General features: G+C 38.7%; 5 protein-coding genes across 9 annotated transcripts in view; 1 reads left to right on the top strand and 4 right to left on the bottom strand.

The window, feature by feature from the left end:
- Positions 1–17241: 17241 nt before the first annotated feature.
- LOC117317494 lies at positions 17242–18519 on the bottom strand. Its single transcript, XM_033872305.1, has one exon. The coding sequence runs from the start codon at positions 18517–18519 to the stop codon at positions 17242–17244; it is 1278 nt and encodes a 425-aa protein (XP_033728196.1).
- A 1053-nt stretch (positions 18520–19572) lies between these two features.
- On the bottom strand, positions 19573–48091 carry LOC117318203 (heterogeneous nuclear ribonucleoprotein L-like). Of its 3 annotated transcripts, none has more exons than XM_033873236.1 (19): positions 47967–48091; positions 41056–41165; positions 40606–40654; positions 38522–38560; positions 38070–38143; positions 35885–35960; positions 35326–35411; positions 34713–34809; positions 34362–34428; positions 29959–30051; positions 28722–28799; positions 26289–26452; positions 24998–25201; positions 24674–24795; positions 24325–24455; positions 23819–23892; positions 22869–22926; positions 22357–22452; positions 19573–20819 (listed from the first exon to the last, which is right to left on the bottom strand). In XM_033873236.1, exons 1-19 carry the CDS (start codon positions 48036–48038, stop codon positions 20758–20760), a joined length of 1752 nt encoding a protein of 583 aa, XP_033729127.1. In that variant the 5' UTR covers positions 48039–48091; the 3' UTR covers positions 19573–20757. The 3 variants fall into 3 exon arrangements, with proteins under 3 accessions (XP_033729127.1, XP_033729128.1, XP_033729129.1); XM_033873237.1 differs by having other exon boundaries at positions 28767–28799; XM_033873238.1 differs by lacking the exon at positions 28722–28799.
- Positions 48092–59643: 11552 nt separating this feature from the next.
- Positions 59644–111287, bottom strand: LOC117317668 (probable G-protein coupled receptor 158). Of its 3 annotated transcripts, none has more exons than XR_004530220.1 (11): positions 109683–111287; positions 90865–90973; positions 89007–89345; positions 79470–79538; positions 73359–73468; positions 70620–70858; positions 69677–69815; positions 68128–68233; positions 66647–66826; positions 62701–66079; positions 59644–62595 (listed from the first exon to the last, which is right to left on the bottom strand). XR_004530220.1 is itself a non-coding variant. In XM_033872540.1 (10 exons), the coding sequence occupies exons 1-10, from the start codon at positions 110255–110257 to the stop codon at positions 65750–65752; spliced, it is 2196 nt and encodes a 731-aa protein (XP_033728431.1). In that variant the 5' UTR covers positions 110258–111287; the 3' UTR covers positions 59644–65749. The 3 variants fall into 3 exon arrangements, 1 of the variants encoding a protein (XP_033728431.1); XR_004530221.1 differs by having other exon boundaries at positions 59644–62860; positions 63606–66079; XM_033872540.1 differs by having other exon boundaries at positions 59644–66079.
- LOC117317493 (proline-rich protein 36-like) lies at positions 111261–116702 on the top strand. Its single transcript, XM_033872304.1, has 6 exons — positions 111261–111354; positions 111942–112575; positions 112744–113466; positions 113635–114831; positions 114883–115728; positions 116285–116702. Exons 1-6 carry the CDS (start codon positions 111261–111263, stop codon positions 116700–116702), a joined length of 3912 nt encoding a protein of 1303 aa, XP_033728195.1.
- Positions 116703–130188: 13486 nt separating this feature from the next.
- The window catches only part of LOC117317561 (zinc finger protein 493-like), a 14321-nt gene continuing 330 nt past the window's right edge, over positions 130189–144179 (bottom strand). The window contains exon 2 of the mRNA XM_033872386.1: positions 130189–138777. Within this exon, the coding sequence (XP_033728277.1) occupies positions 135789–138491 (2703 nt within the window). The 5' untranslated portion in view covers positions 138492–138777 and the 3' untranslated portion in view covers positions 130189–135788. The remainder of the gene's footprint in view (positions 138778–144179) is intronic.

Genomic DNA, 144179 nt, shown 5'->3' with positions numbered 1-144179 from the left:
TACCTCATTTTCCATATCGAAAATATCACTTAGAATCTCATCACTATCAGCCTTTGGACTATTTTCCTTAAAACTTGACTGGGTAACAAATACACTGTTGTCACTGTCTGAAGACATGGTGTTGAATGAAATAATATGGTGTAACAGGTAAATAGTTTGCATGAATGGAATTGTTCATTTTAAAAACAGGGATATTAATATCTTACCTGTAGGTGTCCAATAAGTTATATAACAAAAGATTATGTGTGCATGAATGGAACAATCTATTTTAATAACAGGGGTGTTGCGTGTTACCTATAGGTATCCAATATTTTAACAAAAGAATTGCCAAGAGTGCAATATCAACACAAAGACGGCCTATGTTTTAAGTATGTTATAAGCCTCTACAAGTCCAATATGTTAGTAGAAAGAACACATGTCGGCCTAACGGCCTCCAAGTGTTCTTTCTACCAACATATTGAGCTTGTATCGGCTTATATTTACATTTGGTGTGGCAATGCCCTTATATATTACTAGTAAATCCCTACCAAAAGCAGCTTCATCTATGAGAGTATAACTGAAGTTGCCCTGACGGTAGAAAGCGGGAAATTTGAATTTTGGAAGATTTTTTTCATATTTTTTTATTTTTGCGATTCATTAATAGAACGTAAATATAAGCGATAAACTGCCTAGATGCGGCAGACCTACTGGTATAACTGCCACATTTGGAGGTATGGATGATACAAGCTATTGCAATACCCCCGTCAGCATCATGTCAACTGGCTTGTCAAACCTGTAAATAGTTGTCAAAACTATGTTAAGACAGTGTGTTTTTAGAACCTTAATTTGTAGTGCCAATAATATTTAGTACATTGCGCAACCGGAAGGAAGTCATGTACCGCCATAAGATCATCGCAAAACCCAAAATACATTATAGAAGTCATTACGACTTAATTTGTGACTCGGTGCAAGATTCATGAAAATCTATGTCTGAAAGTGTTTAACGCGGATTATGACACTTACTCCCCATAGCTAAACGAGTTTATAATCATTATGTTTATAAAATGACTGGTGTTGAACAGTAATTTGCCAAAAAACGTTTTTATGAAAATTTGAGAAATTTATCGCAAAGTTGACTAGCCGACGAACTTTTGGTCTGAATGGCAACACTCGTGCACTGATAACCTGGTTGTCTGTGTCAAGACACAGCCGGAATATAAGCCTACACGGGTTAGAAACATGCTTTACTATGTCTGCTTAACTTACACGCCTTCAATTCATAGAGCTTTGTTTTTCGGCATAGCAGTATAATATTCTATTGGCCCCGGATATGACGCGACAGGTTGCGTAACTGGTCAAGATGAAGTATGTGATTGGTCAATGTAGCGGTAAATGCAAAATGCAGACATGCAGTTAAAAACGAAACAATGTATTAAGATTGAAAACAAGTTGAATAAGTGGATGTATCTTATCAAATGACACATTGATAAATTGATATTCCTGATTCAAATGCAGTCTCATTATCACCAAAAATGATTCAAACTGATATAATTTTGTTATTCGTGCTGAAACGCATTAGTTCGTTAATTTATTTCACCAGCAGTTTTACATCATAACCACCAGCATTAAAACTATGCCGTTTATCTTTTTTAAAGATATTTCTTGTTTTTCTTTTTTTCTTTTTAAACAGTTACAATAATATCATTGTTTTGGTGTTTATCTATATCGTGCCAGGCTTGTTTTGTAAAAAAAAAAAAAATGAAAAAAACAACATGAAAATGCTTAAATTAGACAGTTTATACGGTTATACAATATAAATAGCCGTTTGCATTGTAAATTTCAACAATACTAATCTAATTAAAATCTAGATGGTCATTCTCCTTATGGGATGTTGTTAGATATGCATGTAACTTAGTGAGAAGGACCATCTACATTTTAATCAGATTGTAACAACACAACACCATTTTAATATTTTACACGAAAGCAAGTCTGGCACGGCGTAAATAAACACTAATACAATGATATTATTGGGAATGTTCCAAAAAACAAATATTAAGATGAGATCTCTGAATTCTTTAGTTTCCGGTTATATACAAATTATAAACTAGGCCATTTTATCTAATTCATTTATTTTCTATTGAAATATCTGTTTCTAACGTTTCTGTAATTATCCTATAGAACACATCAAAACATTTGTGGAGGAGTTCATCATTGATAAAAAACAATACGGTTATTTCTCAAATCCTACTCAGTACAGGTGTACTGAAGCATCTTAATATCATGGTCACGCGACCAGCTGACACTGCAAAATGGATCGTTGGGGGAGTTTCGCGATTTGCAATATATGCCGATAGTAATATTTCTCCTGGCAGTCTCAACACACGTCATATGTCTTCTTTGACGTCAGCATCGTAAATGGCAATTCATCAAATCATCCAGAGGTTTGTTTAACACCAAACCTGTCAGACATTGTATTACACCAAACCTGTCAGACATTGTATTACACCAAACCTGTCAGATATTGTATCACACCAAACCTGTCAGACATTGTATTACATCAAACCTGTCAGACATTGTATTACACCAAACATGTCAGATATTGTATCACACCAAACCTGTCAGACATTGTAATACATTAAACATGGCATACACTGTATCACACCAAACCTGTCAGACATTGTATTACACCAAACATGGCATACATTGTATTTCACCAAACCTGTCAGACATTGTATCACACCAAACCTGTCAGACATTGTATTACACCAAACCTGTCAGACATTGTATTACACCAAACCTGTCAGACATTGTATTACACCAAACCTGCCAGACATTGTATTACACCAAACCTGTCAGATATTGTATTACACCAAATCTGTCAGACATTGTATTACACCAAACCTGTCAGACATTGTATCACATCAAACCTGTCAGACATTGTATTACACCAAACCTGTCAGACATTGTATTACACCAAACCTGTCAGACATGTATTACACCAAACCTGTCAGACATTGTATTACACCAAACCTGTCAGACATTGTATTACACCAAACCTGTCAGACATTGTATTACACCAAACCTGTCAGACATTGTATTACACCAAACCTGTCAGACATTGTATTACACCAAACCTGTCAGACATTGTATTACACCAAACCTGTCAGACATTGTATTACACCAAACCTGTCAGACATTGTATTACACCAAACCTGTCAGACATTGTATTACACCAAACCTGTCAGACATTGTATTACACCAAACCTGTCATACATTGTATAACACCAAACCTGTCAGACATTGTATTACACCAAACCTGTCAGACATTGTATAACACCAAACCTGTCAGACATTGTATTACACCAAACCTGTCAGACATTGTATTACACCAAACCTGTCAGACATTGTATTACACCAAACCTGTCAGACATTGTATTACACCAAACCTGTCAGACATTGTATTACACCAAACCTGTCAGACATTGTATTACACCAAACCTGTCAGACATTGTATTACACCAAACCTGTCAGACATTGTATTACACCAAACCTGTCAGACATTGTATTACACCAAACCTGTCAGACATTGTATTACACCAAACCTGTCAGACATTGTATTACACCAAACCTGTCAGACATTGTATTACACCAAACCTGTCAGACATTGTATTACACCAAACCTGTCAGACATTGTATTACACCAAACCTGTCAGACATTGTATTACACCAAACCTGTCAGACATTGTATTACACCAAACCTGTCAGACATTGTATTACACCAAACCTGTCAGACATTGTATTACACCAAACCTGTCAGACATTGTATTACACCAAACCTGTCAGACATTGTATTACACCAAACCTGTCAGACATTGTATTACACCAAACCTGTCAGACATTGTATTACACCAAACCTGTCAGACATTGTATTACACCAAACCTGTCAGACATTGTATTACACCAAACCTGTCAGACATTGTATTACACCAAACCTGTCAGACATTGTATACACCAAACCTGTCAGACATTGTATACACCAAACCTGTCAGACATTGTATTACACCAAACCTGTCAGACATTGTATTACACCAAACCTGTCAGACATTGTATTACACCAAACCTGTCAGACATTGTATTACACCAAACCTGTCAGACATTGTATTACACCAAACCTGTCAGACATTGTATTACACCAAACCTGTCAGACATTGTATTACACCAAACCTGTCAGACATTGTATTACACCAAACCTGTCAGACATTGTATAACACCAAACCTGTCAGACATTGTATTACACCAAACCTGTCAGACATTGTATAACTCCAAACCTGTCAGACATTGTATTACACCAAACCTGTCAGACATTGTATTACACCAAACCTGTCAGACATTGTATTACACCAAACCTGTCAGACATTGTATTACACCAAACCTGTCAGACATTGTATTACACCAAACCTGTCAGACATGTATTACACCAAACCTGTCAGACATTGTATACACCAAACCTGTCAGACATTGTATTACACCAAACCTGTCAGACATTGTATTACACCAAACCTGTCAGACATTGTATTACACCAAACCTGTCAGACATTGTATTACACCAAACCTGTCAGACATTGTATTACACCAAACCTGTCAGACATTGTATTACACCAAACCTGTCAGACATTGTATTACACCAAACCTGTCAGACATTGTATTACACCAAACCTGTCAGACATTGTATTACACCAAACCTGTCAGACATTGTATTACACCAAACCTGTCAGACATTGTATTACACCAAACCTGTCAGACATTGTATTACACCAAACCTGTCAGACATTGTATTACACCAAACCTGTCAGACATTGTATTACACCAAACCTGTCAGACATTGTATTACACCAAACCTGTCAGACATTGTATTACACCAAACCTGTCAGAAATTGTATTACACCAAACCTGTCAGACATTGTATTACACCAAACCTGTCAGACATTGTATTACACCAAACCTGTCAGACATTGTATTACACCAAACCTGTCAGACATTGTATAACACCAAACCTGTCAGATATTGTATTACACCAAACCTGTCAGACATTGTATAAACCCAAACCTGTCAGACATTGTATTACACCAAACCTGTCAGACATTGTATTACACCAAACCTTTCAGACATTGTATAACACCAAACCTGTCAGACATTGTATTACACCAAACCTGTCAGACATTGTATTACACCAAACCTGTCAGACATTGTATAACTCCAAACCTGTCAGACATTGTATTACACCAAACCTGTCAGACATTGTATAACACCAAACCTGTCAGACATTGTATTACACCAAACCTGTCAGACATTGTATTACACCAAACCTGTCAGACATTGTATTACACCAAACCTGTCAGACATTGTATTACACCAAACCTGTCAGACATTGTATTACACCAAACCTGTCAGACATTGTATTACACCAAACCTGTCAGACATTGTATTACACCAAACCTGTCAGACATTGTATAACACCAAACCTGTCAGACATTGTATTACACCAAACCTGTCAGACATTGTATTACACCAAACCTGTCGGACATTGTATTACACCAAACCTGTCAGTCATTGTATTACACCAAACCTGTCAGACATTGTATTACACCAAACCTGTCAGACATTGTATTACACCAAACCTGTCAGACATTGTATTACACCAAACCTGTCAGACATTGTATTACACCAAACCTGTCAGACATTGTATTACACCAAACCTGTCAGACATTGTATTACACCAAACCTGTCAGACATTGTATTACACCAAACCTGTCAGACATTGTATTACACCAAACCTGTCAGACATTGTATTACACCAAACCTGTCAGACATTGTATTACACCAAACCTGTCAGACATTGTATTACATCAAACCTGTCAGACATTGTATTACACCAAACCTGTCAGACATTGTATTACACCAAACCTGTCAGACATTGTATTACACCAAACCTGTCAGACATGTATAACACCAACCTGTCAGATATTGTATTACACCAAACCTGTCAGACATTGTATTACACCAAATATGGCATACATTGTATTACACCAAACCTGTCAGACATTGTATTACACCAAACCTGTCAGACATTGTATTACACCAAACCTGTCAGACATTGTATTACACCAAACCTGTCAGACATTGTATTACACCAAACCTGTCAGACATTGTATTACACCAAACCTGTCAGACATTGTATTACACCAAACCTGTCAGACATTGTATTACACCAAACCTGTCAGACATTGTATTACACCAAACCTGTCAGATATTGTATTACACCAAACCTGTCAGACATTGTATTACACCAAACCTGTCAGACATTGTATCACACCAAACCTGTCAGACATTGTATTACACCAAACCTGTCAGACATTGTATTACACCAAACCTGTCAGACATGGTATTACACCAAACCTGTCAGACATGGTATAACACCAGACCTGTCAGATATTGTATTACACCAGACCTGTCAGACATTGTATTACACCAAACATGGCATACATTGTATTACACCAAACCTGTCAGATATTGTATTACACCAAACCTGTCAGACAGTGTATTACACCAAACCTGTCAGACATTGTATTACACCAAACCTGTCAGATATTGTATTACACCAAACCTGTCAGACAGTGTATTACACCAAACCTGTTAGACATAGTATTACACCAAACCTGGCATACATTGTATAACACCAAACCTGTCAGACATTGTATTACACCAAACCTGTCAGACATTGTATAACACCAAACCTGTCAGACATTGTATTACACCAAACCTGTCAGACATTGTATTACACCAAACCTGGCATACATTGTATTACATCAAACCTGTCAGACATTGTATTACACCAAACCTGTCAGACATTGTATTACACCAAACCTGTCAGACATTGTATTACACCATTACACCAAACCTGTCAGACATTGTATTACACCAAACCTGTCAGACATTATATTACACCAAACCTGCCAGACATTGTATTACACCAAACCTGTCAGATATTGTATTACACCAAACCTGTCAGATATTGTATTACACCAAACCTGTCAGACATTGTATCACATCAAACCTGTCAGACATTGTATTACACCAAACCTGTCAGACATGGTATTACACCCAAACCTGTCAGGACATGGTATAACACCAGACCTGTCAGATATGGTATTACACCAGACCTGTCAGACATGTATTACACCAAACATGGCATACATTGTATTACACCAAACCTGTCAGATATTGTATTACACCAAACCTGTCAGACAGTGTATTACACCAAACCTGTCAGACATTGTATTACACCAAACCTGTCAGATATTGTATTACACCAAACCTGTCAGACAGTGTATTACACCAAACCTGTCAGACATTGTATTACACCAAACATGGCATACATTGTATTACACCAAACCTGTCAGACATTGTATTACACCAAACCTGTCAGACATTGTATAACACCAAACCTGTCAGACATTGTATTACACCAAACCTGTCAGACATTGTATTACACCAAACATGGCATACATTGTATTACACCAAACCTGTCAGACATTGTATTACACCAAACCTGTCAGACATTGTATTACGCCAAACCTGTCAGACATTGTATAACAAAGATTTCCTGACGGTATTGACCCGTTCTCTACGTTACATTACAGTCCGTTACCGGAAGTAATGCCATAATCGATTCTCCTTACTGATCCGACAGTTTTCTTAACGATTAGATTTTCCTTAATAAAAATGCTTTCACGATAAATCATCAATCTATCACAAACATACAATTTCTGAATACATGTATATAGTCTCGGGACATGGCTCATAGTCTGGGTATGATAGACTTGTCGGATTAATTACAATAAGTGAAATGATGAAAGTATTGATTTCGTTTATTACAGGAAACGTCTGACCAATCAATTAACGACCAGTGGTAATTGATGATGGAATGCATACCTGCATCAGACTACTTTGAACAGTTCGTGTTTCAGGGTGTCAAGGTCATGGATAAGGTCACCATCACTGTCTATATGAAATATATAAATCACATTATTCCCGTGATTTCACTAATCGATACATTGAAATCAATCTTCATATATTGGTCAAATATGAGAACACTTCGAACGAGTTGGCCTCGTGGCTTGTTGCAGGATATTTCAGCGGGAATACTTTACATGAGAAAGGATTCAGACTGATTAAGGTGTATACATCTCACATCGACATACTGAACATCGTTTCCACACGCAGTATGCCAATACACAGGTATACAAAGGTTAGGTTAATATGGTAAGACACCCACTGTGATAGACTCTATTGAGTAGAACGGGGAATTTGATTAAGAACGTTATGGTCCAAGAGAAAAAATACATTCATTAATGTGAAATTAATAGGAAACGGGACTGAAAGACCTCGTAATGTATTGGTTCCTAGGGTAAAATCTTTAAATTGCATTAATCGCCAGAATCCTAGTGAACTTCCCACTGACTGTCCCTGATAACGATGGAAGCTGTCACGTATTAGCTCTTGGGGCTAGGCTTTTCATGCCTTTGTCTAGCGTGACGGACATCATTTCTGCTCGACATTACAGGAATATGGTACAGACAGGTTTTCATTTTAACACCTTGATTATAAATCATTTTCCTGTGGCAGTATGCACGTCCATGTACTGTTTTCACCTGACTTACTGATCTTTTAATGACCATTCCCATCACCGACACCTTGCTTGCTCCTTTGGTCACCCAATGACCCAGTATACAGTTCAGCTTGATAATGGCAAAGAGGTCACCTCTATGGGTCGGTCACAGCTGGATAATAGCAAAGAGGTCACCTCTATGGGTCGGTCACAGCTGGATAATAGCAAAGAGGTCACCTCTATGTGCCATAGTCGGATAATAATATAGAGGTCACTTCCATGGATCACAGCTTGATAATGACCAATTTGTCACCTCTATGGGTAATGGATAATGCAAAGAGGTCACCTCTATGGGTTAATCACAACAGGATAATGGCAAAGAGGTCACCTCTATGTGCCATAGTCGGATAATGATTTAGAGGTCACTTCCATGGGTCACAGATGGAAAATGACCAATTTGTCACCTCTATATCACAGCTGGATAATGCAATGAGGTCAACTCTATCGGTCAAAGCTTTATGAAGAGAGCTCTATATGGTTAAGAAATCCCTCAAAACGCTTTACTATAGAATAATAGAATATTTCACCCCCTTGGGGATGAGACAGGGGAATGTCAACCCGAGGGGAAGATTCTTAAGTTATTAAACACGAGGCTTGCCGAGTTTTTGACGGCTTACAATCTTTTCCCGAGGGTTGAGATTCCCTTGTCTCAATTCCATGGGTGTGAATGATTATTTTTCTCTTACCCTGTTTACCCTCTTATGTATCTAATATTGACGTTACATAAATGCAAGAAAATGTTGACGTGACGTGATTTGTTTGTAGTAGACCTGACGTCATTGTACCGTTGCCGTGACGTCATTATATTGTTGACGTGACGAAATACAATTGTTAAGAACGTGAGAAGAGCACGTGTAGCTTGTCTTTTCCCTAGGGTGTGACAAGAAAATCTCACCCCGGTAAAACTGCGGATATCTCTGTCCAGGGTAAGAGAAAAAAACCGATCTCTGTCCAGTGCTACTAGAACTACTAACCTGAATTCCTGATATTTTCAGACACCTGACCTTGACCTTTGGTTGGGATAACCGTGTCCTTTTTAACACCTTGAAGACTTGAATGAAGGCCAAGAAGACTTTTGTTTTCCCTGCCTAGACGGAACCGTATTTGTATCCCCAGTTTGAGGTACAGTTGATTCCTGTATCGTCACCACCACGTCAATGGCATGCTTATCAGAACGACTCCATGTCGGAGGTTTGCTGTTGACCGGAAGTGAAGACTTCGGCGCCATTTTGTTGTCGTGACATGTACAAGTGACTCCCATGTCTGGCAGTGAACCTACGATGTGATAAATCTGTTAACATTGTCAATATTAGAATATAATAAGATGAATATTGTTATGTTTAAGGAATTTCTGGCGTTAAATGACGAAAATCTTGTAAGTTAAACATCTTTCCTCCCTCAACCTAACAAAATAGACATTCAAGGTTTAACACTCGATCCCCTTCGACGGTGAAATGTTCACATGCAAAGAAAAATATATATACAAATCTACATATCGGTAGTTGTATTTCACTTTAGCATGCTGTTAATTTATATTGGGCAGTAGCAGATATTCATAATACCACGCCAAATGATACATACCCAAGGATTGCTTCCCTAAAACTTTAACATGACAATCTATTTTTTGGAACCACCAACTTAAAAAAAGCTTATAAAATGTACAGAAAATATCTTAGTTTAAAACCTTATTTTGTGTCTCACAAGTTTAAAAACAACACATAGTAAGTGCGAACATGTGTACCCTCGTGACCGTAGGGGCACTAATCATCAAATTACACATGCATAATACATCTGTTATGTTTAAATAGGAGGTTAGTGATACTTCTACTGATGCTAAGTGACAGTTCTACCGGCGGTTAGTGATAGTTATACTGACGGTTAGTGACAATTATACTGACGGTTAGTGATAGTTCTACTGACGGTTAGTGACTGTTCTACCGACGGTTAGTGATAGTTCTACTGACGGTTAGTGACTGTTCTACCGACGGTTAGTGATAGTTCTACTGACGGTTAGTGACTGTTCTACTGACGGTTAGTGACAGTTCTACTGACGGTTAGTGATAGTTATACCGACGATTAGTGATAGTTCTACTGACGGTTAGTGACAGTTCTACCGACGGTTAGTGACAGTTCTACCGACGGTTAGTGACAGTTCTACCGACGGTTAGTGATAGTTATACTGACGGTTAGTGACAATTATACTGACGGTTAGTGACAATTATACTGACGGTTAGTGATAGTTCTACTGACGGTTAGTGACTGTTCTACCGACGGTAAGTGATAGTTCTACTGACGGTTAGTGACTGTTCTACTGACGGTTAGTGACAGTTCTACTGACGGTTAGTGATAGTTATACCGACGATTAGTGATAGTTCTACTGACGGTTAGTGACAGTTCTACCGACGGTTAGTGACAGTTCTACCGACGGTTAGTGACAGTTCTACCGACGGTTAGTGACAGTTCTACCGACGGTTAGAGATAGTTATACTGACGGTTAGTGATGGTTATACCGACGGTTAGTGACAGTTCTACTGACGGTTAGTGACAGTTCTACCGACGGTTAGTGACAGTTCTACCAACGGTTAGTGATAGTTCTACCGACGGTTGAGAAAGTTATACTAACGGTTAGTGATAGTTATACCAAAAGTAAGTGATAGTTATACCAACGGTTAGTGATAGTTATACTGAAGGTTAGTGATAGTTATACTGACAGTTAGTGATAGCTGTACTGACGATCTGTGGTAGTTTTACAGTTAGTGATAGCTATACTGACGATCTGTGGTAGTTTAACAGTTAGTGATAGCTGTACTGACGATCTGTGGTAGTTTAACTAACAGTTAGTGATAGCTGTACTGACGATCTGTGGTAGTTTTACAGTTAGTGATAGCTGTACTGACGATCTGTGGTAGTTTAACTAACAGTTAGTGATAGCTGTACTGACGATCTGTGGTAGTTTAACAGTTAGTGATAGCTGTACTGACGATCTGTGGTAGTTTAACAGTTAGTGATAGCTGTACTGACGATCTGTGGTAGTTTAACTAACAGTTAGTGATAGCTGTACTGACGATCTGTGGTAGTTTAACAGTTAGTGATAGCTGTACTGACGATCTGTGGTTGTTTAACAGTTAGTGATAGCTGTACTGACGATCTGTGGTAGTTTAACTAACAGTTAGTGATAGCTGTACTGACTATCTGTGGTAGTTTAACTAAGAGTTAGTGATAGCTGTACTGACGATCTGTGGTAGTTAAACAGTTAGTGATAGCTGTACTGACGATCTGTGGTAGTTTAACAGTTAGTGATAGCTGTACTGACGATCTGTGGTAGTTTTACAGTTAGTGATAGCTGTACTGACGATCTGTGGTAGCTTAACTAACAGTTAGTGATAGCTGTACTGACGATCTGTGGTAGTTTAACAGTTAGTGATAGCTGTACTGACGATCTGTGGTAGTTTAACTAACAGTTAGTGATAGCTGTACTGACGATCTGTGGTAGTTTAACTAACAGTTATTGATAGCTGTACTGACGATCTGTGGTAGTTTAACTAACAGTTAGTGATAGCTGTACTGACGATCTGTGGTAGTTTAACAGTTAGTGATAGCTGTACTGACGATCTGTGGTAGTTTAACTAACAGTTAGTGATAGCTGTACTGACGATCTGTGGTAGTTTTACAGTTAGTGATAGCTGTACTGACGATCTGTGGTAGTTTTACAGTTAGTGATAGCTGTACTGACGATCTGTGGTAGCTTAACTAACAGTTAGTGATAGCTGTACTGACGATCTGTGGTAGTTTAACAGTTAGTGATAGCTGTACTGACGATCTGTGGTAGTTTAACTAACAGTTAGTGATAGCTGTACTGACGATCTGTAGTAGTTTAACTAACACTTAGTGATAACTCTACTTCCTGCTAGTAATTATCAAACCGACATTATATCACAAAAGACAGTTCCCATTGTTTACCTTGTATACGAGACTTATATGAGACTTACTTCCAATTTCCGGAGCCACTTTCTGTAATAACTGTTTCAGTCCCCGACAAGGAGATTCTGATCCACTGGATGTTGGTCACCGTTATCCATAACCAGGTAATCGCCCTACGTGCACACACATTTAAACATAACAGCGAGTCGCGTGCGCTGATCAATATCCAATCAATCTATACATCGACTCAGCATCAGTACCTAAACGAATTCTAATTTAAGTCGATAAATCATAACTGTCTCAGGGCCTCCAAGAAAAACTGTCTACAATACAGGGTGAATGCACACGCGAGCTGTCCCCCAAGGGGTGTACATACATTGGCAGCAAGTGATGTTGGATAATTAGCGCGCGACAAAATAAGTATATTATTTATATATTTCTGTTCAAATTGATCAATATAGCTATCGCACAGTGACGTACAAGGGCTGGTTCGATGAAGATGCATTTAAATATCATTTCAATTAAATTACGTTACTTCCTTCTGCATAGTGAGAACGCCCTGGGGCTATAAAATCTTACATAGTAGAATTTGTCTCCTCAGCATATATATCCATTGATCATTTGTTTACATTGGCAACGCGTAAAATGCCACATCAAGACGTGTCAACGGATGAGAGGACCACTTGGATGTCACATTGAAGTGTCGTCATACGGAAACATCACAAACGACAGCTTGGCATGTCTTTTGCTATTATATCGCAACAAGAAAATCGTAAGAGCTCCCTGGAGATATCGCCGAAATGAAAAAGCCATACATGTGTCATAAAAGTATAGGTAAAACTGCAAACGGTGCTGAACTGCAAGCACTAATTGCAGCAATGCTTGGTTGCTGTATCAAATTATATATCAGTTTAATTGACTCTAACTCTCGGTAAAGGTTTTATGTACCCACGCCAGATAGTACCCGGTAATAGATAGTGTGGTATATACCCACGCCAGATAGTACCCAGTAATAGATACTGTGGTATATACCCACGACAGATAGTACCCAGTAATGGACAGTGTGGTATATATACCCACGACAGATAGTACCCAGTAATCGACAGTGTGGTATATACCCACGACAGATAGTACCCGGCAATGGAAAGTGTGGTATACACCCACGACAGATAGTACCCGGTAATAGATAGTGTGGTATATACCCACGACAGATCGTACCCAGTAATCGACACTGTGGTATATACCCACAACAGATAGTACCCAGTAATGGACAGTGTGGTATATACCCACAACAGATAGTACCCAGTAATGGACAGTGTGGTATATACCCACGACAGATAGTACCCAGTAATCGACACTGTGGTATTTACCCACAACAGATAGTACCCAGTAATCAGCAGTGTGGTATATACCCACGACAGATAGTACCCAGTAATCGACAGTGTGGTATATACCCACGACAGATAGTACCTAGTAATGGACAGTGTGGTATATACCCACGACAGATAGTACCCAGTAATCGACAGTGTGGTATATACCCACGACAGATAGTACCCAGTAATGGACAGTGTGGTATATACCCACGACAGATAGTACCCAGTAATCGACAGTGTGGTATATACCCACGACAGATAGTACCCGGTAATGGACAGTGTGGTATATACCCACGACAGATAGTACCTAGTAATGGACAGTGTGGTATATACCCACGACAGATAGTACCCAGTAATCGACAGTGTGGTATATACCCACGACAGATAGTACCCAGTAATGGACAGTGTGGTATATACCCACGACAGATAGTACCCAGTAATCGACAGTGTGGTATATACCCACGACAGATAGTACCCGGTAATGGACAGTGTGGTATATACCCACGACAGATAGTACCCAGTAATCGACAGTGTGGTATATACCAACGACAGATAGTACCCAGTAATGGACAGTGTGATATACACCCACGACAGATAGTACCCAGTAATCGGCAGTGTGGTATATACCCACGACAGATAGTACACAGTAATCGACAGTGTGGTATATACCCACAACAGATAGTACCCAGTAATCGGCAGTGTGGTATATACCCACGACAGATAGTACACAGTAATCGACAGTGTGGTATATACCCACAACAGATAGTACCCAGTAATCGACAGTGTGGTATATATACCCACGACAGATAGTACCCAGTAATCGACAGTGTGGTATATACCCACGACAGATAGTACCCAGTAATGGACAGTGTGGTATATACCCACGACAGATAGTACCCAGTAATCGACATTGTGGTATATACCCACGACAGATAGTACCTCGTAATCACCAGTGTGATATATACCCACGACAGATAGTACCTCGTAATCACCAGTGTGATATATACTCACGACAGATAGTACCCAGTAATCGACAGTGTAGTATATACCCACGACAGATAGTACCCAGTAATCGACAGTGTGGTATATACCCACGACAGATATTACCCAGTAATCGACAGTGTGGTATATACCCACGACAGATAGTACCCAGTAATCGACAGTGTGGTATATACCCACAACAGATAGTACCCAGTAATGGACAGTGTGGTATATACATTGTACCCACGACAGATAGTACCCAGTAATCGACAGTGTGGTATATACCCACAACATATAGTACCCAGTAATCGACAGTGTGGTATATACCCACGACAGATAGTACCCAGTAATGGACAGTGTGGTATATACCCACGACAGATAGTACCCAGTAATCAGCAGTGTGGTATATACCCACGACAGATAGTACCCAGTAATGGACAGTGTGGTATATACCCACGACAGATAGTACCCAGTAATAGACAGTGTGGTATATACCCACGACAGATTGTACCCAGTAATGGACAGTGTAGTATATACCCACGCTAGATAGTACCCAGTAATCGACAGTGTGGTATATACCCACGACAGATCGTACCCAGTAATGGGCAGTGTGGTATATACCCACGCCAGATAGTACCCGGTAATAGATACTGTGGTATATACCCACGACAGATAGTACCCAGTAATGGACAGTGTGGTATATACCCACGACAGATAGTACCCGGTAATAGATAGTGTGGTATATACCCACGACAGATAGTACCCAGTAATCGACAGTGTGGTATATACCCAAGACAGATCGTACCCAGTAATCGACAGTGTGGTATATACCCACGACAGATAGTACCCTGTAATCGGCAGTGTGGTATTTACCCCCGACAGATAGTACCCAGTAATCGACAGTGTGGTATATACCCACGACAGATAGTACCCAGTAATCGACAGTGTGGTATATACCCACGACAGATAGTACCCAGTAACTGACAGTGTGGTATATACCCTCGACAGATAGTACCCAGTAATCGACAGTGTGGTATATACCCACGACAGATAGTACCCAGTAATGGACAGTGTGGTATATACCCACGACAGATAGTACCCAGTAATCGACAGTGTGGTATATACCCACGACAGATAGTACCCAGTAATCGACAGTGTGGTATATACCCACGACAGATCGTACCCAGTAATCGACAGTGTGGTATATACCCACAACAGATCGTACCCAGTAATCGACAGTGTGGTATATACCCACGACAGATAGTACCCAGTAATAGATAGTGTGGTATATACCCACGACAGATAGTACACAGTAATCGACATTGTGGTATATACCCACGACAGATAGTACCCAGTAATGGACAGTGTGGTATATACCCACGACAGATATTACCCAGTAATCGACAGTGTGGTATATACCCACGACAGATAGTACCCAGTAATCGACAGTGTGGTATATACCCACGACAGATAATACCCAGTAATCGACAGTTTGGTATATACCCACGACAGATAGTACCCAGTAATCGACAGTGTGGTATATACCCACGACAGATAATACCCAGTAATCGACAGTTTGGTATATACCCACGACAGATAGTACCCAGTAATCGACAGTTTGGTATATACCCACGACAGATAGTACCCAGTAATCGACAGTGTGGTATATAATCAAACAAATGCCTCCAGGGGAACTAGTACAGCCGTAAGTTCAGAAAGATTTGTGTAATATTTGAAGTTATAGAATTGCAGTAAAGTAAACAACTGGTAAATACAATTTAATTTGAGATAGAGGGTTACAAATAGTCACCTATCAGAAATTTTGTTTTCATCTAGGAACGTGTAAAGACTCAAGACCATGTAGACCCAGGACAGAATGGAAACCCAGCTCTAGGTAGAGACCCAAGACCATGTAGAAACCTAGCACTATGTAGAGACCCAGCACCGTGTAGAGACCCAGGACCATGTAGAGACCCAAGACCATATAGAGACCCATCACCATGTCGAGACCTAGGACCAAGTAGAAACCCAGCATCATGTAGACCCAGGACAGTATGGAAACCATGTAGAAACCCAGGACCAAGTAGAGACCCAGGGCCATATAGAAACCCAGCACCATGTAGAGACCCAAGACCATGTAGAAACCTAGCACCATGTAGAGACCCAGGACCATGTAGAAACCCAGCATCATGTAGAGACCCAGCACCATGTAGAGACCCAGGACAGAATGGAAACCTAGGACCATGTAGAGACCTAGCATCATGTAGACCCAGGACAGAATGGAAACCTAGGACCATGTAGAGACCCAGGACCATGTAGAGACCCAGCACCATGTAGAGACCCAGGACCATGTAAAGACCCAGCACCATGTAGAGACCCAGGACCAAGTAGAAACCCAGCACCATGTAGAAACCCAGCATCATGTAGACCCAGGACAGAATGGAAACCCAGCACCATGTAGAGACCCAGCACCATGTAGAAACCCAGCATCATGTAGAGACCCAGCACCATGTAGAGACCCAGGACCATGTAGAGACCCAGCACCATGTAGAAACCCAGGACCATGTAGAGACCCAGGACCATGTAGAGACCCAGGACCATGTAGAGACCCAGGACCATGTAGAGACCTAGGACCATGTAGAGACCCAGGACCATGTAGAGACCTAGGACCAAGTAGAGACCCAGCACCATGTAGAGACCCAGCACCATGTAGATACCCAGCATCATGTAGAGACCCAGCACCATGTAGAAACCCAGGACAGAATGGAAACCTAGGACCATGTAGAGACCCAGGACCATGTAGAGACCCAGGACCATGTAGAGACCCAGGACCATGTAGAGACCCAGCACCATGTAGAGACCCAGCACCATGTAGAGACCCAGGACAGAATGGAAACCTAGGACCATGTAGAGACCCAGGACCATGTAGAGACCCAGGACCATGTAGAGACCCAGGACCATGTAGAGACCCAGCACCATGTAGAAACCCAGCATCATGTAGAGACCCAGCACCATGTAGAGACCCAGGACCATGTAGAGACCCAGGACAGAATGGAAACCTAGGACCATGTAGAAACCCAGCACCATGTAGAGACCCAGCACCATGTAGAGACCCAGCACCATGTAGAGACCCAGGACAGAATGGAAACCCAGGGCCATGTAGAGACCCAATACCATGTAGAGACCCAGCACCATGTAGAAACCCAGCACCATGTAGAGACCCAGCACCATGTAGAGACCCAGCACCATGTAGAGACCCAGCACCATGTAGAGACCCAGGACAGAATGGAAACCTAGGACCATGTAGAAACCCAGCATCATGTAGAAACCCAGCATCATGTAGAGACCTAGGACCATGTAGAGACCCAATACCATGTAGAGACCCAGCACCATGTAGAAACCCAGCACCATGTAGAAACCCAGCACCATGTAGAGACCCAGCACCATGTAGAAACCCAGCACCATGTAGAGACCCAGCACCATGTAGAGACCCAGCACCATGTAGAGACCCAGCACCATGTAGAGACCCAGCACCATGTAGACCCAGGACAGAATGGAAACCTAGGACCATGTAGAGACCTAGGAGAGTATGGAAACCCAGCACCATGTAGAGACCCAGGACCACATGAAAAATTAGGGCCATATGGAATTCCAGAACCAAGTGGAGGCCAGAGATCAAGTGGAAACCAAGCACATGGGAACCTAGAACCATGTAAAAACACAGGACCATGTGGAGATCCAGGACTATGTAGGCACCTACAAGCATGTGGAGATTCAGGACCACATAGAGACCCAGAAATAAGTTTAAACCTAGAATCATGAAGAAACAAGACCATGAAGAGACCCTGGACCAAATGGACACCTAGACTATGTAGAAACTAGGGACCATGTGGAGACCCAAGACTACATGGAGACCTTAGACCATGTTGAAGTCAGGAGGAAGATCCACACAGCTCTTCTTGTGAAGTAGTATTAACAATAAACAAATGGATGACAAATGAGTAATATCTAGAGCACACTATCAGATGTAACTCATAATGAGTTCGAAACGTGTTAAACTTATCTCAACACAAATAGTGGTATCTTCAAATCGAGCACAGCACCGCAAACGTCTGACGGGCGTATAAACAAGTAAGTGGCAGTGCACATCCTTGCTTTCCTATAAATCTGTCTGTGTTTCTCAGGAAAAACGGACTGGTCCGTGCTGTTGTTTGTGTCCTTTGGCAACACACTTATCCTAATTGCTCTGAATGGCATGTGATAGATTTCTTGTATGTTGTTCAGTGAGGTAACCACCAACTACTACGAGGAGACCCTGTCTCAATATGGCCTTGGCTGTTCGTGGGGCGACATTGGTTTATTGGTTTATTTTGTTTAACACCCTTTTAACAGCCAGGGTCATTTAAGGACGTGCTTCGTTTTGGAGGTGGAGGAAAGCCAGAGTACCCGGAGAAAAACCACCGCCTTACGGTCAGTACCAGGCAACTGCCCTACGTGGGTTTTTAACACGCGACTCAGAGGTGGAGGGCTAGTGATAAACCCAGCAAGCAAACAAACAAGGTACAAAGTATACAAAACAACAATTCTTTGATAATTTTTGTATTATTTTTTATTTGTGAATAAAAACTTGTTTGGTTGTCAATGTAATTTCTAAAATCATGATTGGTTTATAAATGAAGTTTATAAAATGTTTGTTGAAGATATTTTCTTGACTGCTTAATGTGAAAGTTATGTGAGGGGAGGATTACACATTTTCAACGGATTTCCAACTTTGTACAAATACATTGGACTTGTGTAAGCTGCTAAAATAGTCATCATTGACGTCGCTGTTCAGCAACAGAAATTTCACACAAAATATGGATCATAACAAGTGAACTTTTCCAAGAAGAATCTACATTTAAACTAATATTTCTAACATCAATGTCAATACTTGTTTTCATCTTTACAAAAAACAACACACTTTACTTTAAAAGGATTTGCAGCGCTCCTAAAACAATGTTTCACAATGTAGTAAGATGGAAAATTACACAACAGAAAACCCTTCAATACACATCACCCGAACTCTGTCAGTGCACAGCTTCTCAATATTGATACAATTTTTCATATTATCCATGCAGGAGACTTGTCACAAAAATATTTTGATTATAGCCATATATACAAGACTCTATAGTCCATATAATGTTTTTGGTGCAAAATTCACTACATCTTCAGTTGATTACACTATAGAATATTATGTATATATTTTCTCTCCAAATCTTACTGCATCTCTGTTGCTTCTAACAAATAATAATACCAAACTTATAACATACTCATGTTTTGATAAAAAAAAAAAAAAAAATCATTTCACATTTAATATTTAAAAAAAGAAGCTTAATAACAACACATTTAAACAAATGTACAAGTTACACACAAATGCTGCATAACATCTACCACTACATTTCATCTCACTGACAGAATTTTATTTAACGGCAGTCCTCTGATCCATGATTATGCACAAATACAATTCAATCTTTGAATCAAGTTTAGTACACACAAATATGAACTGCTTTAGAATTTAAAAACTTCGAAGTTAAGGAAAATATTCTGATCAGGTTTTCCTAAAATACATCTACAACAAATGTTACGGCTGACAACATATTTAACATAGAATGTTCTGACAAATGTTCACTTTGCCATTCACTAGACTTCCCCTCCACTCCTGTATCTGATTCCCAGTGTGTCCATCTGTCAGTGGTGTGGGTCCTGACAAATGCGTGTGGTATCCATTTCGGATAACTATGAGAACTGGATTGGTGTAGCAGAGAAACACAACTTGAAAACATATGGATTCTTGCCAGCTGTAAAAAAAAAAAAAAATAAAAAATTACCAAATTATCTTCTTTTTTTAAAAAAATAAACACACAGTTTGTAAATATAGGATGTTATGTGTTCTAATACTTTGTTACTGGTGAGGTGTGGGTTGTTACTAGTTACTGGTGAGGTGTGGGTTGTTAGTACAGTTACTGGTGAGGTGTGGGTTGTTACTACAGTTACTGGTGAGGTGTGGGTTGTTACTAGTTACTGGTGAGGTGTGGGTTGTTAGTACAGTTACTGGTGAGGTGTGGGTTGTTAGTACAGTTACTGGTGAGGTGTGGGTTGTTACTATAGTTACTGGTGAGGTGTGGGTTGTTACTAGTTACTGGTGAGGTGTGGGTTGTTAGTACAGTTACTGGTGAGGTGTGGGTTGTTACTATAGTTACTGGTGAGGTGTGGGTTGTTACTACAGTTACTGGTGAGGTGTGGGTTGTTACTATAGTTACTGGTGAGGTGTGGGTTGTTACTATAGTTACTGGTGAGGTGTGGGTTGTTACTATAGTTACAGGTGAGGTGTGGGTTGTTACTACAGTTACTGGTGGTGTGGGTTGTTACTACAGTTACTGGTGAGGTGTGGGTTGTTACTATAGTTACTGGTGAGGTGTGGGTTGTTACTATAGTTATTGGTGAGGTGTGGGTTGTTACTACAGTTACTGGTGAGGTGTGGGTTGTTACTACAGTTACTGGTGAGGTGTGGGTCGTTACTAGTTACTGGTGAGGTGTGGGTTGTTACTACAGTTACTGGTGAGTCGTGGGTTGTTACTAGTTACTGGTGAGGTGTGGGTTGTTAGTACAGTTACTGGTGAGGTGTGGGTCGTTACTAGTTACTGGTGAGGTGTGGGTTGTTACTACAGTTACTGGTGAGTCGTGGGTTGTTACTAGTTACTGGTGAGGTGTGGGTCGTTACTAGTTACTGGTGAGGTGTGGGTTGTTACTACAGTTACTGGTGAGGTGTGGGTTGTTACTAGTTACTGGTGGGGTGTGGGTCGTTACTAGTTACTGGTGAGGTGTGGGTTGTTACTACAGTTACTGGTGAGGTGTGGGCTGTTACTACAGTTACTGGTGAGGTGTGGGTTGTTACTATAGTTACTGGTGAGGTGTGGGTTGTTACTACAGTTACTGGTGAGATATTGGTTGTTACTAGTTACTGGTGAGGTGTGGGTTGTTACTAGTTACTGGTGAGGTGTGGGCTGTTACTATAGTTACTGGTGAGATATTGGTTGTTACTATAGTTACTGGTGAGGTGTGGGTTGTTACTATAGTTACTGGTGAGGTGTGGGTTGTTACTATAGTTAATGGTGAGGTGTGGGTTGTTACTACAGTTACTGGTGAGGTGTGGGTTGTTACTACAGTTACTGGTGAGGTGTGGGTTGTTACTATAGTTACTGGTGAGGTGTGGGTTGTTACTATAGTTACTGGTGAGGTGTGGGTTGTTACTATAGTTACTGGTGAGGTGTGGGTTGTTACTATAGTTACTGGTGCGGTGTAGGATGTTACTAGTTACTGATTCAGTATACATACATGGGTTGGGTACACTGGTGTGATTTGTCAGGAGTAGAGCCTCTGTTGCCTCTGCCTTGGTTTCAAACTCCACTAAGCCTGTTGAACTTCTATCCGCTACAAAAAGAAATGTTTTTTTTTATAATGGTGGTTTCATATCAACTACTGTAATAATCTCTATATATCCATTTACACACTGAATATGAATCATAACTAATAAATCTGAATATGAAGGAAAGTGACTCGAGTACAAGCCGTAAATACTGATGAGCAATTACATAACAAAGTAACGGTTATCTTAAATCTTAAAACATTTTAAGAACATATGTACACAAACTCATGCTTTTAATTATAAACAGTTGTTGATTTGAACACAGGTATTTTAAACAACTGGGTTTTGATATCAGTTCAAACCCTTCTTGTTACATACTGAATTGTACAAAATTGTCATCATAACACTTGTAACAATAAAATATGTCTTTGACTTTAACAAGATTGACTAATTGTTTGATGCAGATTCTGTAGGTACTTACACTTTGTAGGGAACTGTTTGATCTTGGGAGGTTTGGGGGCATCGGAATTTTCAAATATCTGTCAGAAATGAAAACAAGCTTTGATACTAAACACTGAAGCTTCATTGGCCTCTAGTTGCTATTTCTAGTCAATACCATTGTTAACTATAAATTTTCCATTCCCTAATGAACTTCCCCCCCAGGGAAATATGTGAATGATATATCTAGGTTTATCAGTACCTCCAATCAATACACGGAACAAATTTACTGTGGTTTACTGCATAGTTACTTAATTTCGTGGGAGTAATATTTCATGTTTGTCCCAGAAAGAATTAGTTCACATGTAAAATTTCAGAACACCTCTGTGTTAACATTCTGCAGATGAACAATTCTATACATCTGTGTGTACATATGATTTAAACTTATATATATTCGCTGGGTATTTATTTTCGAGGTATATTTAATTACAGCGAGTTATAATGAAATCAAATCCTCCCCAAATATTACTGACTTACAAGTTCATAGCATTTTAAAATTTCATCCTTTTCGAATCTAGCTAACATGCAACAGTATCTATTTCAATTCCATTTTTCTCTCTCTTTCCCCGACATAGATCTAGAAGTTTCGGTTTTTGGGGAGTCAAAAACAAACAGTAATAGTAACATTTACCCTGTATCTCCTCAGTAATCAATGAAATACACCCTAAAACTCAGTACACAAGAACTCGTAAGATTATAACCAAAATAGGTCGGAGACATTTACACCATAGCTAGTGAGAACCAGTCAACAATATATTGCATGACTTGGAGATAATTAAAATCAATCAATCTCTCATGTCTGAAACTGGTTCATCTTAAAACTACAGAAAATGTAAACTGGTATCCTATATAATGTTTAAATTTAAGTTTACACATCGAAATACATTTATTGCACGGAGGAACCTGAACCCCACAAAATGATAACAACCTTACCTGTTCAATATCTTCGTTCGTAATGTTTGGAGGTGCGTTGAAGTAATGAAGGATTTTGGAAGCTGTCTGAATACGTGAAGGGGTTAAGGTCGATTGTTCTACATAGCGGCCCTTACACTAAAATAAACTTCAGTATTAAGTATTGCTCTTATTATCAAATCTTCCGATTGTTAAAAAATTGCTGGTATCTCAACATAACACCAAACTACATCATCAGTTGCTCCTCAAAATTTTATATAAATTCATAAAGTTGTGTTGACAGTTTTAATTATTTAACCACTTTTTAAAGCTCTGGTCGAATAATCTATCTATCCACCCCTACAGAAGTAGTGTTACTCCTCCAGAGTTAATTACTGCCATCTATCTATCTACCCCTACAGAAGAAGTGTTACTCCTCCAGGGAGTTAATTACTGTCATCTATCTATCTACCACTACAGAAGTAGTGTTACTCCTCCAGGGAGTTAATTACTGTCATCTATCTATCCACCCCTACAGAAAAGGATATGATTTTTACTGGCGGACTCTGGGTTGGTGAATCTGTTGTTACGGTTGCCCATGTAATCCTTGAAGGAACAAGTTCCATCTACAAGGTCGTGGGGGTTGGGAACATCCTGTAGAAACGCTTGTTTGGATGGTCTGTAAAGGAAAACATGTTTTCTCACTCAATTTTTATTTTTTACTGATATTCAAACACAATTCACAAATATTGAAACTAAATTTACCATACAATGATACATTTCTTTTCATGTTGTTGACTTGCAGTAATTTAAATTTAAACACATACATGACATCTGAAGTGCCATGCACTTCCAAGGTGAGACTTGTGATACATTGAGGCAGTATACAATACGTACCCAAGCTGCATCTTGTTACCAAAGAAGAAAGTGTTGTTGAGATTCTGAAGAGCACGGTCCACAGCCATGCTATCGCCCAGCTGTACCATAGCAGCCCCCTCCTTACTCTTCAAGAACTTGATCTGTAAAAATATAAACAGTTTTCTGTGAGGACCACCAGACGATGTACACTCATCACAACTACACTGTAGCCGTTCTTAATTTATCAAAATATCAGGGCTGACAAATCAGTAACATTTGATGTTGAACACATGATAAACACCTCTATATTGACATACCCGACGAGGTTTGTCGTGCCTAAATGGCAGTCGGAAATAAACCTACCCTGACAACGTTGCCATAGAGACAGAAGAGGTTGAAGAGTTTGTCACAGTTGACCTTCTCCATGTTAAGGCCGTACACCATGAGGACAGCCCCCTGGCTGGCACCACCTTGGCCGGGTCCTCCAGGGTTCATCATGCCTTGGTCCTGGTAGCCTCCCTGACTGTGAGGGGGACCTCGTCCATATCCCCTGGGCTCCTGTGGAGGCTGATGAATCAATAGGATGTCATCACAGGCATGTTTATAAAAGATATATATTTTAAGTTTTGCAAGACTTTCTTAAATAAAAGAATAAGACTAATATTAACCACAGCACTGAAGACAAATTCTTTTGAACAGACCTCTGAGAAGGGGCATAACTCCTGTGGACCTGATCAAATACATAAAATATAACCCAGTGCTCAAATGCCTGAGCTAGGGTTTTGACCATATACCAGGTAGTACATGTATTTTTTTCATCATTTTCTGTTATAAACTTAAGTATAAGCAATGAGGTTGATGACACTTGCTTGACTTAGTTGAGTGTTGTTGTTGGCCAAAGCCATTCTACTTTCATTAAAGCTGATCGTCTCAATAAGTTCATCTCGTTATTTACTAGTTAATTTTCTAATTTCAACGATTATCTGTGAGGTGATAACAAGACATGGCTGTCTTGAAATGGTGTCTTGATATTGACTGCTAAGCCTCACATGCCTCAAAAAATGGGGTGTCTTACAGGTATAATTAAAGACAGGACAGGGTTCATACGGATTTTGTCAAACCAAATTCAAGGCCTTTTCAAGGGTTTTTCAATGTCTTAATTAAATATCCAAGGCCCATTTTACCTGTCATCTAAGTCATCTTGAGAGGGAACAAGAGAACAAAAAGGCAACTTATAATTTTACACTAGATCAAAATACAACTTGACATGGTAATTATTAACGTCTGTAGGGGAGGCGACATGGACAAAGTTGAATCCAAATGATCCGTGACCAGGGTTTCACTTATCCTATAATTAAACCTTAATATTCAAGGCTTTTTCAAGGCTGTAAACCAATTTCCAAGGCTTTTCAAGGCCCAATGTGAAATTCAAAGCTTTTCAAGGCCCAAGGTGAAATTTAAGACTTCCTCAAGGCCCGTGCTAACCCTGCAGGAACCACTACAGAAGTCGACAACCTATCATATTGCTGAACTAACAGCCATACTCTTCTAAAAGGCATGCTGCATAAAAAGAGGTGCTCTGGAAGCGTTTTGTAATAAAAAGTTTGAAGGAATGTTCTTTATTCAAAACTGCATTTTATATGACTCTACTTACCGGTTTGGGTGCAAATCTATCTTGTTGCATCTCATGTCCGTAGTGCTGCCTTGAAGGACCGCCGTGAGCTCCATAACCCCCATATGCATCTCCATGGTCGTACATCCCATACCCACCACTTGATGCCATACCCTGGTGGCTATGGCCGTGACCATGTCCGTGGTCTGGAAACACAACCCAACACATTTAAACATTTCTGAGTTATTGGCAAACAATATGGAGGTGCCTTTCAGGTAACTAACATTGGATTCATGGATTGGACTTGTCTCTTAGTCCTGTACAAAACGTTTGGCAGTTGATGTATGCTATGATATCAGTGTAATATTTAGACCTAATGCATGCTATAGTTGATCCTGGATTAACAAGTATGATCAACACCTATGGTCAATTTATTTCCAAGCCTTTTTTTCCACTGATTGGGGAAGGGGCTTTTTTGCCTCATTATTTGAAGAAAATTGGTGAATGGGAAAGAAACATTCAGGATTAAACTACAAATTTTTGGAATTTAATTAAAATATGAAATAATTTTGAATGGGAAGGGGGCCATTTATTGGGCCCTAAAAGCCCTCAGAAAACCAGACTTCCAATTTGAAATTGAACTGTTTTTCTTTGGAACCTCAACTTCATTTTCTCTTGTTTTACATTTCATAAACACTCATCCTCCTCACTCTCTGCGTCTATGGAATTTGTCTCTGCAAAGTTGAAAGCTAAGTCACTGCCATCTTGTGGGTTAAACCAAGAACTTTTTTCAGATGACGAGATGTATATTAAATGGATTGTTTTTCTGATGTATATTAAATGGATCACAAAGTTACAGTAATGTTAAACTGACTCGCTTTGAGCTTGGTTCAATGGATCACTTCCTTGCAATATGAAATACATCAGCTTAATAGCGATTGGCCGGGTATTTTTTCCTGACACCAAGCAAATACTTATTCCTGTTCTATTTTGTCTTGACATACTCCAGGGGTGCAGAGAGTGAGAGTGGACATAACACAGAGAAATAAATGATGGAAAACACATAAATAACTCTGTTTTGAACACTGTTGTGGGGATTTACCCTCAATAATATACATATATACTGTACAGTTGTTTATATTTACTGGGTGAATATTTCATGGTTTTCAATGTTATTCACTTGTTTGCAGAGATTAATCTTGTTTTGCATCATTGCTTAGTCAAACTTTAACTGCGAACAGGTAAACACGTACACGTTTTAGTTTTTATACGAGATATTATGATTCAGGAAATAAATATCGGCTGAATATTAAATTTTGACCACAAATATAATGATATTAATTCTCCCTCAAATATAACTATACAGTATATATTTGTGTTAGTTAAGTTAGAAATGCTACATTTCCGACAGAGTAATTATGAATCGATTGAACTGTATATACAAGTATATAGGCTATTATATACATTTTTATACAATACTGAAAGCTCCATATTTTACACTATCACTGCCCTTTAATAATTCCATAATTAACGCTATCACCCCCCTCTAAAAGTTTCAGCTTGCCTTTTTTAACTTTTACATCGAGATTAATAATTAATTGCAATCACACTCCACTATGTTTGGCATGTCATTCAGTATTATTATCAATCATTATCAGGAAGCTGATATCATTTTTTCGTCTGTTGGTGTTTGCTTTCTACACTGCAGACAATATTTTATCCATTTCTATCAGAGGCAGTGTTTACACAGTCGGAAATGTTACATCTCTAATAGAAATCAATTTTTTCATACAAATAAATTTCATCAACACTGAGAAAACCCAAACTTATTAAAGAAACTGGGCAGATTTGGCAACCATCCCGATTCAGACGGAATCTGCAGACTTAGTGATGGCTGTGAATCTGGACATTCTAAAGTGACTACCCTGAATCTAGAAATATTTCCCGTAATCTGGACAATTTAGTGACAGCTAAGAATCTGGACAGATTTTGCGATAGCTCTGAATCTGGACGGACAGAATCTGTACAGACTTAGTGATGGCCACGAATCTCAACATTCTAAAGTGACTACCCTGAATCTAGAAAAATTTCCCGGGAATCTGGACAATTTAGTGACAGTCTTGATTCTGGACAGACTTAGTGACAGCCCTGAATCCGAGCAGACATAGTGACAACCCTCGATTATCTGGACAGATTTAAGTAGTGACAACCTTCAATTATCTGGACAGATTTAAGTGACAACCCTCAATTATCTGGACAGACTTAGTGACAACCCTCGATTATCTGGACAGATTAAGTGATAGCCCTGAATCCGAGCAGACATAGGGACAACCCTCAATTATCTGGACAGATTAAGTGATAGCCCTGAATCTTTAATAATTAAAGGATAATAAACACAGGACAAATAACTAGGTGAGTGAGGTATGAACATGAACAAGGTGGAATCAACGTAATGTGGTGGAGACAGATACGGACCACGTCTGTTTTCCTCCTCGTAGGTGTCATTTCCCACATACGTACCATAGCCTCCACTGGGACCCATGCCTTGAGGGTCTGCAGACAAACACAAACACAATGTTATACTCGAGTGGCTACAGTGTGACACATAACTAGCCACTAATTACACTATCTAGTCATGAATAACAATCAAAGCTTTTGTTAGTTGAAGAGATAACAACATCAACCTTGTACGGTCAAAGAAAATGTGATATATACAACATGCAAATGTCTCATAGATGTTGGGACATTATATATAGTTTCATCTTTTATATAAATATTACTAATAAATAAATACATGTATCATCATTCTCTAAGTAAGATAAGTATCTCATGCCCGTTGAAGGCTAGTTCTTATTTATGAGTAATATTGCAACATAATTATGAAAGAAAGATAGGAATGGTATCATAAACATAGTATCATTTACTTTACTTCCTTCACTTTAGGGGAAAACAGGGAACCAAAGAATGGGGAAATCCAAAGATCATGCATTTAAAGATATTTCCATCAATGAAGAACATAATTATATAGTGAAGCATAGAGAAAGACTGATAACAACTTCGCCTTTGTCGGCTCAATCTGTCCTCCTACCCTATTACAGGTAATTTAATTAAGGCTTTTACATAAAAACAAAATATGATCCAACCAAATTTAATCTTTCGAGAAGGATGTCTGATTAAGGGGCAATTAATTTTAACAAAAAAAAAATAAATAAATAAAAAAGAATCAGCAGAGTATTGGGGGATAACGCTTCAACATGACTTGTTCTAGACAAACTGCTTCAGTTGGCATTCAGTAAAGATCTATGAATGGAAACAGTGCTAACACTTTCAATGAAACACAAAGAATTTGCCTTTGTCTTTTTGTCATTCATTTTTTGGCAGCAAAAGCCCACAGAAGACGGTTTAATTTAAAGATTGAAAGCTCACCGAAAATGAAATTTATAAATATTTTACAGCCTTTAATTCAAAAAAATGTACTACAATTGTACTATCATACCTTGAAGAGTAAGGTGTTGCTATATAGATACTATGTTGAAATTGCAAAAGCTGAATCTGTTGACAGGTGTACATGAGGCAAAGACAAAGACAATATTCCCTCCTTGAGCAGAAACTAAGACACCGAAGATGTTAAAACAGAGTGATGATGACTATCCTATTAGCACTGACGTCAGCGTGACAGCATGCAGTATATTTATAATGGGTGGTTAAATACCTGATCCAGCATTGAAAGGGGTGGGACCACTACTGTATCGTGGATTCTGTAGCAGTGGGGCATTTCTCTGTGGGGGCTGGTTCATGTCCTTTCCTGTAACATCAACAATACTTCCACAATTACAAGAAATACTTGACAATCTATATTAAGAATCTTTCCAGAAAATACAAGTCTTCTATACGTCGGCACTATTCAAAGAAAACAAATCTGATTCTTGTACATTCATTTGCTCTTCACGGGAAAATACACATTATTAGTCTTGTACTAAATTGCAGTCATTTCCAAGATTTCTCATGAATGTACGAGATCTACAAATAGTTACCACACACAGAAAGCTGGGTTATATGGACTTTACATGAAGCACCAGGAAACTGAAAAGGCTATGTATGCATTTGATTTACTTACATGTTAAAGATTCTTAAAAATCTTATTAATTTGACAGAACACGATTATCATACTACAGCTGAAATAACCTATGCCAGGAAAACATGTCTTACTGGAAATAGAAGTTGAGACAGTGACATTCAAGGTCATACTGAGTCTCCGAGGCTCATAACACATGTTAAAATCGGTATCTATTTATTGTCAAATAATAACAGATGAAAGAGTTAAATAAATGCATCGCAGTATCTTTAAGAGATTTACTGTGACCTTGGTAATTTAAACCATAAAAAAACAATTTACACATATATTGATAAAGAGCAACATCCATTTAAAGCAGATTTTTACATTCACAATGCACAACAAATGTAAATATCGATGTTTTATTATAAACTATTTTATTATCTAAAACTTTTAGAACATCACCATTACGAAGATTTCCAACTACAAGTGCTTGCTTCCTCAAAACCAGATTTTTGCACATGGCCTCAAGATGGTCATGTTGACGTTTTGAGTAGTTGCGAAGTCACTCATGCATACAAAGTCCATCCAAGTGTGAACCACCAATGCTGCATTCCTCTGGAGGATTCTGTCAAGGGACAACCAATCAAAATACATCACAATTTGAATGGAATTGTATTGTCAAGTCTTTGTGACCTTGTGTCCCTGTGTGTCTGCCAGTGTTGTCCACAGGTTCTGAGAATGATGCCTTGTCTTGTATTTTGCATGTCCGAATATTCTGAGAATGTTGTTTTGGTTTGAAGGATGCGGTTGTTTCGACCTGTATGTACACTACTGTAACAGCTACTACTAGCAGTGTAGTCATTCTCCTTTGTCTGGTCTTGTGATGTTTCGCTGTAGCTGAGAGGACAATGTGCTTGCTGTATACCGCCAATGTTTATTAGGCTAACATGTACAGTTTTATACTCATCAGTGTGATGGAACACATAATTATCATGTTTAATGATATAAGTCACTGTAACTGTTTTTTAATAGTAGTTGTAGAATCTAGTAGTAGATTGCAGGATGGTATAACTACTCCATGCAGTGATAGGAACTGATGTTTTGATATTTTCTGCAGAATTTCACCATGGCCAGTATATATCAGCCTACAAGTGGTGCAGTATTTAAACAGTAAATATATTTCAAATTTTATATTTCAAATTTTGATGATGGTAACATTTAATGAATGAATGTTAATTGTGTGTCCATCATCAGTTTAACTTATATACCATCCTAGCAAGTGTTGTTAGAAATAAAACAGTGGAAATCATCATTTATAACAGTATATTAACTAGACATGAACATTGTTTTATAAACAAAGTAAAGGTAGTATTGACACCATAATGAAATGTATAAAATCAGAGTGATTGGAGTAATGATAGTATTCCAGTGACCTACTCCTGGACAAATATATGTGTACATAACTGCAGGCCATCATAGACTAGACACCAGTCAGTGATGAGAAAAATAGAAACTTTTAAATCTTCACATATCAGAAGTAACTCTGTACAGTATACGACTGTGTTTTTACTGTTCTACCAATTATATGGGTAACAACAAAAGACAGAAATCAGAAGTTATATATATATATATAGTTAAGAATATGTGATGTGCTTTTCGACCATGACATCCAGTAAGATCTCTGTAACCAGTGTTTCCATCAACAGTTCAAAATAGGACTTTTCTTTTTGCAGGATTTGGGAAGGTGTATATGGACCCCATCTCCCATGACAAAATTCTACACAATGTTTAATACTTTTTGCAAATCTAAACTTAAACAAAACAATTTTTACAAATCTGAATATTCTGTCTTCCAAAATCAGTATATAATAATGAAAGGAAGAATTATGATGTGAAATATTCTTTGTCTTGAAAATTCTGTTATATTATATTACTGATTTTTCCAAACTTAAGTTTGTCACAAAATAATTGAAAATAGTCTGTGTAACATAATATATAAGTATGCATGAATATCTAGTGTTGTATCTGATATGGGACCAGCAATCAACTTTTATCAGCCACAATCATTTGTATATAAAAGCTTCATATGGTCATTGTTTAAAAAGACAATGAAAAAACAATTAATGTGTACAATGTGCAGGTTAATAGGAACAAGTTTGCCATAATGACGAGATTTGTTGCAATTCTGATTAAATACTTTCATAAATAAATCCAACATGTTGCTGCAATGGTCAATGATTCATAAAATTCTATTTACAAAAGTGTATAACAGGTGCCGTGTATTGCTACCAATGTACAGGTGTGTTCATTCAACTTTGTAAATAAGAGTTTTACACTTCAATCTGTTACATTTCTGAGACGATGACAATGTTTTCAATACAAAAGTTATATACCTGACAAGTACATCAAGATGAAATCCTGTACAAAATGTTTACTAAAATTGCGAGCAAAGCAGCTTGGCATTGTGTAGTTATTGAATGACCATTGGAAAATCTTGTTTACGTGTATTTTAGGCAATATAACACATAGCCAGGTATACTTGTACATTTTGCAATATAGGAAAATTCAAAGTACATATATGTATAATGCATATATAAATGACTATGTATAGAAATGCACCTGTTGAATGTGGTGAACGACACACAGCATTAATATTGATGATCAATAAATCATACATGTAAAGTGCATGACACCATTCCCAATTAGATACATACATGGAAGATAAATCGAGAATCGTACACAGGTCCGACTGTTATGTACTGTTACCAAGATCTCATGTATTTGTTTGTACTGTCGCTAAGACCAGCCAGCCTAAATGCTGTGTAAACATCACCCGAGGTATCAATGTTTTGCACCGTACAATATTTATGTTTCTGATGTTTCAGGTGCTTGTATGTTTTAAAGATTTTTTTGTTGGAATGATTCTTGTCAATCGAAAAGATTCCTGATTTTGGTGTAATTATGAAAAATATCAGAGAGTGTGATCTAGTTAACAGCATGTAACAAATCCATACTTGTATGTCAGGATAAAATTAAAGTTAAACAAATACATAAAATATTTACTTTTAACACATTTATATATTAGAAACCATTAATAACACTTTTCCATATTACAATTTATCTTATGTGATAAATAATTGCAGCTAGTAAAAATGTTATTTATTATACAAATGCTATAAAATTTGACAAATCACACACAGGGTGTATCTGTACGTACTTTCCATATATACAGTGAAACAAATATCGTAGCTATACCATAAACTGTCCATACATTAGTATTCCTCCAAACAAAACACAAGCTCCATATATACAATACATACATTAAAGTGCTAAAAACCTGAATGATGATTGTCAATGTATTTAACACCTCGGACAATCTTACCAGTTGGACACACAACCTAGGACATACAACTTCAGTACATCAGGACATGATGGCTACGACTCAATAGATATAGTTAGCATAGACACAGGCCTCCATTGTAAAAAGACAGTCAACATGGACAATTTTCATACATCAGATATTCAGATAAAACATAAACATACATTTTTTTCTGTTGAATTCTACAAAAGAAATGATGAAGGCATCTTGTCTTAACACCGAGTTGACTATTGATTTCAAATATATGATTTTTGGCATGCAAATTAAAATGACTTCAGTCGTCGAGTCCGAGTTGTAGGTAAAACTAGAATTTTAATTACAAAACCACACCATATATACACCAATCCCATAACCAAGATACAGGGTGGGGGATGAAAATGGAAACTAAATTAAAGTACTGAAGACGAAGTAAACTTTCTCCCTGTATTTCACAACCAACCTTACACGAACAGGCTCCAACAGCCGACACCAACATGCTGATGACATTTTGATAAATAAACTCAAAAGTTATGCTACATTAAACATCAGAAACAGATATTTCTATACTTCAATGCAAATTTTACCGAACATTCAATTCCATCCCAAGACCAGACAGCCCCTACACGGAAGACTACAGATGCTATGGACAGTTTATAGGATAGCTACGGTAGGATGGGACAGCAAGGTTTATATACTTTACCTAAGGTAGGATTGGTGTAGTCCCAGCTGTACTCGGGATCGTTCCTCACAACATTCAGTTTAGTAGGCTGGAACAAACAAATCCACATTTTATTGGGGACCATTAGTTCATTACTGGAGACAATTTTAATGGAGACAAGCAGTTCAAAATATTTTCAGGAGACACTGAGGTCATTTTTCCGGAGATTCAGTAATTTACATCAGGCTTATTTATTATTTGGTTAAAAATTTAAAAGTAACAGTAGTTAAAATTCAAGAGTTATAAAATACTAAATACAATTTAATAGCCAGTTATAATAATGCGACTCACTTTACCTACAGATGACTGGGTACAAACAGTTTGTACACTTACCTTGGCAAATTCGATCTTGAGAGTACAACAGCCAGAGTAGACATCGGCTCCATTTAACGCTTCCTTCGCCCTCTTAGCACATGGGGTATTTTCAAATGTAAGCTCATTAAGGAATTACTATCAGTGTATAATGAATAATCAACAGCACATTTTACTTTTAGGAGAAGTAAAGAAAGTAAATTTTCAAACTAGTACATTTCTAAAATCATGATCAACAAGGGATCAAGTTTATCATATAACTAATGATCTGGTTTTATAAATACCCTTATAGTAGTACTGATTATGGAAATACAAATTGTAGTAGTACTGACAGAATTATACTCCAGGGATCAAGTTAGGCCTCCTTGACAATGTGCTGAACCAAGAGTCTCAAAATTTTCTGAAGTTTAGCTACATCGGTAGAATTGATACAAATGTGGATAATTAACAAGAAACTTGTCTAACCATAATAAAAGATTTATCAGTAGTGAATTACCAGTAGTGAAATACCAGTAGTGCCACCATTCATCCAATCAACATGGGAAGAAACATTTTAATTTTAGCAAATTGTCGTGTAATAATAATTTTAGCAAATTGTCGTGTAATAATACCCAAGTTATAACGAAAAGGATATTCAACCATAGCCTGTACACCGTGCTTCTTGAAGATGACGATCCTCTGGACTTCTCCGTACGGACTGCAGATGGTGTGCATCACATCCTGTGTAAACAATCTCATGTTAATCTGGGTTCAGAGGACCAAGCATTAGTCATACAACGGTATACTGAGCAATGCCCACCACTCCCCCATCAACAGAAATCTTGCTACCTCTTAACTTTTTTAAAAACGAAGCAGAATAAAATATTGTTTTATGGGGCAGAATTATATTCTTTAACGGTTATTTTTGGCACACAAATAAATTTACTGAAAAAATAAGGGGAATGTGCAAGCTGAATAACAAAGTTTGAACGAAGGGGCAACACTCCTGTAAAAAGGGTTAAATTACAAAATTATAAGTCCATCTTTGATCATCCTTAGCAATGCCCCTTTGGGCCTAACTTAAACATCATAGTACTCTTAGCTAAAAATGTCTACAGACATAAGGTTGGACAGACAAATTGATTCCCGATTAAACTTCCCTTTCCCCTTACGCTGTTGCGGGGACAGTATTACGATAGCCAGACATCACTCACCACTGTGATAGGATACTCTGGCCTCAGGATGGTAAACAGCAGGATGTGATTCCCAATTCTGTTGTCATCTGGCCCGCTGTAAACACAGAAACATTGTTTTAATACAATACACATGTAGATCTAATGTTAAACACAAAACATGGATTCCTAAGTCGTTTGAATGAAGCAAACATGAGATCAGCGTGTTTTAAACAGTAACTTAAGGAAAAGTAAAGCACTCCTGTTAATTTGACAAAATACAATCAGATGTGAAATTATATGCCAAGAATGAACAAATGAATTTGTGTTGGAACCCACTCAACACACTGATAGTTTGAGAGATCCACCACAATCAAACATGATTTGCTGGTATCAACATGAATGAATTTAGGAATACTAATAAGCAATATCAGAAGTTAAATGCAAGTGAACCGCAATTAGGATGTACTGATGGCCAAAGTCAATTGTTTTTCCCCTTTGATACAGGTCAAAGATCAAAATGTAGGTCAGAATGACCTACTTTTTATTCTGACCTACTTTATGGTACATGACACACTGCCTCATTTGGATGAGCACATCAAAGAAATATGAAGTTTCAGTGACAAGTAGTATAGGAGATAGAGCCTGGACAAGATAAAGAATGGAACGAAGGAAAGACAGAAGATGGAAAGCAAAACAAATGGTCATTTTTATGAATGGGGGAGTAACCAGTCACGAGAAGTTCCATGAATGGGAACGTGAACATGGACTGTCCTGTATCATTTATGTTGTTACAATATTCAAGAGACTGTACCCATGCAGTTGTGGATAGATATTATACGCTTTACCTCCCTAGGATATTCAGTGAGAAGGTAAACAAATACTACACAGAGACCATACCACAACAAAATCAAGCCAGCTACTGAACTCCAGGTCAAATATAACTTGTCAGTAACATTTCTAACATAGATCTAGTATAAAATTCATTAATATAGAAACTGAACAAAGCAATGGTTGATTAAGAAAGCTCAAAATCATTTTTTGTTTTGTTTAAGTTATTCTTATCTTTTGTGTTAAGAATCTGGGGTAAATTATATCAATAACTTGTGTGGTTCTTTGTAGACACAGTAATATATAGAAAGCCTCTAACTTACAAGGTTGGTGAAGACAAACGACTAACTCCTTACATTGGAATATCTAAATGGCCTGTTTGTAGTCTAGACAAACCAACTCTTACGATATCAACTATTATAATTTTGTGATACCCTGAATTGCCCGCACCATATTCAATTTAATTTTCTCCTCAAAAGACAATCTACTTCATGCAGGGAGAAGAAACGATAATCTTCTAATAACAGTTTGTCAGGTTTATCACCTCTGTGAACAGCCAGGATCCTTTAGAGACGGATCTCATTGTAGTAGTTGTGGGATACCTCATTTTACAACATATAGCCCAGTTACAAATCATCCAGAGCAATTAGGGTAAAGTGTCTTGTCCAAGGACACAACAAGGTCAGCACTGACCTCCATTCCAGTCTGTGCTCACATGGATGGCTGTGCCCTTGTGTGAGACACTTTACCCTTATTACTATGGATGGTATGCGACTGACCCGCCGAATATTGTTTAGTGATATAGCCACCAGCTACTTTAACAACTGAGACACCGCCTCAAAGTGATCCCCACTTCTTCATGGGGCGATAAACACAACAAATTATAGCTGTCAGAGAACAGACCAAGAAAAATTTCCAGAAGCTAACAAAGGCAATGCGGAGAAGTATTTCAATACCTGCTACCATGAATCATCAAAGCACCTTATACACTCAACTGGTATAGGAAAGTTGTCCATTTATGGACCCTGGCAACAGACAGAATAACGTAGATGGAAAACCAGTAACCAACTAATTCTATGAAGTCTTACCCATTTGTAGTATCATCCCAATCAACTTGTCTGTAGTGGTGAGCAATCATTATGTACCATTTTATTTATATTAAAACTTTGATCAGGCCATACAAATTCTTGTACTTCTTACTAACAATAGGTCAATATCTTATTTCTGAATGTTTAATGGTTCAGCAAAGTTAATAATTTACATTAAATGGTAATTATAATATGCAGATGTTAAAACAGCCGATCGAGTATACATAGTAGCCTTGTTTGGGCAAGACAACAACTGATTGATTAAATAATAATTTTGGGTCTCTATGACGATTTACTAATATACAGACCCTGGTCTTTGGATTCGCTGGCTGGTGGAGAAATTGAACAGGGCCACCTGGGATCTCACATAGATAGCATTGTTCTACAAAAAAAGTTGACATTTTACAATTCTTATCATTTCTGTCTAAACAGGGTTTTCACGACACAAATTTTAGCCCCCAACATTTGGCTGAACTTCTTGGTATGAAAGAATACATATGTCTGATATTAAATATTTTGACCCCCTGAACTTCAGAGATAAGATGACCATAATTAATTGTATTTCAAAATCAACTGAAAACTGTTATACAGCAAATTTATAGAAATCACATATAAACATAGTGGGTGTTACCAAAATCTTTCTCAGCAAAGAAAACAAATTCGATAAATTTTCATACACTTATCAAAAGCTTGGAACGAAGCACATGTATTTATTTCAAATGTTTATGTTGCACTTCCTATACAAATGTTGTATACTTACTGCAGCATAGGTGACACAACTTGTTGCACTCTCAATGTCCTGTAAAAGAGCAGTCATCGAGGTAAGATATTTACAGTTAGGAACATTTATATAGGGGTAAGATATTTACAGTTAGGAACATTTATATAGGGGTAAGATATTTACAGTTAGGAACATTTATATAGGGTAAGATATTTACAGCTAGGAACATTTATATAGGGGTAAGATATTTACAGTTAGGAACATTTATATAGGGGTAAGATATTTACAGCTAGGAACATTTATATAGGGGTAAGATATTAACAAGTAACCTAGGAACATTTATATAGGGGTAAGATATTTACAGCTAGGAACATTTATATAGGGGTAAGATATTTACAGCTAGGAACATTTATATAGGGGTAAGATATTTACAGCTAGGAACATTTATATAGGGGTAAGATATTTACTAGTAACCTAGGAACATTTATATAGGGGTAAGATATTTACTAGTAATCTAGGAACATTTATATAGGGGTAAGATTTTACTAGTAACCTAGGAACATTTATAAAGGATTAAGATATTTATTAGTAACCTAGGAACATTTATATAGAGGTAAAATATTTACTAGTAACCTAGGAACATTTATATAGGGGTAAGATATTTACTAGTAATCTAGGAACATTTATATAGGGTAAGATATTTACTAGTAACCTAGGAACATTTATATAGGGGTAAGATATTTACTAGTAACTTAAGAACATTTATATAGGGTAAGATATTTACAGCTAGGAACATTTATATAGGGGTAAGATATTTACTAGTAACTTAAGAACATTTATATAGGGGTAAGATATTTACTAGTAACCTAGGAACATTTATATAGGGGTAAGATATTTACAGCTAGGAACATTTATATAGGGTTAAGATATTTACTAGTAATCTAGGAACATTTATATAGGGGTAAGATATTTACAGCTAGGAACATTTATATAGGGTTAAGATATTTACTAGTAATCTAGGAACATTTATATAGGGGTAAGATATTTACAGCTAGGAACATTTATATAGGGTTAAGATATTTACTAGTAACCTAGGAACATTTATATAGGGGTAAGATATTTACAGCTAGGAACATTTATATAGGGGTAAGATATTTACTAGTAACCTAGGAACATTTATATAGGGGTAAGATATTAACAAGTAACCTAGGAACACTTATATAGGGGTAAGATATGTACTAGTAACATTTATATAGGGGTAAGATATGTACTAGTAATCTAGGAACATTTATATAGGGGTAAGATATTTACTAGTAACCTAGGAACATTTATATAGGGGTAAGATATTTACAAGTAACCTAGGAACATTTATATAGGGGTAAGATATTTACTAGTAACCTAGGAACATTTATATAGGGGTAAGATATTTATTAGTAACCTAGGAACATTTATATAGGGGCAAGATATTTACTAGTAACCTAGGAAATTTATATAGGGGTAAGATATTTACTAGTAACCTAGGAACATTTATATAGGGGTAAGATATTTACTAGTAGCCTAGGAACATTTATATAGGGGCAAGATATTTACTAGTAACCTAGGAACATTTATATAGGGTAGGATATTTACTAGTAACCTAGGAACATTGATATAGGGGCAAGATATTTATTAGTAACTTAAGAACATTTATATAGGGGCAAGATATTTACTAGTAACTTAAGAACATTTACATAGGGGCAAGATATTTACTAGTAACAAGCAAACATTTCCATGATTATTAATCAACATTAAAAAAAAAATGATGACAAGACAACACCACTGAATCCAGTAAAAATGTAATGTTTGATTGACATCACATGGCCATGTGCCATGTATTATAACTACAGTTATAATGGTATCAGAGATTAATTTGGGTTACAAATTTGAAAATGGATGGGTCATTTTCAAGAAAAAGAACTATATTATGTAATATAATTTATGGGCCATTTATAGAAATTAAAAGGATTTTTCTGAATCATGTGGGTCATTCACGAAAATTGTGGGCCTGTGGGATCATTTCAATTATAAATTATTTGTAACACATACAAGCTGTCACTATATAAAGGTATCAATTTAATACTCACTTCAAACTCTATCAAAGCCTGTCTCTTCTTTGGCATCATGATTACATAGCTGGAAGATATTTTAACAAACATAAATATAAGTGATAACCATATACAAATTTGTAAGTAAAGATACCATGAATACCTGCATTAATTAAGTGAAGGAATAATGACAATATATTCTAATTAATAAAATTACCATCCCATTATAATATAATCTCTCATTTTTTTCTGTTTCAAGGAAAAGTTGAACACTTACTGACACAGCACTTTTACGTATTGGACTTAACTCATTTTCCAGATTATTTAACATCCTTTTAGCTTGCACAAGGAAAGGTGAACTAAAATATGTCTGCTTATAATATAAATCAATCACAAACAAATCTGGTATCTCCAAACATCAAAATGATGATTTACATAGGCATATATAACGTATACGTATATATTAATATATATTTACTAATTTATTACCTGACTGTGCCAAAGTGCTGGACAGCATGGACAAGGTCGGTCTCCACCGTGGCCTCGGACAGGTTCCTCACATGGACCACAGGAGATGGACTGGGTTTGTGGGGGTCTTCCTGTACAAATAGAACAAAGTGGGATGAGTCAAGGGGCGTAAAAAATAAAATTAGTCTACACTTTTTTGCAGCTAATGATCATGGCTTGCTTATGATCGATGTTATGTTCAATTGATTCTTATCATAGAAGTTATCAAAACCCAAAAATTCTTCAGAAAATTTGTTGATCTGTTACAATGAATCTATGAGAAAATGTATGGATTTTTCATTAGTGTTGTACGGTGCCTGTATGATGAAAGACGTTCCTAAGTTACATGTGTTTAGCAGCAAACACAATGTAACTTCATGTTTTAAGTAAAGCCAAGTTATAATTGATGGCTCTCTCCAAATAAGCCAACTAAAATCCTACGTTGTTATGATTTTTTGTTATTATAAGTTACATTGGACAGATTTTCAGGAGCATTATATAAGTTTTCCTTTTTAGACTTGAGACCCTTCGATTTTTAGGGGGAAACTTTACAAATGAATGAAAGCTTTCTTTTTCCTATTGGAAATTGGTAGATCTATTAAAGTTATAATTAATTATACCCATCAGAATGGCATTATAGGCTAATTATAACGGAGCTTGAATTAAAACCATATATGTCACCTATTAAAGTCATATACAGAGCAACCCGCTTATTTGCATAGCCCTTTTTCCATGACAAAATATGCAAATAACCGGAGTATTCGTATAGGCGGAGTTGGGTATATTGGCCCCTCTTATACACTATGTAGATCGTCAGGTAGGTACTCAAAACGGGCGCTATATGATTGTTTACGTTATTTGCATTAAAAACATATTTAAAAAAAACATTATTTAAAATATAAGAGTAAATACGAAATAAATGGGTTGTTATTCTTTGTAAATGTACAAATATTTGCATATACATTTGTACTTCATCGTTTACTACTTGTCACTCCGAGTCTGTGGGTCCGAAATCGGTCATACACGCGTGGGTTGGCACTACGATGTACAATGTGATCGTTTCAATAAACATTCATTATCGTCTTGAGATGTGTTTTGTTCCTGCTATGAGTATATTAGTTGTTTGATCATAGATGATGAACTGCTTAAGCAATAGACTGTCTTAAATGACTGCGAGATGTGCATTGTCGTTTGGGTTTGTTTTGGAAAATGGCGCACACACACAAAGAGTTGTCGTTCCTTACACATATGCCCCCACAATGCAACGCGCCTAGTAAACAATCATGGCGATCGCAACCTGCCTCAGCGAGTGTTCAAGTGCACAGAACACAGGTTTGGATTGATGCTATAATAAATAAACAAATCTCATCAAAAGATGAGACATATCAATATTTATTCAGTAATTCTTCTTCACAATGCTACTGATATGGTCTGGATAATAACTAAATGTCGATATTGATGCATCGAACATAACCTGTTTTGACGAAGTGGGAACCAATGATTAGATAACGTTGTAAATCGTGTCGAATCAATATGTAAGTTAAAAAAACTTTTCATAAAACTTTTATTACGGGAAAATCACAAAAATACCCTAAAATCAATTAATTTTTTTTCGATTTTTTGGAATTTTTATATGCATATAAGCGGGAGTCGGTGTTTTAGTCGATGCAAATACACGGGATTAAAATACAAAGATAAAGAAGAAAAAAATCGGGACCTGAGAATTTTATGCAAATAAGCGGGATATTCAAATAACCGATATGCAAATAAGTGGGCTCCTCTGTATACCCATGGGCCATCAGATAGTAAAAAGGGCATTGACACATGGTTTACATGTATCTGTGTAGCATCTATCCTCAAATAAGCTCCCTTCTCTAGGGTGTAAAATTCCAGTTGCCAGACATCTAACGCAACCAAAATTCGAGTTCGGGCAAGTAATTATAAGATATCACTATCTTTTGATTTTTGATTTCCTGAATTCTTTGTGGTTAGAAATTTACCAGAATGACTAGTGTACTAGTAGTAGTATGTTAATTGTGAACCACTTTTTAAGATTACGTATTTGAAAATCAATGATGCTGCAAAAATGAAAAGGGGCCCATGCATGTTATTTGCACATGTATGTATGTGAGCAAGGGCTTATTTTTTACATAGATAAATAGCTATAATACGGTAACTATTTAATTCCAATATTAACGACAGCAGGTCAACAAGGACTCTAACACAAACATTTTTTTTATGATTCACAGTCTAGGCCCATCAAATGCATCACTGCAGATCAATTGATAAAAATTATCACATTGATGAAATTGCAAATGTTACTCTTCATAAAAATCTTGCATAATTTTTGTAAGTCATGACAAAATGTTGACAATGTGGATATGGCTTTTGATATTGTCGAGAAAAAGAATAGAATATTAATAGAACTATCTGTAGAAAATTACAATTCACATGGGTTAACAGAGTCACGAGAGTCCCATGTAGATTAGAACCCCTTCTTTCCTCCATAGATAGTAAAGGGTATACTTCCCTAAATCTTAGGAACTTTGACCTTATCAGATGTACTCAGCCGGCAATAACAATTGATATATCTCATTGTCATAAGCATGTGAAGTGTGCTATGAGCCATGGACATGCTTGTGTTATTTATTTTTGTTATTTTATTTTTAATAGACTTTTTTCCTCTAAACCATTTTTATTTATTTTTTATTCATATAATTACCTACGTCTATATATATTGTCACTACATTACAATGTATGTGACACACTACTCAGGTTTGGATGTTTTTGGACAATTTACTACCTGGTTTATGACGTGATTTTCTCTAACTGTATTTGTAATAATCATGAATATGTTACGTAATCCTATTATGCAATATATGTGTCACATATAATTTACGCAATATTATTTAATAATGATAAAAACAGTAATAAACCCTAGCTATCACCCAAACTTGATGGTCTTCCTGGTTTCCAATCCGCTAACGACAGTGTGAAGCAGAAAGTTTGCATTAAGAACTTTCTGTCTTGTATCTGCCCGACGCTGTATCACTAATTATATAATAAGGATGGACCCCTTGGAATCCCTTCTTTCCTCCATAGATAGTAAAAAAGGTATTCTCCCATAAATCCTGCTTTGATCCCTTTAAAAAGTTTTAAATCTCATGTTTTTCTCTCTGCATTATATTTAAATGAGGAAGGCAGTAAATATAAGGGAATAATCATCTGCTCAGAAACTGTATTCTGATTTAAAGGCCAAAGTGTATTTGTCACTAATAGATGTTTTACTGGCTTAACTTTTTAACAGTATCTGTGCTATTTGTCCAGAACGCAACATAAAAGTTAAACAGCATTATATCTCTGAACCTAATCTTGATAAGTGACAAAGTAAATTATCTTATTATAATATTTGTCACAGCAGCTGTGGGTTGTGGAACTGTAATTGACCATAAAATCGATGTTAAAGTATATTTATTCCTTAAATGGTTCAATATTACATAATCTGTTCTTCAGTAGACAACATTAAATGGTCTGCCTTGATATTGTCTGAAGCCATCTGTTGCACTGATTAACGCTGATATGGACACACCTTATCGATTCTGTTACACACAGCTGTCCAAGATTATAGACATTCAATACTAGTAGCATGCTCAATGCTTATAAATTAAGCTAAATTCATGGACAAGTGGCCATTCAATTTCTCACATTGTGAAGAGTTATGAACCATTAAATATAAATATATAGTTCAGGAGAGGGGTAAAAATTCTGACAGAAATATTGAAATGTTGGAATAATTGAAACACAGAAATTAACATACATATGAAATGGTACACAGAAATCCAAAAGATGTATATTCAGTTAGTCAATGGTTTTAAACAAAGCTTCATTAATAACCCAGTCTTTCAAATCATTGGTTTTTTTAAAATTTGGCTAAGTTCCAAGCCGAAATTAGCTGTGATGGCTATCTAAGAACATATTTCTCAGTTTATGTGTGCAGTAGGTCACCTCTGCTAATTATTTAAATGGATATATATTTTACTTCAAGAGAACACGTAAGCATAAAACATAATAGATTCAAAACTACAATGTAAATAATTTCTGTCAGATCATGATCAGGGCTTACTATCTTAGAAAAATAAATGTGAATGCATTTTCAAACACATCAATGAAGTACTTTAATTGTGTTAATTAACTGGAGTCAATAATTTCTGTCTTTACCAATTTGTTAAATTTATCCTTATTCGTAATAAATTTGCTTCTTGTAAATGGTCACAAGTCAAGGGTCAAACAGTTTATTGCAATTCAAATGCTTACCGCAGTCAATCTACTGACCCAAATGTAATATCTACTTATATAGTTACCCCATAAAAGCTGTTTCAAGAAGACACTGTCTACTTTTTTAATAGTGTAATATCAATGGTATGTTTTAATATGAAAAACAACAGATATATATTATATATTGGTTACTGTAGGCAACTGTGTTGATCTACTTTGAGCCATTCAAAACCTGACCCATTAATGCATATATGGCAATATTTAGGACCAGTTTGAAGAAATAAATAAAGCAATTCTATTTTAAACATCTGTATTGTTTGACTGTCCAAGGACTAAGAAAAAACATCTTAATTTCATCAGAAAAGTGTAATATCAAAATCAAGACACGTTTTATTCACTGACACCATCATTTAATTGCCTAGACTTACAGCTGAAAGGATACCATTTCCCCTAGTCAGGGTCCTATTTATATTTATTGCATTTTGCCAGTGAAATATAGAAATTTATCAAACTAATAAAACTTATATTTTCACTGCAGTGACTAGTTTTTGACAAAAGACTCGCTTGACATTAGCTATGCACGCACAGATTTAAAGATAACAGCAGAAAACGCTTAAATTGCGTTGATCAGTCCTTTCAAAACACTGTCAAGTTGACGTGGAGTAATGTCACAAACAGATGACGTCATGGATCATGTTACTGATTCCCGTCACTTTTTGGCACTCAATTTTTTTTTTATTATTTTTTTTTTAAGTATATAAAATGCAATAAAAAGAAAATTGAATATTTCCCATAATTTTTACTCGTGCAAATATAGATATTCTGTCATACTTGTGTAATATATGTTATATTAAACAGGGAACCATTCAATATCCTCTATATATTGAGGTATGTCCGGGGATCCATGCCCTAGCTAAAAAAAGGTGTAGACTCATCCGACCAGTGCTCGAACACAAAACATAGTTTTTTGTTGTTTTATTTCCAATACCTATTGAAAAGTTAAAAGTTTAGTTGTGATTATACAGGGCAGACTTACCGTTAGTAATTTCAAGCCTATCACCGTGACTTTTGCACGTTGGTTTATTTTTGGCAGCAGGTCACATGACACCTGTACAATGTCGGGTATTTACGTAAGTACAGACCAGTGCTCGAACACCCCTATAAAACTTCTTTTTTTTTTTTTTGTGGTTAAGTCGGTTATATTGTAATGTACATACATCCTTTCTTAAAAAAATATTGTTCAGATTATCAAACATCCCGTGGGATAAAAATAGATCGGAACACAGCGGAAGCTGACATTTTGGACCAGTGCGCATATCTTCCGATTCAGATCATAGTAGCATTGACGAGTGAAGATGTCCCATACCTATTATATTTTGCTAGAAATGTCAAAACTTATTACTCTTGTCTACATCTGGTACACAGCCATTGGTACTCGTCGACAATCAAGCTAAGGTCAACCTTTGTTTGGACAGGTGACGTAGACAATCGTAGTGGTACCTGCTGTCACACCCAACCCAGAATCTGTCTTCGTCCGTCATTTTGATATTTTTTTCAAAACTGTGTCAGATCTACATTTGAATCATTACTTTTCTTTTGAATTATGTATTTTGCTATAATTCTTTCAAAATACAGATTTTTCCATGAATACTAACCTTTCCGGAAACGATGTTTGTTTGATGATATTTGATTGTACACTATATGATGACCATTGTCGTCTGCTCAAATTTGGATTATCGTCCTTGATAGAGAGCTATCGCTTCCGGAGATAAGAGAGTGCTGTTACACCCCATAATACTCATGTGGAAAGAACGGACGGAAAGTATGATTTAGGAAAGGAGAAGCAAAAATAAACAAAGTGTTCGAGCACTGGTCCCGTTCGAGCACTGGTCAGTATAGTCTAGTATATATTTTCCCAAATTCAAGAAAAACTGTATCTTTCATTGTTTTAAAAGAAAATATTGCGATATTACCCTAATTTAAGCAAGCACAGGGTTTGAGTGTTGTAAGCTTCTGGTATGCCTATAAACTGCACTGATTAAAATGGGATTTACTTGTTTTGTTGTAATTATAGACCGGCAATATGCATGGCAGCCATCTTGAATTATCTTCCTTCTCTTTCTGGCACTTGTGACAACAGATCTGTAGCACGGTGGTGACAATGAAATCGGGAGGACTTTATATATTGTGCCAGCAACATTACAAAGTGTTTCTATTTATAACTGGAATGATTTTAGGTCTAATTTTATTGAAATCGTAGTCTGTATCGTGCATGGTAAACAGCGCGGCTTTGTCACGCGGTCAGCCGGGATTGTTTTTCACGCAGGAACAGGGCGCAACGCCATTGTGACTCAAACAACCAATGTTTACACAGAATAGACATGAGATATGTCTGAAAATAACTCTTAATATATATTCTAAAATGTATTAATTCCGCAAGACATTTATGACATGTAGTGAAATGGAAGAACCTGTTTCAGTGTTTGAATCCAGGCACACGCTGTCGGAGGCCGGTCATGTAAACACAGGTTTTATCAAATAAAAACTATCGACCGGCGTTCCATATGAAATATTAAGTTAAAGCAATACATATGCATTGTAAAAATCGAAATACAAACCCTTTCTCCTCGTCCATCTTCAGTTCTTTGTCGTTTTGAGATGTGCCCGTCGTATCCCGATGCCATGTCCATTTTGTCAGAATGAGGCTCAAGCTTTGAAGTGACGCGGATGACTGCCGCTCTACAGCAAGCCTAGATCTATTATTAGACACCCAGGCTATAACCGCCCAGTACCGTAAATAACCTACAGATTTTTAGGGGGACGCTTTTGTAATCGGAACACCGGGAACAAACTCAATGAAAATGGCTTTTATTCCAGATAAGCAATTGAACTAATTAATAAACTCAACTGACCTATGCCTTTTTTGAAGTTGATAGCATTTAAAATCTCTCCCAAGAGCAGTAACCCAATGCATCACCTCATGAAAATGACCAAGCAACATTCAGTCATTATGATAATGATTTGAAACATAAATACGATGAATGAAAAACCTTCACTTCAAAACCAAACACTGGTTACGATTTTCAATGTTTATACATCAGCAGCAATAATGTAATTAATTATTGAACATTTAAAAAGGGCGTGGTGATAACATTTCTGCCACCGAAAAATATTTCATAAAAACACTTCTTTACGAGTCCCCATTTTGATAAAAACCGTTTCGCGTAATTTTCAAATAGATAATGAGCTACGTTGGTTTATTACCCATACTGAAGTGTTTGTTATTTTCCTTTTACAAATCATTTGAAATAAAAGTAATAAACGCATTTTCTATCAGAAATTATTTCCTTTTGACAACACTTTTTGGTCTTTCTTTCAAACCTTATTATTTACACTATTTGTCTAATGGGATTGTGCAAAGTGTATTATAAGCATTCCTTCAGTAATAGACACAGAGATAGTGTGACACGCGACAAGAGATTTAGGACAACATTGGCATCACACAAATATTAACAGATTGTGTAAATGTTTATAACATAATATAGTAAAAAGTTTATTTAAAAGATAGTTGAACAGGCGCGGATCCAGGAATTTGGAAAGGGGGTCTAGTAATTTAGTGGTAATGCGAGCGCCATAGGCGCGAGACGAATCTTTTTTGGCGGGGTCTGGGGGCCAAAATTTCGGAAAATAAATTGATTATAGCGAATTTTGCAATCTTTCGGGGATAAGATTTTTCGATAAGGAGGGGGGAGGGGGGCTGGGTCCGCTATACCTTATTTATTATTTAACTAAATCTGTCAAGTTAAATGAGATTGTGTAGAATGTTACTATTTTTGAACTAAACTTTCATATGTTTTTTTTTCAACTTAAATTAACTTAACTTAAATTGTAAAAGGAAGGAGTAATGGAAGTACCCTTCCCGCACTGGGGCTCGAACGAGGTACCATTCGCTCTCAAGGCAAACATCCTACCACTATGCTAAATGGAAATTCCTATTAGTCTGAGCTAGTAAGGTGACCTTATACTCTCTACTTTTACACTTTTACACTATCATGTTTGGTTTCATCAGCAAAACCACAGTTCACTATTTCATCATTGGCCATACTAGAATCCTTGGTGGGACACAGAACTGGGAAATGAGATTGCGTTAGGATAGAATTTTTTTTTAGTTATGATAGAGTTACCAGCGCACTACCCTGTGAGGACGGCGGTGTGAGGATTCAAGAGAATGACGGAAGTTGTACGACCTACATAGCTATGAGTAAGATGTGAAGAATACTCTAATTGTAAATACTGTTTGGCCAGCGTAAAAAGGGAGATACTTTTAATTAAACGTGTGAGATATACGACATATTTTTCCTGGTTATGATTCAACCTTTATTGTTGTTGTAGTTGTTTGGTTTCCATCGTATTTTCTCTCCTTCGCTTCTTCGCTCCTTCACGTTCGGAAGTTCAATCATTCAAACATATCATTTTCTAAAAAAAAAAAAAAAAAACAACAACAAAAAACAAAAAAACAAAAAACAACAAAAAAGTAAAATAAAAACAATTATAAATAAACAAAAACAAAATAAAAATAAAATACATGTAAATAGATAAATAAATGAAATGTACAATATGTATCTACATACTCCCTGGAATATGCGACTGATTTGGCGTACTGCTAATTAGAGAATAGCAAGTGAATACATAGTTTAAATCGAACAGTCTCATCAGAATAATATAATTTGTAACTAGTTTCGAAACGATTGTAACCTTTCCTATTACCACCCGGTCAGCAAAATGCCCCAGCGGAAGATTCAAAGTTTCCCTGGAGGGAATTTCAAATCCCCACCGCTAAATCAACCACCAGTTACATTAGAAAAAGCTGAGTCATCGATCGGACAACAAAATCTGACGTACCCAGACATTGCTAAGTGTTATTTCACTGATGATTTCTTAAAAGCCATGTGAATGGAAAATAAAAGGAATGGATAAGGAATTTCAATTTCCCCAAGAAGCAAGTATTAATATTATCAGATACTGGTTATTCTATACCTATGAATTGATTGGTTTAAGAATCCATATAAATACGTTTATTTACCTATAGTGAAAACAAAGTAATGGACTAACTTCAATGTATAATGTTAATCTAAGCTTAGGCCTAAAGCTTGTAACCAAGCTTCTGTTGAAGTGACATTTCTTTAGATGTCTACATATCTACATATATATCTAATTTTAATACCATTTGATGTTTTTATCTCAATGTTTTTGTATAGAATGGCGTTATTTCCAAGCAAAACATAGTTATATGTCTACTTTGATTGCGCACATTTGGTAAATCACGCCCAGATCCCGCGAGTCTACGGTAAATTATTTGTCAAATTGTTTGTACGCGATGAGGCGACATGAGTCTGACTGGACAATAGTTTGACATTATGTTAATATCAATATTTTATATTATAACCTCATAATTTTGAGTACCCCGTACACAGTACATACGAATTTTACTTTTCTATTTTTTTCTTGGTGGGTACTCTGGACTGGCAATGATCCATTTCTACAAAACCGTGGAGCTAGATTTAGATCAAATCGTCACAAAGTTTGGGAACAAGAAAGGCAGAAAACTTGATTTTGTTTACTTCCGAAAGCTTTCACAATTTTTCGATCTGAATTATCTTGGTTCCTGTTTTCTGTTTTCTATGGGTTCATTTTTCACATTGTGGTTAATCTTTGGTCAGTTCAACTTCATTTTCTCTTCAGCGTTTGGCGTTGATAGCACGTGTATCAAGATCGACTGACTGAACATGCGGAAATAGAAATTTCCGTTGAACTTCCGAACGCGAAAGAGCGAAGGAGTGAAGAAGCGAAAATACGATGCATGGCGAAGGAGCGAAATCACGATGGCGAAGGAACGAAGTTCCATAGCTCCTTAACCATCGTATTTTCGCTCCTTCGCTTCTTTGCTCCGTCATCATCGTGCTTTCGCTCATTCGCCATCGTGTTTTCGCTCTTTCGCCATCGTGTTTTCGCTCCTTCGCCATCGTGTTTTCGCTCATTCGCCATCGTGTTTTCGCTCCTTCGCCATCGTGTTTTCGCTCCTTCGCGTTTATGTCGAAGGAGCGATAACGGAACACCATAGCCTTGAAAGCCTATGTTGATGTGTTTTAGTGATAGATAAAACTACAAATTATAGTCAGTATCAAAGTTTTCGTTATTAGATCACAACTCTGTCACAGAACTGATGTCTTAGGATTTTGTAATCTTGTGGGCTGACTTGATCTTTGTAAACATATGTACGTTTTTGAAATGCATCAATAAACTGTGATCACTAACGATAATAAAATTAATCGAGCACGGTGTACACATGTGGTCTTAAAGATGGTATTATCGGCCCCGTCAGTTGTTTTATATTAAGCTTTCGCTGTACTGACCGAGTGAAACCACAGGCGCTTGCATAGAAAATGTGATTTTCATTTTTTTTTATTTGACAGTGGTATGTGTAATCTGTTAAGCTCAACCTTGAGCTTAACAGATTACACATACCACTGTCAAATAAAAAAAAATAAAAAAAAATGAAAATCACATTTTCTATGCAAGCGCCTGTGAATGAAACGAAGGTAAGTAACTCTGTTGAATCAGAATAGCGTGAAGGGGAGGTAACTCATGACACTTAGCCGGAATTATGATCACGCTATCGTTATTTACTCATGTGATATTCGTGATATTCAAGATGGCCGCCATCTCAAAATCGTTTCACTTACTGCTTTTAATGAAATTTCGCATTATATCACATTCAAGATGGCCGCCATGACAGCCATTTTGAACGTCCTTTTATCACTACTTATATAGGGTAGCGCTTCTCTTGAATAGAAATTTGCGAATAGAGAATTTAAACACATTTTCAGTAATACAATACACGATAACCACAAATTCATGAAAAGTTTAAGTTTTTCGTTCAGAATTGCATTTCATGCATATCAGTTTGCTATAGAAGTATAAAATAAATGAATGAATTAATTAATTAACACCAACATATCTACAACGCAAACATTCAGAAGTAAACACAACAGACATATAACAAGAAGCATAATGTACGTCAAACACTCATTATGGCACAAAAAAGACCGAATTATCTGTCTAGCTACAGCAACAACACTTACACAAACACTTGTAAACAGCCGATACGCACCTACTTGTGTATTGTTTGCACTTATGTAAACTCTGCAACCAGCAATATATCATCACGCTCAAATATGTTTCTAATACACCTGATACACCGGGACAATTGCGGAATTTTAATTAGATTTTAAAGTAGGACAACTGGTGCCGGATAGGTCAAAGAATATGTGTCTTCTGTATAGCTACATTTCACGAGAGGTGACTGATTGAGAATGTCCCACTTCCACATGAGTGGGGTGATTTCCTGATGTCTTCCGTACAGGGAACGCTGGAGAACGCAGGGATAAGATATGCTGATCTTACTGGAATCGGGGCTTTCCTTCCGTGGTGTCGTCTTAGAATCCATCGTCTTGTGACCCTGGCTGTTGGTGTCTCACTAGACACCGTCTACATTTGACCCTGACTGTTGGTGTCCCCTTTGACACCCGTCCTCGTATCACCCTGGCTATTAGTGTCCTTTGACACCCGTCTACATATGTCCCTGGCTGTTGGTGTCTCACTAGACACCCGTCTACATATAACCCAAACTGTTGGTGTCTCACTAGACACCCGTCCTCATATGACCCTGACTGTTGGTATCCTCTATACATCCGTCCTCATATGACCCTGATTGTTGGTACCCCCAAGACTCCCGTCCTCATATGACCCTGACTGTTGGTGCCCCCCAAGACTCCAGTCCACATATGACCCTGACTGTTGGTGCCCCCCAAGACTCCCGTCCTCATATGACCGTGACTGTTGGTGCCCCAAGACTCCAGTCCACATATGACCGTGACTGTTGGTGCCCCCAAGACTCCCGTCCTCATATGACCCTGACTGTTGGTGCCCCCAAGACTCCCGTCTACATATGACCCTGACTGTTGGTGCCCCCAAGACTCCAGTCTTCATATGACCCTGACTGTTGGTGCCCCCAAGACTCCCGTCCTCATATGACCCTGACTGTTGGTGCCCCCAAGACTCCCGTCCACATATGACCCTGACTGTTGGTGCCCCCAAGACTCCAGTCCACATATGACCCTGATTGTTGGTGCCCCCAAGGCTCCCGTCCTCATATGACCCTGACTGTTGGTGCCCCCAAGACTCCCGTCCTCATATGACCCTGACTGTTGGTGCCCCCAAGACTCCAGTCCACATATGACCCTGACTGTTGGTGCCCCCCAAGACTCCAGTCCACATATGACCCTGATTGTTGGTGCCCCAAGACTCCCGTCCTCATATGACCCTGACTGTTGGTGCCCCCAAGACTCCAGTCCACATATGACCCTGACTGTTGGTGCCCCCAAGACTCCCGTCCTCATATGACCCTGACTGTTGGTGCCCCCAAGACTCCCGTCCTCATATGACCCTGATTGTTGGTGCCCCCAAGACTCCCGTCCTCATACGACTCTGACTGTTGGTGCCCCCAAGACTCCCGTCCACATATGACCCTGACTGTTGGTGCCCCCAAGACTCCAGTCCACATATGACCCTGACTGTTGGTGCCCCCCAAGACTCCAGTCCACATATGACCTGATTGTTGGTGCCCCCAAGACTCCCGTCCTCATATGACCCTGACTGTTGGTGCCCCCAAGACTCCAGTCCACATATGACCGTGACTGTTGGTGCCCCCAAGACTCCCGTCCTCATATGACCCTGACTGTTGGTGCCCCCAAGACTCCAGTCCACATATGACCGTGACTGTTGGTGCCCCAAGACTCCCGTCCTCATATGACCCTGACTGTTGGTGCCCCCAAGACTCCAGTCCACATATGACCCTGACTGTTGGTGCCCCCAAGACTCCCGTCCTCATATGACCCTGACTGTTGGTGCCCCCAAGACTCCCGTCCTCATATGACCCTGACTGTTGGTGCCTCAAAGACTATCACTGTTGGTGTCCCCTTGCCCTGGCTATTGGCGCCCCCTCCAAGACTCAAGGGGGGGGGGGGGGGGGGGGGGGCATCTTTCCGTAAAGTTGCTAGTTGCTATTATATCATTATGGATCCTTAGGAGTTAAACATTTTTATGCAAATATTGGATAACTACTCTTTCACCGATTTTGTCTATTTTGCAAAAGCCTCTTGTCTTATTTACTTTAGAGTGCTACCTCGTCGACATAAACTAACCAAACGAGACCAGTCCTTGGGTACACGGCCCTATATTGTCAGAGAATAGTAGGACTTATAGCAATAGCAATAGCAGTTAACGGCCTTTTATAAGCGTATATTCGCTTCTTGGCCTCCTGTTTAAGGTCAATGAAATTAATTTCAGCACATGTGCTCCTTGGTATTATCTCATTGTTTTATCATATCTGAACTTTATATTGATAATGTATACACACAATGTACATATAATTGTTACAATGACAAACAAGTCGGATGTATACATGTGCACAATCAGGTTTAGAATTGTCCCTCCTATTGGTGTTTCACTGATCATATTTGCTGGGGAATCATTGGTTGCTTTGTTCAAACACTAGTATGTAAAAAGAACATCCTTGAGTACTAAGTACCTCCTTCAATACGAGGCTCACAACATATCAATCAGCCCTCGTACTTAACAAAAAAGTAATTCGCTCCTTCGCCATCGTGTTTTCGCTCCTTCCCCCTTCGCTTCTTCGCTTCTTCGTTCCTTCGCTCCTTCGCGCTTTCGCGTTTGGAAGTTCAAAGGAAATTTCTGTTTAGTCAATATTAACCACCGTCATAAATGATTCAAGAGATCTTAAAGGTTAAATTGATCCTATTGAATGGATGCACATATGACAAGCTAAGGAAGGAACTCTAGAATTGAATTGAGAGATTTTTGACTATTGTTCTCCGGATGGACATCAGCAACATTTGACAAAGCTATTTCATCCACCCAACATCGTTAAACCGGAAATACACCAGTCTCGTGATGCTGGGATAAAATATCTCCCGCCGTACTGTGATGTACCGTGGTGTGATGTTTTATGTACACATAACTGTACCGTGATGTTTTATGTACACATATCTGTACCATGATGTGATGTTTTATGTACACATATCTGTACCGTGATGTTTTATGTACACATATCTGTACCGTGATGTGATGTTTTATGTACACATATCTGTACCATGATGTGATGTTTTATGTACACATATCTGTACCGTGATGTTTTATGTACACATATCTGTACCGTGATGTTTTATGTACACATATCTGTACTGTGATGTTTTATGTACACATATCTGTACCGTGATGTTTTATGTACACATATCTGTACCGTGATGTGATGTTTTATGTACACATATCTGTACCGTGATGTGATGTTTTATGTACACATATCTGTACCGTGATGTTTTATGTACACATATCTGTACTGTGATGTTTTATGTACATATATCTGTACTGTGATGTTTTATGTACACATATCTGTACCGTGATGTTTTATGTACACATATCTGTACCGTGATGTGATGTTTTATGTACACATATCTGTACTGTGATGTTTTATGTACACATATCTGTACTGTGATGTTTTATGTACACATATCTGTACCGTGATGTTTTATGTACACATATCTGTACCGTGATGTGATGTTTTATGTACACATATCTGTACCGTGATGTTTTATGTACACATATCTGTACCGTGATGTTTTATGTACACATATCTGTACCGTGATGTTTTATGTACACATATCTGTACCGTGATGTTTTATGTACACATATCTGTACCGTGATGTTTTATGTACACATATCTGTACTGTGATGTTTTATGTACACATATCTGTACTGTGATGTTTTATGTACACATATCTGTACTGTGATGTTTTATGTACACACATCTGTACCGTGATGTGATGTTTTATGTACACATATCTGTACCGTGATGTGATGTTTTATGTACACATATCTGTACTGTGATGTTTTATGTACACACATCTGTACCGTGATGTGATGTTTTATGTACACATATCTGTACCGTGATGTTTTATGTACACATATCTGTACCGTGATGTGATGTTTTATGTACACATATCTGTACCGTGATGTGATGTTTTATGTACACATATCTGTACCGTGATGTTTTATGTACACATATCTGTACCGTGATGTGATGTTTTATGTACACATATCTGTACAGTGATGTTTTATGTACACATATCTGTACTGTGATGTGATGTTTTATGTACACATATCTGTACCGTGATGTTTTATGTACACATATCTGTACCGTGATGTTTTATGTACACATATCTGTACCGTGATGTTTTATGTACACATATCTGTACCGTGATGTGATGTTTTATGTACACATATCTGTACCGTGATGTGATGTTTTATGTACACATATCTGTACCATGATGTGATGTTTTATGTGCACATATCTGTACTGTGATGTTTTATGTAAACATAACTGTACTGTGATGTGATGTTTTATGTACACATATCTGTACCGTGATGTGATGTTTTATGTACACATATCTGTACCGTGATGTCATGTTTTATGTACACATATCTGTACCGTGATGTGATGTTTTATGTACACATATCTGTAATGTGATGTTTTATGTACACATATCTGTACCATGATGTTTTATGTACACATATCTGTACCGTGATGTTTTATGTACACATATCTGTACCGTGATGTTTTATGTACACATATCTGTACCGTGATGTTTAATGTACACATATCTGTACCGTGATGTTTTATGTACACATATCTGTACCGTGATGTTTTATGTACACATATCTGTACTGTGATGTTTTATGTACACATATCTGTACTGTGATGTTTTATGTACACATATCTGTACCGTGATGTGATGTTTTATGTACACATATCTGTACTGTGATGTTTTATGTACATATATCTGTACCGTGATGTGATGTTTTATTTACACATATCTGTACCGTGATGTTTTATGTACACATATCTGTACCGTGATGTTTTATGTACACATATCTGTACCGTGATGTTTTATGTACACATATCTGTACCGTGATGTGATGTTTTATGTACACATATCTGTACCATGATGTGATGTTTTATGTACACATATCTGTACTGTGATGTTTTATGTACACATATCTGTACTGTGATGTTTTATGTACAAATATCTGTACCATGATGTGATGTTTTATGTACACATATCTGTACCGTGATGTTTTATGTACACATATCTGTACCGTGATGTTTTATGTACACATATCTGTACTGTGATGTTTTATGTACACATATCTGTACCGTGATGTTTTATGTACACATATCTGTACCGTGATGTTTTATGTACACATATCTGTACCGTGATGTTTTATGTACACATATCTGTACCGTGATGTTTTATGTACACACATCTGTACCGTGATGTGATGTTTTATGTACACATATCTGTACCGTGATGTTTTATGTACACATATCTGTACCATGATGTTTTATGTACACATATCTGTACTGTGATGTTTTATGTACACATATCTGTACCGTGATGTGATGTTTTATGTACACATATCTGTACCGTGATGTTTTATGTACACATATCTGTACCGTGATGTTTTATGTACACATATCTGTACCGTGATGTTTTATGTACACATATCTGTACCGTGATGTTTTATGTACACATATCTGTACCGTGATGTGATGTTTATGTACACATATCTGTACCGTGATGTTTTATGTACACATATCTGTACCGTGATGTGATGTTTTATGTACACATATCTGTACCGTGATGTGATGTTTTATGTACACATATCTGTACCGTGATGTTTTATGTACACATATCTGTACCGTGATGTGATGTTTTATGTACACATATCTGTACCGTGATGTTTTATGTACACATATCTGTACCGTGATGTTTTATGTACACATATCTGTACCGTGATGTTTTATGTACACATATCTGTACCGTGATGTTTTATGTACACATATCTGTACCCTGATGTGATGTTTTATGTACACATATCTGTACCGTGATGTTTTATGTACACATATCTGTACCGTGATGTTTTATGTACACATATCTGTACCGTGATGTTTTATGTACACATATCTGTACCGTGATGTGATGTTTTATGTACGCATATCTGTACCGTGATGTGATGTTTTATGTACACATATCTGTACCGTGATGTTTTATGTACACATATCTGTACTGTGATGTTTTATGTACACATATCTGTACTGTGATGTTTTATGTACACATATCTGTACCATGATGTTTTATGTACACATATCTGTACAGTGATGTTTTATGTACATATATCTGTACCGTGATGTGATGTTTTATGTACACATATCTGTACCATGATGTTTTATGTACACATATCTGTACCGTGATGTGATGTTTTATGTACACATATCTGTACCGTGATGTTTTATGTACACATATCTGTACCGTGATGTTTTATGTACACATATCTGTACAGTGATGTTTTATGTACACATATCTGTACTGTGATGTTTTATGTACACATATCTGTACTGTGATGTTTTATGTACACATATCTGTACCGTGATGTTTTATGTACACATATCTGTACCGTGATGTGATGTTTTATGTACACATATCTGTACCGTGATGTTTTATGTACACATATCTGTACCGTGATGTTTTATGTACACATATCTGTACCGTGATGTTTTATGTACACATATCTGTACCGTGATGTTTTATGTACACATATCTGTACCGTGATGTTTTATGTACACATATCTGTACCGTGATGTTTTATGTACACATATCTGTACCGTGATGTGATGTTTTATGTACACATATCTGTACCGTGATGTTTTATGTACACACATCTGTACCGTGATGTGATGTTTTATGTACACATATCTGTACCGTGATGTTTTATGTACACATATCTGTACCGTGATGTTTTATGTACACATATCTGTAACGTGATGTGATGTTTTATGTACACATATCTGTACCGTGATGTGATGTTTTATGTACACATATCTGTACTGTGATGTTTTATGTACACACATCTGTACCATGATGTTTTATGTACACATATCTGTACCGTGATGTTTTATGTACACATATCTGTACCGTGATGTTTTATGTACACATATCTGTACAGTGATGTGATGTTTTATGATATATTTTATTCATCCATCACATTTTTTAAAATCAATGCGTCTATTGTTAAAACCAGAAAAAAGAACATAAGATGTTTACATGTATCTTGAATTTTTTAATGACCATAATAATAACACATATATATATCTCGCACTCGTCCATTCCACACATATATATATATCGCACGTGTCCATTCCACACATATATATATCTCGCACTCGTCCATTCCACACATATATATATATCGCACGTGTCCATTCCACACACATATATATATATCGCACGTGTCCATTCCACACATATTTATATCTCACACTCGTCCATTCCACACACGCACTTTTATAAAGCTTCTTCCGGTTTAAACACGACTGGTCAACCATATATTGTTCTCTTTATACACATGACGACATATTTGTATTTCTAAAGGGAGAAATTGTTCACGGATAGTCCAGCATATTGATACTTCTACAAGCTGATGTGTGTAGTCATTGACGCTATGGGGAGTCCAAGGTATGTGTGTGGTATTTATTTACGCTATGAGGAGTCCAAGGTCTTTGTGTGGTATTTATTGACGCTATGAGGAGTCCAAGGTCTTCGTGTGGTATTTATTGACGCTATGAGGAGTCCAAGGTCTTCGTGTGGTATTTATTGACGTTGTGGGGAGTCCAAGGTCTTAATGTGGCATTTATTGACGTTGTGGGGAGTCCAATGTCTTTATGTGGTATTTATCGACGTTGTGGGGAGTCCAAGGTCTTTATGTGGTATTTATTGACGTTGTGGGGAGTCCAAGGTCTTTGTGTGGTATTTATTGACGTTGTGGGGAGTCCAAGGTCTCTATGTGGTATTTATTGACGTTGTGGGGAGTCCAAGGTCTTTGTGTGGTATTTATTGACGCTATGAGGAGTCCAAGGTCTTTATGTGGTATTTATTGACGTTGTTGGGAGTCCAAGGTCTTTATGTGGTATTTATTTACGTTGTGGGGAGTCCAAGGTCTTTGTGTGGTATTTATTGACGTTGTGGGTAGTCCAGTTCTTTATGTGGTATTTATTGACGTTGTGGGGAGTCCAAGGTCTTTGTGTGGTATTTATTGACGCTATGAGGAGTCCAAGGTCTTTGTGTGGTAATTATTGACGCTATGAGGAGTCCAAGGTCTTTGTGTGGTCTTTATTGACGCTATGAGGAGTCCAAGGTCTTCGTGTGGTATTTATTGACGTTGTGGGGAGTCCAAGGTCTTTATGTGGCATTTATTGACGTTGTGGGGAGTCCAGTTCTTTATGTGGTATTTATTGACGTTGTGGGGAGTCCAAGGTCTTTGTGTGGTATTTATTGACGCTATGAGGAGTCCAAGGTCTTTGTGTGGTAATTATTGACGCTATGAGGAGTCCAAGGTCTTTGTGTGGTCTTTATTGACGCTATGAGGAGTCCAAGGTCTTCGTGTGGTATTTATTGACGTTGTGGGGAGTCCAAGGTCTTTATGTGGCATTTATTGACGTTGTGGGGAGTCCAAGGTCTTTATGTGGTATTTATTGACGCTATGAGGAGTCCAAGGTCTTTATGTGGTATTTATTGACGTTGTGGGGAGTCCAAGGTCTTTATGTGGTATTTATTGACGTTGTGGGGAGTCCAAGGTCTTTGTGTGGTATTTATTGACGCTATGAGGAGTCCAAGGTCTTTATGTGGTATTTATTGACGTTGTGGGGAATCCAAGGTCTTTGTGTGGTATTTATTGACACTTTTGGGAGTCCAAGATCTTTGTGTGATATTTATTGACGCTGTGGGGAGTCCAAGGTCTTTGTGTGGTATTTATTGACGTTGTGGGGAGTCCAAGTTCTTTATGTGGTATTTAATGACGTTGTGGGGAGTCCAAGGTCTTTATTTGATATTTATTGACGTTGTGGAGAGTCCAAGGTCTTTATGTGGTATTTATTGACGCTTTGGGGAGTCCAAGGTTTTTATGTGGTAATTATTGACGTTGTGGGGAGTCCAAGTTCTTTGTGTGGTATGTATTCTCGCGGTAGGGAATATCAGGTCTTTGTGGAGTTCTCACTGATGTGGTGGGAAGTAAGTTCAACTAGTGACGTCACAAGGTATATGAGATTACCTTAACTTGTGACGTCACAGGACATGTTGGACATATGATTAATTTCCGAGTTTGACATAATATTGAATTTTCTCCATCAACTGACGTCAAACACTAAAACAGCAGACTTGCGTCGTTTAACTAGCTGGAGTGACATCACCTCAAACGTCAGAGTCACGTCATCTAAATATAGGAAATGACGTCACAAGAAACGTAAGGAAACGTCAGGTAAGAGTCACGTAAGGAGTACTGGTGTTAATGGTATGTAATTATCAGACTCATGTCATATCTAAATCAATTATATCACACACATCTAATCAAAGGCATGTATGCTTTAAACTCGGAATTACTGGACACGGATCAATTCCTTAACTGCCTCAAAGTAAAATATGATGGGATACCTCCATCATACATACAGTAAAGTATACATTCATACGTACATATATAACCATATATATAAATTAAACACATTATTTTATATATCTATATGAGCAAATCTCTCCTCTCACATATATCTCACCACCCTCTCATAATGTCTCTTCATTCTCACAGTTTAAGCACTTGTAACACACACCAACAAAATCTCCTGATGAAAAACATTACAAAACTCAATTGACGAACTTGCCTGTTCATGATGTGAAATATAACATTAAAACCATAGTTACTGTGTAACACGGAATTTCTAAATATCACACAATAGAAAACTTAAATAACTGGATAATATTCTATATAGGTATAAATTAACTGTCATTACGTCAACAAACAAATACATGGAACATTTCATCAATAAATGATAAAATAAATCAGGCTGAACGACTCCGGAACTATAAAAGTTAACGTTACTAATATAATCTACAAAATAAAAACACAGAAAGACGTGGGACATAACTGAGTGTCTTATTTTATATTAGACATGATAACCATGTGTCTTATGTTACGTTAGACAGGATAACCATGTGTCTTATGCTACGTTAGACAGGATAACCGTGTGTCTTATGTTACGTTAGACAGGATAACCGTGTGTCTTATGTTACGTTAGACAGGATAACTGTGTGTCTTATGTTACGAAACTTACGTTAGACATGATAACCATGTGTCTTATGTTACGTTAGACATGATAACCATGTGTCTTATGTTACGTTAGACAGGATAACCGTGTGTCTTATGTTACGTTAGACAGGATAACCGTGTGTCTTATGTTATGTTAGACATGATGACCGTGTGTCTTATGCTTCATTAGACAGGATAACCATGTGTCTTATGTTACGTTAGACATGATAACCATGTGTCTTATGTTACGTTAGACAGGATAACCGTGTGTCTTATGTTACGTTAGACAGGATAACTGTGGGTCTTATGTTACGTCAGAAAGGATAACCATGTGTCTTATGTTACGTTAGACAGGCTAACCGTGTGTCTTATGTTACGTTAGACAGGATAACCGTGTGTCTTATGTTACGTTAGACAGGATAGCCGTGTGTCTTATGTTACGTTAGACAGGATAACTGTGTGTCTTATGTTACGTTAGACAGGATAACTGTGTGTCTTATGTTACGTTAGACAGGATAACCGTGTGTCTTATGTTACGTTAGACAGGATAACCGTGTGTCTTATGTTACGTTAGACAGGATAACCGTGTGTCTTTTGTTACGTTAGACATGATAACCATGTGTCTTATGTTACGTTAGACAGGATAACCGTGTGTCTTATATTACGTTAGATAGGATAACTGTGTGTCTTATGTTACGTTAGACAGGATAACCGTGTGTCTTATGTTACATTAGACAGGATAACCTTGTGTCTTATGTTACGTTAGACAGGATAACAGTGTGTCTTATGTTACGTTAGACAGGATAACCGTGTGTCTTATGTTACGTTAGACAGGATAACCATGTGTCTTATGTTACGTTAGACAGGATAACCGTGTGTCTTATGTTACGTTAGACAGGATAACTGTGTGTCTTATGTTACGAAACTTACGTTAGACATGATAACCATGTGTCTTATGTTACGTTAGACAGGATAACCGTGTGTCTTATGTTACGTTAGACAGGATAACCGTGTGTCTTATGTTACGTTAGACATGATAACTGTGGGTCTTATGTTACGTCAGAAAGGATAACCATGTGTCTTATGTTACGTTAGACAGGATAACCGTGTGTCTTATGTTACGTTAGACAGGATAACCGTGTGTCTTATGTTACGTTAGACAGGATAACCGTGTGTCTTATGTTTCATTAGACAGGATAACCATGTGTCTTATGTTACATTAGACAGGATAACCGTGTCGTGTGTCTTATCTTACATGAAAATATATGCAATTATATATCAATGCTAATTCGATTTTTTCGATATGATATATTGCTTTATTTGAAGAACTTATGTGATGTTATGCTGTTCCAGATTTTTGTAGTCAGATTGATATGAATGAAATGGTAAATCTGTATAACACGGGCAGTACGGGATTTTAAGAGATTGTCGGATTCTCCACAACACCGGGGTTAAAACACACACTGATTTGAAGCAAGTCCTTTTACCTAAAATTCTTGAACTAATATTTCTATAGAAAACTATTACACATGGATGATCAACACATAAACGGACCATCTATAAAACATCAAAATATTTTGTTATTTGCTTGGTCATTCTGAATTATTTGTTCAGAACTGTTTAGATTACAAAATAAATACAGCTCAACATAATTACATCAACGCTAATGGGATAGCAAGTACTGTCGAGATAAGCGGGTGCTGTCGAGATAAACAGGTACTATCGAGATAAACAGGTAGTGTCGAGATAAACAGCTAATTCATTACATAAGTGTTTGTAATATTGAGCACTCCCAGTTCTTAATTACTCTATCACGTGCCTTACATTACGTACTGTAAGTGTAACACGTGATTTACATTACGTACTGTAAGTGTAACACGTGATTTACATTACGTACTGTAAGTGTAACACGTGATTTACATTATGTACTGTAAGTGTAACACGTGATTTACATTACGTACTGTAAGTGTAACACGTGATTTACATTACGTACTGTAAGTGTGACACGTGATTTACATTACGTACCGTAAGTGTGACACGTGACTTACATTACGTACTGTAAGTGTAACACGTGATTTATATTACGTACTGTAAGTGTGACACGTGATTTACATTACGTACTGTAAGTGTAACACGTGATTTATATTACGTACTGTAAGTGTGACACGTGATTTACATTACGTACTGTAAGTGTGACACGTGATTTACATTACGTACTGTAAGTGTGACACGTGATTTACATTACGTACTGTAAGTGTAACACGTGATTTACATTACGTACTGTAAGTGTGACACGTGATTTACATTACGTACTGTAAGTGTAACACGTGATTTACATCACGTACTGTAAGTGTAACACGTGATTTACATTACGTACTGTAAGTGTGACACGTGGTTTACATTACGTACTGTAAGTGTAACACGTGATTTACATTACGTACTGTAAGTGTAACACGTGACTTACATTATGTACTGTAACTGTGACACGTGACTTACATTACGTACTGTAAGTGTAACACGTGATTTGCATTACGTACTGTAAGTGTAACACGTGACTTACATTACGTACTGTAAGTGTAACACGTGATTTACATTACATACGGTATGATACACTTGAAGACAAAGATATTCGCTTTCTTTCATTGTTTCGTAGTTCAGTCGTGAACATTTTACTGACATTTAAATATATTCGAAATGTTGAAAACACAACATTTGGGTTATTTCTAAAATTCATATCACCATGGATAAATGGCACCTACATAGCACATAATATTAATGACAGAACTCAAATAATTCTCGTTTTATAATGTTGATTTCAAATTAATACATCTAAATTCGAATATTAAAATTTTGATGGATTTTCAAAATAACACTTAATCACTATAGTTTCCATTACACCACAAGATAGAGAAGAAAATATCATATTCCATATTAAAATTACGGTTATTTGAAACAAACCAGAGAAAATAGTCGCAATTTATTCTGATTTAACTGTTTTATAATATGATCCGAGAAAATACTGATGGATAATGACTAATATTAATGAGAAACAGATTATCATACACGTGGTCTATTTGTGTCCCATTTTAAATGTTACTGTACACTGGCCACTTGTCTTTTGTTCATTTTCATGAACATCATCACATTTATTTCCGGTGCCAGAATCGAATCCCATCGGAACTCCCTCGGCACTATTCGTTGATTCCTCGGGTGTTTTCGACATCTCGTGGTCGTGATCGTGGTCGTGATGGTGACGATGTTTGTGGTGGAACGGTTGTAACGAGAATCGCCTATGTGTTTGCTTTCGCCCACCTCTACGTTTAGAAATATGACGATTCTCTTTTCTCATTGTCCTAGTTTTATATATTTGCAGTTGAGTATATAGACGCTTCAATTCAGCCTACAAAAGGAAAAAACATCACAATTATATATCTCACCACTTCCCCAACAACAGTAGATTAAACAAATATCGCACATTCAACGTTAAATATCGCTGATATTCATCTAAGAATTGATATCATTTTTTAGCATAGCGGATTCTTACAAAAGTTTGCAAACATTTTTTACATAACCTATGAAACTAAAAAATAATTGACATCCACGCTTATAATTGATTTTTAAATTGATATTCAAAATCAAAACATGTTTTATGTACAATTTAACTGATCTTATAAGGGATTATTTTTTTCACAAATCAATACGCAACGCCAATGGCCGTATTGTGACGTCACACTTTTCGCGCCATTTTCGGATTTTTCCAACATAGAGGTATGAAAAAAATCTCAACCAATCAGAAAGCTGCATTCTGAGTTCAAACAATGGAAACTTAATTATACTGATATGGTGCGACATTGCGACAAAGAGATTCAATCGTAATTGTCGCCTTAATGGATAACCCGACATGGCTTAAGTCAGACACAACACACGACATAGAACCCCCCGTACTGTAGTAACGCCCACTACTTACACGAATGTCTTCGGGGTCCATGTCGGCCAGACTTATTTCCCCGACGTCTATGTCTCCGTTAGATGACACGCCGATGTTTAGCTTCATAGACTCCGGACCCATACTGTCCGGCCCATCTGATGAGGAGTAGGCCCTATTCCGTAAATGGTGGTTCTCGGGCGGCCGGTGTGCATACAATAGCTGAAACACAAATTCCTGTATCAAAAAGACTTCTCTCTCTACAGTGCATTGGACAGTGGACATTAAGTCAAGGTAGTAAAGTTTTGTTTTCACTCTGTGGGATTACCGGTGAAAAAAACGTATTCATTCAAAAGTCTGACATTTTTAACCAATTCTTTGGGACCGAATATAAGTAAGAAAGTTACTGTGACTGAGATGTGACTTACCTTGGGACCAATGTTACTGTGACTGAGATGTGACTTACCTTGGGACCAATGTTACTGTGACTGAGATGTGACTTACCTAGGAACCAATGTTACTGTGACTGAGATGTGACTTACCTTGGGACCAATGTTTCTGTGACTGAGATGTGACTTACCTTGGGACCGTATATAAGTTACAATGTTACTGTGACTGAGATGTGACTAACCTAGGAACCAATGTTACTGTGACTGAGATGTGACTAACCTAGGAACCAATGTTACTGTGACTGAGATGTGACTAACCTAGGAACCAATGTTACTGTGACTGAGATGTGACTTACCTTGGGACCAATGTTACTGTGACTGAGATGTGACATACCTTGGGACCAATGTTACTGTGACTGAGATGTGACTTACCTTGGAACCAATGTTACTGTGACTGAGATGTGACTTACCTTGGGACCGTATATAAGTTACAATGTTACTGTGACTGAGATGTGACTTACCTTGGGACCAATGTTACTGTGACTGAGATGTGACTTACCTTGGAACCAATGCTACTGTGACTGAGATGTGACTTACCTTGGGACCAATGTTACTGTGACTGAGATGTGACATACCTTGGGACCATGTTACTGTGACCTGAGATGTGACTACCTTGGGACCAATGTTACTGTACTGAGGGATGTGACTCACCTTGGGAACCAATGTTATGTGACTGAGTACCTTGGGACCAATGTTACTGTGACTGAGATGTGACTTACCTTGGGACCAATGTTACTGTGACTGAAATGTGACTTACCTTGGGACCAATGTTACTGTGACTGAGATGTGACTTACCTTGGGACCAATGTTACTGTGACTGAGATGTGACTTACCTTGGGACCAATGTTACTGTGACTGAGATGTGACTTACCTTGGGACCAATGTTACTGTGACTGAGATGTGACTTACCTTGGGACCAATGTTACTGTGACTGAGATGTGACTTACCTTGGGACCAATGTTACTGTGACTGAGATGTGACTTACCTTGGGACCGTATATAAGTTACAATGTTACTGTGACTGAGATGTGACTTACCTTGGGACCAATGCTACTGTGACTGAGATGTGACTTACCTTGGGACCGTATATAAGTAACAATGTTACTGTCACTGTCATCTGACAGCGAATAAAATACATAAGGAAGAGATAGTCGGGGTTTAGGTTCAACCAGTAAACATGTCTGAAAGGAAAACAAACAACTGTAAGTAAAAGATAGGTATGAATTATATCGTATAAATCTAGCTACATTTAATGATATGTTATATCTGAGAGCGCATCATATAAAAAGATTGTAAAATTGACAAACTGAGAGTTACAGTAGAGCAAAAATAAACTAAACTGCACGATACAGCTAATTCGTATTTCTATGACTCGTCAGTGAAGATAGGGGCATTTTACAGCTGGTTCGTCTTTCTATGATTCGTCGGTGATGTTAGGCGACATAATACAACTGTTTCGTCTTTCTATGACTCGTCAGTGATGTTAGGGACATAATACAACTGTTTCGTTTCTCTAGGACTCGTCAGTGATGCAGAGGAAAGGGACCAAAAATCAACACAGACCAAAATTTTCATATTTTTTCAATATATGATATCAAATAACGTACATGTGTAACATCTTTACTTTTTTGTTTACTCTTTTGTTTACTTTCTTTTTCTTTTAGTTTTTTAACCATGTCACAATTCAGAGGATATTTAAACAAGCAGGTAACGGTAAACGTCGGGGACTGAAAAGTTCACCAGTATTGACTACCGTCTGAAATCTCAAACGATTATACAAAAGACACACGATACAAGCACATAAAAACTCGTCTTTGTCTTGTTAAATAAGACATAAAAATGATTAATCTGTTTTAGCAAACAAATTAACAGGCAAATGTTGTTTGAAGTATTCGTGGAACAAGCGGGAAAGAAATATTCGCGGAAATAACCCTCGCGTATATACATAGTTTACATATCGAAATCGCGAAAATTAACCCCCGCGTAAATAACCACCATACATCTGAAATAACGCACTCTAGCAGAAAAAGGAGTCTCTCTAGATACAACACTCAAGACTAGGAATGTCCCTAAACCATCGATAGACGAACTTTGTAACTTACTAGATGCCTAGCAGAGTTGTCTACCTTTCCCCAGTCTCCATACGGTACATGGCTATTTTTAAAACTGAATGCCTATGACCAGCTTTATTACAACTATTGTTTAATGTCCGTGACAGTTATTTCCCATTCATCAAATTAAATAACCTCCGTGACACTTATTATCCACGGTTTATCATTTGAGTGACACTTAAGTTGCGTACAATATTTAATTTTATGACATTTATTTCCTCTACCAAATATAAGAACTTCCAGAACAATTAATTATATCCCTTTTTTATTATATTCCACTATCTAATACCAAATTTAATTTCCTGAACAGTAATTTATACATACCCGTGAAATGAATTCTACGCCACTTATTTATATACAACATTTACACCATTTTTTACGTATATCGGAGACAAGTGATCGATTGTATTATGTTAATCCGAAGTATCCTTTATTTCACAATTTAACTCCGTGACATCTTACAAACGATGATACATTAACATACCGTATTTACCCTACATTATGGGGACTTACCGTAACACATAAAATATACAAGAAACCACAGCTTCGTAACAGATGGCTGCAGAGATGTACGTTCCTTCTGAGTAATCGGACGGCGCAGCCCTGACTTTGTAACATAGGTATATCCCAAAACACAGGAACGTTAACTCGGCTGAAACAGGTAGATTAGAAAAACATACAGTCTAGCACAGGGGCATGTGTATATCTATCACACAGTCTAACACAGGGACGTGTGTATATAGATCATACAGTCTAGCACAGGGGCTTGTGTATATCTACCACACAGTCTAACACAGGGACGTGTGTATATAGATAATACAGTCTAACACAGGGACGTGTGAATATAGACTATACAGTCTAGCACAGGGGCATGTGTATATCTGCCACACAGTCTAACACAGGGACGTGTGTATAAATATCATACAGTCTAACACAGGGACGTGTGTATATAGATCATACAGTCTAACACAGGGACGTGTGTATATAGATCATACAGTCTAACACAGGGACGTGTGTTTATACAATATACAGCCCCTATCCTCATTTTACACGAAATGTTAGCGGGTCGCAATATAGATGCGTCAAGATTCATTCAAATAGGCGCCAATGTTGAAACCAATCGGTGGGATCGCTACAAGGCTTCCATATCAAAACCTCACCAAAGATTACAGAAATGGAATACTGACGTCAGAGATATTATGACGTCACACGATGTCCATCCTTATTACTCTGCTCTCTGATTGGTTGGTTTTGGATGATTTACAGCGAAAATGTTAAATCTTTCACAGATTAAAAGTTATCATTTTTATTCGCTCAGTATGACCTAAATTTCATTAATGAAATATATTTCAATCATGTACATAATTAGATAATATGTACCTAAAATGAGTACTCTAGCTTTTCAACATGTTACCATGGTTTCTGATCGCACTCGCCACTTTGCACGTGTACTTACCTACTTCTATGACGTAGTCCCACCAACCCGCTTTACAAACCGGGTATTTTAACCCATCCCCTGGGGTGGTTCCCATCTCTAAAAGAGTCTTTCCTTCACGTAAGTGGTCAAGGGTGACCGTTGTCCAAGCCGACATGTACCCCAGTACTACCACCACGACACACAGCAGGTATTTCAGGAGATCTTTATCGCGCACGTGAACTCTATGTGCCTTACGCGATTGAAACTCCGCCAGTAATCTACAACACAAGCAATGGTTACAATATTATACAATATTATACAACACAAGCAATGGTTACAATATTATACAATATTATAGAACACAAGCAATGGTTACAATATTATACAATATCTACAACACAAGCAATGGTTACAATATTATACAATATTATACAACACAAGCAATGGTTACAATATTATACAATATTATACAACACAAGCAATGGTTACAATATTATACAATATTATACAACACAAGCAATGGTTACAATATTATACAATATTATACAACACAAGCATTGGTTACAATATTATACAATATTATACAACACAAGCAATGGTTACAATATTATACAATAATATACAACACAAGCAATGGTTACAATATTATACAATATCTACAACACAAGCAATGGTTACAATATTATACAATATCTACAACACAAGCAATGGTTACAATATTATACAATAATCTACAACACAAGCAATGGTTACAATATTATACAATAATCTACAACACAAGCAATGGTTACAATATTATACAATATTATACAACACAAGCAATGGTTACAATATTATACAATATTATACAACACAAGCAATGGTTACAATACTATACAATATTATACAACACAAGCAATGGTTACAATATATTTTTTTATATTTTTTTTTATTCTAGAAGGCATTTAATATACATTTATACATAAAAGACACTTTCATTCCAACTGACTCATCTCATTCATATTCGGTGACAGTATTATCCTCATCATTATCCTCAGCTTCATATACATGTATCATCATCAGTCACCTCACATTCATACATCATCTATTCTAGCATAAATATAATCATATCATCAAAATAAATCATCATCCTCATATATGTCATCATTGTTTTACAACAATCTATTGCACATCCACACACCCTTTCACATACATACATACATACGTATATACGTACATACATGCATACGTACATACATACATACATACATACATACATCAACATAATACAATATAAATACAAATACATACATTACAATATATACATACTACAACAACATACATTGTATAATATGATCAACATACGCAATGAACAAATCCAATAACTACACACACAAGCACGGTACAATTTATACAATATCTATACAACACAAGCAATGGTTACAATATTATACATATTATACAACATAGCAATGGTTACATATTATACAATAATTAACAACACAAGCAATGGTACAATATTATACAATATTATACAACACAAGCAATGGTTACAATATTATACAATAACTAATCAACACAAGCATGTTTACATAATATAACAAATTTACAACACAAGCAATGGTTACAATATATATACATTATACAACATAAGCAATGGTTTAATATTATACAATAATCTACAACCATAAGGCATTGGTTACAATATTATACAATATTATACAACACAAGCAATGGTTACAATATTATACAATTTTATAAAACCCAAGAAAGGTTTACAATATTAACAATATTACAACACAAAAATGGTTAAAATTTTATAAAATAATCTCAACACAACAATGGTTACAAATTATAAAATAACTACACAAAAAAAAGGGTCAATTTATAAAATAATCTAAAACACAAGAAATGGTTACAATTTAACACTATTATAAACAAAAGAAAGGGTTACATATTATCAATATTTACAACCAAGCAGGGTTACAATTATACAACAAAGAAAGGGTTACAATATTATAAATTAACAACACAGAAATGGTTACAAATTTAAAAAATTTATACAAACAACAATGGTTACAATAATAAAACAAAGCAATGGTTACAATATTATAAAATATTTTAATAAGCGCAGGTTTAAATTTAATTTAAATCACGCCCGCTAGGGATCGAACCCAGGACCCCTTTGCTTCTAGTCTTCCTAAACCAATCGAGCAAAGAAATATTCTCTACCAAAGGGGTATATTGGCGGCAAGCATTGGTTACAATATTATACAATAATCTACAACATAAGCATTGGTTACAATATTATACATTTCGGTTAAGGGGTATTGCCGGGTACAATAGCCGACTCTCAAAATGACTATTTGATATAGTCTTTCATGAAAGAATACCGCAAACCCGTGAACACAGACAAAGTATGTGATATTTTTTAATGACTTTCACTTTTGCCAACATTTCCCCATTTATTTTTCCACTATTTACGTCGATGAATAACTAAATATGCATAAAAATGTTTCTATGCATGTTTTCTGAATATAAGCCCGTTTTCACCCGATAGTGTCGACTATTGCACTCTGCAATATCCCTTAAGCCAATGACTATTTGATATAGTCGAAACCTTTTATGAACGAATATAGATGTTTTTAACTTAATAATATTAATCATGGTGAGAGATTGACCCTTATCGTATTATCCGCAGAAAATTACAGAATATATTAAGAATTACTTTAATATAGATCAGTTCAATATCTGTTTGATAAAAAGGATATAATTTTGAAACAGTATAAATAACCTTACCTATACACCTTTAGAATCAGTGCACCGTACACTATTGCAAAGCCCAGCTCCCTAAACCAGGGGATCACAAGGCATATAGTCGCTGTCGGCTTAAAGTACTGCATGATTACCTGTAAAACAAACGTTTGTGTCATTAAATTAAAATGACAAATAATTTTTTGTCACAAACATTTTTTTTTAATATCATTGTGTATATTTGGGGATTGTGGTAGTTTTTCTAAAGGAAAAAGACGGCAGATACATGTTTGTCCATCATCACACACCCATCAGACGTGTCCATCATCACACACATGTGAGACGTGTCCATCCTCACACACATGTCAGACGTGTCCATCCTCACACATGTCAGACGTGTCCATCATCACACACATGTCAGATATGTCCATCCTCACACACGTCAGACGTGTCCATCCTCACAAATGTCAGACGTGTCTATCCTCACACATGTCAGACGTGTCCATCCTCACACATGTCAGACGTGTCCATCATCACACATGTCAGACGTGTCCATCCTCACACACATGTCAGACGTGTCCATCCTCACACACATGTCAGACGTGTCCATCCTCACACATGTCAGACGTGTCCATCATCACACATGTCAGACGTGTCCATCCTCACACACATGTCAGACGTGTCCATCCTCACACATGTCAGACGTGTCCATCCTCACACATGTCAGACGTGTCCATCATCACACACATGTCAGACGTGTCCATCATCACACACATGTCAGACGTGTCCATCATCACACATGTCAGACGTGTCCATCACACACATGTCAGACGTGTCCATCCTCACACACGTCAGACGTGTCCATCCTCACACACATGTGAGACGTGTCCATCACACATATGTCAGACGTGTCCATCCTCACACATGTCAGACGTGTCCATCCTCACACATGTCAGACGTGTCCATCATCACACATGTCAGACGTGTCCATCCTCACACACATGTCAGACGTGTCCATCCTCACACACATGTCAGACGTGTCCATCCTCACACATGTCAGACGTGTCCATCATCACACATGTCAGACGTGTCCATCCTCACACACATGTCAGACGTGTCCATCCTCACACATGTCAGACGTGTCCATCCTCACACATGTCAGACGTGTCCATCATCACACACATGTCAGACGTGTCCATCATCACACACATGTCAGACGTGTCCATCATCACACATGTCAGACGTGTCCATCACACACATGTCAGACGTGTCCATCCTCACACACGTCAGACGTGTCCATCCTCACACACATGTGAGACGTGTCCATCACACATATGTCAGACGTGTCCATCCTCACACATGTCAGACGTGTCCATCATCACACACATGTCAGACGTGTCCATCATCACACACATGTCAGACGTGTCCATCATCACACATGTCAGACGTGTCCATCACACACATGTCAGACGTGTCCATCCTCACACACGTCAGACGTGTCCATCCTCACACACATGTGAGACGTGTCCATCACACATATGTCAGACGTGTCCATCCTCACACATGTCAGACGTGTCCATCACACACATGTCAGACGTGTCCATCCTCACACATGTCAGACGTGTCCATCCTCACACATGTCAGACGTGTCCATCCTCACACATGTCAGACGTGTCCATCATCACACATGTCAGACGTGTCCATCCTCACACACATGTCAGACGTGTCCATCCTCACACACATGTCAGACGTGTCCATCCTCACACACATGTCAGACGTGTCCATCATCACACATGCCAGACGTGTCCATCCTCACACACATGTGTCAGACGTGTCCATCATCACACACATGTCAGACGTGTCCATCCTCACACACATGTCAGACGTGTCCATCACACACGTGTCAAACGTGTCCATCCTCACACATGTCAGACGTGTCCATCCTCACACACACGCCAGACGTCTCACACATACATCAGGACGCATTTAAGCCTTTATATGTGTTGCCACTCTGGCTGCACATGTGCCGCACACATTCTTTGATCCATACATGTACTAGTTTCAATCAGAGCTAGGAAAGGCATACTTAGTATGGCGGGCAATATATTGATTTTGTGAACGGGCTGGGCCGGCGGTATGACGTTTGTTAACAAGCTTACTGTGTCGACCTTTAGATGCTATCCACTAGGGCGAATTTCTATTTTTGCCAGCCATATTTCTGATTTATTTGTGTATCTTATACAAGGGCAACATTCCCATGTATTGCCTTTCTCCATTTTGAGGGAAATTGCGTGTCACAATGTCCCTTCCTTTGAGAGGTTTCACTTCCCCTCGTGTATCAACTACTTCATTTTCATTTTTTCTCTCTCCTTGTCAAACAAGACTGACGAATCTGAGTTTTCACTGTGAAAAAGAGAAACCGAATTTTCGTGGACTGTCGTTCATATTGTACAATGGCGGACACCGTCGCAAAAACATTTCGCATATGAGAAGGCTGTGACGGGCTACTATGCAGGAACTAAAATGGCATTTAATGATTATATTTGTGTCAATGATATGATTTCCTTGCCACACGATAGATGTGGTTTAGCCGAGACGAGCTAGACTTGGGGGTAACTGTTGAATTCGAGTTACCGGATTGTAATTACAGTTTATCTCGAACTTTCGTCATGTCCTTAAATGACCTTACTGGATTAACATGGCGTACAATACCAAACTATGGTAACTATGACGTCATTGATGATCAGCGTCATGTTGTTAGTTTAAGGCTGTTTAAGGGTCGTTATAAATCGTGTGTGGCAACAACATTATACCCAATGTCGGTAGTACTATCGACTGGCTCGTCTGAATCACGGTCGACAATCCACACACTGCCACAATCCACATTATCGACAATCTACATATTGTTTTAATCGACACACTGTCGACAAGCCAGACATTGTTGACACGCCTGACACTGACAACAGTCTGTCCGCTGTTGAAAATCCACATACTGTCGACAATCCATATACTGTCGACAATCCACATACTGTCGACAATTCATATACTGTCGACAATCCACACACAGTCGACAATCCACACACTGTCGACAATCCACACACTGTCGACCACCCACACACAGTCGACAATCCACACACAGTCGACAATCCACACTGTCGACAATCCACACACTGTCGACAGTCCTCACACTGTCAACAATCCACACACAGCCGACAATCCACACACTGTCGACCACCCACACACTGTCGACAATCCACACACAGTCGACAATCCACACACTGGCGACAATCCACACACTGTCGACAATGCACACACTGTCGACCACCCACACACTGTCGACAATGCACACACTGTCGACAATCCACACACTGTCGACAATCCACACACTGTCAACAATCCACACACTGTCGACAGTCCACACACTGTCGACAATCCACATACAGTCGACAATCCACAGACTGTCAACAGTCCACACACTGTCGACAATCCACACACTGTCGACAATCCACACACAGTCGACAATCCTCACACTGTCAACAATCCACACACTATCAACAATCCACACACAGTCGACAATACACACACAGTCGACAATCCACACACTGTCGACAATCCACACACTGTCGACCACCCACACACAGTCGGCCACCCACACACTGTCGACAATCCACACACTAACAACAATGCATACACTGTCGACAATCCACACACTGTCGACAGTCCACACACTGTCGACAATGCACACACTGTCGACAATACACACACAGTCGACAATCCACACACTGTCGACAATCCACACACTGTCAACAATGCACACACTGTCGACAGTCCACACACTGTCGACAGTCCACACACAGCCGACAATCCACACACAGTCGACAATCCACACACTGTCGACAATCCACACACTGTCGACAGTCCACACACTGTCGACCACCCACACACAGTCGACAATCCACACACAGTCGACAATACACAGTCGACAATCCACACACAGTCGACAATCCACACACTGTCGACAGTCCACACACTGTCTACAATACACACACTGTCGACAATCCTCACACTGTCGACAATCCTCACACTTTTGACAATCCACATACTGTCGACAATCCACATACTGTCGACAATCCACATACTGTCGACAATCCACACTATCGACAATCCACACACAGTCGACAATCCACACATTGTCGACAATCCACACACTGTCGACAATCCTCACACAGTCGACAATCCACACACTGTCAACAATCCACACACTGTCGACAATCCACACACTGTCGACAATCCACACACAGTCGACAATCCTCACACTGTCGACAATCCACACACAGTCGACAATCCACATACTGTCGACAATCCACATACTGTCGACAATCCACATACTGTCGACAATCCACACTATCGACAATCCACGCACAGTCGACAATCTTTACACTGTCGACAATCCACACACTGTCGACAGTCCACACAGTCGACAATCCACACACTGTCGACAATCCACACATTGTCGACAATCCACACACTGCCGACAATCCACACACTGTCGACAATCCACATACTGTCGACAATCCACACACTGTCGACAATCCACATACTGTCGACAATACACACACTGTCGACAATCCACACACTGTCGACAGTCCACACACTGTCGACAATCCACACACAGTCGACAATCCACACACAGTCGGCAGTCCACATACTGTCAACAATACACACACAGTCGACAGTCCACACACTGTCTACAATACACACACTGTCGACAATCCTCACACTGTCGACAATCCTCACACTTTTGACAATCCACATACTGTCGACAATCCACATACTGTCGACAATCCACATACTGTCGACAATCCACACTATCGACAATCCACGCACAGTCGACAATCCACACATTGTCGACACTCCACACACTGTCGACAATCCTCACACAGTCGACAATCCACACACTGTCAACAATCCACACACTGTCGACAATCCACACACTGTCGACAATCCACACACAGTCGACAATCCTCACACTGTCGACAATCCACACATAGTCGACAATCCACATACTGTCGACAATCCACATACTGTCGACAATCCACATACTGTCGACAATCCACATACTGTCGACAATCCACATACTGTCGACAATCCACATACTGTCGACAATCCACACTATCGACAATCCACGCACAGTCGACAATCTTTACACTGTCGACAATCCACACACTGTCGACAATCCACACACTGTCGACAGTCCACACACAGTCGACAATCCACACACTGTCGACAATCCACACATTGTCGACAATCCACACACTGTCGACAATCAACACACTGTCGACAATCCACATACTGTCGACAATCCACACACTGTCGACAATCCACACACTGTCGACAATCCACACATTGTCGACAATCCACACACTGTCGACAATCCACACACTGTCGACAATCCACACACTGTCGACAATCCACATACTGTCGACAATCCACATACAGTCGACAATCCACATACTGTCGACAATCCACACTATCGACAATCCACGCACAGTCGACAATCCACACATTGTCGACAATCCACACACTGTCGACTATCCACACACTGTCGACAATCCACACACTGTCGACAGTTCACACACTGTCGACAATCCACATCACGTTGACAATCCACACACAGTCGACAATCCACACACAGCCGACAATCGACATCACGTTGACAATCCACACAGTCGTCAACTCACACATTTTCGACAATCAACACACTGTCCACAATCCACAAAGTCCACAATCCACACAAAGTCCACAATCCACACACAGTCCACCATCCACACACAGTCCACAATCCACACACAGTTGATAGTCCACATACTGACGAGTACTGCAAAAATCTGATCCATCATTCGACAAAAGCAAATCTTAATTAATTTGATCATCAATATGTGTACCGTTACATTGTCGCGCAGATCTAACATTTATTGGTTGAAGGAATCGCTGGCCTTTAATTTTGATGACAGATTGTACTTTGAACAGGATATACCATCTAGGAGTCCAGTACAGTGGATTATTGATTTGTGAAATCCAAACCCACCCAGCTGGTCACCGATCATATTCCGAAAAAAAAACGCGGGTAGAAGGAATGAGGGTCGGATTACTCACTGTTGCGTACAAAAGCACAGCTCCTATCAGTATTATTTCTAGTAGAGTCCACATTCCACTGACCATGACCTGTAAAACAAAATAAACATATACTTTGACAAGAGTGATGAGTTACAACAAGAATGACCCGTAATTATATTATCGCCTGTCCAGCTTTGTCAACATCGTGCACATTTTACATGGGTACTCAGGGATATATATGAAGATACTAATGAAATTCATTGATTTTCTTCTTCTAAGTCCAGAAATCTGACGTTTTATAATTTTTATTTTTACAAAAATCGAGGAAAATGCTAGTAAAGAGTTAATGCATTCTGCTACACATCCCACGATACATCTATAACCCTTGTCCGAGTTTCCTCTGGCCCTGACACCATGGTGTAGGGCCCCTACACCAGACATGGTATCAGGGCCAGAGGAAACTCGGGCTCCAGACATGGTGTCAGGGCCAGAGGAAACTCGAGCTCCAGCTATGGTGTCAGGGCCAGAGGAAACTCGGGCTCCAGACATAATGTCAGGGCCAGAGGAAACTCAGGCTCCAGCTATGGTGTCAGGGCCAGAGGAAACTCAGGCTCCAGACATGGTGTCAGGGCCAGAGGAAACTCGGGCTCCAGACATGGTGTCAGGGCCAGAGGAAACTCGGGCTCCAGACATGGTGTCAGGGCCATAGGAAACTCGGGCTCCAGACATGGTGTCAGGGCCAGAGGAAAATTGGGGTCCAGACATGGTGTCAGGGCCAGAGGAAACTCGGGCTCCAGACATGGTGTCAGGGCCAGAGGAAACTCGGGCTCCAGACATGGTGTCAGGGCCAGAGGAAACTCGGGCTCCAGACATTGTGTCAGGGCCAGAGGAAACTCGGGCTACTTTAACACAAGCTTGGTTGCTCTAGCTACAGTTTTTATAGTTTGCCAAAAACAACCTATTATGCAAGAGCTTAACGCAAAACCTTAACGTTTATATTTTTCCAAAGTCCGGAAATTCTATATTTTACCCCAAAAATGAATAAACCTACATGTATGAAATATTTAAAGTGTAGTAGAATCTTAATTTTTACCCATGCTTCATCTATCCAATATTGAAGTTTCGTTGGTCTAGCTATGTGAGAAACAAAGCTAAACGAAAAACCTTAACGTTGTTGACGCCGCCACCGTCGGAAAAAGCAACATTTATTTTGCCGCGTTTCCGACATCCGTCGTAGGCGACACAAAAACCTTTAAACCCCTTTAAACAGGCATGCCTCGCAAATCTATATTAATATATATATATATATCGTAAACAACGGCATATGCCATCAGTTAAAAACATCTGAAAGATGATGATTGTATAGCAGGCGGGAAGTATCATCACTCGTCGTAGGTCAAACATGTATTCACACCCTGATTATATAACAGACTACAAACATTTATCAGACCCTGATCATGATTAATCTACAAACATGAATCTGACACTGATTATATAACAGACCACACACATGTATCAGACCCTGATTTTCAGACTACAAACATGTTTCAGACCCTGATTAATATACAAACATGAACCAGACACTGATTATATAACAGACCACAAACACGTATCAGACCCTCATTAATCTACAAACATGAACCGGACACTGATTATGTAACAGATCACAAACATATATCAGACCCAGATTATATAACAGACCAAAACTACGATCTCTTGTCATGTTAGAGGTGTTAGACTGAGATATTGAGCACACGACCATTGGGTGTCACCGGAGTAGAGATCATTCCTCCGGAAGCATATCAAAATGTGACCTGAAACTTTGGCAAATTGAAACAAATAATATGGCCGGGGTATAACAGTATATTATTTAAGTCTTAACTAAACATAGCTTCTGGAAATATAATTATCCCTACGGCACCTCGCCGCCTTTAATGTAAAATTAACAAATTAATTATCAGTCACGCTGAAATATTTGCTGTTTTCAATTGAAACTTAACACCGTCCGACTACCCCACCTAAGAACGATAGTTTTCTTTCTTAAAAAAGAAAAGAAAACAAAACAACATCTAATACGTCATAACATCGCCTAAATCAGAGTTTATAATTCAGGGTAGAATGTAGTTTAAGTGTCAGCATTGCTTCCAATATTGAAAATTCAGACATATTCTCACTATTATCTGGCCATTGTTAGATCTGATTTTGTTTGTTTGTTTCCTTGCTTGTTTGCTTGCTTGTTTGATTGTTTGTTTGCTTGTTTGTTTGTTTGCTTGTTTTCCAAAATAAGAATGTGTATGTTATAATGTAACGGTATATATTAGTCTGTCTAGTGGTTGGAGCTGTCTAAAGCCAGTCTGAGATGTAACCACGACCTGTTTTTGTTTATCTAGAGAACAGTTAATTAAGACCGAGATCCTTGCATGTGAAAGAGCAGACTGTTATAACAGAAACGCCGTCACCATTTATATATGAAAAAGTACTACTGCTTTTGTGTATAGAAAGTAATATATCTTTTCTATTTGGATTGACTATGGTTATTTCAGCGCAATTATTGCGTCGGAAATTTTTGTGGAAGTGTTATAGGGAGGAGTAATGAAAATTACCCTGTCCGCACTGAGTCAATAGTTTAAAACTTAAAGGTAAGGTTTTCCTGTCACACCGGCCGGACGTACAGTGCATCCTCTTTGACACACGCTAAATCCTCATTGATTCTTGCAGCTACTACATTTAAAAGTGCAAATGAAGAATGAATTGTTTGGACGCCACATATTTCGATATTATTTAGGTGGCCATTTTGGTAATGAAAAATATCCTGCCCACGCTGGGGGTCGAACTGGCGACCTCTCGCTTTAAAGGCCAACATCCTCCCACTAGGTTAAATGGACATTCTCGCCAGTCTGAACTAGTAAGGGGACCATTATAATATTCGTTAATAGTTATTCATACAAAGAATTCAAAGAAATACTATTAATAATCAAAATCATTTCAATTACTATTATCAACATAAAAGAATGAAAATAAAATAAAATAATTGCGGCCACTCCTAAAAAAGTGAGCCAATTTATCGCCACACATTTGTCTTGCTGGTTTTTATTTGGTACACGTGTTTAGAATGAGACAATGCAGCAAACAGAGCTCTACAACATGGAGGTAACATGTCAAATAGAAAATTGATTTGTAAAAGGGAGGAGGATCAGCACTTGTCATGGAAAAATTCGAAGAAAGTTTTATTACAGTGGAGGCGAAAATATTCGTTAATACCACCCCTAGATAACTTATCTGTTCACCGTTCACTTATCAAAATTCACTAGAGGGGTTCACTACAGAATGATTTGTAGGGACGCCACAGCACATTTTCACATATCTTTCGCTAATATTTAATATGTAATAAGGATATGCGCATACTCTGAAGCGTTCGGAAACTCCAGTTCAATTATGATAAAAATATCGGCATCATTACATTCCCCTTTAATTTAGCTATGTTTTTTGCATTCCAGGCCGACGTCCCGTGGCGATATCTGTAGGAGCGCGATTCAGACATAACAGCTGTTTTGAAGGCAAGCCGTTTATATGGAAACGTCCATGACTACGTAAACAAAATATTCAATATACTTAATAACTTACTATCTTTAGGTAATCATTACAAATGATTGTAATCTATAAAACATAACCGGTAGTGGAACCATAAAGGGCATAACAAAATTACAAAACAAAACGTATGAAAATATCAAAATTTCCATAAAACCAGAATTGTAAAAATATCAAAATTCTGAAAATATCAATCATGAAAATATTAAAGACAGTATCAAATATGAAAATATCAAAATTCTGAAATATTTCAACTCTGAATATATCAACATCATGAAAGTATCAAAAGGGAGGGAGGGATATAATGATAAAACATTTTTAAAATTTAAAAGCCAGCCCCCCCCCCCCCCCCCCCCCCCCCAAAAAAATAAATTGCCAAAGTTATCCTTCATCTCCTTGGACGTTCGGCGACAGGGTATCTCAAATATTCAACCTGCCAGTTGTCGAATGTTTGGCAGCTTAGGAATCTTATCCCGAGGATTGAGATTCCCGCATCTCTCTCCCAAGGGGATGAGTGGTTCTATATTCTAACATGGGTAAACTAGGTATACACCTGTACAGGAAAATAAAGGTTCGTCCTTGATATAGTAGAAGAATGTGTTTTTTTTTAAATATTCACCATGAGGGTCATTATTAAAATTCTCTGGTAAATTAAAACGCTGAAGGTGAAAAAGACCACTGCTAGCCTCCATCGTGTACATGTACATCGATACACACTTAAGTGCCGAGGCACGTACACTGGTTGTTGAGCTGGTATTGACTTGCCAGTGTTTATCTGCCTTGGTTACACACAGAAGGTTGGACTAATATATATAAAGATATATATATATCATTTACACGTGTGTACACCTGCCGCCTTCCGTATCAGATGTGCCGATCTTACTTAATTATCGAAATAAACACGTGCACAGGTATCGTTTGTAGCTACCGACGTAAACAACAACATCTGTTGGGTCTAGCACCATACAAGTAATTACGGTAGATCTAATATAAGTAACATGTATTGTGTTGTAGTGTAATACAGGTAACATGTATTGTGTTGTGGTGAAATACAGGTAACATGTGTTGTGTTGTGTTGTAATACAGGTAACATGTATTGTGTTGTGTTGTAATACAGGTAACATGTATTGTGTTGTGGTGAAATACAGGTAACATGTATTGTGTTGTGTTGTAATACAGGTAACATGTATTGTGTTGTAGTGTAATACAGGTAACATGTATTGTGTTGTGTTGTAATACAGGTAACATGTATTGTGTTGTTGTGTTATACAGGTAACATGTATTGTGTTGTGATGTAATACAGGTAACATGTATTGTGTTGTGTTGTAATACAGGTAACATGTATTGTGTTGTGTTGTAATACAGGTAACATGTATTGTGTTGTGTTGTAATACAGGTAGCATGTATTGTGTTGTGTTGTAATACAGGTAACATGTATTGTGTTGTGCTGTAATACAGGTAACATGTATTGTGTTGTGTTGTAATACAGGTAACATGTATTGTGTTGTAGTGTAATACAGGTAACATGTATTGTGTTGTGTTGTAATACAGGTAACATGTATTGTGTTGTTGTGTTATACAGGTAACATGTATTGTGTTGTGATGTAATACAGGTAACATGTATTGTGTTGTGTTGTAATACAGGTAACATGTATTGTGTTGTGGTGTAATACAGGTAACATGTATTGTGTTGTGGTGTAATACAGGTAACATGTATTGTGTTGTGTTGTGATGCAATACAGGTAACATGTATTGTGTTGTAGTGTAATACAGGTAACATGTATTGTGTTGTGTTGTGTTGTAATACAGGTAACATGTATTGTGTTGTGATGTAATACAGGTAACATGTATTGTGTTGTAGTGTAATACAGGTAACATGTATTGTGTTGTGATGTAATACAGGTAACATGTATTGTGTTGTGGTGTAATACAGGTAACATGTATTGTGTTGTGATGTAATACAGGTAACATGTATTGTGTTGTAGTGTAATACAGGTAACATGTATTGTGTTGTGATGTAATACAGGTAACATGTATTGTGTTGTGATGTAATACAGGTAACATGTATTGTGTTGTGTGTAATACAGGTAACATGTATTGTGTTGTGATGTAATACAGGTAACATGTATTGTGTTGTGGTGTAATACAGGTAACATGTATTGTGTTGTGTTGTAGTGTAATACAGGTAACATGTATTGTGTTGTGTTGTGATAATACAGGTAACATGTATTGTGTTGTGATGTAATACAGGTAACATGTATTGTGTTGTGATGTAATACAGGTAACATGTATTGTGTTGTGTGTAATACAGGTAGCATGTATTGTGTTGTGATGTCATACAGGTACCATGTATTGTGTTGTGATGTAATACAGGTAACATGTATTGTGTTGTAGTGTAATATAGGTAACATGTATTGTGTTGTGTTGTAATACAGGTAACATGTATTGTGTTTTAGTGTAATACAGGTAGCATGTATTGTGTTGTGATGTCATACAGGTACCATGTATTGTGTTGTGATGTAATACAGGTAACATGTATTGTGTTGTAGTGTAATACAGGTAACATGTATTGTGGTGTTATTCATGTAACATGTATTGTGTTGTGTTGTGATGTAATACAGGTAACATGTATTGTGTTGTGATGTAATACAGGTAACATGTATTGTGTTGTGGTGTAATACAGGTAACATGTATTGTGTTGTGTTGTAATACAGGTAACATGTATTGTGTTGTGATGTCATACAGGTACCATGTATTGTGGTGTTATTCATGTAACATGTATTGTGTTGTGTTGTAATACAGGTAACATGTATTGTGTTGTGATGTAATACAGGTAACATGTATTGTGTTGTGGTGTAATACAGGTAACATGTATTGTGTTGTGGTGTAATACAGGTAACATGTATTGTGTTGTGGTGTAATACAGGTAACATGTATTGTGTTGTGGTGTAATACAGGTAACATGTATTGTGTTGTGGTGTAATACAGGTAACATGTATTGTGTTGTGATGTAATACAGGTAACATGTATTGTGTTGTGGTGTAATACAGGTAACATGTATTGTGTTGTAGTGTAATACAGGTAACATGTATTGTGTTGTGTTGTAATACAGGTAACATGTATTGTATTGTGTTGTGGTGTAATACAGGTAACATGTATTGTGTTGTGATGCAATACAGGTAACATGTATTGTGTTGTGGTGTAATACAGGTAACATGTATTGTGTTGTAGTGTAATACAGGTAACATGTATTGTGTTGTGGTGTAATACAGGTAACATGTATTGTGTTGTTGTGTTATACAGGTAACATGTATTGTGTTGTAGTGTTATACAGGTAACATGTATTGTGTTGTGGTGTAATACAGGTTACATGTATTGTGTTGTAGTGTTATACAGGTAACATGTATTGTGTTGTAGTGTAATACAGGTAACATGTATTGTGTTGTGGTGTAATACAGGTAACATGTGTTGTGTTGTTGTGTTATACAGGTAACATGTATTGTGTTGTAGTGTTATACAGGTAACATGTATTGTGTTGTGGTGTAATACAGGTTACATGTATTGTGTTGTAGTGTTATACAGGTAACATGTATTGTGTTGTAGTGTTATACAGGTAACATGTATTGTGTTGTAGTGTAATACAGGTAACATGTATTGTGTTGTGTTGTGTTGTAATACAGGTAACATGTATTGTGTTGTAGTGTAATACAGGTAACATGTATTGTGTTGTGTTGTGTTGTGATGCAATACATGTAACATGTATTGTGGTGTTATTCATGTAACATGTATTGTGTTGTAGTGTAATACAGGTAGCATGTATTGTGTTGTGATGTCATACAGGTAACATGTATTGTGTTGTGGTGTAATACAGGTAACATGTATTGTGTTGTAGTGTAATACAGGTAACATGTATTGTGTTGTAGTGTAATACAGGTAACATGTATTGTGTTGTGTTGTGATGTCATACAGGTAACATGTATGGTGTTGTGATGTAATAAAGGTAACATGTATTGTGTTATGATGTAATACAGGTAACATGTATTGTGTTGTGATGTAATACAGGTACCATGTATTGTGTTGTGATGTAATACAGGTAACATGTATTGTGTTGTGGTGTAATACAGGTAACATGTATTGTGATGCAATACAGGTAACATGTATTGTGTTGTGATGTAATACAGGTAACATGTATTGTGTTGTGATGTAATACAGGTAACATGTATTGTGTTGTGGTGTAATACAGGTAACATGTATTGTGTTGTGGTGTAATACAGGTTACATGTATTGTGTTGTGGTGTTATTCATGTAACATGTATTGTGTTGTAGTGTTATACAGGTAACATGTATTGTGCTGTAGTGTTATACAGGTAACATGTATTATGTTGTAGTGTTATGCAGGTATTGTACCGATAATAATTTCCCACTGATTCTTAGGTACATACTGGACAAATATCAGTACTCCGTATCTTCTTGAATTTCAGAGAAATATTCTCAAAGGATATTAAACCATTTGAATATAAATAAAAAATACCATTGATACCTAATGACAATAATCAATCTCTGGTCACCAAACCCGAGAAAAATATTTAAGTTTTAAACAGTTTTCACCGCTTTGACCTTGAATAGAGTTCAAGGTCATCTGTATACAACATCCTTTATAGAATTTCATCTTCGTTACCTGTTGGCAAAAAATAATGCATATTGGTCTCATAGAATTTGAGAAAATACTTTTACATGTGACCTTGAAAATAAGTGAAGTTCATGTAAATGAGGACACACTGTAGTACTTTTTAATAGTTGCCCTACATTAGTACCATGGTTCTTCTGAACTTGAGACGACAATAATGGATTGTGAACCACTGTGACATTCGAAATAGATCAAGGTCATTTATATGAGGAAACTTTATGACATTCCATCTTATAAGTACCTGGCTGCAAATTTTTCCCCATTTTGATTCCTGTGACCTTGGATATCGGTAATATATGTCAAAGGTCAATGATATAAGAAAACGTTATAGTGTTTTATGACCTAGAGATCCACTGACTAGTATCAGACTTCTGGATCTTCTAACACTTCAGAAGAAGATTCTTGCAGCTTTGAACATATTTGACCACTGTGACCTAGAAAATAGGTCAAGGTCATTGACATAAGGAGACTTCACAGTACTCCATAGCAGGTGCACTCTATTAAAATATGAATAACCTTAGCCTTCTAGAATTCGAGAAAAAAATCCCAAAGGAATTTTTCCCTATTTGACCCCTCGGTCATCTGAAGAAGAAGACTCTTGAAGTCTTTAGTAATTTACATAGTATCAGGAGACTGATAACGTACTAATAGCAAAATATAAGGCCCCCAAGTACATTCTGGTCAAATATCAGTATCCAGTTGCTTATAATTTTCGAGACGAACTTAAAAGTTGACGGACGGACGACAGATGACAACTCCTCCAACACACTAAACGTATTGTATACTTATGATCGTAATAATATATAACCAAATCTTATCCATCTAAAGTTTATACATTTTGGAATGTCAATATATATATATGGACTTAATTAGCATACCTTGCCAAACTATTGTTATATTGTTCTGGCCAATAATTTGAAGAGATAACAACTTATCTTTACAAGGTAATTTGAAATATTTGGGTTCTAATACGCACCGCGACAAATAACCCCTGACAACAAGCATCTATATGAATTACAAATGTATAAGTGAAGAATGATTGTAACCTTTATTTATTTTCAACAATTAATAACCACGTTTGTTGGCCAGGACGGAAGAGCGCCAGGGGTCTTCTTGTGGGCGGAGCCTGGAGTACCTGGAGAAAACCCACGTGGTCTAGCAGGTGACCCCTAACCTTTTAATGATTGTAAGCATGCACATGAAATAAAATCTGGATATCTTAGTATATTGATGATAAATAAATGATATTTATTCAATTTATCAAAGAAGTACTTTTTGGAGTAACCAGTAGCCTTACTTACCTTGGTTTTACGTAGACGAATCACTGCCGCCGCAATTACAAGCGTCACGGTGATACAGAAACTTTGAATTCCTAGCGGTATGCCGCGTAATAATATATTATAATCAGCCATGCATGGCGTACTATCCACACACTGTGTACAGCCACGGAGACACGGCAGACACTGAAATCCTTCCCCGGTGAAATTAGTTCCATTGCTGAGGTTCTCCAAATAAACACTTTCTAGCATAGATCCCGAGTAAAACTGGCCGGAAGTACTGGTATTGGGGAAATAAAAGCCGTCCCGACATACACAAACGTAACTCCCTAATGCTAATCCATGGCCCGGTTTATGTTCACACTGTAAAGAAAGAATATGTAGAGTTATAACATTTTTATATGATTACAAATAACAATTCATTTTTTCCATATCCTATAATTGCCTTATAACCTATACCGCCAAAATAACACTTAAACTTACATAGTCCATAACTTACACCACAACTTACACCGCCCAAAACAACACCAAAACTTACACCGCCTATATAACACCACAACTTACACCACCCAAAACAACACCAAAACTTACACCGCCTATATAACACCACAACTTACACCTCCTATATAACACACCACAACTTACACCGCCTATATAACACACCACAACTTACACCGCCCATATAACACCACAACTTACACCGCCCATATAACACCACAACTTACACCGCCTACATAACACCACAACTTACACCGCCCATATAACACCACAACTTACACCGCCTATATAACACCACAACTTACACCGCCCATATAACACCACAACTTACACCGCCCATATAACACCACAACTTACACCGCCCATATAACACCACAACTTACACCGCCTATATAACACCACAACTTACACCGCCTATATAACACACCACAACTTACACCGCCCAAAACAACACCACAACTTACACCGCCCATATAACACCACAACTTACACCGCCCATATAACATTAAAACTTACACCTCCCATATAACACCACAACTAACACCGCCCATATAACATCATAATTCATATCACTCACATACCATTTACCATAATACACTGCCTATATAACATCATCCATGTACATTTACGGACAAACGATCAGTGATATAATACGGTCATATAACATCATTGCTATAGTAGTAGAGCTCGTTATTCGTACTGGGCTGTGATTGGGTTATTTTGTATTCGTGCTGGGCTGTGATTGGGTTATTTTGTATTCGTGCTGGGCTGTGATTGGGTTATTTTGTATCCGTACTGGGCTGTGATTGGGTTATTTTGTATTCGTACTTGGCTGTGATTTGGTTATTTTGTATTCGTTCTGGTTTGTGATTGGGTTATTTTGTATCCGTGCTGGGCTGTGATGGGTTATTTTGCATCCGTATTGGGTTGTGATTGGGTTATTTTGTATTCGTTCTGGTTTGTGATTGGGTTATTTTGTATCCGTACTGGTCTGTGATTGGGTTATTTTGCATTCGTTCTGGACTATGATCGGATTATTTGTATCCGTGCTGGGCTGTGATGGGCTATTTTGTATCCGTACTGGACCTCGATCGGATTATTTGTATCCGTGCTGGGCTGTGATGGGCTATTTTGCATTCGTACTGGACTGTGATCGGATTATTTGTATCCGTGCTGGACTGTGATTCGGTCGTACTGGACTGTGATTGGGTCATTTTGTATTCGTACTGGGCTGTGATTGGGTTATTTTGTATCCGTACTGGACTGTGATTGGGTCATTTTGTATTCGTACTTGGCTGTGATTGAGTTATTTTGTAATCGTTCTGGGCTGTGATTGGGTAATTCTTTTTACTCTTTTCTGTAAAGGTACCCATAAACTACTTACCTGTGTGGTTTCTGGCGGACATTTGTCTGAGTAGGAGAAAAGTCCGTGATCTGTGTTACACTGATTTACGTCTCGACTGTCGAGGTCAATATCGACCGTCACCACACCGCTGTAATGTAGTAGTATTCACAATTAATACATGCTCTCGTAAAACGCTACGTTTTAAAATTAGGTTTATCTTACAAGTGTAACCACGGGAGTAGGAGGTATATTCCGTTAGATCATCAGGATCCTACACTTTCTTGAATTAAAACACATAATAAATTAGTTACAGCTCTGAAAATGTAATTTGTATCAAATATACACATTATACATCTGTATACGGTTATGATAAACCCGTGTATGATCAGGAACCACAATTAGTCTAGTTGCGAGTCAGTTACCCTGGAAGAGAAAACTAGCCTAGTTGAGAGCCAATACACGCCCAGGCTAAAGTTAGCTGACAGACTAATTGATAATCAATGAACTTCAATGTGAAGTAAGCCTAGTTGAGACTTAATGAACTTCATAGAGAAAGTTAGACTAGTTGAGAGTTAATAAACTTCGAAGAGAAATTAGACTAAATGAGAATTAATGACCTTCGAAGAGAAATTAGACTAAATGAGTAAATGAACTTCGAAGAGAAAGTTAGACTAGTTGAGAGTTAATGAACTTCGAAGAGAAAATTAGAATAATTGAGAGTCAATGAACTTCTAAGAGAAAGTAAACTAAATGAGAGTTAATGAACTTCGAAGAGAAAGTTAGACTAAATGAGAGTTAATGAACTTCGAAGAGAAAGTTAGACTAATTCAGAGTTAATAAACTTCGAAGATTAAGTTAGACTATTTGAGAGTTAATAAACTTTAAAGAGAAAGTAAGAATAGTTGAGAGTTAATGAACTTCGAAGAGAAAGTTAGACTAATTGAGAGTTAATGACCTTCGAAGAGAAAGTAAGACTAGTTGATAATCAATAAACTTCGAAGAGAAAGTTAGACTAATTGAGAGATAATACACTTTGTAAACTTCGAAGAGAAAGTTAGACTAAATGAGAGTCAATGAACTTCTAAGAGAAAGTAAGACTAATTGAGATTTAATGAACTTCGAAGAGAAAGTAAGACTAGTTGAAAGATAATGAACATCGAAGAGAAAATTAGAATAATTGAGTGTTAATGAACTTCGAAGAGAAAGTTAGTGCAGTGAACCGTGTGCATTCAAACCTCAAAGTGGAAAGTTGTTGTAAAGTTTGGTGTTTTTTGTGACTGCGTGGTGGTATTTTAGGTTACATGAGAAATGTTGATCACAGACAATCGCATCCATAAAGAACTCCGTATCAGACAGGTGATACAGTAATATCGTGTAATGGCGTCAACAATCAGGCAAAATCAATTAAACTTTACAAACACAAGCGCGAAGATAAGGACCGATTATGGCCTAGTCAATATTGCGAAATGAGGAGAAGATGAAATGCTGTGTGGGGTATTTTGAGAAGGTAGGCGAGATATTGGAAAGTTTCCCATGGCAATTTGAAAACTGACTGATAAGAATTGTTAGGCACATGTACCTATGCATGTTTGGTAATGTAGATATCGTGTTCAGCGTGATGGATTGATACATTACATCAATAGTTCAAATATTTACTTACAGCTATAAGTTATAACGAGTATTAACATACCACACATACCAACGCCATAACCAAGGACATCCTCGGATCAAACACGAGTGGAAATGAACCAAAGACCCGACACGTCAATCTGGTAACATCGGGTCTGACACCCCACCCGACACGTCAATCTGGTAACATTAGGTCTGATACCCCACCCGACACATCAATCTGGAAACATCAGGTCTGACACCCCAACCGACAAATTAATCTGGTTACATCAGGTCCGACACCCCATCCGACACGTCAATCTGGTAACATCAGGTCTGACACCCCACCCGACACGTTAATCTGGTAACATCAGGTCTGACACCCCACCCGACACATCAATCTGGTAACATCAGGTCCGACACCCCACCCGACACGTCAATCTGGTAACATCAGGTCCGACACCCCACCCGACAGGTCAATCTGGTAACATCAGGTCCGACACCCACCCGACACATCAACCTGTAACATTAGGTCTGACACCCCACCCGACACGTCAACCTGTAACATTAGGTCTGACACCCCACCCGACAAATTAATCTGGTTACATCAGGTCTGACACCCCACCCGACACGTCAATCTGGTAACATCGGGTCCGGCACCCCACCCGACACGTCAATCTGGTAACATCAGGTCTAACACCCCACCCAACACATCAATCTGGTAACATCAGGTCCGACACCCACCCGACACGTCAATCTGGTAACATCAGGTTTGACACCCCATCCGACACGTAAATCTGGTAACATCATGTCTGACACCCCACACGACACATCAATCTTGTAACATCAGGTCCGACACACACCCGACACGTCAATCTGGTAACATCAGGTCCGACACCCACCCGACACGCCAATCTGGTAACATCAGGTTTGACACCCCATCCGACACGTTAATCTGGTAACATCATGTCTGACACCCCACCCGATACATCAATCTGGTAACATCAGGTCCGACACCCCACCCGACACGTCAATCTGATAGCATCAGGTCTGACACCCCACCCGACACGTTAATCTGGTAACATCAGGTCTGACACCCCATTCGACACGTTAATATGGTAACATCAGGTCTGGCACCCCACCCGACACCTCAATCTGGTAACATTAGGTCCGACACACCACCCGACACGTCAATCTGGTAACATCAGGTCCGACACCCCACCCGACACGTCAATCTGGTAACATCAGGTCTGACAACCCACCCGACACAACAAATTTGTTATCATCAGGTCTGACACTCCACCCGACACGTCAATCTGGTAACATCAGGTCTGACACCCCACCCGACACGTCAATCCAGAAACATCAGGTCTGACACCCCACCCGACACGTTAATCTGGTAACATCAGGTCTGACACCCCACCCGACACGTCAATCTGGTAACATCAGGTCTGACACCCCACCCGACACATCAATCTGGTAACATCAGGTCTGACACCCCACCCGACACATCAATCTGGTAACATCAGGTCTGGCACCCCACCCGACACATCAATCTGGTAACATCAGGTCTGACACCCCACCCGACACATCAATCTGGTAACATCAGGTCTGACATCCCATCCGACACCTTAATCTGGTAACATCAGGTCTGACACCCCACCCGACACGTCAATCTGGTAACATCAGGTCTGACACCCCACCCGACACGTCAATCTGGTAACATCAGGTCTGACATCCCATCCGACACCTCAAATCTGGTAACATCAGGTCTGACACCCCACCCAACACGTCAATCTGGTAACATCAGGTCTGACACCCCAGCCGACACGTCAATCTGGTTACATCAGGTCTGACACCCCACCCGACACGTAAATCTGGTAACATCAGGTTTGACACCCCACCCGACACGTCAATCTGGTAACATCAGGTCTGACACCCCACCCGACACGTCAATCTGGTAACATCAGGTTTGACACCCCACCCGACATGTAAATCTGGTAACATCAGGTTTGACACCCCACCCGACACGTAAATCTCGTAACATCAGGTCTGACACCCCACCCGACACGTCAATCTGTTAACATCAGGTCTGACACCCCACCCGACACGTCAATCTGTTAACATCAGGTCTGACACCCCACCCGACACTAGTTACGTAAACATACATATCTCATTTTACTATAATAATATAATGTTTGTGATTCGATCTACACACTTTAAAGCATATCTAATTTGCGTGTAATACTAATTACAGTCGGGAGATATCATAACACCGTTCGTATGTATCTTCCACCCCACCAAGACAACAACAGACAGGTATAGATATATACATCATTCATGGTTCATTAATACTGATTTCGCCAATTACAACGGCACTCTGGGGAACTGAGGCTGACAGATACCTTATAAAGAATAAATGTTCAACCAAACCGTGATAATTTGTACCATACAGGGATAGTATCTACGTTATCATACAGGGACAGTATCTACGTTATCATACAGGTATAGTATCTACGTTATCATACAGGGATAGTATCTACGTTATCATACAGGGATAGTATCTAAGTTATCATACAGGGATATTATCTATGTTATCATACAGGGACAGTATCTACGTTATCATACAGGGACAGTATCTACGTTATCATACAGGGACAGTATCTACGTTATCATACAGGGACAGTATCTACGTTATCATACAGGGATAGTATCTACGTTATCATACAGGGACAGTATCTACGTTATCATACAGGGATAGTATCCACGTTATCATACAGGGATAGTATCTACGTTATCATACAGGAACAGTATCTACGTTATCATACAGGGATAGTATCTACGTTACCATACAGGGACAGTATCTACGTTATCATACAGGGACAGTATCTACGTTACCATACAGGGACAGTATCTACGTTATCATACAGGGATAATATCTACGTTACCATACAGGGACAGTATCTACGTTATCATACAGGGATAGTATCTACGTTACCATACAGGGACGGTATCTACGTTATCATACAGGGATAGTATCTACGTTATCATACAGGGACAGTATCTACGTTATCATACAGGGATAGTATCCACGTTATCATACAGGGATAGTATCTAAGTTATCATACAGGGATAGTATCCACGTTATCATACAGGGATAGTATCTACGTTATCATACAGGGATAGTAGCTACGTTATCATACAGGGATAGTATCTACGTTATCATACAGGGACAGTATCTACGTTATCATACAGGGATAGTATTTAAGTTATCATACAGGGATAGTATCTACGTTATCATACAGGGACAGTATCTACGTTATCATACAGGGATAGTATCTAAGTTATCATACAGGGATAGTATCTACGTTATCATACAGGGATAGTATCTACGTTATCATACAGGGACAGTATCTACGTTATCATACAGGGATAGTATCTACGTTATCATACAGGGACAGTATCTACGTTATCATACAGGGATAGTATACACGTTATCATACAGGGATAGTATACACGTTATCATACAGGGATATTATCTACGTTATCATACAGGGATATTATCCACGTTATCATACAGGGATAGTATCTACGTTATCATACAGGGATATTATCTACGTTATCATACAGGGACAGTATCTACGTTATCATACAGGGATAGTATCTACGTTATCATACAGGGACAGTATCTACGTTATCATACAGGGACAGTATCTACGTTATCATACAGGAATAGTATCTACGTTATCATACAGGGACAGTATCTACGTTATCATACAGGGATAGTATCTACGTTATCATACAGGGACAGTATCTACGTTATCATACAGGGACAGTATCTACGTTATCATACAGGGATAGTGTCTACGTTATCATACAGGGATAGTATCTACGTTATCATACAGGGATAGTGTCTACGTTATCATACAGGGATGGTATCTACGTTATCATACAGGGGTAGTATCTACGTTATCATACAGGGGTAGTATCTACGTTATCATACAGGGACAGTATCTACGTTATCCATACAGGGATAGTGTCTACGTTATCATACAGGGATATTATCTACGTTATCATACAGGGATAGTATCTACGTTATCATACAGGGACAGTATCTACGTTATCATACAGGGATATTATCTACGTTATCATACAGGGATAGTATCTACGTTATCATACAGGGATAGTATCTACGTTATCATACAGGGACAGTATCTACGTTATCATACAGGGATAGTATCTACGTTATCATATGTATGTGAAGCCATCGCCAGTACTTATGTAAAACACTATCAAGATCACGATGCTATCCTAGACATAAATTCTATGTCTGTGACCAGAATTATTAACATACGTCGTCATATGACTGTATGCACTAGGTTGCTTAGTTCAGTCCGGCATAAGTGACTGATCAATACTCACTGTCGGCCGCGTGGCACGATAGATGTACAGGCGAGATGTCAGACGTACAAAGTCTGCTGACGTCTGAGTGGTAGGCCCAGATTACACTGACATCTCGACTCCACCCGACATTCTATAACGGGGGCACTTCTACCTCCATAATGCATGCTATGACACTTGTACTCTCATACAAACGTGGGGTGGTCGATAATACCTATCACTATATCGCATGTGGAGCGACAGATCCCTGCATCTTAGTCCGAAACCCTCAAATGAATAGTTTCTTGTCTCACGTGAGCTTAATACGAAAGAATTTGAAATATTGTATACAAGTGTGATATTGCGGAGAGGGGGATGTTTGATATCAACATCAATAATTTAATGGACTGGCGTAATTGATTTGGCCAGAAAACGCGTTGGGTGATATCAAAGAGACTTATATCGAGTGACGTAATCTCATAGCTAAGCATTAACGAAGGAATTCAACATTCGCGGGATACAAATTCATCGTCGTGGCCATGAAGGGTACACTTATAGTTCTCTGATGTACATTTATATGACGGTACATAAGGACACCAGTACCTAGCCCGAGTTTCCTCCGGCCCTGATACCATGTCTTGTGTAGGGCCCCTGGTGTCAGGGCCAGAGGAAACTCGGGCTAACCAGTACCTATCTGTATATAACGGTACATTAGACACCAGTACCTATCTGTATATAACGGTACATTAGACACCAGTACCTATCTGTATATAACGGTACATTAGACACCAGTACCTATCTGTATATAACGGTACACCAGTACCTATCTGTATATAACGGTACATTAGACACCAGTACCTATCTGTATATAACGGTACATTAGACATCAGTACCTATCTGTATATAACGGTACACCAGTACCTATCTGTATATAACGGTACATTAGACACCAGTACCTATCTGTATCTAACGGTACACCAGTACCTATCTATATATAACGGTACATTAGACACCAGTACCTATCTATATATAACGGTACACCAGTACCTATCTATATATAACGGTACATTAGACACCAGTACCTATCTGTATATAACGGTACACCAGTACCTATCTGTATATAACGGTACATTAGACACCAGTACCTATCTATATATAACGGTACATTAGACACCAGTACCTATCTGTATATAACGGTACATTAGACACCAGTACCTATCTGTATATAACGGTACATTAGACACCAGTACCTATCTGTATATAACGGTACATTAGACACCAGTACCTATCTATATATAACGGTACATTAGACACCAGTACCTATCTATATATAACGGTACATTAGACACCAGTACCTATCTATATATAACGGTACACCAGTACCTATCTGTATATAACGGTACACTAGACACCAGTACCTATCTGTATATAACGGTACATTAGACACCAGTACCTATCTATATATAACGGTACACCAGTACCTATCTGTATATAACGGTACACTAGACACCAGTACCTATCTATATATAACGGTACATTAGACACCAGTACCTATCTATATACAAGAGGCCCATGGGGCCTGTATCGCTCACCTGGTTCGATTTGACCAAATGTCAAAATAATGTTCATGTTCAATTCCTTTTGTTTGTTAACCTCAAACAATGCTATTTATGGTTATAGCGTGGGGATCCCAACTGCTTTAAAGAAATAATGAAGTCCAGACTCTCTGAGTTTACAACATGCATTTATAACTTTATGACTAGTAGTGATTTAAAGGAATTACCTCTATTTCCCATATGGGGCCCCGCCCCTTGTGCCCCTCAGGGGTCAGAGTCACCATTTATGCAAAATCTGTTCCCCTTCCCCCAAGAATATTTCTTACCAAATTGGGTTCAAATCCATTCATAACTTTATGACTAGTAGCGATTTGAAGGAATTACCTCTATTTTCCATATGGGGCCCCGCCTCTTTGGCCCCACGGGGGTCAGAGTCACCATTTATGCAAAATCTGTTCCCCTTCACATAAGAATGTTTCTGACCAATTTGGGTATAAATCCATTCATAACTTTATGACTAGTAGCGATTTGAAGGAATTACCTCTATTTCCCCATTAGTCCCCGCCCCTTTGGCGCCTTGGGGGTCAGAGTCACCATTTATGCAAAATCTATTCCCCATCCCCAAAGGATGTTTCTGACCAAATTGGGTTCAAATCCATTCATAACTTTATGACTAGAAGCGATTTAAAGGAATTGCCTCAATTTCCCCTATTGGGCCCCGCCCCTCAGGCCCCTTGGGGGTCAGAGTCACCATTTATGCAAAATCTGTTCCCCTTCCCCCAAGAATGTTTCTGACCAAATTGGGTTCAAATCCATTCATAACTTTATGACTAGTAGCGATTTGAAGGAATTACCTCTATTTCCCATATGGGGCCCCGCCCCTTTGGCCCTTGGGGGTCAGAGTGACCATTTATGCAAAATCTGTTCCCCTTCCCCAAAGGATGTTTCTGACCAAATTGGGTTCAAATCCATTCATAACTTTATGACTAGTAGCGATTTGAAGGAATTACCTCTATTTCCCCATTAGGCCCCGCCCCTTTGGCCCCTTGGGGGTCAGAGTCACCATTTATGCAAAATCTGTTCCCCTTCCCCAAAGGATGTTTCTGACCAAATTGGGTTCAAATCCATTCATAACTTTATGACTAGTAGCGATTTAAAGGAATTGCCTTAATTTCCCCTATTGGGCCCCGCCCCTCAGGCCCCTTGGGGGTCAGAGTCACCATTTATGCAAAATCTGATCCCCTTCCCTGAAGGATGTTTCTGACCAAATTGGGTTCAAATCCATTCATAACTTTATGACTAGTAGCATTTTGAAGGAATTACCTCTATTTCCCCATTAGGCCCCGCCCCTTTGGACCCTTGGGGGTCAGAGTAACCATTTATGCAAAATCTGTTCCCCTTCCCCAAAGGATGTTTCTGACTAAATTGGGTTCAAATCCATTCATAACTTTATGACTAGTAGCGATTTGAAGGAATTACCTCTATTTCCCCATTAGGCCCCACTCCTTTGGCCCCTTGGGGGTCAGAGTCACCATTTATGCAAAATCTGTTCCCCTTCCCTGAAGGATGTTTCTGACCAAATTGGGTTCAAATCCATTCATAACTTTATGACTAGTAGCGATTTAAAGGAATTGCCTCAATTTCCCCTATTGGGCCCCGCCCCTCAGGCCCCTTTGGGGTCAGAGTCACCATTTATGCAAAATCTGATCCCCTTCTGCCAGGGATGTTTCTGACCAAATTTGGTCAAAATCCAATAAGAACTTTTTGACTAGTAGCGATTTGAAGCAAATGTTGACGGACGGACGACGGACGACGGACGCCGCACCATGGCATAAGCTCACCGGACCTTCGGTCCAGGTGAGCTAATAACGGTACATTAGACACCAGTACCTATCTGTATATAACGGTACATTAGACACCAGTACCTATCTATATATAACGGTACAGTATACACCAGTACCTATCTGTATATAACGGTACATCAGTACCTATCTGTATATAACGGTACATTAGACACCAGTACCTATCTGTATATAACGGTAAAGTATACACCAGTACCTATCTGTATATAACGGTACATTAGACACCAGTACCTATCTATATATAACGGTACAGTATACACCAGTACCTATCTGTATATAACGGTACATTAGACACCAGTACCTATCTGTATATAACGGTACACCAGTACCTATCTGTATATAACGGTACACCAGTACCTATCTATATATAACGGTACATTAGACACCAGTACCTATCTGTATATAACGGTACACCAGTACCTATCTATATATAACGGTACAGTATACACCAGTACCTATCTGTATATAACGGTACAGTATACACCAGTACCTATCTGTATATAACGGTACAGTATACACCAGTACCTATCTATATATAACGGTACATTAGACACCAGTACCTATCTATATATAACGGTACATTAGACACCAGTACCTATCTGTATATAACGGTACATTAGACACCAGTACCTATCTATATATAACGGTACACCAGTACCTATCTGTATATAACGGTACATTAGACACCAGTACCTATCTGTATATAACGGTACACCAGTACCTATCTGTATATAACGGTACATTAGACACCAGTACCTATCTGTATATAACGGTACATTAGACACCAGTACCTATCTGTATATAACGGTACAGTATACACCAGTACCTATCTATATATAACGGTACACCAGTACCTATCTATATATAACGGTACATTAGACACCAGTACCTATCTATATATAACGGTACATTAGACACCAGTACCTATCTATATATAACGGTACATTAGACACCAGTACCTATCTATATATAACGGTACATTAGACACCAGTACCTATCTATATATAACGGTACATTAGACACCAGTACCTATCTGTATATAACGGTACATTAGACACCAGTACCTATCTGTATATAACGGTACATTAGACACCAGTACCTATCTGTATATAACGGTACATTAGACACCAGTACCTATCTGTATATGACGGTACAATACCAAGGTCGGATACAGAATTTCAGTTGGACCCGCGGACCCCCGCGTGTCACACTACGGGGGGTCCGGGGGTACTCCCCCTGGAACAAATTTTAGCAGGTAAATGCAAAATCCTGCATTCTAGTGTATTTCACGATAGATTCATACAATTTTAGCTCCCCCTACCGCTTAAATCTGCCAGTGAAAAAGTTTCCATTTTCTATTACATAAAACGAACTTATAGGTCGCCTACGCTTAGTCTTGAATTACAGACGTCCGTGAATTTCGTATTAAATATTTATACAATGTCCATTTTCTGGCCGAAAGTTGTTGGCTGAAAATGTCTGACATTTGAGTATCAACGACTCATCCGACGAATAAATGGTGGGCTAACCGATTGGTTAATCGAGGGAATGTTAGCAGTTTAGATTCGCTCCCAATACCCCATCACGGTGATAATGATTCTCCAGGCTGGGTATTCATTTCCTGTACCAAGTGCACGCTTTATTTAAAAGAAACATCAAACTGTTGTAGGGTCTAATGTATTAGTGTACCGCGAGCATACAGATAAATTAACAAGATAAAACATCGGTATCTTGGCGCCCAAACCATTTGAGACCACATCGATACAAGACAGAAGAAGGACCATTTGCCTTTCTGATCTGGAGATATCTGTTTGTGTTATCTCTGTAACAATCAAATGTTACACTAAAACAAGTGCAGTTTTTCCGCTCCAAACGTTGACCTTTATAACCCGCATCACGAATGCTTCATAATGATATACATGCACAACATTTGTCGGTTTCTCGGGAAGCTGAGAATCGGACCGGTTTGTGTTGTTGTTTTGGGCTCTTAAGACACTTTACCCTAATTGCTCTGGATGCCATGCGACTGGCCTCATGTATGATGTTCAGTGAGGTAGTCACCAACTACTACACGGATACCCCGCCTAGCGGTGGCTACGGTTTCCCGGCACTTTATCACTAGCCCTCCACCTTGGGTCGAGTTTGAAAGCCACGTGGGGCAGTTACCTGGTGCTGACCGTTTGGTGGTTTTTCTGCGGGTACTCCGGCTTTCCTCCACCTCAAAATCCTGGCACGTCCTTAAACGACCCTGACTGTTATAAGAACGTTAAACAAAATGATCCAAATATCTTTATCTCGCTTTAAGGTATACAAATAATGATGGATTATAGAAACACTTCTATCAATTTTAAAATTGTGTCATTAGTCCATATCGGTGTTTTTTTTATCACCGATATAATCCCTGTATCATCTGCGTACGTACATTTTCTGTATAGCAAAAGTCGGACACTTAAATAATTAAGAAATTGATTTTGACTGACAGAAGGATCACGGACGCAAGGTAGTAGGATAAAAATAACTTAAAACTTACTTTTCGCCAGCATTGTGCGGGGTTGGTTTGGGTTTGTATTGTTTAACGTCCTATCAACAGCTATGCACATATTGTCGAGTGTAGTGTGTTGAGAAGAGCAGAATACCACAGTATGTCAGGATTTACAAGTATATAAATTTAGTAAGATATTTCAAAATGTCGAGACATGCATGGCAAGTCAACAGGTTGTTCCAATACACCATTGTCTGGGTCGAGATGACAAATATCCGGATCGACCAGAAACCAATTATTCGCGAAGTAATATAGTATGATAACTCATAGATCAACTTTTTCATCTAAAAAACAATCCCCTGCTTCGACCCGTCCGTTACTTCGGACGTCTCGCGACGATATCAACTTTCAAAATGACCACACCTCTGACCACAGCTTTAAAACCGATTGATTAAACCATCTTAAAACGGATGCGGATGGTCAGTTTGACATCAGGATACAGAAATTTGGTAGATAAAGCCTTTTGTATATCACAATAAATGTAGACATTGTCTAATTTACAATAAGGCCCTGTACAAACTTAATGGTGAGATTATAGCGAAATAATGTACAAAGAATGATATCACAGATAACTTTATTTATGACACTAGATGAAACATTTCTATGTTTGGTTTGGTTTGTTTTTTGTTTAACGTCCTATTAACAGTCAAGGTCATTTAAGGACGTGCCAGGTTTTTGAGGTTGAGGAAAGCCGGAGTACCCGGAGAAAAACTACCGGCCTACAGTCAGTACCTGGCAACTGCCCTACGCGCAACCCAGAGGTGGAGGGCTAGTGATAAAGTGTCGGGACACCTTAACCACTCGGCCACCGCGGCCCCTTCTATGTAATTTAGTTTTAAATCATAATCATACACTGCAAGGCACTGTAAAAACATCTCTTTCATAAGCTACAGAAACTGGAAAGAAATTATCGTTTAAAACAGTTGTTTTTGCTGTTGTCGGTTTTGTGCCTCAGGAAGCTGCATCAGTTAGTAATATAGTATCTTATAAAGGAGAGAAAGTGATGAAGTTATAAATATATCAACATGTTCTGTGTTTTGACGAGGGAAACGCTAACTTTCTCTTAGATACAGTTTTCCACACACTTAAAGAGTTGTTCAGATGTAATTAGAAAACAATGTTTTCAATTCTCCAAAAGAGACCAACTACAGAATTTACATGCAAGATTTACGTTTAGAAAAATACTTGATACATCTCTCTCCACAATGAGCTAATGCTTACTGTAACTTTCGAAGATGAAAAGTATTATTATCGATTGAGCATGGCAGGTGGGAAAATATCTAGAGAAAATTGAAATTTGAAACACTTGTAATTAAAACGAAATTGTCTGGAGTCGAACGTTATATTTGTTCAACTGCTATGATCGAAAAATATTATCCACTAGGAAAAAATCTCAAGATGCTATTTTGAAATATTCAAAGTTTAAAGGTCAATTTTCTGTTTGATTTTGAAATTAATGGCGAATTCAGTGAAAATTAAAATTGACTGACTCAATTCTGCTAATTAGTACCCTTTCATATCAATGTATGTACATGTATATGTCCTGTATATAATTCTCTACACTGTATCATCTACACTGTATCAATGTATGTACACGTATATGTCCTGTATATAATTCTCTACACTGTATCAATGTATGTACATGTATATGTCCTGTATATAATTCTCTACACTGTATCAATGTATGTACATGTATATGTCCTGTATATAATTCTCTACACTGTATCAATGTATGTACATGTATATGTCCTGTATATAATTCTCTACACTGTATCAATGTATGTACACGCATATGTCCTGTATACAATTATCTACACTGTATCAATGTATGTACATGTATATATGTCCTGTATATAATTCTCTACAATGTATCAATGTATTACATGTATATGTCCTGTATATAATTCTCTACACTGTATCAATGTATGAACATGTATATGTCCTGTATACAATTATCTACATTGTATCAATGTATGAACATGTATATGTCCTGTATACAATTTTCTATACTGTATCAATGTATGTACATGTATATGTCCTGTATATAATTCTCTACATTGTATCAGTTTACGAGAATAATTTCATTGTCGTTATCTTTATTTCTTATGAAATCAAATTGTATTTTCTCGTCAGATTTGTAACATTAAGACTAGTTAAATCATCTCGAAAAGTTAACCCTAACATTATTATCATTTTTGTGTTTCTTTACCTCAACCTAAATGATGCGGTGACTGAAAACAACATATCTAACGTATGTACCTTACGATTTGCCCTATCACCTGCAATATGCTTTGACAAACTCCATCGATGAATTGCATTATTTTTTTTTTAATATTGCAGTCAGAGTTCATTGATGTAGATCGGGTTATCCTCTTCCATATTATACTCCAAAGAACGGCCAATTTCCCCCTGTTCTATAGGGCCATATCCGAGGATAAGCCCATTCCCCACTTGTGTCCATTTTCAGTTCAGTAACCCCCCCCCCCCCCCCCCCCCCAATCCCGCACTTTTGTCCATTTTCAGTGCAGTAACCTCCCCACCCGACCCCGACCCCCACCCCCGGACTTATACCCGGTAAAATACGGTATTACACATCGTCCACCGAACATAGGTTTAGTCGGACCCAGTGCCGTATTAGACCATTACTTACGAGACATATATATTATGTAAGTAGTATGGGGAGCGGACTCTTTGATACTTATCCTCGAGATGTTCGTTAAGGAAGACCCACACCGAGATTCGGTGATAATGAGATCGCATATAAAAGTTTGTGTATTTTAAACACACACAGAGTCAGAAACACTGCGTGTGAGCTCATTGAAGTCGGGGCTTCTCATGCAACAAACCAACTCGTAACAAGTACCCAGAAATATCTTCAACAAGGATGGTCGGTAGTTAACAATTATGTGGGTAAACAACCTAAAACCTAGAGAAACCCGACCGTTATAGACAGAAGTCCTTTATAAAGAAAACCTGGTAATGAAGGTCACACAAAGGGCCAGGGAAAAGTGATCGTTATAGACAGAAGTCCTTTATATAGAAAACCTGGCAATGAAGGTCACACAAAGGCTTTAAGGGCCAGAGAAAAGTGACCGTTATTGACAAGGTCCTTTATATAGAAAACCTGGCAATGAAGGTCACACAAAGGCTTTAAGGGCCAGAGAAAAGTAACCGTTATAGACAGAAGTCCTTTATATAGAAAACCTGGCAATGAAGGTCACACAAAGGCTTTAAGGGCCAGAGAAAAGTGACCGTTATTGACAAGGTCCTTTATATAGAAAACCTGGCAATGAAGGTCACAAAAAGGCTTTAAGGGCCAGAGAAAAGCGACCGTTATAGACAGAAGTCCTTTACATAGAAAACCTGGCAATGAAGGTCACAAAAAGGCTTTAAGGGCCAGAGAAAAGTGACCGTTATTGACAAGGTCCTTTATATAGAAAACCTGGCAATGAAGGTCACAAAAAGGCTTTAAGGGCCAGAGAAAAGCGACCGTTATAGACAGAAGTCCTTTACATAGAAAACCTGGCAATGAAGGTCACAAAAAGGCTTTAAGGGCCAGAGAAAAGTGACCGTTACAGACAAGGTCCTTTATATAGAGGTCCATACATAATACAAAGGTTCTTAAAATACATTGTAAAAGACGTACTTCATACCTCCTAAGGGGAGGTTCGAGCACATTTCCTATATCATCCCGGATAAAATAAACGGCAACTTTCCAGACAAATTCGACAACACGCCGATAAAATCAGACACAGCTTAAGGTCTTACGGTACGATGTAAACTGTCTACACGATACTCGATAAAGGTAGATTGATTGAGGTTTATAGACACGAGGACGGCTGTTTTATATAGTAGTAGAGAGATTGAGGTTTGTAGACACGAGGACGGCTGTTTTCTATAGTAGTAGAGTGATTGAGGTTTGTAGACACGAGGACGGCTGTTTTCTATAGTAGTAGAGTGATTGAGGTTAGCATACACGAGGACGGCTGTTTTCTATAGTAGTAGAGAGATTGAGGTTAGCATACACGAGGACGGCTGTTTTCTATAGTAGTAGAGTGATTGAGGTTAGCATACACGAGGACGGCTGTTTTCTATAGTAGTAGAGTGATTGAGGTTTGTAGACACGAGGACGGCTGTTTTCTATAGTAGTAGAGAGATTGAGGTTTGTAGACACGAGGACGGCTGTTTTCTATAGTAATAGAGTGATTGAGGTTTGTATACACGAGGACGACTGTTTTCTATAGTAGTAGAGGGATTGAGGTTTGTAGACACGAGGACGGCTGTTTTCTATAGTAGTAGAGAGATTGAGGTTTGTATACACGAGGACGACTGTTTTATATAGTAGTAGAGTGATTGAGGTTTGTATACACGAGGACGACTGTTTTATATAGTAGTAGAGTGATTGAGGTTTGTAGACACGAGGACGACTGTTTTCTATAGTAGTAGAGAGATTGAGATTACTATAGTAGTAGAGTGATTGAGGTTTGTATACACGAGGACGACTGTTTTATATAGTAGTAGAGAGATTGAGGTTTATATACACGAGGACGGCTGTTTTATATAGTAGTAGAGAGATTGAGGTTTGTAGACACGAGGACGGCTGTTTTATATAGTAGTAGATTGATTGAGGTTAGCATACACGAGGACGGCTGTTTTATATAGTAGTAGAGTGATTGAGGTTACTATAGTAGTAGAGAGATTGAGGTTTGTATACACGAGGACGGCTGTTTTATATAGTAGTAGAGAGATTGAGGTTTGTATACACGAGGACGGCTGTTTTATATAGTAGTAGAGAGATTGAGGTTTGTATACACGAGGACGACTGTTTTATATAGTAGTAGATTGATTGAGGTTAGCATACACGAGGACGGCTGTTTTATATAGTAGTAGAGTGATTGAGGTTACTATAGTAGTAGAGAGATTGAGGTTTGTAGACACGAGGACGGCTGTTTTCTATAGTAGTAGAGAGATTGAGGTTTGTAGACACGAGGACGGCTGTTTTATATAGTAGTAGATTGATTGAGGTTAGCATACACGAGGACGGCTGTTTTATATAGTAGTAGAGTGATTGAGGTTACTATAGTAGTAGAGAGATTGAGGTTTGTAGACACGAGGACGGCTGTTTTCTATAGTAGTAGAGTGATTGAGGTTTGTAGACACGAGGACGGCTGTTTTATATAGTAGTAGAGAGATTGAGGTTTGTATACACGAGGACGACTGTTTTATATAGTAGTAGAGAGATTGAGGTTTGTATACACGAGGACGGCTGTTTTCTATAGTAGTAGAGTGATTGAGGTTTGTATACACGAGGACGGCTGTTTTATATAGTAGTAGAGAGATTGAGGTTTGTATACACGAGGGCGGCTATTTTCTATAGTAGTAGAGTGATTGAGGTTTGTAGACACGAGGACGGCTGTTTTCTATAGTAGTAGAGAGATTGAGGTTTGTATACACGAGGACGGCTGTTTTCTATAGTAGTAGAGATATTGAGGTTTGTAGACACGAGGACGACTGTTTTCTATAGTAGTAGAGAGATTGAGGTTTGTATACACGAGAACGGCTGTTTTATATAGTAGTAGAGAGATTGAGGTTTGTAGACACGAGGACGGCTGTTTTCTATAGTAGTAGAGATATTGAGGTTTGTAGACACGAGGACGACTGTTTTCTATAGTAGTAGAGAGATTGAGGTTTGTATACACGAGAACGGCTGTTTTATATAGTAGTAGAGAGATTGAGGTTTGTAGACACGAGGACGACTGTTTTCTATAGTAGTAGAGAGATTGAGGTTTGTAGACACGAGGACGACTGTTTTATATATTAGAAGAGAGATTCAGGTTTGTATACACGAGGACGACTGTTTTCTATAGTAGTAGAGAGATTCAGGTTTGTATACACGAGGACGACTGTTTTCTATAGCAGTAGAGAGATTGAGGTTTGTATACACGAGGACGGCCGTTTTCTATAGTAGTAGAGAGATTGAGGTTTGTATACACGAGGACGGCCGTTTTCTATAGTAGTAGAGTGATTGAGGTTTGTATACACGAGGACGACCGTTTTCTATAGTAGTAGAGAGATTGAGGTTTGTATACACGAGGACGACTGTTTTCTATAGTAGTAGAGTGATTGAGGTTTGTATACACGAGGACGACCGTTTTCTATAGTAGTAGAGTGATTGAGGTTTGTATACACGAGGACGACTGTTTTCTATAGTAGTAGAGTGATTGAGGTTTGTATACACGAGGACGGCCGTTTTCTATAGTATTAGAGTGATTGAGGTTTGTATACACGAGGACGACTGTTTTATATAGTAGTAGTGATTGAGGTTTGTAGACACGAGGACGACTGTTTTCTATAGTAGTAGAGAGATTGAGGTTTGTATACACGAGGACGACTGTTTTATATAGTAGTAGAGTGATTGAGGTTTGTATACACGAGGACGACTGTTTTCTATAGTAGTAGAGAGATTGAGGTTTGTAGACACGAGGACGGCTGTTTTCTATAGTAGTAGAGAGATTGAGGTTTGTAGACACGAGGACGGCTGTTTTCTATAGTAGTAGAGAGATTGAGGTTTGTATACACGAGGACGACTGTTTTCTATAGTAGTAGAGTGATTGAGGTGTGTATACACGAGGACGGCCGTTTTCTATAATAGTAGAGAGATTGAGGTTTGTATACACGAGGACGGCTGTTTTCTATAGTAGTAGAGTGATTGAGGTTTGTATACACGAGGACGACTGTTTTCTATAGTAGTAGAGAGATTGAGGTTTGTAGGACGGCTGGACACAAGTATTAATAGTACAAGAATCAATTCAGATAGCAAAGTTTGATTTTGGGGATTTTTTTTAACCAATGTATTTCTTTTGAAACATCTTACGCAACCCATACATCACAGAAACCAACATAACTTACCCAAACGCCGGCTGATCTTGGACAAGCCGGAAGAACGGTGCTGAATAGGTAATGATCCATTTTTCCTGGTTACGACAGTCAAAGTAAGGGTCGGTCCAAAACCCTTCGTGTTTACCAATGTAGGCCGTGTGATTTTCAGCAGCTACTTTTGAGGCGCCTTCTGTTTTCCACACTTTTGAATAATTCCTGGCTTTAAGGACTGTATAATACTCGGAATTTTTATACATGGGATTAATTGCGCCCAAATTTGAAGGAAAAGAACTCCCGGAAGTTGATTTTGAAACATATGGAAAGAATCCATTTTCAAACGCTATCCCACTTCCGGTTATATGCGAGTCATTTTGGACATAATATTTAAGGATAGCAGTATACACAGACACATGCGAATCATTTAGGTCCCGAATATCGACACTTTTTTCATTAAAATGAAGACTAGTCAATCCATTAGCAACGTCTATAGCCTTCCCGGCTTGTAAAGCAAACAAATCATGGAAGTGAGATTTTGAGTATTGAAGATTAAATTCGTCTAGCGTAAGGGGTTCAAAGCCGGCGTTATTACACTCAGTCTGTGACATAGTCCTGTTGGACAAAGTACTAACTATGTAGGATAGTGCTAAACTTGCACTTTTGGCATTTTCCTCCTTTTCTGCGTTGTATAAATGGTGTAGAGGTCACAGCGGATATGTCCCGTTTCTGATACAGAGGCGGCTCCGTTTTCTTTATAGCAAAATACCGAAGTCGTGACAGTTGACTTATATCTGAACAGTTCGCAAAATCGAGAACATTTAGGGACATAAACAAGACTATTGTCGCAATGAAAGAAAACAGACGGATACACACAATATACAGATCCATTATTGCAGTTGTGTCTTGACAAGGTTGTCTCATACCAAACAATGCATTAACTATACAGTTCTAACATATCGCCTATACAGACTTGCATTATTGCAGATTTTCATATGGTTTAACTATAGTTGGTTAATTGAAAAACATTTATACAACTGATTTCATTTCAGCTTAATAGCAAACAACGGATGCTTCGGAGTTTTTGTGAATGTGATGTTTTTTGGTAATAAATTTACTGTAGAGATGCGACACAAGGTATCGATGAAATGTAGAAAGCCGAGAACTCGTGATCACGGATACTGACAAATACATTACAATGGAAACTATCACCATAGACATAAGCCTCTTGCTAATCAACAGTCCTGCAGACGGAACCTCGGCTGAAATCACATCCATTTCATTCACCAAAGTCTCGTCCCTGTGAAGATTAGGACCGCTAGGAATGGTTGTGTCCAGGCTTCTCCAGGAACACACACTCCCATATAATTTCTCTGTAGTTATTCCATGTGCTTCTCACCAATGCACTAGTCCATTGCATGGTGACAATTATACACATGGACGTTGAATGTCCAAATACAAACCTTCTCGCATGTTTCACATATAGCAATCCTGCATTGATTTGACGTCAAATTTGTTGTTTATCCATCCATGCTTTTCACCTTCAAATAGACATTTTCGCGTGGCTTTCCGCAGTAGCCCGTCTATTTAACATCAGGCCACACCGAGGCAACAATGGCGGTATCTGCGAAGCCAGCAACATCACAGTCTCATCACAGAGCTCTGTCAGTAGCGGCAGAAACCGGCATTGCAAAGAAGGCAAACGGTCGTCTGCTACTAGCGCGAGATTCCCGCCAATATTGGACGAAAAGAGACTACCTGCTGTAAGGTTGTGTGGAGCGTACACACACGGATAACAAGTATCACAGTTTTACTTTGTACAGCTCGTATTAATCCATTGATCTACACGGCACGCTTGTGTGTGAGAAATAGACATCAGTGTTAGACAGAGTAGTACACACACGAGTTCGCGGTATAGACATCACTGAACTCAACCATTTTTCACAGAATCGTCTCCATATATAAGTACACATATGTATCTTTCTCATCACCTCAACAGAATGCTTTATTCGCGTATTGGAAATGCATTACGACTCATTATTTCCCCATATGTGTGAACCTGTTTGAAACATTTTGTTCTATCATAACATACTTTCCAAAGCACATGTAGATCATGGCTGGTGTTACCGCTAAGTACCGGGAAAATTTTAGCCCCCGGCATCTCGTGCATCTGTCGGAACGATTAGTAGTTACATTTATCAGGAAGGCCGATGTACAGGGTTCACAGCTAAACAGAAACCCAGAGTGCACCTGTCCAGTCTGACAAGCACTTGTACCTGTCTAATCTGACACCAGAAATAAAGGAGCGAACGTATCTGTGTAATCCGACACCAGGGCTAAGGGACCACCCGTATCTGTCTAGTCCGACACCAGGGCTAAGGGACCACCCGTATCTGTCTAGTCCGACACTAAGGCTAAGGGACCACCCGTATCTGTCTAGTCCGACACTAAGGGACCACCCGTATCTGTCTAGTCCGACACCAGGGCTAAGGGACCACCCGTATCTGTCTAGTCCAATACCAGGGCTAAGGGACCACCGATATCTGTCTAGCCCGACACCAGGGCTAAGGGACCACCCGTATCTGTCTAGTCCGACACCAGGGCTAAGGGACCATCCGTATCTGTCTAGTCCGACACCAGGGCTAAGGGACCACCCGTATCTGTCTAGTCCGACACCAGGGCTAAGGGACCACTCGTATCTGTCTAGTCCGACACCAGGGCTAAGCGACCACCCGTATCTGTCTAGTCCGACACCAGGGCTAAGGGAACATCCGTATCTGTCTAGTCCGACACTAAGGCTAAGGGACCACCCGTATCTGTCTAGTCCGACACCAGGGCTAAGGGACCACCCGTATATGTCTAGTCCGACACCAGGGCTAAGGGACCACCCGTATCTGTGTAGTCCGACACTAAGGCTAAGGGACCACCTGTAGCTGTGTAGTCCGACACCAGGGCTAAGGGACCACCCGTATCTGTCTAGTCCGACACCAAGGATAAGGGACCACCCGTATCTGTCTAGTCCGACACCAGGGCTAAGGGACCACCCGTATCTGTTTAGTCCGACACTAGGGCTAAGGGAACATCCATATCTGTGTAGTCCGACACCAGGGCTAAGGGACCACCCGTATCTGTCTAGTCCGACACTAAGGCTAAGGGACCACCCGTATCTGTGTAGTCCGACACTAAGGCTAAGGGACCACCTGTATCTGTCTAGTCCGACACCAGGGCTAAGGGACCACCCGTATCTGTCTAGTCCGACACCAGGGCTAAGGGACCACCCGTATCTGTCTAGTCCGACACTAAGGCTAAGGGACCACCCGTATCTGTCTAGTCCGACACTAAGGGACCACCCGTATCTGTCTAGTCCGACACCAGGGCTAAGGGACCACCCGTATCTGTCTAGTCCAATACCAGGGCTAAGGTACCACCGATATCTGTCTAGCCCGACACCAGGGCTAAGGGACCACCCGTATCTGTCTAGTCCGACACCAGGGCTAAGGGACCATCCGTATCTGTCTAGTCCGACACCAGGGCTAAGGGACCACCCGTATCTGTCTAGTCCGACACCAGGGCTAAGGGACCACCCGTATCTGTCTAGTCCGACACCAGGGCTAAGCGACCACCCGTATCTGTCTAGTCCGACACCAGGGCTAAGGGAACATCCGTATCTGTCTAGTCCGACACTAAGGCTAAGGGACCACCCGTATCTGTCTAGTCCGACACCAGGGCTAAGGGACCACCCGTATCTGTCTAGTCCGACACCAGGGCTAAGGGACCACCCGTATCTGTGTAGTCCGACACTAAGGCTAAGGGACCACCTGTAGCTGTGTAGTCCGACACCAGGGCTAAGGGACCACCCGTATCTGTCTAGTCCGACACCAAGGATAAGGGACCACCCGTATCTGTCTAGTCCGACACCAGGGCTAAGGGACCACCCGTATCTGTTTAGTCCGACACTAGGGCTAAGGGAACATCCATATCTGTGTAGTCCGACACCAGGGCTAAGGGACCACCCGTATCTGTCTAGTCCGACACTAAGGCTAAGGGACCACCCGTATCTGTGTAGTCCGACACTAAGGCTAAGGGACCACCTGTATCTGTCTAGTCCGACACCAGGGCTAAGGGACCACCCGTATCTGTCTAGTCCGACACCAGGGCTAAGGGACCACCCGTATCTGTGTAGTCCGACACTAAGGCTAAGGGACCACCCGTATCTGTGTAGTCCGACACCAGGGCTAAGGGACCACCCGTATCTGTCTAGTCCGACACCAGGTCTAAGGGACCACCCGTATCTGTCTAGTCCGACACCAGGGCTAAGGGAACACCCGTATATGTGTAGTCCGACACCAGGTCTAAGGGACCACCCGTATCTGTCTAGTCCGACACCAGGGCTAAGGGACCACCCGTATCTGTCTAGTCCGACACCAGGGCTAAGGGACCACCCGTATCTGTCTAGTCCGACACCAAGGATAAGGGACCACCCGTATCTGTCTAGTCCGACACCAGGCCTAAGGGACCATCCGTATCTGTCTAGTCCGACACCAGGGCTTAGGGACCACCCGTATCTGTCTAGTCCGACACCAGGGCTAAGGGACCACCCGTATCTGTCTAGTCCGACACCAGGGCTAAGGGACCATCCGTATCTGTCTAGTCCGACACCAGGGCTAAGGGACCATCCGTATCTGTCTAGTCCGACACCAGGGCTTAGGGACCACCCGTATCTGTCTAGTCCGACACCAGGGCTAAGGGACCACCCGTATCTGTCTAGTCCGACACCAGGTCTAAGGGACCACCCGTATCTGTCTAGTCCGACACCAGGTCTAAGGGACCACCCGTATCTGTCTAGTCCGACACCAGGGCTAACGGACCACCCGTATCTGTCTAGCCCGACACCAGGGCTAAGGGAACACCCGTATCTGTCTAGTCCGACACCAGGGCTAAGGGACCACCCGTATCTGTCTAGTCCGACACCAGGGCTAAGGGACCACCCGTATCTGTGTAATCCGACACCAGGGCTAAGGGACCACCCGTATCTGTGTAGTCCGACACCAGGGCTAAGGGAACATCCGTATCTGTCTAGTCCGACACCAGGGCTAAGGGACCACCCGTATCTGTCTAGTCCGACACCAGGGCTTAGGGACCACCCGTATCTGTCTAGTCCGACACCAGGTCTAAGGGACCACCTGTAGCTGTGTAGTCCGACACCAGGGCTAAGGGACCATCCGTATCTGTCTAGTCCGACACCAGGGCTAAGGGACCACCCGTATCTGTCTAGTCCGACACCAGGGCTAAGGGACCATCCGTATCTGTCTAGTCCGACACTAGGGCTAAGGGACCACCCGTATCTGTCTAGCCCGACACCAGGGCTAAGGGACCACCCGTATCTGTCTAGTCCGTCACCAGGGCTAAGGGACCACCCGTATCTGTCTAGCCCGACACCAGGGCTAAGGGACCACCCGTATCTGTGTAGTCCGACACCAGGCCTAAGGGACCACCCGTATCTGTCTAGTCCGACACCAGGGCTAAGGGACCATCCGTATCTGTCTAGTCCGACACTAGGGCTAAGGGACCACCCGTATCTGTCTAGCCCGACACCAGGGCTAAGGGACCACCCGTATCTGTCTAGTCCGACACTAGGGCTAAGGGACCACCCGTATCTGTCTAGCCCGACACCAGGGCTAAGGGACCATCCGTATCTGTCTAGTCCGACACCAGGGCTAAGGGAACATCCGTATCTGTCTAGTCCGACACCAGGGCTAAGGGACCACCCGTATCTGTCTAGTCCGACACCAGGGCTAAGGGACCACCCGTATCTGTCTAGTCCGACACTAAGGCTAAGGGAACACCCGTATCTGTCTAGTCCGACACCAGGGCTAAGGGACCACCCGTATCTGTCTAGTCCGACACCAGGGCTAAGGGACCATCCGTATCTGTCTAGTCCGACACTAGGGCTAAGGGACCACCCGTATCTGTCTAGTCCGACACCAGGGCTAAGGGACCACCCGTATCTGTCTAGTCCGACACCAGGGCTAAGGGACCACCCGTATCTGTCTAGTCCGACACCAGGGCTAAGGGACCATCCGTATCTGTCTAGTCCGACACTAGGGCTAAGGGCCACCCGTATCTGTCTAGTCCGACACCAGGGCTAAGGGACCACCCGTATCTGTCTAGTCCGACACCAGGGCTAAGGGACCATCCGTATCTGTCTAGTCCGACACTAGGGCTAAGGGCCACCCGTATCTGTCTAGTCCGACACCAGGGCTAAGGGACCACCCGTATCTGTCTAGTCCGACACCAGGGCTAAGGGACCACCCGTATCTGTCTAGTCCGACACCAGGGCTAAGCGACCACCCGTATCTGTGTAGTCCGACACTAAGGCTAAGGGAACACCCGTATTTGTCTAGTCCGACACCAGGTCTAAGGGACCACCTGTAGCTGTGTAGTCCGACACCAGGGCTAAGGGACCATCCGTATCTGTCTAGTCCGACACCAGGGCTAAGGGACCACCCGTATCTGTGTAGTCCGACACTAAGGCTAAGGAACCACCCGTATCTGTCTAGTCCCACACCAGGGCTAAGGGACCATCCGTATCTGTCTAGTCCGACACTATGTCTAAGGTAACACCCGTATCTGTGTAGTCCGACACCAGGTCTAAGGGACCATCCGTATCTGTCTAGTCCGACACCAGGGCTAAGGGACCATCCGTATCTGTCTAGTCCGACACCAGGTCTAAGGGACCATCCGTATCTGTCTAGTCCGACACCAGGGCTAAGGGACCACCCGTATCTGTCTAGTCCGACACCAGGGCTAAGGGACCACCCGTATCTGTCTAGTCCGACACCAGGTCTAAGGGACCATCCGTATCTGTCTAGTCCGACACCAGGGCTAAGGGACCATCCGTATCTGTCTAGTCCGACACTAGGGCTAAGGGACCACCCGTATCTGTCTAGCCCGACACCAGGACTAAGGGAACACCCGTATCTGTGTAGTCCGACACTAGGGCTAAGGGAACACCCGTATCTGTCTAACCTGACACCTGGTCTGGTCCTAGGGTAGCCACACTTCTGAGGTGTACCCGTACAACATTATATATCCTTTGCCTAATAATATATAATACTCCAGAGCAAATTTTATTCAAATCCATTCAGGCGTTCAGGACTAGTAGCGATTTAGAGGAAATGTTGCATGAATTGACGGCAACGGGACAGAAGAGGTAATAAATAAACAAATAAATAAAATGAATAAATAAACAAAAAAAATAGATATATATAAATAAATAAATAAATAAATAAATAGTTATATAAATAAATAAATAAATAAATAAATAGTTATATAAATAAATAAATGAAATCGTTTTGCAAATTATTGCAAAAAAAGAAAAGGAACTAAAATAGTATACTATAGCTTATTCGTCACCTAAAAGACCAGAACACATCATTTTGTATATCCTTCTGTACTGTATGTCTTTGTTACTGAATATGGAATATTTCATTTCAGTTCTAAAACAGTGGAAAATTTTGGGGGGAAATAGCATAATCGCAAATATTTTTCTACTTTTCACAATACGCAAATATCCCGGAACTTTTGCGGGGAGGGGTTATCATAACGATAACAAGAAATATCTTTAAAAAAGATAAACGGCATAGTTTTAATGCTGGTGGTTATAACATAAAACTGCTTGTGAAATAAATGAACGAACTAATGTGTTTCAGCACAGAAAACAAAATTATATCAGTTTGAATGATTTTTGGTGGTAATAAGACTGCATTTGAATCAGGAATATGATTTTATTAATGTATTATTTGAAAAGATACATCCACTTATTCAGCTTGCAATCAATCTTGACTTTATTTCGTTTTTAACTGCATACCTGCATTTTTCATTTACCGCTACATTGACCAATCACATACTTCATCTTGACCAGTAACGCCACCTGTCGCGTCATATCCGGGCCAAGAGAATATTATACGGCTATGCCGAAAAAATTATAAAAGACATTGACTTGTAAAATAAAAGACAGCGGTTTTGCCTGATATCATGTTTGAATTATACAAAATACACACAAGATATTAGCACATTTTAGAGAAGGATAGAGTACAACTAAAATGAATTAAACAGAACCATACATCTGTTCCGTCCTTCATGGACTTGTCACTGATGTTAAGGGTCTAAAATATTGATACTAAAAGGTAAGAAGACATGTCATAACGGGAAGATGCAATTAACCTTTAATTCAATAGTATGGTGGCATTGTTTCTTAAAAATATACAAAACGAAATATCAAAAGCTACAATTGGTGAAATTAAATAATACATATCAATAAATTACATCGGCATATCGTCGTAACTCTATATAAATTTTATAGATTTGTATACCTCAACATTATATAGATTTGTATAGATTTATATAGATTTTTATAGATTTGTATACCTTTATATAGATTTGTATACCTTTATATAGATACGTTTACATATAAATTGTGTGCATTTATATATATTTTTATACATTTATATACATTTATATAGATTTACATAGATTTATATACTTTTATTTTGATTTATAAATATTTTTATAGATTAACATACATTTAAATATAGATTTTTATGTATTTATATCGATTTTAAAATTGATTTGTTTTATAGATTTTTAAAGATTTATATAGATTTTTATAGATTTGTATACCTTTATATAGATTTGTATACCTTTATATAGATACATTTACATACAAATTGTGTGCATTTATATATATTTTTATACATTTATATAGATTTATATAGATTTACATAGATTTATATACTTTTATTTTGATTTATAAATATTTTTATAGATTAACATACATTTAAATATAGATTTTTATGTATTTATATCGATTTTAAAATTGATTTGTTTTATAGATTTTTAAAGATTTATATAGATTTTGCAATGTAAAGATACAAAAGAATTTTATGTGCATATCCTTAACAATGTCGCTGGTTAAATTAATTAAAAATGATATGACATTTATGGCAGACACCGGGAAAGCGCTAGTAGTGTTTACAACCTGCAATCTCAAATGATTATACAAAGGCACATGATTTATTAGCACATACCTTTCAATATAACTTGGAATTTAAATATACTTCGGCCAAAAATTATGTTAACTGTATAAAACAGCTATTTCAGCCTTCTATGACCGTCAGTCGTCAGTGCAGCTTAAGGCCTAAAGTACCTTGAAGGCGGCGGTGGAAAATCAAAAAAGGTTGAACGAAAATGAATATTTACTAAAAATATTCTAGTCATGTCACACACGAGTGCTGTCGTATAGGAAATATATGACACATACTACACACGTGTACTGTCGTGTAGGACACACGTGTATACATGTAGTCGTGTATTATATATATGACACACACGTGTACAGCCGTGTATTATATATATGACACACACGTGTACAGCCGTGTATTATATATATGACACACACGTGTACTGTCCTGTATAATATATATGACACACACGTGTACAGCCGTGTATTATATATATATGACACATACGTGTACAGCCGTGTATTATTTAAGCATTGAACTGTTTTTGTATGGTATTTATGATCTATTTGAATGCCAGAGCTTTGCAAGCAAACATAATGTGGATACAGAAACAGTTTAACGCTTATATTTACATTCCTTTTACTTTTTTTTTTATTTTTTTTTAAATGCTAAAATTCATATTTAGAAATCATAATTCCCGCCTTACCGACAGTCAGTAGATTTTTTTTCAGTCGTTGGAACAGTCGGAACATGGTCGCGTGCTTTTTGGCAAACAAAATAGTACATGGAATTAAAAAAAAAAAAAACTCAGTTTTGTTAATCATTTCATTATCAACGTAATGCGCAAATGGCATATTTTTTAAAACAAATAATGTAGACAAAATAATTAGTCGTTAAACTTCATTATCCTGGATATTGTAGTTCCGGTTTGTGTTGTATTAATACGCTGATAAGTGTAGCGCGTGATGGATGGCGTTTAAACGTACATCAATGCCAGAGCTCTCAAACAGACTATATAGTGACAATGCCAGACAAATGTAAATATATATATATAACACACACGTGTACTGTCGTGTATGAAATATATGACACACACGTGTACAGCCATGAATGATATATATGACACACACGTGTACAGTCATGTATTGTATATAACACACACGTGTCCTGTCATGTATTGTATATTACACACACGTATACAGCCGTGTATGATATACATGACACACACGTGTACAGTCATATATTGTATATGACACACACGTGTACTGTCGTGTATTATATACATGACATACACAAGTGTCATTTGTTGGTTAGATCGATAGACTTTCCGTACTTGCGTTAACCCCGTACTTCAACGGTTCTGAACGCGGAGCGGATAGCCTCAGCAGCACTATCGAATACTGATGCTGGCAATATCGATCCATCGGTCACGTGATCGCACCTCGTCTTATGTTGGAATACTCTGATTGATTTTTACATGGTTTCCGTCCATCGTTATGTTTTCTGAGCTGATGTACGTTGCACCGAACGCATGCATCGATAGCTATACGACATCGTCCAGTTTGACAACATCGTGCCAGAGTTAAAGACTGTTGATGGTCATACAACATCGTCCAGTTTGACAACATCGTGTTACAGTTACAGACTGTTGATGGTCATACAACATCGTCCAGTTTGACAACATCGTGTTACAGTTACAGACTGTTGATGATCAAACAACATCGTCCAGTCTGACAACATCGTGTCAGAGTTACAGACTGTTGATAATCATACAACATCGTCCAGTTTGACAACATCGTGTACGAGTTACAGACTGTTGATGATCATACAACATCGTCCAGTCTGACAACATCGTGTCAGAGTTACAGACTGTTGATGATCATACAACATCGTCCAATCTGACAACATCGTGTACGAGTTACAGACTGTTGATGATCATACAACATCATCCAGTCTGACAACATCGTGTCAGAGTTACAGACTGTTGATAATTATACGACATCGTCCTGTTTGACAACATCGCGTTAGAGTTACAGACTGTTGATAATCATACAACATCGTCCAATCTGACAACATCGTGTTAGAGTTACAGACTGTTGATAATCATACAACATCGTCCAGTCTGACAACATCGTGTCAGAGTTACAGACTTTTGATGATCATACAACATCGTCCAATCTGACAACATCGTGTACGAGTTACAGACTGTTGATAATCATACAACATCGTCCAGTCTGACAACATCGTGTCAGAGTTACAGACTGTTGATAATCATACAACATCGTCCAATCTGACAACATCGTGTACGAGTTACAGACTGTTGATAATCATACAACATCGTCCAGTCTGACAACATCGTGTCAGAGTTACAGACTTTTGATGATCATACAACATCGTCCAATCTGACAACATCGTGTACGAGTTACAGACTGTTGATAATCATACAATATCGTCCAGTTTGACAACATCGTGTACGAGTTACAGACTGTTGATAATCATACAACATCGTCCAGTCTGACAACATCGTGTCAGAGTTACAGACTGTTGATAATCATACAACATCGTCCAATCTGACAACATCGCGTAAGAGTAAGAAACTGTTGATGATCATACAACATCGTCCAATCTGCCAATGTGTACACGTATGTCATATATATCATACACGACAATACACGTGTGTGTCATATATATCATATAAGACAGTACACGTGTGTGTCATATATACCATACAAGACAGTACACGTGTGTGTCATATATATCATACAAGACAGTACACGTGTGTCATATATATAATACACGGCTGTACACGTGTGTGTCATATATATCATACACGACAGTACACGTGTGTCATATATATACAAGGCTGTATACGTGTGTGTCATATCTATATATAATACACGACAGTACACGTGTGTGTCATATATATAATACATGGTTGTACACGTGTGTGTCATATATATATAATACACGGCTGTACAGGTGTGAGTCATATATATCATACACGACTACATGTATACACGTGTGTGTCATATATACAATACACGAAAGTACACGTGTGTGTCATATATATCATACACAGCTGTACACGTGTGTGTCCTATACGTGGATGAGTATAGGTTCGAATCCAGAGAAACTTTGGTTTTTCCTTCACAATTAGTTTTTGTTGGTGTAACGTTTATGTGAACATATTTTGTTTGTGGATATCTGTTGTATCTGTTTTTCTTCCTCTCCTCTCTTATCAATTCTACATTACGTTACTGCCGTCATCCTTGCTGCCAAATTAAATTACTCAATTATTGACACAGACAACGTTCAACGAAATACTCCAGTGACCAAGAACATTCGTTAATACGCCATAAACCTTAATTAACAAATTAATATTACTTAACCTATACAAGTCACTACATACTTGTTTACATTTCAACGACGGAACTGTTATATTTTTGTCTTACCTATCATGCCCAGTAAGCTTAATATGATCGTATGACAAAACATTAATTCTTTATGACTTTTATAAAGACCTGTCGCTGTTGTTGACATTCCGAACCCATGTTATTCCATACGGACCGAGACCACAATTAGCTTCGCTATATGTTTCATTGTAACATTAAAATTCATAATAAATTCCCAAAATCTCATATGCAACTTTCCATCTCACCTGGCTAAGACCAACATCTGAGAAGCAAAATATGAAAGTTTCAACCCAGCATGTTGGGCATTTTCTGGAGATAGCTGTCAAAATGTGTCACCAACGTGGATTACATGTATATACATCCGGGTCAGGGGTAGAGGTCAAATCAAAACTCATCACACAGTGTCCTGGAGCACATAATAAATGATCAATATTACTATTTTACATCACAAAACCTAGATTGACATCTCTACTATAAATCCACATTAAATTCATCAACAAAAATCAAGTTCAAAGAGGCATTTGATTTGTTTTCCTGAAATACATACATTTTTGAGGGCACTTCATTCGTGGGGCCTGAACCCGGAAGTACTTAATTGTGGTCTCAGTCCATACGTGATGAACGCACAAAATGGTGAGCCTATTTTGCGGATCATACGAAAAAGTCAACGCGACAGGTTGGTAGAGGCGGAGCTCGAGAGCATTTCTCCGGGATACTGATAACTATTTTCCACTTCTTTAAAAGATACAGTTGGAATCGCAAAGTTTTGGGGGATGGAAATCGCATAAGTAAAGTAAAATAACGGTATGGTTTTCAACGAGTATATATCTCGGCGAATTTATGTTTCGATGAGAACATAAACAGTTTCGAGGATGTCCAATACGGAAAGGGAAGGGAGATAACTCTCGTCTGTCGGCGAAATGTCAAGTAATGCTTGAACATTCTACGAAATTGACCATAAATTTATCTTCATTCATACATGTTGTACATTTTCCTACAAATCTTCCAGGGTTGAAAAGTGTTTACAAGTATACTTTTGGCCAGATGTCAACACATTCAGCCGCATGATTTTGCAAATGTACCGATAGTAGGGTCCACCGACAAACACTTCGTGTATGTACCTGGTCTAACGGATGTATGCATAGTTTATTGCTATTAATATTATCATTTTAATCTTTACAAACAATTTTCAGTTAGTTTGTAATGGCGATAATTTTGTTTCACTTACATGTACACCATTTGCTCATTATTCATATTCTTGGCCAACGGGAGATAACTCTACAACAAAGACCCAGTCACGGTTCCACAGAGAAAAAATATGTCGGAGGATCGAAGAGGTGTTCTACTACCAGAAAATTACTGGAAAGAGAAACTATTCTATGGCGCGGGAAGGATGTCATAATTAAACATTTTTGCCTAGGCAAAAATAAAATATTGCTTAGGCAAAATTATTTCTGCCTAGGCAAAAAATCGAATATTGCTTAGGCAAAATTATTTGTGCCTAGGCAAAAATAAAATATTGCTTAGGCAAAATTATTTCTGCCCAAGCAGAAATCGAATTTTGCCTAGGCAAAATTTTTTTGCTTAGGCAGAAATATTTTTGCCTAGGCAAAAATATTTAATTATGACATCCTTCCCGCGCCATACTATTCTGCATCTTACCTACTTCCACCTTCCCCGTCGGCTGAATTCGCGTAACCAGTAGATAGCTAATATTCTTCATAATACTCCAGATATGTTCAACGCGATGAAAATCGTAAAATATATTAAAAAAATTCATCGTGCCCTCTCCTAAATCCATAATAACCTTACCGCTTCTTATATATACACACTGTTAGCAATTATAATTTAAGAAATCAAAATAATTATATTATTCCAAGAATAAGACGAACTTTATTTTAAATATCATTTATACCGGATACAATAAAGCTTTGGAATAAACTTGATGTTCAAAAACGATCTTGTAATACTATTTCTACATTTAGATGTAAAATTTCTTTAAAAGGAGAATGAGCTCCAAAGTTTTATTCTTTTGGTGATCGAAAGTAAAATATTCTACATACAAGACAAGAGGTATAAATGCAGTTCCTTAACTGCCGATCTTAAGCGTATTAATTTAATTCACTCATCACATTGTCGATGTGGAACATTATCTGTTAGGCTGTCCATTATTTGATGATTCTAGAAACACTCTCTAATAACGAAAACTGTTCTTTATTCTTATTATTCCAAATCTTTATAAGCCATACTAAACGTTTCACCTAATATCTTTTGTATGAAATAAGTCATTTATTCTTAGCATTGTTTTACCATATGGTGACATTGTGGACTGCATCCGTACTAACTGAATCAGGAACAGTGGTGTTTTTCATTAGCGAAGAAAGAACAAGCATTACACGGTGTGGTGCTCTTTGTGTAGAGAATGTCAGTGTGTCACACGCGGTATGTTGTCTTCTTTGGTGTTAAGACCAAATATCCATTATCGCTCGTTCGACCTAAACGCGAAGGAGCGAAAACACGATGACGAAGGAGCAAAGAAGCGAAAACACGACGGCGAAGGAGCGATGGAACTTCACTACTTCGCCATCGTGTTTTTGCTCCTTCGCCATCGTGTTTTCGCTCCTTCTCTATCGTATTTTCGCTCCTTCGTTTCTTCACTCCTTCGCTTCTTCGCCCCTTCGCGTTCGGAAGTTCAATCATTCAAACACATTATTTTCTCATTCGGAACTAAACAAAATCAAGTTTTCTGTATTTCTTCCTCGCAAACTTTTTGACGATTTAGGTCTACTGTGTCAGCTAGCTATATAATGCGAACTAATTCATTGGTTATTTCTGTCATAAGATGTTAATTATGAATGAACAATGAACATTTCTTATACTCCCTATGTTACAAATTGAATTTCACTTTAATTATACAATGTAATGTATATACATGTATAGAGGATATCTAACAGTGTCTTCAGTAATATCAAATATATATATTTCACGAGTATGGCTAATATTCGTGCGTAGCACGAGTGAAAAAATATCACAAATATTAGCCACACGAGTGCTGATAGATTATAAAATGGATTGAAATGAACTTAAAATTTACACAAATAACGTCAGCATATTACAAATTGTGGCATTGAATTTATTAGGAAGCACATCAATCGTAAGTTGTTATCTCACAATTTTTTAAGCAATGAACGGGAGATAACTCCAGTCAATAAGTGAATGTGCAAGACTGATATGTACATACGTAAATATATGGCTGTCGTTTTCGCGTAGAAGCTTAAATCGACGCAAAGTTAACAAAGGGTAAGATAATTCCACGCAAATACTTATAGGAACTAGGCCATTGATGATATATATAGGACAGGAAGTAAATCAGCGATGCTAAATGTAGGTCAGTAACTGGGTCAGTGATGTTAGATGTAGGACAGGAAGTAAGTCGGTGATGTAAAATGAAGATAATAAACTAGGTCAGTGATTTAAGATGTAAGTCAGTAACTAGGTAAGTGATGTTAGATGTAGGTCAGTAATGCTAAATATAGGTCAGTGATGTTTGTGAGGGTCAGTGACTAAGTCAGTGATTTTAGATAGAGTGGCTAGTTTTAGATCGAAAGGCTAATTTAAGATGGAGTGGCTAATTTTAGAAGGAATATGTGATCTTATCAGTATGCCAAGTCAAAAAAAATGATTGCACTGATAAAAGACAACTTCTTTGTTTTTATATCCTACCACAAACACTTTGCTGGTAACCCTTGACAGTGAGATAGGGTAATTATCAAATGTCTTTATGAACGTCCCCGTGTCGCCACTCTGACTGACGACGTAGAGTTTGTGACACTTTGTTAGGACCAGAATGAAGCCTTTATTATAACAAAGGTCCAATGGTTCGAACTTCTGTTCCGGGTTTCCTTCGTCCCTAATTTCATGTTGAAACCTGGCTTTTAATTTGTCGTCAAGTCCCACTATCACCCATAACTGCTCCCCTTCCTTCGATCTCTGGCGTTTCCTACTTATTACAGCCAGATTGTGTGTTATAGGACATTCCGCTATTTTGACAGGCGCAACTATGGATGGCGAGATGAAGAACCCGGAGGTCCTTGTACGATGAAGGGGTACACCCTGCATTGTGTACGCCTGTATCATCAACGGCATCCCTACCACTACCCTTCCGTTCCCTGTCGCACAGAGAGCAGTAGCACAACACTCCACAAAGAAGCGCACCAAGACTGTTTCGGGACTCGCAACTTCGCGGATACTCCTATCCTTGCCAGCTATCCACATACTGTCGGTGACACTGGAGAAACTCATTGCCGTTATTTCTACGAAGCATTCCAGAATTGAGAGTACACCGCCTTTCTTGTTCAGACGGATAACTGACATATTATCTGCAGACCTAACCAGTATTAGTCCAGATGTTGTAGCACAGACCATTTGAGGTACTTCAGGACAAATAAATGATCGCTTTTTGTCATTCTGTGGTTTGTGATTTTCGCCTACAGTTAACTCATAACTATCTCCTTCAAATGAGGGAGTGGGCTCCTCATCCGTCCTCATTTTCAGACCTCTATGTGTGTCGGCCGTCAGAAACCCGTCTCCCTGGTTGTCTTCTATCACAAGATCTCCGCACATTTCCGCTATTGTGCTGCGTGTATTGTCACACTTACGGAAGGTCTGTGTAGGAAGTGTTGGTAGAGTAGCTATTTCCGGTGGCGAAACACCTTCCGCAAAAAGGAATATTTCTACATCATTTCCCTGGCGAACAATTTTCTTGCATTCCCCCAAGTGTGACTGGGTGTTGTTGTATGACGTAAGTCGATCTGTCTGGTACTGCTGTAATACTTCCGAATTCTGCTTTCCAAATAATTGACACATTGACCGCTTTTTATCGGCATCCATTTTTAAATCTCGCTTCAAATCATCTGCAGATTGTTGTATCTGATTAACGAGTTGCTTGGTGTGTTCTTCTTGTTGTTGCATCTGTTTGTCTATAGAAGCAATTCTATCTCCGGAGGTTTTAAAATATTGGACGTCCGCATCTTCAACGAATTTCACCATTTTCTTTCGCTTACGTGCGGTGAAGCTGGTGAGTAGATCCAGTTTGTGTCCTTTATGGACGGACACGACACACTGGTGACACACCAAAGGCTGTGTATCAAAGCAGTCCTCGCAAACATATATCAGCTCCGCATGTTCATGTGTATCACATGTGGTAACAAATCCAGAAACACCATGACCAACTTCTTCGGGCTTTCCGTTAATTATCTTCTCCAAATCTGCTGGGGCTGCGTGGCATTTTATTCCACCATTGGTGTTTGTCGCCTCACTCTGATCACAGTTAGAAGAGGCAGTAGCGGTGGCCTCATCCGAAATCTCGGAACGTTCCCGAGATTTAACCATGTTGTCAGTGGTCCCTCCGATGGAGGCCGCCATATTGTTTACGTCGTCAACACTACGGGATAAACATAAGCGGTTATGAATGTTGTAAACTTACTCCAATGAATATATGGTTGTTATCTACCATTCCAAACACCACTGTTGTCTCTTTCTCCACAGACTGGATTTGCCAAAATCACTGAAACGTTTGTAACGGTCATGAATATAGTTTATAGTGACCAAAAGCAACCAATCACCAGGAATATCTACCTATATCCCAGTAAGTATATACCATAAGTCCAGCTGGTCAATTCAGCCTGCTAACTATCACGTTATCTGGAAATTTCTACCCCAGTACAAAGTCCCCACCTACGTTTTGATAACGGGTACACTACTGATAAAATAACCACTATCATACACAAACATAAAGACAATACGGGATTGGATTATTTATGACATCTTCGTATCTTGATGATACGTTTATATATGCGTAGTTATGTATCGAACTGGGTATCTCTGACAAAAAAAGGTAGAGGCTTTAACACGAGTGTCAAAGCAACGGAGTATATCATATCACAGAACAGGGTCAATAATACCCCTATCAGATGGGCACGAATGTATGATTCTGTTTATCATATCATTTTTACTACAATAAAGATAATGCGGAAGCGCTCAACTTATTTCCTCATCAGTTTCGAAATTCTTGCATATAATGTATGTATGGGTGAAAAATCAGTCTTACAGTGACAGTAACGACTATTAAGGACGGATATTATAAAACAATATTAATAATAATACAGTAATACCCCTGTACCGTAAAGTTACACAGTAATACCCCTGTACCGTAAAGTAATACAGTAATACTCCTGTACCGTAAAGTAATACAGTAATACCCCTGTACCGTAAAGTAATACCCCTGTACCATAAAGTAATACAGTAATACCCCTGTACCATAAAGTAATACAGTAATACCCCTGTACCGTAAAGTAATACAGTAATACCCATGTACCGTAAAGTAATACAGTAATACCCCTGTACCGTAAAGTATTACAGTAATACCCCTGTACCGTAAAGTATTACAGTAATACCCCTGTACCGTAAAGTAATACAGTAATACTCCTGTACCGTAAAGTAATACAGTAATACTCCTGTACCGTAAAGTATTACAGTAATACCCCTGTACCGTAAAGTAATACAGTAATACCCCTGTACCGTAAAGTAATACCCCTGTACCATAAAGAAATACAGTCAAACCCCTGTACCGTGAAGTAATACAGTAATACCCCTGTACCGTAAAGTAATACAGTAATACCCCTGTACCGTAAAGTAATACCCCTGTACCGTAAAGTAATACAGTAATACCCCTGTACCATAAAGTAATACAGTAATACCCCTGTGCCGTAAAGTAATACAGTAATACCCCTGTACCGTAACGTAATACAGTAATACCCCTGTACCGTAAAGTAATACAGTAATAACCCTGTACCGTAAAGTAATACAGTAATACCCCTGTACCGTAAAGTAACACAGTAATACCCCTGTACCGTAAAGTAATACAGTAATACCCCTGTACCGTAAAGTAATACAGTAATACCCCTGTACCGTGAAGTAATACAGTAATACCCCTGTACCGTAAAGTAATACAGTAATAACCCTGTACCGTAAAGTAATACAGTAAAACCCCTGTATCGTAAAGTAATACCCCTGTACCGTAAAGTAATACAGTAATACCCCTGTACCGTAAAGTAATACAGTAAAACCCCTGTACCGTGAAGTAATACTGCAATACCCCTGTACCGTAAAGTAATACCCCTGTACCGTAAAGTAATACAGTAATACCCCTGTACCATGAATTAATATCCCCTGTGACGTAAAGTAATACAGTAATACCCCTGTACCGTAAAGTAATACAGTAATACCCCTGTACCGTAAAGTAATACAGTAATACCCCTGTACCGTAAAGTAATACAGTAATACACCTGTACCGTAAAGTAATACAGTAATATCCCTGTACCGTAAAGTAATATAGTAATACCCCTGTACCATAAAGTAATACCCCTGTACCATGAATTAATACAGTAATACCCATGTACCGTAAAGTAATACAGTAATACCCCTGTACCGTAAAGTATTACAGTAATACCCCTGTACCATAAAGTAATACCCATGTACCATGAATTATTACTCCTGTGACGTAAAGTAATACAGTAATACCCATGTGACGTAAAGTAATACAGTAATACCCCTGTACCGTAAAGTAATACCCCTGTACCGTAAAGTAATACAGTAATACCCCTGTACCATGAATTAATACCCCTGTGACGTAAAGTAATAGAATTTTGCCCATCTACCATATATCAAAACCCCGCTAATACACAATAATACAGTATGCACTCTCCTAATACGACCAGAGACATATCTATATATGTCTCTGTTACGACGAAGATATTTCAACGGAATGAATCGTGAATTCGTCCCACACCACACGTATGTCGAGTGGGTAATTTCTGTAGCTGCATCCATAACGTCTTCTGCCTGGTACTATATTGGAAGGTCCTCTAGATTCACACACACTTGCGGCTACTCGCCCTGTAATAATTACATACCATTTCACAGTACGTAGACCCTCTCTACTTAATTCTGGTTTTGTTAAAGACTAATCAGAGAAATCCCATCACAGTTAACGTACCACACAAAACATGCCGCGTCTAATCAACGCTTAGAAATAATGAACTCAGATTTAAGTAAATACACACTTTTATTTTAACATGTGGTATATATGTCGATACATAGTATTAAAGCATGCGTCTAACACATCACACATCGTCCTGGCCTCAACCCTCATAAAAGTCCAGCGTTTGTTAATAATAGAAAAGAAAACTGTATTACATTGGGAAAATGATTCTAAAAAACTTTTCATTCCGCCAAACTTATTTATCGAATTTCAAAAAAAAAAAAAATTATAATAATAATAATAAAATTAATTGGTATTTCCTTAATTTAACATAAATCAACACGTTTGATGTAAATTTTTAATGCGTAACATTCATTAAAGAATTTATTCAGAGCTAATCTCAACGCCCTAATCAAAGTCAGTCAATTAATCCCGAGTCGGGGAAAGGCCTCGGCCAGTCAAAGACTACCTCATCCTGGTAAAACTCCTTTACTATAGCAAAGTGGACAGAATAATGCGATGTATATATAAAATAATGGGCACGCTCACCTGGTAGGTTACACGAAACAGAGTGTAACTGATTAAACGTATTTTAAGGATTTCATTTTTACAGGGACAAAACTCTAGGAAATGACTTCGAGTAAGGTTTCAATAAATCCGGCCGTTAATCCGACCGTTAGTCTGGCCGTTAATCCGGCCGTTCATCCGACCGTTAGTCTGGCCGTTAATCCGACCGTTAATCCGGCCGTTAATCCGACCGTTAATCCGACCGTATGGCGTATAGCAGTGTATTACACACGTGAACAATTTTTTTATTGATTTTTTTTTTAACTTTTTAAAATTTTCGGATAGAATAATACACATCGAACCTTATATCTGTAGTTTGAAGGTTGAAAAATACCAATTGTTTAAAATGCTTACAGGAAATGATTTTTTAAAGACATGCGCAGATACTATACAAGTTTGGGAAAATTAAACTAGCTATCCTATTTTTGTGTGTGTACATTAAGCAAGGTCTACGTTACATGAACTGTTCTGATCAAAGTAATGAAAAAATTATACTATGGAGTAGAATAAGAATTTCTCTTGAATACTCGTTAAGCTTTCAATGAAATGAACCGGAAATTTGACGACAAACGTGTTACCATGGTAACGTGATTATAATGGGACAGGGTACAAACTACAAGTTTATAACTGACTAGAAATTCAACATGCACCTGTCAATAATATATATATCTTTGTACCACGTGGTATATACAATATGACACGGGTATCAGCCACTGAAGTCAACAGTTTTATAGTAACACAGAAACTACAGCTAAACAATGCCAACTACTGACCACAACCAAACTGGTACTCAAACACACATAATCTGCTTTCTCAATCTCTGAGAGTGTAAACAAAACTGATCTTGATATTTAAGAGTAAACAAAGTTGTATTTAATTATCAGACTTCCTGCCATGCTCCATAAGGGATTGTATACCTACAGTTAAAGATCCCCTTTGTGACCAGACAAATCATAAGTTTCGTAAGTGACATGGATATTGAACTATTGTACATAACACATGCAATCATTTGTAACGACTTCAAACGGACTCTCCCATATATTTTGATTTCTAGATTAACAGCGTATGTGTATATACAGTTATAGCTAGTCGTTTTAGAATTTAAATCTTGCTAAATATTACCCTTGTTTCCTGTGATGGTTTGGAGAATATAGTCAAGCAGAAATGTTAAGTTTGGTCATTTCTCAAAATCAGAAAAAGCATATTAAGTTTGGTAGATCGTCAGGGTCAATGGCTTTGATGCGTGGGCTACTAACTAAATATGGCACTCTAAAATGATGGCGTTTACATGGGAAAAGCGATACAAAATGAACATTTATAACAAGGAAAACTCACTCTCTTTTATCAATGATGTCGGAAAGCTACGTCATTCCCGGAACATCTTACAAATGAGACGAATAAACACAATAAAAGTACATAATCATAAAAGGCATGCACAAATTGCACAGATACAATAACCACGAACAATGGTTACCGGATATGTATGCATTGTATTTAAATGTAAATATCAGTCACCAGAATAGGTTTCATTCCCTTTTACGTGACACAATTATCTAGTATCCATAGAGAATGCAATCGACCTGTAGTTGATCGAACGGCTTACGATTTCAGCAATAACGTACAGTAATACGGAAACATCGGAAGACTTGTGAACAGCAGGACATCATTGTATAAAAAAGTGAAAATAGAAAAATTACAACACAAAAAAAGATATACAAAAGCGGGACTCATCAATACAAAAAATATATGCCTACTGTGTCAACAAATAACGAAAAGGATCAAAACTGAAAGAAGCTTAACTCTCACCAGGACAGAAATTTAAGATCATTACTAGTATGTGTTGTCAACAGACAAGGAACAGATTGGAACTCGGTCAACTAAATAACCACAGCGTCCATAAAAAGTACAGGGCCGGAACCTGGATATACAAACAACCACAGCGTCCACAAACAAGGACAGGGCCGAAACATGGACATACAAACAACCACGGCGTCCATAAACAAGGACAAGGCCGAAACATGGACATACAAACAACCACAGCGTCCACAAACAAGGAGAAGCCCGGAGCCTGGACATACAAACAACCACAGCGTCCACAAACAAGGACAGGGCCGAAACATGGACATACAAACAACCAAAGCGTCCACCAACAAGGACAGGCCCGGAACTTGGACATACAAACAACCACGGCGTCCACAAACAAGGACAGGCCCGGAACCTGGACACACAAACAACCACAGCGTCCACAAACGTCCCTGGTGGAAAAAAATCTACACATTGAATATCCTGGTTTTAAATTTCGAATATCTCACTGTTATTTTTCTGATTCGACTATATCAACAGAAGTTATTCCGTTGTAAAATAACATGTAACCTTTAAAATCTTCTATACAGTAAATTTATTCTCTACAAGCCGATCAGTGCCACATGAAGTATTAAGAAATATGTAGCAATAGCGCCTTAGTTATCTCGTCATTTCGACATTGTCAGTTATCTCGGAATAATGATTTAGCAATTTCGTCAGCTATCTCGTGATCAATAATTAGTCGTCAATCTCGTGATCAATAATTAGTCAGCAATCTCGTGATCAATAATCAGTCCGCAATCTCGTGATCAATAATTAGTCAGCAATCTCGTGATCAATAATTAGTCAGCTACTCGTGATCAATAATTAGTCAGCTATCTCGTGATCAATAATTAGTCAGCAATCTCGTGATCAATAATTAGTCAGCTATCTCGTGATCAATAATTAGTCAGCTATCGCTAAATAAATGTGACGCAATAATATTTTTTTCCTCTTCACGTGGCACTAATCGGCTGCCGTATTTCTCCACATTGTATAGTAACTTAATAGAATGCCTTATATTTGGTAAAAACAACCCAATATAAATGAAGTACTACATATAAAACACAACCTTCAGACAGTAAACGTGGTCAACAACCTAAAATCATTTTGAATAATACTAAAAACTGGCAACAATCGTATCACGCAAAACACTACCTCGACGGACAAGGAATATGTACACTTTAAGCAACATGACATGCGGTCCATATATTTGGACCAAGACAAAAAAAGAAACACTTAATCATGAAAAGAAAAAATACAAAAAGTATTGGCACGCCTTGTGTTAAGTATACTACACACATATTAGCACATGATTTATGACTTGTAACAAAACTTTGCCATGTTGACATCCGTAACCATCTGAGTGAATTGGAACACCAACATTTCCCAATATAAGTAAAAGTTACAACATATGGTATGTGTCGGCCTGTATCACTCACTTGTTACCAAAACTAATGGAAATACTACGTGTCACCTTCAAACTGGGTCAAGGTCAAATGTATTAGAATAAACTGTAAATCAACTATTGCACTGTATCAAAAATATATCACTTTGTGGGTCTGTGTCTTTGAGAAAACTTCGCGCAATACGTGATGCCGAGAGCATACACGTGTATTACGGCCAAATGTCCTTTATGGATTTGAGGTCACCTATTACTGTCTTGAAAATGGTCAAGATCATAACCTCTGACATTTAATAAGTCATCACAGTGACAAGATACAAGGCAGAAAATTATTTATACTTCAGACAGCAAAACATTTATTATACGATATTGACAGCTGTGGAAATTGACAAATTCCTATCTTTTCGACAGGTTTTGATAATTTTATAAGCCATTTACGAGCTTTATGACATCACTACCTCGTGCTTTACAGAATAAATAATTCAGATGAAGAAAATGTACGGTAATAACCAGTTACTAATGACCAAATACCCTAAACTATATTCTCGGTTGTCAAAGGGTTCAGATATTAACTAGCGATAGTAAAGCATATGCCCCTGCTCCCACTTTGATGCAGATAATGATAAGCATTCGGTCTAAAAAAAACTTCAACCTGGAAAGTTTGGCCGCAACATTTGAAATAATTTCACATTCTCACAATCTACTTGATGACATCAATATAAGACCAGAACACGAGCTTCCTAAATCAAAAACCGCTATTAGGAGAAATGTACGCCAAAACTAGAGAATGTGGCGGACAGTTCGTCAAAGAAAACGTTATATCTCCTGGACCTTTCATCGCGGTGGCATGAGCTGATACAGGCCCACTGAACCATACCATAGCAACGCTTAGTGTCAGGTAAGCTTAACGGTGTCCAACCAAATGTTACGCATGTGCAACAGGCATGCGCAGAAGGGACTATCCATCTCTCACTAGTAGGTCACCACACCTACTCGAAACCACAGGTGGATACCATGTCTAAAACAATGCACTGATCAATGATATAAAACATAACAGATAAAACATAAAAAGTATACTTAGAAGCATTGTCCCAATATCTGTGGACATAAAAGATGTACATGTATATCAAATATTCTATTCAGATCTCTAAATTTGATCAGATGCGGCAGCTTCCATCTCCAGTAATGGTTTCATAAGACATGTAAAAAGTTTTAATTATAACAAAATTAAGCAAATTAGCGACTCGAGTCAAACAAGCCGTTGTCCATATTTGCAAAAGAAATATTGGCACACATTACCTTTTTAGAGACCTAATCAAGACTCTAAATATATGGCACAGTAGGAGGCCCGTCGGCCCTCTATCGCTCACCTGGTCCTGAGCAAGAATTGGAAATATCTTGGGTACAATTTAAAACATATATTGCGCTCAGTAATTTCTTTATCGTCACTGGAATCAAATTTCACATGTGTTTAAAATTGCTCTGGTGGAATTTGTAAATATCAAAACAGATAAACTGACAAAATTGTATCAACAGTTAAAAGCATTGAGAACAATATAAAGATGTTTTCATTTAAATGAAAATAATTATAATTTAATCTGCTATATGAAAGTCCCTGAAACTCCTAACTGAATCAAGGAAATATTCCATGTAATTTGTACATGTACCTTCTATGAGCATTTTTATAATCGTAAACACTAGTTTTTGACTGAGCAGACGGCAGACGACTGACGTCACCTCATGGCAAATTTAGCTTACTTAAGACTCATTGGCCATGTACAAGCACGTGTTAATACGGTTTTAGTTCGTCTTGTTAGCAAGCGTACGTAGTACCGGATTTTAACGGGTAATTCAGTTGTTCACATTGCGGTGGTCAAATTCATATGGTTTCACAGCATGCAAACCTGATGCGTTGCTATAGAAACCATTCTGTATACCCGTATGTCCGGACTGTGAAAAAAGGTTTCCCGCGGGAGATAAATTTTGTCCCGATTGTGTAAAATTCAGCCCGGAGTGTGCAATTGATTGTCCAGATTGTGCCATATTCTGTCCATCCTGGGTTACGTTATGTCCGGATTGCGACATAGTTTGTCCGGATTGCGACATAGTTTGTCCGGATTGTGACATATTTTGTCCGGACTGCGACATATTTTGTCCGGACTGCGACATACTTTGAGCCGACTGCGACATACTTACGGAGGTGAATGTTTGGCCGGATTGTGTAAATGTTTGGCCGGTATGACTAATGCTTTGTCCGGATTGTGTAATAGTCTGTCCAGGATCCGACATGGTTTGCCCAGATGGTGAAAACGTCTGACTGGATTGGGTATACGTTTGAGCCGATTGTGTGCTATTCTGTCCAGACTGAGTAAACGTCTGTCCCGGCGTCAGCACTGTCTGTCCTGACCGTGAAATACTCTGGCCAGGTTGTAAGTTCATTTGACCAGACTGCGGAAATGTTGGACCACTTGGTGTATCGTTCCTTGCAGGTTGTTCCATCAGTGACTTGTCAGCAAACAGTTTCCTCAGATTCTCATCAACAAGGTTCTGTACAAGTCTGTGCTCTGAATGTTCGAACTTAAAAGGATCAGGAGAAAACTGTCGTTCAGAACTCTGTACAGCCGTTTGACTTTTGTCACTGGTGGACTTTTCGGATCCAAATTCCTTTTGGCTTGAAGTCTCATCGCTGGTGTCCTGAGACGTGTCTTTTGGCGTCATGGGAACGGCCATAGCGGCGTTACGGGCCATTGGTTCCCCGATGGTTGTGTTTCTGGACACTGAATCCATGCTGATGTTTCGCGACAAAGATTCTGATATTGATGGATTCAATGGTTCAACCATGGTTGGGTTACGAGGCATAGGTGGAACCATTGATGGATATACCGAATCTTTAGGTGATTTTATTGTGTGTGTACAATTATGCTTTTTAAGATGGTCTGATCTGTTAAACCCTTTCCCGCAAATCTCGCATTTGAAGGGTTTATCTGGCGAGTGAATATACTTGTGTTTTTTCAGGTGATCAGTCCTGTTGAAACCCTTCCCACAAATTTCACACTTGTAAGGCCTCTCTGAAGAATGCGTATCCGTATGCTTCTTGAGGTGATCCGACCTATTAAAACCCTTACCACACACGAAACACTTAAACGGCTTTTCTGTTGAATGCGTGTGTTTGTGCTTCTTGAGATGATCAATCCTGATGAAACCCTTCCCGCAAATGTCGCAAATGAAGGGACGTTCACGTTCTGGGCCATGAATGCAGCCATGCTTCTTTAAATGGTCCACTCGGGCAAAGCTCTTCTGGCAAAGGTCACATTTGAATGGCTTTTCAGTAATCTGGGAACAGTTGTGCAATTTCAGATGGTCAGATCTCTTGAATCCCTTCCCACAGAGAACACACATATATGGCTTTTCTCCTGTGTGAACAAACATGTGTTCTTTGAGATGATCCGATCTAGTGAAGTCCTTCTCACATCTGTCACATTTAAAGGGTCTGTCCTTGGCATGAATTCCCATGTGCTTCTTCAGGTGATCTTTGCGACTGAAGTCTTTGTTGCATTCCTCACATTTATATGGCTTCTCTTTCGGCGTTGTACCCTGACCTTGTGTCTTTGCGGTTGTGTCAAGTTTTTTCGGTGTTGTATCCGAAACAGCGGCTGCAGCGGCAGTTGCTGCCGCAATAGCTGCAGTGGCATGTGGAACACAATTATGTGCATTGATGTTGTCTGTCCTCTCAAAATAGTCTCCACACAGAATGCAGAGAAAGGGTTTCATCATTACCTGCATGCTTATGCGTTCTCTCAATTGTTCTACAGTGCTTCCATACATCAAGTCATTACTGTTGGATTTTTCTGTCCTCTGACGACAGTTATGGTCGTTAACGTGTGTGCCGTTGAAGCACAGCCCGCAAAAGATACACATGAAGGGTTTCACTGTCGTCTGCATGCGAAGCTGCTCTCTCAGGTACTCCACGGTTCCGTAGTTGTGACCACACAAATCAGCACTACATGATGTGGGTTTTTGCTCAGCTGAGATGGGAACACTCTCCTTGAGATGTTCGGGACAGAAATCGCTCCTTCCTGGTCCGGAACTGTGCTGCTGTTCACGAATGGTGTCGGCAGCACTTGGGCACCTTTCATGGGGCACAGTGTTGTTACACGACTTTCCCACATCTCCTATAGTTCTTGGATCTTTCAAAGGGTCTAAGACAGGTTCACTGGTGTGTTCTTTGTGAGAGGGATGTACGACTGGTGCCACCATGTTCTTGTTACCATACATACTGTAATTGGTATGTTTTACACTAGTTTGCAGACAGTTATGGTCTTTTAGTTGTTCAGCTCTTTCAAATGCAGCACCACAGCTATTACACTTGTGCGGCATGTTGACGATGTGTGGAGGGACCATGCCATGCATATTGGCTTCATCCAGTCCTCGTCCTGTCAAGTAGGATTGATAGTGCATAGGTGACATGTAGAACGGACGAATGTTCGTCTCCTCGTAAATGTTACGCACGGCTCCATATCGCCCATCCGCGTATCGCATTACAGATGCATCCATGGCTGCAACACTAGGATCTAACCAACCACTTGTCTGATGAGACACGAATTCATGGTGACAAGAAATGCAAGAAATGCAAGAATGTTAATTCTTGATTAATAGCAGGTAGTGTTAGAGTCCCATTGGTCCAATTCAGTGTCAAAACTCATTCTCACATTCATGTTTTCCACTAATGCAGGGATGGTCTGGAATCTCTTAAAAACACACCCTGGTTGGGAACACAGCAAATGAGTTTACGGACAGGAAATCCATCTTTGGCTAATGTAGATTATTGGATCCATCCAAGCTGAAACAGAAAAGTATTTACTGTAATGGTTAATAACATATATCATCAATAAAAGCAAAGTGGGTGGGGGTTCCCACAGATATACCCCAACCCCAGAGCCCCTCATCAATGAAATGAATCTGCCAAGGGCCTGCAGTGACCTTTAACCTTGACAAATGACCACCGAAATCTAATCAAAACTATTACTTGCATATAATACAATTTGTACCAAATAAGATTCTAATTAGACAAGCTAAATTGTTGCTCAAGATACCAAAGAACACATGACCATGCATGGTGGGTGACCGATGTACTGGACCATGCATGGTCGGTGTCTGATGTACCGGACCGTGCATGGTTGGTGACCGATGTACTGGACTATGCATGGTCGGTGTCTGATGTACGGGACCGTGCATGGTTGTTGACCGATGTACTGTACCATGCATGGTTGTTGTCTGATGTACCGGACCATGCATGGTCGGTGTCTGATGTACTGGACCGTGTATGGTTGGTGTCTGGTGTACTGGACCGTGCATGGTCGGTGACCGATGTACTGGACCGTGCATGGTCGGTGACCGATGTACTGGAACGTGCATGATCGGTGACCCATGTACTGGACCGTGCATGGTTGGTGACCGATGTACCGGATCATGCATGGTCGGTGACCGATGTACTGGAACGTGCATGATCGGTGACCCATGTACTGGACCGTGCATGGTTGGTGACCGATGTACCGGATCATGCATGGTTGGTGTCTGATGTACCGGACCGTGTATGGTTGTTGTCTGATGTACTGGACCGTGTATGGTTGGTGTCTGATGTACTGGACCATGTATGGTTGGTGTCCGATGTACCGGACCATGCATGGTTGGTGTCTGATGTACTGGACCGTTTATGGTCGGTGTCTGATGTACTGGACCGTGTATGGTCGGTGTCTGATGTACTGGACCGTGTATGGTCGGTGTCTGATGTACTGGACCGTGCATGGTCGGTGTCTGATGTACCGGACCGTGTATGGTTGGTGACCGATGTACTTGACCTTGTATGGTCGGTGTCTGATGTACTGGACCGTGTATGGTTGGTGTCTGATGTACTGGACCGTGCATGGTTGTTGTGTCTGATGTACCGGACTGTGCATGGTCGGTGTCTGATGTACTGGACCGTGCATGGTTGGTGTCTGATGTACTGGACCGTGTATGGTCGGTGTCTGATGTACTGGACCGTGCATGGTCGGTGTCTGATGTACTGGACCGTGTATGGTTGGTGTCTGATGTACTGGACCGTGCATGGTCGGTGTCTGATGGTATGTGTACATCTTTCTTCTATATCTTTACTTTTAACAGCATGGAATCATGATCAACACACCCCTCATGTATATAAATGCTACCCCTTCCAGTAGGTGTGGGCTAATTGTGGAACAAAAAGTAAATTAATGTTAACATCAAGGTTTATTACCATAAATATCTTGTTACCAGATATGTCTTATTACTGGAATATCTTATTATTACTGGTACATCTTGTTATCAGATATTATTATATTATTACCGGAATATCTTATTACTGGTATATCTTATCAGATATTTATATATTATTACCGGAATATCTTGTTACCAGATATATCTTATTACTGGTATATCTTGTTACCAGATATGTCTTATTATTACTGGGGGAATATCTTATTACCAGATATATCTTATTACTGGAATATCTTGTTATCTGATATGTCTTATATATATTATTGGTATATCTTATTACCAGATATGTCTTATTACCAGATATGTCTGATTACTGAAATATCTTGTTAAACACCCAACAGTTACTTATTACATCACACAAGCAACTCGATAATGATAATGTAATACTTGCAAGAATGATCACAATGACCAAGATTTGTAAGCATGTCTCTTGTCAAGACTTGACCTTGGTACTCACAATGACAAAGATTTATAACTGTGTCTCTTCCCAAGACTTGACCTTTGTACAACAAACCTCATTCAGGGTATTCTTATACTTGACAACTGAAGTATTATAAAAATCCATTAAAAAATGAACTGGCAAAAACAATGATTACTTGCATATAGCTTAAAAGAGTAACCATAACCTCCGCCTTAATTGACACATTGAAATCCCCAGTTGTGAAGTCTCAGGGGTCCCCGGGGGATCCATAATTGAATGATCTTAATCTATTATATGTAGGACTCATCTTTTGTCTTCTTGTCCGTTATTTCCTCTTTTTCTTTTGATAATCTGATAACAAGGAAAACTTTCATATGAAATTTAAGAAAGATCTAAGAACTTTCTGAAAATGTAAAGCAAAATAGCAAGAGTAAACTTAAACTTTCAAAATCCAAAATGGCTGTGTGTCAGCCATTTTGTTTCCCCAATCAGACTTAAAATAGAATGAGCACAACTAGGATCAAGGGAAATATACATGTGAAATTTGAGAAATATCCCTCAGTACTTCTAAAGAATTTGTGATTGTTTACAGACAGACAACGGACAAAAAGGGCAATTCCAAAGATCTGATGATCGTTAGCTAAAAAGGCCACCAAGATCCTCCTTACAAATTTGTTGACCATATCTCTGGGTCTGCCAGATTGTTGAAATTAAAGCCAATTTGACAGTTTTGGGCCCTGCCTTTTAGTCTAATTGTTAGGCCAGAATAACTACTGTTACAGATGTAGTTTTCAGTAAATAACAATATATATAATATGTAGGTGTCTTGTTAGGCTTCTGATATTTTAGTACAAACTGTCAAATTTCTTTCTTAGATTGATTTTCAATCAATCGGACACAAAACAAAACCTTGCTGTGACGATGATCAAATTGACGCCATAGTAATGCAATTGTTCGCAACCACTATCCTTGCTGCGCCTGATTCATTCGTAGTGCTCACAATTACAAAACATTTCCATGATGTTGATCAAAATGACATAACAATCGCAGACACACCATGTGATCGACATGTGATCTTCACTGCATCTATACGCTCATCGAAGCAGCCCAGATTATCATTGAGGCGATTGGAGACTGTGGTGCATGCCAAATGTAAATATTCATGGCTGAATTATTTTCAATTTGTTACATGTCAGAGATGGAACTTGACAGATTTAAATTTTGAGATTAATAAATATCTATAGGTGAAAAGTTTGGAAGTGAAGTGGTAAAAGCCTTTTCGTGGAGGTAGTTTTTTTTACAAGTCTTTAGAATTAACGGTTAAAATATTGCCATGACAATTCATCACAATTCTTGGGAATACAATTTTATGTATTGTACCTTTCATATCCCATCACTCAATTTCAATTTAGCCCCATTCCTTTACTATTGATGGGTTAATTTTTCCAGAATTGTTTTCCCCTGGCCTTAGGTAGGTAGCACACCACAGTAAGACAGCCTGGCCATGGGCAATTTTTTTGTTAAGCAAATAACTGCTGTATTATGATATGCATAAAAAATGAAAAAATAAATGTACACTATAATTGGTATATTCAGTATGAAGAAGTACATACAGGCTTCACATTTATTAAAACAAAAATTAATAAATTGGTTCCGGATTTTAAATATCCCGATTTTCCGAACGTGTGTTTACACAGGAAATTTAGTTTTGCCTACAGCGAAAAATGGAAGCCCACAGGAAAGGTAAGATAGCGGAAAAACTTAATTTACAACATATGTCCAAACAAGATTAATTCTGTCTTTGGGATAGAGATGTTTAATTTTAAATAGGTTTCAGAAAAAAAATTGTGTAGAGAATTGTGCCATTTTGGGTCAAATATCATAATATTTTGCAATTTTTGCGAATTTTTTAAGCTGTTACCATGGTATTCACAGCTCTAATTAAAAACCCACAGAAAATATCAGTTTACTTATCCTTCAGAGCTCTATTAAAATTGCAAATGTTGTACAGATTTCAAATATATATACTTTATTAGAGGTTATATGTAAGGTTAACTGGCAATGTTTACATATCTAAAACATGTGCCATATTTTTCAGAATTTGGCATTTTTACTGTACACTGCTACCTTATAGATTTCCCCAAACGACTGGTTCATTTTCCCCTCAAAATTATCAGCTATATATAGCCAATTAACTAAAATACTCAGGTCTGACAAATTCATTTAAATTACTTTTTTTACAACTAGATCAAATCAAAACCAGTAAAACCATAGAAATGTATTAACATACCAGGTATAGCGATGCAAAAATCTGCTTGAAATTTTTTTTAAATCATATTCTAGAGCCTGATATTGAGCAGGAGTTACCAGGGCCCTGTACATGTGCATGTAGCCCTTTTAATATGAACCTGGGTTTTTCCTCATGACAGTAAAAAAAGTATATTCTCATAAATCGTGCCAAGGACTTCAGATTGCTTCCTCATGACGTACAGATTTTGGGAATTGTCTTTGTTTTCCTCAATTTTTTTTTCAAAATATTCCCTTAACCCTGTTCTATAGCAGGGTTCAAAATTAACACTTTATAACTAGCAAATGCCAGTAAAGTTGCAGGAAATGCTAGTTAAAAATTTTGTCTACTCGCATCACTAATATGTTTAATTTCCCCGAATATACATTATGTGATACACATATATAAATAGTAAAAATATGAGTGGAAAATAGAAACCAACATTAGAATTATGATTTTATGACCAATGAAATTGTTCCAATAAGTTGTGTGATTCTATTTTATCTAAGTTACTTTGCATTAAAATTATAAAAACACTGCTATAAAGTTTACTAGTTCAAAATTTCATTTTGCAAGTGGAAATTTTGAATTGCTGGTGATGAAAAAAGTAAATTTCGACCCCTGCATAGTGAAAAAAATTGTTTGTAACTGTCAGGATTTTTTCATTCTTATTCAAGATGGATAATTAATTATATAATTGTGAATCTTATTTTGAAAATTTTTGGTCAGTGGTGTTATATGTATCCAAGGACCAGAGCACTGTTTAATGAAAAATCTTTGAGCTACATTTTGTACTTTGTCTAAATTTCAAAAAAAGGAATAAGGATGATTTTAAAGACATTATGTATGTCAAATGCAATATTACACTTTCTCCACATCAGCTGAACATGGTGGTGCGTACATGTTCAGAGTAATCTCTAAATGTATTCTGAAAATATTATGTAGCATAAACCTCTTTACCTTTAAAATTCACAACATTTTAATTAAGAAATTACATAGAAAATATCTAAATCAAACATTTATTTAGAATACATCGTAAATCTTTAAAACTGACAGTTGGTTATTTACAAGAAATAAGTAATATTTTGACCGGGACGCCACTCGGCCACGGTGGGTACTCCAGCATCTTACCAAAATACGTGTAACCGATCCCACACAGTCAAGCATCCCAATGCTCTTTCACTGCGGGAACTATTGAACGAATTATTCGGAAATACTGCATAAGTTGAAGAAATGTCAC

Source organism: Pecten maximus, chromosome 19 (genome assembly GCF_902652985.1).
Source record: "Pecten maximus chromosome 19, xPecMax1.1, whole genome shotgun sequence".
NCBI classification, from domain to species: domain Eukaryota; kingdom Metazoa; phylum Mollusca; class Bivalvia; order Pectinida; family Pectinidae; genus Pecten; species Pecten maximus.
The sequence above is the reverse complement of the archived record's forward strand: the minus strand, read 5'-3'. Positions and strand labels throughout refer to the sequence as shown.

Coding starts and splice junctions, on each gene's coding strand:
- LOC117317668 (XM_033872540.1), bottom strand. CDS start 110,257: ATGTCACAGACTGAGTGTAATAACGCCGGCTTTGAACCCCTTACGCTA. Junction 89,346..90,864: donor GTCCGCCAGAAACCACACAG/GTAAGTAGTTTA, acceptor CTTTCTTTACAG/TGTGAACATAAACCGGGCCA. Junction 66,827..68,127: donor TACTTATATACGGTCCCAAG/GTAAGTCACATC, acceptor TTTGTGTTTCAG/CTATTGTATGCACACCGGCC.
- LOC117317493 (XM_033872304.1), top strand. CDS start 111,261: ATGGCGGTATCTGCGAAGCCAGCAACATCACAGTCTCATCACAGAGCT. Junction 111,355..111,941: donor TGCAAAGAAGGCAAACGGTC/GTCTGCTACTAG, acceptor ATCTGACACCAG/AAATAAAGGAGCGAACGTAT. Junction 115,729..116,284: donor CCAGGGCTAAGGGACCATCC/GTATCTGTCTAG, acceptor GTATCTGTGTAG/TCCGACACCAGGTCTAAGGG.
- LOC117318203 (XM_033873236.1), bottom strand. CDS start 48,038: ATGGACATGGCATCGGGATACGACGGGCACATCTCAAAACGACAAAGA. Junction 35,961..38,069: donor CAGCGAATCCAAAGACCAGG/GTCTGTATATTA, acceptor CTGTGTTTACAG/CGGGCCAGATGACAACAGAA. Junction 30,052..34,361: donor CTACACCAATCCTACCTTAG/GTAAAGTATATA, acceptor TTGATGTTACAG/GAAAGGACATGAACCAGCCC.
- LOC117317494 (XM_033872305.1), bottom strand. CDS start 18,519: ATGGTGCTGGGTCTCTACATGGTGCTGGGTCTCTACATGGTGCTGGGT.